At 39.0% G+C, this 144179-nt stretch overlaps 6 protein-coding genes, 1 non-coding gene and 1 pseudogene across 15 annotated transcripts; 3 read left to right on the forward strand and 5 right to left on the reverse strand.

Annotated features, from left to right (window-relative positions):
* Window positions 1-4237: 4237 nt before the first annotated feature.
* LOC105033018 (nuclear pore complex protein NUP96) lies at window positions 4238-12299 on the reverse strand. 2 transcript variants are annotated; one of them, XM_010907644.4, is made up of 6 exons: window positions 12067-12291; window positions 8688-11278; window positions 8355-8478; window positions 6654-6799; window positions 5368-5465; window positions 4238-4568 (listed from the first exon to the last, which is right to left on the reverse strand). In XM_010907644.4, the coding sequence occupies exons 1-6, from the start codon at window positions 12098-12100 to the stop codon at window positions 4373-4375; spliced, it is 3189 nt and encodes a 1062-aa protein (XP_010905946.1). In that variant the 5' UTR covers window positions 12101-12291; the 3' UTR covers window positions 4238-4372. The 2 variants fall into 2 exon arrangements, with proteins under 2 accessions (XP_010905946.1, XP_073103530.1); XM_073247429.1 differs by lacking the exon at window positions 5368-5465 and having other exon boundaries at window positions 12067-12299.
* An 8779-nt stretch (window positions 12300-21078) lies between these two features.
* On the forward strand, window positions 21079-34170 carry LOC105033019 (transcription factor TGA4). Of its 3 annotated transcripts, XM_010907646.4 has the most exons (10): window positions 21079-21225; window positions 23384-23458; window positions 27969-28137; window positions 28246-28320; window positions 29677-29736; window positions 29812-29889; window positions 29974-30037; window positions 31078-31349; window positions 32023-32259; window positions 33709-34170. In XM_010907646.4, the coding sequence occupies exons 2-10, from the start codon at window positions 23403-23405 to the stop codon at window positions 33859-33861; spliced, it is 1164 nt and encodes a 387-aa protein (XP_010905948.1). In that variant the 5' UTR covers window positions 21079-21225; window positions 23384-23402; the 3' UTR covers window positions 33862-34170. The 3 variants fall into 3 exon arrangements, with proteins under 3 accessions (XP_010905948.1, XP_029117024.1, XP_010905949.1); XM_029261191.2 differs by lacking the exon at window positions 21079-21225 and having other exon boundaries at window positions 23360-23458; XM_010907647.4 differs by lacking the exons at window positions 21079-21225; window positions 23384-23458 and adding an exon at window positions 25934-26205.
* Window positions 34171-43701: 9531 nt separating this feature from the next.
* On the forward strand, window positions 43702-60665 carry LOC105033020 (protein RAE1). Of its 5 annotated transcripts, none has more exons than XM_010907650.2 (13): window positions 43706-43837; window positions 44013-44091; window positions 44176-44274; window positions 44428-44514; window positions 44643-44708; window positions 44821-45014; window positions 45902-46043; window positions 49718-49798; window positions 51168-51296; window positions 55540-55617; window positions 57834-57905; window positions 59754-59834; window positions 60110-60665. In XM_010907650.2, the coding sequence occupies exons 3-13, from the start codon at window positions 44212-44214 to the stop codon at window positions 60158-60160; spliced, it is 1044 nt and encodes a 347-aa protein (XP_010905952.1). In that variant the 5' UTR covers window positions 43706-43837; window positions 44013-44091; window positions 44176-44211; the 3' UTR covers window positions 60161-60665. The 5 variants fall into 5 exon arrangements, with proteins under 5 accessions (XP_010905953.1, XP_010905950.1, XP_010905952.1 ...); XM_010907649.2 differs by having other exon boundaries at window positions 44184-44274; XM_010907651.3 differs by lacking the exon at window positions 44013-44091 and having other exon boundaries at window positions 43702-43837.
* Window positions 60666-66709: 6044 nt separating this feature from the next.
* Window positions 66710-76629, reverse strand: LOC105033021 (glutathione hydrolase 1). Of its 2 annotated transcripts, none has more exons than XM_010907653.4 (6): window positions 76152-76622; window positions 72983-73501; window positions 70990-71225; window positions 69967-70231; window positions 68836-68973; window positions 66710-67182 (listed from the first exon to the last, which is right to left on the reverse strand). In XM_010907653.4, exons 1-6 carry the CDS (start codon window positions 76602-76604, stop codon window positions 66937-66939), a joined length of 1857 nt encoding a protein of 618 aa, XP_010905955.2. In that variant the 5' UTR covers window positions 76605-76622; the 3' UTR covers window positions 66710-66936. The 2 variants fall into 2 exon arrangements, 1 of the variants encoding a protein (XP_010905955.2); XR_012136454.1 differs by lacking the exon at window positions 66710-67182 and adding an exon at window positions 69241-69439 and having other exon boundaries at window positions 68838-68973; window positions 76152-76629.
* Window positions 76630-96808: 20179 nt separating this feature from the next.
* Window positions 96809-103062, reverse strand: LOC105033035 (pentatricopeptide repeat-containing protein PPR5 homolog, chloroplastic-like; annotated as a pseudogene).
* Window positions 103063-103380: 318 nt separating this feature from the next.
* Window positions 103381-103452, reverse strand: TRNAW-CCA (transfer RNA tryptophan (anticodon CCA)). The gene has a single exon. It is a non-coding gene; the product is annotated as a tRNA-Trp (tRNA).
* A 5389-nt stretch (window positions 103453-108841) lies between these two features.
* LOC140853075 (uncharacterized) lies at window positions 108842-109615 on the forward strand. Its single transcript, XM_073247178.1, has 2 exons — window positions 108842-109374; window positions 109471-109615. The coding sequence occupies exons 1-2, from the start codon at window positions 108842-108844 to the stop codon at window positions 109613-109615; spliced, it is 678 nt and encodes a 225-aa protein (XP_073103279.1).
* A 20179-nt stretch (window positions 109616-129794) lies between these two features.
* On the reverse strand, window positions 129795-130889 carry LOC105033023 (ATP synthase subunit delta, chloroplastic). Its single transcript, XM_029261193.2, has one exon. The coding sequence runs from the start codon at window positions 130830-130832 to the stop codon at window positions 130080-130082; it is 753 nt and encodes a 250-aa protein (XP_029117026.1). The 5' UTR covers window positions 130833-130889; the 3' UTR covers window positions 129795-130079.
* Window positions 130890-144179: the final 13290 nt, after the last annotated feature.

Consider the following 144179-nt stretch of genomic DNA (forward strand, 5'->3'; position numbering starts at 1 on the left):
ATGCCTCTACCTCCGCATACGTAGGGTATTATCCACTTTGACTCATGACCATCTTTAGGCTTCAATGGACCTTTAGGTTTCAATGGACCTTGATCATTTAAAGTCTCACGATTTTGTCCTTTAAAAGATACCTCACGTTGGAAGAGAAAGTTTCAATCCATATAAGCCATATTTCCTCTTGACTCAAACTGATGTGGGACTAAAGAAGCCCTCTCTACACCACAATACAACCAAAAACCATCTTTATGAGATATAAGTTAAAAATAATAGAAGATTAATATTGGAACTGGAGCAAAGTTGAAATATGAGGCTTTCTCTTATAATAATACATATATCGTAGATCTTATTTTTCAACTAAAGACCACCTTTATGAGATAGTAGTTGGAAAATTATAAAACTAGAGTTAAAATTAGGGTGGAGAGAACACTTCTTATTATAATAGGAGTACACATGTACTCACAGACGCATACATACATACATTTACAAATATATAGTTGATAACTATGGCTCTTGCATGATTTAAAATCTCAATAAGATACGAGGTGTCCTACCATCCCATATTATTCCTATAGGAAATGGAAGCAGGGATAGAATAGGATTTTGAAATCCATCCATGTGGAAAAGAAAGAAAAAAGAAAAAAAGAAAAGAAAAGAAGAAAATAGAAAGAAAGAAAGGAAAATAGAAGAAACGGAAGAAAGGAAGGTGAGAAGGAAAAAGAGAAAGGAGAAGAAAAGAAAAAAAAAGTAAAGGAAGAAAGAAGAAAAAGAAAAAGATGACAGAAAAAAAAAAAAAAAGGAAGAAGATAAAAAGGAGAGAAGGAAAAAAGAAAGGAAAAGATAAATACAAAAAGAAATAAATGAAAGAAAAAGGAGTGAGAGATAAATACTATCTATTGGACACTTGATCATGATAGTCATTGGAACCTTATTCTTTGGAGAAAATGGGACACCCTTGTCCCATAAAATTTAAAGCCTTACAACAATCAACATTTTATACCAAATAAATCTAATCAAGACTAGATTCAAGGAATTCAATATTAAACATAGTTTTTCCATACACACATATATATGGTTGATAACTGTCGCTCTTGCAATAACTATTATTCTATATCAAATATATCCAAAAGCTAGATTCCAGAAATTAAATATTAAACCATGATTTTTTGATATAATGGTAAATGATAATTTCAATACTATCGCAGGTTATTGATTGTGATAATTTTTTTTCCATCCAGGCTTTAGAACTTTTTTTTTAAAAAAAAAGTTATTTAAACACTCTTCAACTTAGTGCCAATTTCACTTTGTATCCCATTTACCATCTCCTTTTAAAAAACATTCTTCTCCTCTCTAAAATCCATCGGCATCCTCATCCCTTCTTTCTCTCTAACTTGATCATGAGTCCTACCCAATCACATCATCTCCTCCTCTTCCAATACATCCTCATCTCTAAATCTTGATGCCATCCTCATCCCTTCTCCGTATTTAACTTTGATCCTAAGCCTATCCAAGCCCCATCTACCCCCACTAACTCCTCTTCCAACAGCTTCTCCTCTTCTCTAAAGCCGATCACCATCCTCATCCTTCCCATCTATCTAACATGGTCTCAAGCCTTACTCAATCTCACCACCTCCTCCTTTTCCAACATCTTCTTCTCTGGTCTAAACCCTACAACTATCCTCATCTCTCTTCTTCATCTAACATAATCGTGAGCCCCACCCACTCTCACCACCTTCCCCTCTTCCACCACCACCTCCTCATCTTTAAACTCATCCATTGTCATCATCCCCCTTTCTATCCCTCCTCTCTATTTAAACCACTCCTCTCAAGGATATTTCAATCCCAAAAATATCATATAAGCATTACATAATAAAATCCTATAAATCCAGATAAATAAATATGGATAGCAGAATTACATTGGATCACCTAATTAATTCGAAGGATCGCTTTAAAAATTTTAAACATTAGAGATAATAAATGAAACTAGCTCTAAATCGAAAGATATTTAATATTTTTTCTAAGAAAAAAGATAAATCCTCTAACCATCATTTTACATGCATATTTCTAGCCCCACCTATAATATCTCATAATTGTATTTGACTTGCATATAAATCTGTTTTTGCTACTTCAAACTTTCATCATTTTGGAAACTTGCTTGAACTGAATAAGTCATAATTGATAAGAGAGATGGTTCATCAATTTATCTATTTAATCTAACAATATAGATTTATAAATAGTGTGTAATTTAATTAAATGAAAAAACTCTTAACATCATATAACAAGGTTATGTTTGTACATGCAGAGTCGTCAAGGATCTAGGTAAGGCTCTCTCTTTTTAGAACTGCCCAAATTAGAAATTTAAAATCGCTAATAGAGAATTCACAACAACACATGACTCTAAATTTCAATGTAAATAAAGATCAAGAATGCATTTAGACAAGGTATGGAAGGCCAATGATAATGATATAAAATAAAGATAGAGAAAAATGATGATTAAAGTAAAAATAGAAGAAGCTAGACTCTCCTAAAATGAAACGGATGGACCCTAATGAAGATCTTTTAAAAAAAATAATATTCACAAAAAATTATATATTTTTAAGTATTTGAAATATGGTTTATTATACCATTCTATATCGTCCATTATGGAACATATCAAACAGTGCCACTCTCGTATCAATATTCATACTATATCAATACTTGGTATCCTATCTGGTATCATATCAAACTATATATCAATACCGTAATAGAATGATATCAATACGAAATCCGATATGGAGATTATAAATATTGTTTTGAAAGTATAGATGCCTAAAAATCCCACAATATGCTTCGTAGAAAAAATGATGCCAACGTAAATACGCAGTACAACTGAAGACTACTAAAGAGCATTCAGTTTGACCTCAAATAATTGAGTGAACCCAAGACAAATTATAAATTACTTTCAAGGGGTGTTTGGTTCGTAATCAAAATCGAAATGGCTAAATCCTTTGAAGTGTTTAAAGGGGTTTGGTAGCCTGTAATTCTGACAGGATTATATGTAATTATACAACAGGTAATTGGATTACACTATTTATTTCGCCACTTTCACAAGTAATGCTGCATTACAGGTAATGCTGTATTACATGTAATGTAATATTACCTCAAAAAGAGGTAATCTGATTATCTAAGGAAAGGTGGCTATGTGATTACATATAATTTTGCAACCCCACAATCTTGCAACAAGTTAACTTGAGGACCAAAATACTCCTATTAAAATAAATTTAAATATATATTAAATAAATTATGAGTAGTTCCAATTGGTGAAAATAAAAAAGAAAACATAATAGGTGATTCCGACTGGTGATGTCACCAAAAATGATTGGATCCCGAAATTAAGTTGTTCCTATAGAAAATAGACAATAATCAATAAGTAAGGATGGGGGTACTTTGAAAAAATTAGCTTATATTCTTTACAATCTAAATTGTATACCAAACACTGCAACGTAAGATTCTCTGTTATTTTACCACAATATTGCTGCACATACCAAATACTGCAATATAAGATTTTCTGTTATTTTACCAGCTAATCACAATCCCTCTGCAATTACATTACTATAGCAGCATCACTATGTAATGCACCAAACGTCCCCTTAGTTCATGATTGAAATCGAAATAAAAATTTAGAGAGCACTTGATTGGAGAAAAAAAAAATCTAGAATGAAAATCGAAATGAATGACTCTCATTCCAGACATTGATCGAAGAAAATTTCATTCCGATTTCGGAATGAAATAGAAATGACTTGATCTATCTAAAACTCAACCCTACTCTCTTCTATGGATTCAAATTTTTATTCCGATTCCAATTTCAATTCCAATCATAAACCAAATGCTTCAAGGTATTTGGTTATTCTGATTTATATTTCAATCCATTTCGATTCTAACTCCAATCATGAACCAAGTAACCTCAATCCATTTCCATCCGTTCTAAAATCAGAATGAAACACCTCCCAACTAAACAGTTGGGATGATAGTCACTCATTCTCATTCTGATTTCAGACTCCAACTCCTTCCAACCAAATACCTCCTAACATTGAATCAAAAAAAAAAAAAAAAGAAAGAAAAGAAAAGGTAAACATAGGTTTTTACGACATTATGTGTTGCAGGTTAACCAACCACAAGTGATGCATCTGAATACTTGGACTTCGATAGATCATTCACTTTTAATAAGCCCGTGGAGAACCATGATACAAACACACACAAGGGTCAGGACAATGAGATATCATTGAACTAAAAAAAGGATGAAAAAATACAGCAATGGGGCGCATCCCCAGATCTACATTTCTGATATTACAAAAACAACAATATGAAATACTTCAGAAAACATTTGGAAAATTTTTCACGTCTCAGACTCTGAGAGCAAGTAGGTAAAAACTGAAAGAGCATTCTGCAGATGACTAGACCGTAGATCTTCTGGAATAGGAGCACTGAGCATTGTCTTGAAGCAGCTCATATGAACCGATGGAGTAGAACTCTCACCGGGAGTGGACACAAGCAGATTGCATAGCTCTTCTGACATTTTTGAATAGGTGGCCCTGTGGCACCAAAGATATAGTTTGTAAAAGGAGTTAAAGGGAGGGGAATAACATAAGATCACAATGCTTTTGCCAGTCATCTAAAGTGTATTTCCCATAACCTATTACAACTTCCTTTTATTTTTTTGTCAGTACACCATTCTAAACAATGTTGTCAGCTGATCATATTAATTAGGAATCACGGGCTGCATATGAATATCATGCAGAGACTAGTCCAACAACCGTTTAGTAGTTAATTAGATGGTTGTATTTTGTATCCCCAGTGATTTTCTCAAGTCAATTATCCATGTTGAATTCCCGCTTTACTGTAAAAGGGAAAAGGAAAGCATATTGTCATATAAGAATACCATGTGCCGAAAAACCAAGAAGAAGAAGTACTCATTCCTTTTCCTTTTGCAGAAAATCAGAGCAAATTTAAAGAATTTTTAGAACATGGATGACTTGTTTTTGGCGCAGACAGAGAATTTGAAATTCTTTACGAGTTATTGGGAACCATTCGTTTGAAATAATGACATATCACTGTACTTGATAAATGACAAATCAAGAAACATAATAGATCTGTAATCTGCACCTAATTTCATCCAAACTATCACCAGAACAGATATCAAAATTCCAGCTGTCAAAAATCATATCATGCCTACATTGCAGTCAGCATGAGAATATGCCACCCTACCTGTACATGGCCATGTGTGACAAACTAAAAGCACAAACATCAAATTCAAGCTAGACTTTAGGTAGTCATTATGGTAATCCAACTTCAAATTCTAAAAATAGATCATGCCAGGGAATGTTTATATACCTCGCGTCAACAGGTAATCTACTCCTCCAAACTAAGAGTGAGTCATTCAAGCGACTGAAGAAATTTTGGCATGCTTCTCTATTCTTCTCAAGAGGATCCTAATGAAAAATAGAAATGAAACAATAAGGTAAGCTCACAGAGAATTGAAAGACAAATCATGTCATGTGGAAGAATGAGTGTGACTTCCTAGTCCTTCTGAGTCCAGAGGTATTCAGTGCAGCAGAGTAGACAGGTTACTACCAGCAAACAAGCATGCAGACAAAATCAGATACCAAAAAATGAAGAAACTGGAAATGGACGTTCTCAATTATACCCCTAAGTAAAAAAAAAATTTTAAAAAAAATCTAATTACAGGAAAAGAGTGTTGTTGGATACTGAATATACATTGAGCAGAGCCTATTTAAGCACAAGGTATATCAAAATTAGACAGTCTTGATTGCAGATTCCAGTAAGGCATTGACTTAACATTGATAAGACATGGACTCAATAAAGTATCTTTGAATAGGCCAAAGTACCTTGTAATCCTTTGGATGTAGCCATTGGCAACTTATGTTACATGTTACAGCAATATTTCTTTGCATCACTTTCTAAGGCCACAAGATATAGACCTGACTGTGATGAAAATAACGAAGGATTCCTAAAGCAGAAATGAACAGTGGATAGACAAGGTTTATTGGTAATGATTATAGTTATTGCCCGAGGGAGAAAACTTATGAAAGCCTAATCCAGCTAGAGGCCATTGCAGTGAAACTAAGACATGCTTCCATGTAGTTGTAAAGAATGAAACTGGGTGCTGCTAGAAAGAAAGTGTATTCTCATCGTGTTGTAATTCAATTGGCTTTCTGGTGACTTGTTTTTGTTTGAAGTGAGATAATCCAATGCAGTTGACACTGTCTAGCAACAATGTCTTGTTCAATCAACAAGCTTTATCCCAACTGTTATATTATGAATAACCAATCCTGTCTGGTCTTTATTTTTTTTTTTTTAAAGCAAACTATTCCCTTTCTAATGAAGGATTATTAAATAGTAGACTGTACTCGAATGGCTTCGCTCCCATTAGTAACAGGTAGAACAAGTTAACAAAGTATAAACAGGTGTTTGGTCTGATATCCAGCAAAGTGATGGGATACGTTTTATCAGATAACAATCACACTGTGCTACTTTCAGTATTTTGGTATTTCTTTGTAACTTTGATTTATCAATTTCCATGATAATGTGAGATCGCAGATGAAACAAGTATCAGATCTGTGGCATTGACACATTCCATATACTATTAAATATCTTACCGATTCACTCATGACGTTCTCTTCTTGCAAAGAACTTCTTATAACATAGAAATCAATATAAATTCCAGCACCCAAGTCCCAGTCAGCAATTTCTGACTTGTGCTCTTCCATCGAGCTTGTGATCCTCCAAATCTCTGAATGTTTAGCTGAAATGAAATTACATAAGCAATGTATGAAACTATCATTCAAAATATCATGGAGCTAAACCAGAATAGCGATGGATAAACTAAGATACTTGTCACACATACTATAACGAGAGTGAGGCTACAATTTTCTACATAAGCATGGCGAACAGAAAGGATCATAGGTCCACCAAATTCAAAATCTCATAACCTAAACCTATTAGGAATGTCATATGTTAACAATTTTAACTTAGATAACTAACTAACATGCTAATTCTTTGCCGCTCTCATAAGTATGCCTCTTACTTTGTTAGAACAAATTCTGTGCAAGACCTGGAAACTTGACTCTGAAACATGTCAGAAGGAATTATGAAGCCAATGATGGTTCATTTTCCAAAACAAAGACACATCAAGTATGGTCTGAAGGAGGAGGCCTAAGAGCTTGGGTTCCCAAAAGATTCCTGGTTAGAAATATGAGCATCTTTGATCTTAGTCCAAGTCTTCTTATTTTTATTTTTTATATCTGAGTTACTTTCTTTCAACTAACAAAAAGGCACACCACATGCTGGAGATTAAAAAAAAAAAAAAAAAAAAAAAAAAAAAAAAAAAAAAAAAAAAAAAGATCAGCAAAATAATTGCTTTGCAAAGCTAGTATATGTTTCTTTAGTCATGCATCACATGACATAAGGTCTTCTCTTCATCCATGAACAAGGGTATGATCCTATCTTATGTCCTCTTTTCTGACAGGGTGAATAAAAGGTTATCAACATTATTTTCTCTTCTATTTGGTTACTTAGGATGGATTTATTGCCACTAATAGCAAATGCTAAAACAGTCAGGTCAACCATCATTTTATAATAAAACCATCTCTGTCATCATGAAATATATAGAATTTCAGCTACTGAGGATCATTCTTAGTATAATAAAGCCCTAACTTTTACCATGAGTACTCAACCAAGAACTGGTTGGACTCCCTCCATATAATGACATTGTACAGTCTTAAAGCCGCTTTTCACTGTACTTTCTGAGGAAAGAACAGTTTTTAGGTGAATCAGTGGTAGCATTCAGCTATCCCATATGAATTTTGTAATCAAATCGATTTGAGAAAGTATACAATGCCAAGAGATGCAGACTAAGTCTTACTCATGTCAATCAAGTATAAGTTCTTCGATAGAGAAGACAAGAGGATATGAGAATCAAGAAATTATGCTCGTCCTAAGAATTTATACTCCTGTTTATACCATCTTGGTCCAGCTTCCTCCACACTAAGTGCAAGAATAGTTTCTTCCTACAATCCTGTCATATATAAGTGGAAATTTAAATTTTATGTAAACCACATTCTTCTCCTCTGCAGGTTCTGGGTGATAATATGCTTGATATATCTTTATGCTTCTATCATTCCGGAGCTATAATTCAGATTTTAAATTGTTTTTCCTTTTGGGTTTAAATAGTCCAATTGATGCAAAAGTTCATTACTCAGAACAATATTAGGAAAGATAATAGTGATAATGCTAAATTGAGGCATGACTAACAAATATGAGTATGGAAATAGCAAAAATATAGTCAATCACACACTTACATGATAAAAACAAATAATGAGCAACTGATGTCATAAAAATTGAATGAGCTTTCTGCCAGTTAGATGACTCAAGAAAATGTTCAAGGGCCTTTGGAAGATCTCCAATGTATTGAAAATATATTGCCTGCACCAACATGATACATTCATCTATTATCATTGAGAAATGATGTTTATTTTCTGAAATAAATAAATCGTTAAAATCAAATAATAGCTTCCTTTGTATTAGGCTGCCAGTTAACAGAAGTTCAGAATAACATGCATTTATATTAGAATCTGGAGTCATGATATGATAAGTTCTGCAAAGAAAGCAAAAAAATCAACAATATTACCTACCAAGGCCTCATGCATCCATTCTGATGGTATGCCAAGATCTTCAATGAACTGGCGCTGAATTTCCTGTGTACTCCAAGTTTCGCAATATTGTAACAAAATTTCCTTAATAAGATTGGCCTGAATATGGGAGAAATTATCATCATAAGGCATGTGGACAACAACATAGATGGCCCAATGGCACTGCCCAAGACATAGCAGCTGGGAAACAAGGCTCATATCAAGAATGTGAAGATCATTAGAACTGAATGCACCAATAGCTTCCAATATGGCACATTGATGCCAAATCATGTGGTAGTCAAGTGGATCATGTGTAGAAGAAAGGGCACTGAACATGGTTTTCAGTGGACTGAAGGTTTTGTCTTCATTAGAATGAAGCAGCATGAGATAATATGCTATATCATAACGATCACCTACACTCCAGTCCACTGCTTCTTCCAGAGGTCCTTCATCAATATAAGCTGGGACTGGATGTGGAGCCCTTCCTTTGTCAAGAAGCTCCTGATAAGTGTGAATTATTACAGGTAATGAAGTATCTGGTGGTAGTTGATACCACATCACCAATCCCAGGTATCTTTTCCAATCAACTGATGAATCCTGAAGAGCACCTTGGATATTACCTGCAAGCAATTCATACAACCTTAACCTGTCATTCTCAATATACTCAAAGTCCAACCCATTCATCCTCCAGAGATCCAGTTGTTGAGCCATGTCAGACCGATTCACTACCGACCCACCAGCCTGACTCAACAATATAGCCAGCCGTACATCTCCTCTAGAAGCAGCAAGTTCCACTGCTGCATCCAGCTGCCGTCCTGTCAAAAGTAACAGTATGTGTTCCAAATAACTTGAATCATTTAGACAGCTCACTTCTTCTTGTACCCGGTGGCAAACACTATCTTGCAGCCAATAACTGAACTCTGCTCTGCGAACAAAAGGTCTTGCTTCAATGTCTATGTCAACAGAACTATCCTTAATATCAACCAACATTTCCTCACCATCATCATCAATTAGAGGTTTCGAGTTCCCACTTGTTTCCCTCTCTGAGAACAGAACTTTTATCAGTTCCCAAATTGTGACTTGATGCATTAAAAGCACACGAGAAGATGTAGATAAACCAGTAACCTCTAGCTGTTTCTCAACTATTCCAGTATAAGCCTGGCATATCTCTGAGAGTGTTACACGATTGCAAACAACCTTCTGAAGCTTTATTTTGCAAGAACCAAGGTCCACATCAGTGGCTTCATGGTCTAGAGACTTGTGTAGATCCAGCAGCGCAGAAAAACACAAATCAACAAGCTCTTCCTTGACTTTATTGTTTTCATCTCTCACAGCTCTGTCTACTGCAACTTTCTGTACACTAATTACAGAAGACAATCCACTTCTGGAACTGCCCACTGGTGTACCACTATGAACAAGGATGCCATTTGGTCCCCATCCAACACGAAATGATCTTCCCATGAAAAGTGCAGCATCAACGATGTTTTTAGAGTATCCTCCAGATAATGGAGTCGAATGTTTTTCCTCCAATTTAAAGCCTTCAATTTTTGTCAGCCTCAGTTGCATACCCTTGTTTCGCCCAGTCATAAGAATGTTTCTAGATGGGCTTAATTCAGAACTATTTATATTGTATTCAATTAAAGCTTGTGGTGCTTTTCGCACAGTACGAGGACTAACTTTACTATCTGTCTTCCGTGAAGAACCTTGTAAAGGAGTTCTGTTATTAAAACTTTTGGCACTGGAGCTTGGTGAACCTGCCTTCATGTACTCCTTGCTAATATATCTCTTGTCATGTGGAAAGGAACCGTCAAGTTCTTCATCTTCCTCTTCTACAGGAAACATCAACTTCCTCATTTCTTGCATCTTCACAGGATCAAGCCCAAGATGAGCTGGAAGTGAATGAGATAAAACCAGTCCATCAGAATGCACTTGAGGTTCTTTTATCTCAGCAGCCGGTTGAACATTAACATCATCTACAACCATATCATCTTCCTCATCTTCATCCAATCCAAATCTACTGAAATGAGGGACTAGAAATTTCCACTCACTGTTAACCAAGTTAAATGAAAGAAAGCAGGCTCCCTGTCTGTCAGCACTTTTCTGCAATTTGGTAATAAGTCTCTGAGATTCCAACCTTTTTGAACATGGAGATCTCAACTCAAGGATCAGGGTCACCTCAGCAACTTTGTTAAGACCCTGGCCCACTGCAGGCTTGTCAATCTCATTTTCATACACCACCACGGAATGCCTATCAAACTTGATGATATGATCTAGATTCAATCCTCTAACATCGGTGTAACCAAAAAATTTAACTTGTCCATAACCGACTCTTCCAACCACAAGGTTTGGAACCCTGCTGCAGTAACCAGAATCAACAAATTCACTGGCTGCCAGCTCATCAATTGAGGGTTTTATAAAATATTCAGAAGAATGCAAAGTGGGTAAAGATGCTGCCACCTCCACACTGTCAGACATTCTTCTTTTCTTACACTGAACTGACTTTATGGAATCACAATTGCCCACATCTAACACACTTTCACTATGAGAACCAAATGGATCATTGCCTATGCTGTCGTAAGGTTTGCACAAAACCCCTAACATCAAAGGAAAAAAAAAAAGCACATAAATTCAACTATATGGATATAAAAATGATATACAGCATAAAAAGAAGTAAAAGCAAAATAAATTCTTTAGAACACCAGCATAATAAAAAATATGAGCTAAATAATGGTGGTTACAGCGGGAATTCATGCCTCTATGATTAAGTAATGTCAAAGCAAGGTCGTTAACTAAGCTATTGTATCATGCATAAAAGTCTTGGATATATAATGCAGTAATGTTATGTCCATTTTAATCAGCAGCACTAAGATCTTCTTAAACCAGTGGATTAGGTGTTAAGGCAACACTAAATTGGGATGTATTCTTCAACAATGCAATAATGACCTATAAGAACCCCTAAGTACATACATATCAACCAAACAATGTCTAGAAAAACAGAAAAAGCAAATTTTTTGAGTTCCCACTTGCAACACTTGTATGCGAAATTTACGTAAAGTATGCAGAAGGACAAAAATGAAGAGTCCATGGCTTTAGAAAACTTAGAAGCCGGTTGAAATATAATACACTAAGAACTTAAACTGATTCTCACAGAAAATAGACCCAAATAGATCGAAATCCAAATCTAATGAAACGGGAAAATACTCCTAAACCACAGAGAATATCAGAGAGCTGAATGGCCACCGATAACGAAAAGGAGTTCAAAAATTACGCGAAAAGCGACGCGACAAAGCCAAATAGATCAAATTTCACGAAGGAAACAACATAAATCTCAAAGAAAAAATAGGAGGAAGTGAAGTTCGGATCGAAACAGAAGGAAAATTACCCTTGGGCAGGAGTGAGGAGGTGGACGACACCATGATCTAATGAGGCATCAGATGGAGAAGAGAGATAGCGCTACGGTTCAGAAAATTTTGGAGCTAGGGTTTCGTTCGGTACAGTACTGCCTCAGAAGAGGAGCACCGATGGTGAGAGAGAGCGGGGCTTTCAAAGGGGGCCGGGGGTCGAAGCAACCCCGGTTCGAACCGGGAACTAGGGGTCGGCAATGGGATCCGGCCAGTTCATCCCGGGCCCATCTTACCAGCCCAATAAAAGGTTATCGCTTTGAGAGCTGTGAAGGCGGATGAAACGATTTGGAGCGCTTTGAGGGCCGTGCAGTGGGTGATCCACGGAAGAGAGAGGCCATCACGCACATGGGATGGGAGGAAGAGGAGGAGGGGAGGCAGTGACACCCGTGGCCGCACGCTTGAAGCCGCAAGGAGGGCACTTGGCAAAGTCAAGGAAGTCGGAGGAGGGAAGCGTCCGGACTCTTGGAACAAAAAATCGTGGTACTCGTACCACGCCATCTCTCCTCGAGTGGGCACGGATTGATTTCGGTTGGATTGAAAAAAAAAAAAAAAAAAAAATATCCAATTAAATTTAATTAAATTAAAAAAAATTCAATCAATGAATCATTTGTAGCGGATTCAAATCGGTTGTATCGATTTGCACTTCAATATTGATTCAATATTAATTTTAAATTTAATATTAATCTATTTAAATTTATTTTTTTTTTAATTTAATATGAAAAAAATTTAAATATTATAAATTATAAATTATAAATTTATTTTTAAATATGTATAAAATAAAATAGAGAAAGAGAAGATTTACTCATTTAAAAGCAACTACATTTGAAAACTTTCATTTTAGAATTATCTCAAATTATTGTGTTTTCATCAACAATTCAACATTAATATTCTCATAAATCCAAATGGATAACGCGGTATTGTTTAGAATGAAATATTGTAGACTAAACATCGCTATTCCAAAATGAAGTGAGTTTTTCATATGGTTAAAAAATATAAGAATCGAATCTGACCGTAAATAATCAATTTTTTATAAATTTCAATCTGATTCCATCCAATTTATGTCTTTCAACTAACCAAAACCGATACTTATTGGGTTAGATTGGATGGATTTCTTCGAGTTTCGATTATTTGCTCAGCCTTAATCTCTCTGTTCCGATGATGGCTTAGCCTGGCGAAGAGCGGTGGGCGAGAAAGAGAATGGAAAGGGTCTTGTTCCGCTACCTCACGAAATAAAATCGTGTGTTTGGTTGCACCATTTCTGCGAGTTAAAATCACTCTATTGCAGTAATCTTATATTAAAATATATTAACCAAAATATCTTCGTAATCGAAAGACTTTCTAAAAGAGAAAATCTTTTTTTTTTTGCTGCGATATTTTTTCGTACGTGCACAATATTATTTACACGCGTTGGGTTGGTAGTTGGGCATCATCTTCATGGAAGAAAACAAAATTCTTTCTTTTCTTTGCCGTGGTGATAAGAAAGAGAAAAAATCTATTAGATATTTTTTTTAAATTTTCTCTGCCTCAATCCCAACTTTCAAAGTTTTATTGGGAGGGTGATTTGAAACGGTGATTTCATTTTCTCACAGTAATCTAAGATTTTTCTTTTTTTCCATCTCTCCTCTATCATATTTTTCCTATCTGAGATATATCAATATTTTTAATATTATATGATCGATGATTTTGGATTTTCGTAACATACTAAACAAGTTATTTGTATATATTTGAGGATCTTTAATCACTACATTATGACTAACCAAACATATCAATCTTAGATCACATCAAATCATCCCAAAATTTAGATCACCAGTGATCTTATATTGCTGTAGTAATCCCAATTGGGTCACCAAATGCCCCAATAGAAAATCCAAAGCCTCCCTACCCCACTTTGTGATAGTGGTGCATCTCATTTGTAATACACGGTGCTGGTAGAGGGTTTCTGGTTCCCATCTATAGTTTATAACAAAAAAAAATATACACACTGAGAACGGAACTCCATAAATTCAAAATTCTGTAACCAAAGAAGAATCCTTTCAATAGAAAATCTCCAAAACCTATAAAATATCATGCTTTTATCAAGATTAAGCTCTTGAAACCTCTAAGGACTCGTTTGGTTCACAGAGAAGTTACCTCTTAAGAAGTTATTTCCTAAGAATAGGATTTTGATATATTTAGTTGATCATGAAAAAATATCTTATTGAAGAATGACTTATGTTTGGTTAAGTATCCCTTTCCTGAGAATGATGTATAGGATACCTATTATATCCTTAATAGATACAAGACCATAAATTTTGCTCTTCAACTTTGCATAGTAATAATATTATATTTATATTAATATAAAAATAATATTAATATGTTATAATATAACATTAGATCATAATAATTTATTATATTAATATAATATTAATATATATTATATTATATTAATACAATATTAATATTTAATATAATAAATTTATTAATATCTTAGTAAATATAATATTGTACTAATATAAATATTAATATATTAATATAAATACTATATTAATATTAATCAAAATATTATATTAATATAAATACTAAAATATAGTAAATATTATAATATTAATATTATATTATATTATCATTATTAAATATTCATCCTAACTATCTATGATTTTTTGTAAAATCTTAACCATAGTCTTAAAAGGATATTTTGGACAAGAAAAAAGCATCACCACTTCCTATCCTATGAAAAGTGTCAAAACCCACCTCCTCCATAGATTTTCACTTCCCATGAAACGTGGAAAGTGACTTCCCATAGAAAAAGATTTTTTTATTCTCTCTCCTTTTAAAACTCTAACCAAACAAGAGGCTCTCTCTCTACTTCCTAGAAATTGTCTCTTTTTTCCTCCATTTCTCATGAACCAAACGAGTCTTAAGGAATCAACTCATACCGCAATAGCTCGCACAAAATCCCATATGAGGAAACCTCAATTGGAACCTAAGAAACCCCTCCGATCTCCCTCAAGTGCTCTCCTTGTCTCCTTCCCACAAATCACTAGAAAAGAGGAAAAAAAATGAAGCGAAAAGGAAAGAAATGATCAAACTATGTGGGAAAAGGTTTTACCTTTTAAATTTTTTTCGTCTTTCCTTTGTTTTTGTCGATCTTTCTTACATTTTTCCCTAGCATGTTCCTTATTTTTTTTTTCCATTCAAAGGAGTCACTTTTTTTTTTAGTACAAGTGAGCGATTACACTAATTTAGTGCGAGTGCAATCCAAGTGGTCAGAGTACAAAATATCACATAGAGTCCTAGGACGTTATCACCTTGGTGCTAGATTCAGTCTCTAGTGTGAAGCAACCCAATCCACGACACTATTCATCTTTCAAAAAAAATGTCAAACAGCCATCACGATGGAAAGACTGAGGGATCTCTAGAGTCATGGAGCAATAGATGAACATCGAGATGTTTCATCTCATAAAGAATCTAGCCAATGATCGTAGCTGAGTCACCCTCAACAAAGATTCTCTCCACTCATAGCTCCTGATGCACGCAGATAATGTCTGTTCAGATGGCATGGAGCTCCACACTGGGGATCGATAAGTCCAGTCTAACCCTATAGGGCTATTTTCCTCAACTTCTTGTGCTTGACCCAAGCCTTGTTGACAGTCCAGCCCATATGTATCCGCATATCATAGGTCAGCTTTGGTAGGCCATATCAAATCCAAGCTAAGCCGTCATGGCCAACTCTTTGAACGCCATGAGGTTCACCCATAGGTCCAAACTTCAGGTGTAGGTAAAGATCCGAGTGTTTGACCCACAATTTAGGTGTAATTTTGGCATGACTCAAGTCCAAGTGGGGTGAGCTCTGAGTTAGTCTAGGTTTATCTGACATCCAGAGGCAGGAGATAAGATAGTATTGTTAACCAAATCAAAGTCTAAAATCAATTTCAATTAGGGGTGTGTAGAAAACCAGCCAAACCATGAACCCAATTCAGATTGATGTTTTTGGTTCGAGTTTTTTTGAATTTGGATTTGATTTTGATTTGAGAAAGTCTTAAACCAAAAATTCTATCGATTTGAGTTTTCAGGAAATCAATTTAATCATCCAACCCCGTCTCTATGTAGTGAATCCAATCTGACCCAACTCGACTCACACACGGGCGCGCGCGCGCGCACACACACATATATATATACAAATATATGCACCCACACACACATATACATACATATATATATATATATATATATATATATATATATATATATATATATATATATATATATATATATATATATATATATATATATATATATATATATATATATATATATATGTATGTATGTATGTATGTATGTATATACATATAGATATATATATGTATGTATATACATATAGATATATATATGTATGTATATACATATAGATATATATATGTATGTATATACATATACATATATATATATATATATATATACATATATATATATATATATATATATATATATATGTGTGTGTGTGTGTGTGTGTGTGTGTGTGTGTGTGTGGGTGTGGGTGGGTAAATAATAATAATAATAATAATAATTTTAATTTATATTTTTTATATAAAATAGAATATCAACCTAATAAACTGAATCAAACCAAATTTTTCAGATTGGTTTCAAGTGCTTTTTATGGATGGTTGGTTCAGCTTCAGTTTCGTTTTTCGGAAACTAATTTAAACCAATTCGGTTTTGGATTTAGCGCCAAACCGATCTAACTTGATCCGTGCACATCCCTAGTTTCAACAGCCCTTGTTGCAGTGAGCTAAGGTTAGTTTCAACAAAGATGCAATTGGACATTGCAGAGCCAAATAAGTCTCATCCATTGCGGGGGAGGGCCATCCTATCATGTTCCCACTTCATACAGAAGCTTTGCCATTTTTAGCTCACAAAGTGACACTATTTCTACGGATTTGCATCAGCAAGATGGTGCTCATCAAATATCAGTGCCGCAAAGGCCCCATTCTAGTGTTTCATTCGAAAGGTGAAGGTAAGTAAAGATTCTATGCAGTTCTTTTCAGAAAAAAGGAATTCTATGCTTTGAGGGAAGAATTCTATGCAGTTTGAACTGCAAGAAAGGGCATTTTGCTTCGAGTTGTAGTCCTGTGAGTGCTGAAAGAAGGTTTCATATCCCAAGTGCATCCCATCCCTTTGTTTCAGGTGTTAATATGGGATTGGAATTGCAAGACCACTCCATTGCATCTGAATTGCATGGAGTTGGATGTTTGGTTCCAAATGCTTCACATCAAACTTTCAGTTTTGGTCCACATTCATGAGAATTATGAATGGCTTGCCAACTTGTAGTGCACTTTACAGGGCATTTCGACAGCCTAAAGATAAAGGAAAGCCATTAAGAGTGGCTTGCATGGCTTTGGAGACAAAGACAGGCCATAACTAAAGATAGTGGAGTATTGTTTCGGTCAGAAAAGTCTCTATGAGCTGAGCCATTGTACGTCTTTGTTGGTTGGGGACACACACTTTCCAGGGACCATCAAATTGTTTAAGAAGTCCACTTGAATGACTAATGGATTATTAATTATACCCTAAAAGGGCAGATTATAATGGATGAGATGATATGGGGAGCTTACCAGACAAAAGCTTAACAGAATCCTCCAGCCACAATGCCCCAATCATTGTGGTCCATTCTCTCTCTCTCTCTCTCTCATGGACACATATCTGATGCACTTCTGGGCCATTTAGTTGAGCAAAATTCCAATTTTTCTTTAACAAAGCAAGATTATATCATCTTATCTTCTCTTGACTCGTGGAGATGATGCATCATCAAACACCACCCTAGTGATCAAAGGGCTCTATATAATATTTCCCATCCATATTCTTAATTGCTGGATAAAGTCATCCTTTTGGATGATGATTACAACTTGAAAGATGGTTGCATTTCATACGGAAGGACGCCGCTTGCGTGAGCTTCTATGATGATGAAAACATAAAAGAAAATATTGATAATTAACAGAAGGAAGGGACTCATTCACTTGTTAACCATGCATGGATCTTTCTGTAGTAAAATTAATGAAAAAGGCCAAACAAATTATCAGTCTTCATTGTTTTCTTGATGCTGCTTGTTTAACAGAAGAATAAAATACTACTAGGAAATTGTTTCTTTGTAGAATAACAGCATCATGAGTACAACCCAGCATTTCTTAGATATAATGGAAACTTTATCCATGCCAAAACATTCCCCAGGGTTTAAACACACAAACTCCTAGTAAACTTTATCCGTGCCAAAACATTCCCCAGAGTTTGAACACCCAAACTCCTAGTGGAAGAGGGTTGTAACCACTGGACTATGCCTCTGTTTATGTTATGCTATGAAACTAGCTGGTAACAAATCCCTGTATTTATCAGAATTTTGCACAATTTGACATGGTTTTTCCTATGTCTTCTTAGACTATTTAGTATATCAACAGTCTTTCTTTCATGATTTTATTAATAACTAATGAATTGTTTTCTTTAGCTACACTTATATGGGAAAGATATATCGGTACGTTTCGTAATAAAATCTACTGATTCTTCTTCAGCAAACTATGTTTCGGTTTCGTTTCATGAGTATTTTTAAGCTGTTTCTATGATCTAGTTACAATCTGTTGAGTTTTTCTGATCAAAATAGTTTCAGTCCAATATCTCCAACTCAGATTTGATTCCCTGGTGATCTCTATCCAACATCATTCCAACTTCAAATCCAAACCAGCGCCAACCATTTTCTGTATCTAATTCCTCAACATAAAAGCAAAGGTCAAGCATCACTCTGGAGAATCTTTGTCACTTTGAGAGCATTTCATACCTGACTGGAAACTTAAAGTGGCTTTACACTTTGCTTGGGGTCATGGGTTGCCTACCCTCCTCACTAAGTAAATTAGGCTCTGATCCAATATCAAATAGAAGATATGTGGTAAACAGTGTAAAAGATGTATGCTTAGCCAACCAAAACACTCTTTCTAGGAATCAACCAACCAAAGAGAGCACCATAATTTTTGGATTCACAAAGCAGAAGGTAGATGTGGCTAGAAGCTGCTTTACTTAGACTATAGTTAACACAAGACCCCACATTAATGCACTAACAATTATATATGGATAGAAAGAGAACTGTGGTTTAAACTTATCCTCTTTGGGCCAGCATGTGTAGCCTTTTAGAGGCCATTATCTTTTGGTTCTTTATATAAAGAAGGGCCAACACATTAGCACTTCTATCTTACGCAACTGATCAAAAGTTGGGGAAGGTGGTACCATTACCATGCCCCCCAAAAAAGACAAAAAGATGATGAAGACAAAAGGCCTTATAATAACATAGAAGGCAAAAGAGGTGACCAATTTGGAAAGTTTCCTATGAGGACTATTTGGACATGACTCTAATGCTCTTTGCGTCACGGAATCCAAATGAAAACCATATGGGTTTCTTTCTGGAAAAATATATATATATATATATATTATAATCTCCAAAATATTTTGCAGTTCATTTAGTTTCTACCCTTGTAAGATAACATTTTTCTAGCTTAAGCTACTAGAAAATATGTAGTTAATTTTGAATCATAATGTTGATGGACTAGTGCATAGATGAGGATTACTGAAGATAGATGTGCTGCACGTTGGTAAAGGCAGCTAGCCAGGTACCATGAACACTTAGGTTTTGTGAGCATCCAATCTTAGCTCTTATTTTTTTGAAATAAACATGTATCAGTTGATAAAAGAGAAAAAAAAGGTAATATTGCTGAAAATACATGTAAATGTAGATAAGAAGCATCTATACTTGTGTGCCACACAAGATGGTGGAAATCCACGATCCTTTCTAGGGATAATAATTTGAGCCGATCCATTAGATATTCAATCCGATCCAAGCCAAATGGGGCAGATTTTATCCAATCTGATTGGAATCCGAGGCGGGTTTAGGTTTAATAAAAGTACTCGAGGTGGGTTTAGATCAGCTATAGATAATGATATATCCCATCTTAAAACCAACTCGATATAATCTTAATCTAAATTACTCTTTCAAAATTATAATTATTTTATAATATTTATATAATGAGTTCCTTATCTGATCCAACCATTCTTGTCTATCCGATCTAATTAGACCCAAGGTGGATATAGAGCGAGTACAGGTATGAGATTTTTAATTGTGAGGTAGACATGGGTATTGGCTGATTCAACCCATATTCGATTTGTTGCCATCCTCATTCCCTACCACTCTCTTAGCTGATTGGGAGGATTTGTAGATTATTTCACAAAAAAAATAGGCACCGTGAATTCATTTCAACTATAAATTAAGTAATCAGAATCTGGTACCACTATATCAGATGATATCACTCAATTTCTTAAGTAATTGATGGAGATGCAAGGAATCAAACTCTGTAGATCTCGTATGCACGCGAAGGATTTGATGTAACTCAATTCCTTAAAAAAATGACATGGAACTAAATGTGCATGAGCAAGAATATTATAATACACTAACATAGTAGGTTAGAGGATAATCATCAACTAATGCAAGTCCTAGTAATAGCAATTGAATTTAAAAATGAAAACTCATGTCACCATATTGATACATAATTACTTTACAGGCATTGCCAAAGCCGTGACAACGATATTTTGTAACTTATAGGCTAATAATTGATATGGATGCCAATAGATCTAGCTTAGCCAAAAAGGGCAAAACCCCAAATTATGTGAGGAAGGCTGGATGCAATGCATAGCAACAAATAATTTCAGACCTAACATGTATCAATCATGCAGCAGGTGTAATCCAAATCTAAGTTTGACAACTAAAGAGATCATATCCTAGTCTAAATTTCAAAACCCCAACTAATTCATCTGGGCTTTTTATCGGGCTCGTGTCATCAAAATGGACCCGAAAATGAACCGGCATATTTGAACCCCCATTGCAATCATAAACCTTGATCGGTCAGGGCCTTTTTAGTTAAGCCATTTTAAAGCCACTTTAGATACTTTATTATAAAGTTAATAGCTGGCATCCTCTCCTTAGACATTATAAAGTTATCAATTTACTAGGTTTAGCATACCTTGAGTGCTAACAAGTGGCATGTGGAAGCCTGTATCTTCTCCTTCCCAGCTCTAAGTGGAGCTCTCTTCCTCCCCTCTCATGTCTAATCGGACTTCCAAATTAACGGGTACTAGTCCTCGATCCCTCCATATTTTTGTGCCGGTGATCTTTGTAGAACTTTTGTCCTACAAAGATTTTTTTTTTTTTTTTGTAAGAATATCCTACATGGCTTCATCTCAGAGAAGTTTTTCTGATGTTTGTTGAGACCCATGGTAGTTTATGTTCATTATCATTGTCAACTTTTGAGTTTAATATGTTCTTTGTAACTCTAATGAAGATATTATAGCTGTTATGTCAGTTGGGATTAAGTATACAAATAATAATAACAATATGCTACGTTCAGACTGACTATTAGTGCATATATAATATCTACTTATCTATGAAAAAAAAAAAAACCTTGTTTATATTATAGCTTTTGAATAACATCTTTGGCCTTCTTATAAAAAAAAAAAAAAAAAAACATCTTTGACCTTAAGGACGTTGAAGTAACATTTTTATAGATCTACAGTAAGCTCTATTTTACACAATATTAAAATAGGTTTTATAGCAGGTTTTTGAAATTGGCATGCAACTCATGGATTTTGTAGAGGGCTTTACAGGAGCTGATGACACCAGGAATTTGGGGATGGGAAATAATGAACTTGAGGTGCTTATTATAAATGAAGTCTTAAACAGCAAGTGAATAACCCTACTTAAATCACAACTTATTCATTTACAGAAAAAGTCATGGTTACTTCATGTTTAAGTATATTCACCACTTTTTTTCTTTTTTTCTTTTTTTTTTTTTGAGAAAGCACATTAATCATGACATCCACAAGGAAATAGGTGATAGAAGAGTCTATACATTGAACAAAAAGAGCATAGAGTTCTTGAAATGAATGACAAGAGTAGGAATATCCTAGAGTTTTCAACATTAAAGGATGGGTCAGTACTCTGCATCCCCTGTTGAAGGAATTTTCTATACTTTGGATATGTGTATGGATCTTAATAGTGGAACCTTTTTGTGATGTAACTTAATAGTGGAACTTGAGCATCATAAAGGTGCATGTTTTTTTGACTCAGCTATAGATGCATCTTTTTTATTTTTAAGCAGAGGTGGGCAGTCTAAGACTGAGAAAAGGGGAAGTTATGCTTAGCAACATTTTTTCATCTAATAAACTTTTTTTCATGCATTATAAACCTGCTATGTATACAAGCAACTGGTACTTGTTTCGCAAGGTTACACTGCTATGATTGAAAAAAAAAAAAAAAAAAGAGAGTAAAGAAGTCAGATTCCTAATTATGCAATGTAAATTGCTAAAGGCAATAGATTATCTGCTGCAAACTAGTCCATGAGTCTACACAGTTTCTACCATGCACTTTTATATATATATATGCTTGGTGTTGCTCCCTGGGTGGTTTATGCAGGCATTGGTAACAAGTTTTATGGACAAAATTTTGGATATTGATTGTTATCGTTAATAAACATTACACACTTAATATCTACAGCTTGGATATTGCAATTTTTAGCATATTATATAAAAAAACCCGAGCATTATGTAAAGTTCTTGTTAACTAGCCTGTGAATAAAAACTTCTAAAATAAAAATGAAAGATTCAATTAAATGGATGAAATCACTTTATACATGCCCATTTTCTCCTAAAATTGAGACATAAAACAACCCACTCTCCCTTTATCACCAATCTTAATCTTCAATTAACAACAACTTTTCATTGTTCCTCGTATAATGATCTGATTTCTTTTCCACCAACGACCTCATCTATGTTGTTATTGTGGAAAGATACATTTCATCTTTGAAATATCGACAATCAATCTTTAAACATAACATTTTGTTGCTTTATACTTATAATAAAAATGCTACCAGATTTCTCCTCGATCATACATAGAGTAGCAAAAGCATGATGAATAAATTGTTTTTACTACTGCATAATTAACCTCTTTCTCCTTCACCTCATCCAAAATAATTCTATTGTTCCAAATAACACATGCCCATATGATGTGCTTATATATTCTTCTTCTTTAATAGGCCTCCATTTCTCTAGCATGTTTAACAATTTTCTTTTCTTGAATGCATGCCAGTTCTCAAATCCATCTTCAATAATCATGAAAATCTACTCATTTCCTTCATTTCAATATTTTACAAGTGATTATAAATTAAGAAAACAACTCATGAATTTAATCTCAATATCATGTTCAGTACATAACAGAACATGTGATGGTTATAGGAGTAGACTTTGATATGGTATGATGGAGCTTTATCTTGGTTATCTTGAAGACAACTTCTATCACCTCAAGCTAAGGTGAGCATCTTTTTTACCCTTATAAAGCCCAGATCTTTTTTAAAGTGTGATAATTAAAAATATTATTAATTCATCTTGATTATGTTTAACAAATAACACAAACAAGAATTATGAGGCACCATTTGTGATTATAGAGATATATCTTCAGAATCTTTTTACTCAAACAAATAAGCTTCATAGATTATCAACTTAAAGAATCTCTTATAGGAGAAACTAAGAAGAGCTTTGGGAAAATTCTATTAAAATTTATTGATGAATTAACACCTCAAGATAGAAAAAAGGTCAAAAATCTTTATGGACAAGATAGTACGAATCAGATGTTGCTACATGCACATTTACATGAACATATTTTGCACAATTAAGAAATAATTTGGGTTTGAAAATATCTAATAGAAGATTAAAAGTTTTATATTATTTGGAGCAAATAGTTAAATGACATACATTATTTTGTCCATTCATAAGGGTCCTATTTTCTAATTGAATACTTATAACACTCCTCAGCAATGTTGACATTGTTTATATCTATAGAACCTTATTAGAAATTTTGTTGATTTTTTCTATGATATCCATTGTCTTTCTTCTTTGTTGATAGTCACCAATGTTTAACATAATATCCACATCATAAGCTATTTCCTGGAGGAGAATCTTATTTAACCATATTCTATTTATAATCATTATCATTATTATTGTTCCTCTTATTCATTTCTAAATCAGCTTGCACAGTAAATAGTAGTCTTAATCTTCAATCATCAGGATTAGATATGATACTTATCAGATTGATGAGGTTGATATTCCCATATTTCTTCTTGAAATATATTTATTCCATCCATGTTGCTCCTAGAAGCAAACATAATAATTCTTTTAGAGAATCTTTTTATTGTTCTAGAACAACTGCCAAAAGATTTTTTAACATGAATATGTATATGAGGTTGCCTATTCGAAATCATTCGCAACTCAATCATATGCAACATGGAATCATAAAAAAATTAATCTTTTAAATTTTTTAATTGTAATGCTAGATGTTCCAATAGCATCACTGTATTCATGCAAAGCTTAACCTAGCAAACAAGTTAAAATCTTATTTGCATAAGAAAAGCCACGAAAGTGGTGCACTTAACAAAAAGCAGTATCTTTATGATGGTATATATTATCACAAAAGTTGTTCCAAGATACGCATGTATCTTACCTAAACCATTCATCAGCAAAAGAGATACGCTCAATATATAAACTTTTGCCTACATAACATGAACCGTGAATTTTTCTTTTTCTTCTTTCTTTTGTGCCTTTGAAATGGACCTACATCAAATAAATAATATAAGGGAGCCACAAATCACACAACCAAGCCAAAAACCACTCACACGTGTGAAAGTTGCACTAATGGTCGATGATGCCTTGATGTTACGAGTACTACCATTGAGCTTGCATAGGATACAAAAAGACTACTTCACATCAAATCATCCCCCTCATCACAAAAAAGGTCGCACCCAGTTGCGAGACACACAATGAAACCACTCCCATCATTGCTCTAATCGTCTCGGCCCACCATGTGGGGCCCATCTCTATGGGGCCCAGCACCCAATCAAGAGACACGATTCACCGCGTGACCGGTCGGTGTGCGTACCCCACACAAGCGACCTGGACTTTTTTTTTTTCTTTTATTCATCGGCTCTGACGTCCCTGCTGACGTGTAAATTGACATCACCACCAACCTCCCCCAGAAGATAACATATTTTAATTTTTATTATGAGCCATTATTTTTAATTACGGCTGTCCACGTCAATCACCCAAAATAAAAAAAATAAAAAAACTACAGACGTATGCTTTCACCATCGGTGAGGAAAAATTTCAATGATATAAATAATTTTATCCAAATTAAATAATCAATTAGAGCTAATATATTGTTGCTGAGACTAGAATGATTTAAAATTATTTTAAAGTTGAATCATATTTGGATTAATCATGATCATGAAAATATTAATTTGATCAAATCAATGTCAAAACTAATGTAATTGAGATGATAGGGATTTTAGATATGACTGCAATAGCAAAGCTATTTTATTTTAAATTAGACATTTGAACAATATCACAATCATTTCCAAATAGAGCTCAGAACAAATAGCTCATTGCCTTCTTTCTTTTCCATTGAGCCAAGAAATTTTAGATTATATCAATCCAAATCTCTGTGTAGCATATCTCTGAGTCTGATACAGTGGGCTATAATTTTGAACGGAAAGTGTGATGCCGCATCCACCGCATGACATGCATGATGAGGTAACGACACGTTCCGGTGACCGGACTCCACCGCACCTTGAGTGACGAACGATGACGTCACGCAGGACGGTGGTCGCTAACGTACGCCCACGTATTCTGTTGCTCTTTCCCGCGTTCGATAGCGGAGGACTGACGGCGTTTAACCGTTGACTGTACTGGCCAAGATATTATTTAAAAATATAAAATAAAGGAAATAAAATAAGAAATAGAGGAAGAGGAGAGAGGACGGAGGGCTGGGGGAGTTGGTTTCCGGAATTTCTACTTTCGCTTTGTATTTTTTCCGTGGCCTCGTCCTCTTATTTTTCTCTCCGAAGCGATCATCAGGAGAAGGGAGGCGATGCGGCCGTTAGGGCTTCGGAGGGGCGGGGGTTTTGGAGCTGGGGAGCGAGGGTTTATGGTTGATTCGTTTAGTTTGCGCCTCTCGATGGTATCTCAATGTTACAGGGCCCGGCGGGTGCTTTCCATGTGATCTCGAGGTTCCAATTCTTCCTTTTCCTTTACGGATTTTTTTTTGTCCTAATTATTGGCTTGATTGATGTGCTTCTCTTTGTGCTTTCACCCAACCGGGAATCTAAAAATCACTCCTTTATCACAAAAAGGGTTTTTTTTTTCTTTTTTGGAAATTTTTGGTTTTTGACTTTGTTTTTTTTTTTTTTTTTCAATTGTTTGTACCATCTGGGAATCTAAAAATCCCTTTCCCCCCTTTCTTTATTCATGAATTCCTTGGCCGATTTAGTGAAACCGATGATATTCTATTCTGGTTGGGAATTAATTTTGGTTGTAGAGGAGTTGATCAGATTCTCTTTTCTTGAGGTTTGGGGTTATGGGAAGCTAGACGGAGATTTTTATTGGTGATGGATTGCTTATATTTGCTACCTCGTTTCCTCTTTCAATTGCGGAAGCAGATAAAGCTGACATCTTTGGGTTTGGCAGCTTCTCCCCACTTCAGAAAACAATAGATTCTTTGTTGTTAAGCTGTTGATTACGAGGAAATCTAGACGGAGAAAACGGGTGGAAGTTCTTGATCTCCTTCTCATGTATTGGTCGAAGAGGACGATCAGAGAAAGTTGTACGCCAGATACTATGGTTAAGTTTTCAGTGAATTTATTGTGCTTTACTGTGCTATGAGGAGAGGGGAGTCTTTTGATAAGAAATACTGATATTCTTTTGCAACCTTTCTTCTTCCTATGTTTTACGAAGTATGAGGAAATACACCCAAATAAGTCATTTCACTTGTTGCAGAATGGATAGATGAAAGCCAGTTGCATTTGTTTTTTTCCAACCCTGAGGTGGATATGGCCCTGCCGCGGGATATTTGGGTTGAGGTAAAAGAATGGAGAATTCATGGGTTGTTGGTGTTAGTGGCTCGTTAGCCAGAGTGGAGATGGAAGCTGGGGCATGCGATAGTCAAAATTTCTTTGGCATATTTTTGTTAGTGGTTGGGGTTGGATTCGAAATGATAGGCCACCAGCTTTTGCTTCTTAAGGTTTGTTGGTAATTTTTAATGCACAACTGATATAGCTAAATGGTGAGTTTTATAAAATGAAAAAGGTAACTGAGCCAATCCTAAGGACAATTTCGGATAGAATGAGTGAGCAGAAAATCTTCTGTCAGATCTAAATTTTGATAAGAAAAAGTGGTTTCATCATTTTTGATGTAAAGTTTGAACTGTGAAAAAAAGTTTTCAAATAATAACTGAATTATGTAATCAAGATGAAAGCTCTTTGGCTTATAGAATAATCCACTGTTGGGACTTGGGAGAGAAGAAGACTTGCAAGTTATCAGGGAAGTAAAGTGCTGTTAAGACTCAACAATGAAGCATAGAGAAATGGAGTTAATTTATCTGTAAACTGCTTTCAATGGTAGTTTCTTCTAAAGTTGCATAAAGTTTTCATATGCATCTTGTTATAAATTGGATTGCCTTTTCTGAAGAGAATTTTGTTACAATTTACCGGGAAAACATCTTTTTCAACTTAACAGTGTGCTTCCAAGTTCACCGAAATACCATCTTCTCTGTATTTGTAATTCCAAAATTTCCAGTAGTAGTAGAGCTCGTAGTTGTTGCATGAGGTTTATGATGCTACCATGACTGAAATTCTTGTACTGATGATCTCTCCTCAGACTTCAGTATGCTATTATTTCCTCTTGTTATACTTTCTACTTCTTTAATTCCATTGCATGGTTGTAGCTATTCTATGTTGCAAGTGAAGTAATAATTTTTGATATTTTCTTCTTTCAGTCCAAATAGTATGAGTTCTGCATCAGCTCAGTTTGCAACTTCTAGAAGGATGGGTATATATGAACCAAACCACCAAATTAGCATGTGGGGCGACTCCTTTAAAGCTGACAGCAGTCAAAATACAGGTGCATCTACGATTGTGGAAGCAGATGCCAAACATGACAATAGGGTGGGGATATAGTGACAGCATTTTTGTTTTGTTACGGTGTTAGAGATGATTGCTCCATTCTTCTTCTGTTTGTCTCATGTTCATTTTTATTTCACAATGCTTTTATAGTTAGGAGATATTCCTCGTGAGAGCTCAGGACCATCAAAAAAATATGACCAGGAGGCACACAAACCTGCAGATAAGGTAAACAACATAAACTTAATAACTTTTGATATTTTTCCTCTCTCAAGGTTCTGGTTATGGCTTGTCTATGCACTTTTTCTAAAAGTCTCTATGCATTTGTTGTTGATCTAAAAATCTGATGCTTTGGGAGAATCCCTTTACCTATCATTATGTTCTGACCAAATCAAAGCAACATAGTCTGGTACATGTCACTAATTGAAGTTATTTGAGTAAACATTTTGGATTTTGATAGGCCTAATTAGCACCTGAAAGTTAATGTGCAATTTAGGGACACTTAATGGGCATTGCATGGCTGTGTCAAATCATATCATGTTGTCATCCTTTGGCCATGATTAAGAATTGTTAATTGTATAATGCTTTTGTTGTTTTTTGTGAGTCTGTTGTATCCTAGATATCTATTAATTTCACATACATTTTATTTGGAGCTGGGAATGGAGAATTTGGACAAAACCAATATAAGATGTAAAAATGCCAAGATAAGAAATGGGATGACAAACTCTATTTACAAAAGCACCAAATGGATATAGATCAACTGTAATTATATATTGGATTTAATTGCCAATATACAGGAAATCAGACTTTTTTGTGGCAAACTGTGATGCTACAGTGACAGCGGTGAAGCAAAGGTTGTAATTAATAAAGAGAGAACCTCAAGAATTAATTTAGTGGCAGACCATCGGGACTAGTATTGTGCTTGACAAGTTATTGGAAAAATGAGAAATAAATGATTCACCCTCCTTGGAAGCCTGTCATGGTGTTCCAAAACAAGGTCATAATTAATTTGGAATGCAATGGGTTAAAAAAGGCAATAGGAGTGGAAGTTTTACATCAAAGACCCCTAGGAATCCTCTCAAAAGTCTGACAAAAAAATATCGAGGTAGTAAATCTTTAGCTGCAACTTGTCTGCACTGAAGTTTCAGTTAAATCCCTTTACATCTTTTCATTTTACATATGCAAGCTGATTTTTGACATAAAATTTGGCATTCCCTTGGTTTTTTTGGATAATTTATAATTGATATATGCTGTTTGATGTGATTGTAATGTGGTTGGATGATAAGAAGATTAGAGTTTAGAATAATTAAAGTGATGCAAGGTTTCTGGAATTCAATTCTAGCTAATATTATATCTTGGTCTCAATATTTATAAACTTTGTTTATTCAACTTAATGAATTCATGTTCTTCTTGATGAAAATAATTTATACTTCCATATTAAAAATGATAATAATATTTTGTGCTCTTGAGCCTCAATGATGTAGCACCAGAGGCAGTGAATTATGTATCTGTATGGTATTTCGCATGCTGAATACTTTTGATGAAACCGCAGTTTTAAAAGGTTTACTAAAGTACTATATGTAGGTATTAAGACGTCTTGCACAGAATCGAGAGGCTGCTAGGAAGAGTCGTCTAAGGAAGAAGGTATCTTTATAGTACAGGGAAAGCTTCAAATTACTGGACTAGATTGTTATATTGATCTGTTTGTTTCTTTCATAGGCTTATGTTCAACAGCTAGAATCAAGTCGTCTAAAACTGTCTCAGCTAGAGCAGGAGCTTGAGCGGGCTAGACAGCAGGTACAGGAAGTACCAATTCTTGGACAAGCAAGTTACATCTTGTTTTCATTTATCAGCTAATTGAGTGTTACTGCTGAGCTGCAGGGTGTTTACGTAGGTGGGCATTTAGGAGATTCGACTCTTGGCTTATCAGGAACTGTTAATTCAGGTAAAACAGTGATCTCCACTTTATTTTGCCCATTGTATTGTTTATGTTAGCTCGATTAACTTTGGATGAAGCAGTACTGTATATAAAAATATTGTGATCGTAACCAATGCATTTTAAAGAACAACAGATCCATTCTTCATGTCTATTTCAAGCACTGGTTGTTTCCAGCTTTGCAAATATGTGATTTAAACTACTCAAAATTTGGTATATCTGATTGTTGTTGATGTCTTGAGATCCCAAATGTGACAATTTTGTGAATCTACAAGGTTTAATACATAAAGTTACTGAACTCAATCAGAAATTGTTACTTATTCAAGTTGGGGAACCAAGCATGCTTATTTACACATGTTGCAGAATCAGACATGGATATTTATGCAAGTTGGGGAATCAGACATGGTTATTTATGCAAGTTGGGGAGCATAAAGTATTTTCTTCTGTTCCATGCATGTCTAAGGATATTGCAGGCTTAGAAACATCTGTTTCAGTAAGTGTGATTTCACTTGCTATTTACTAAACTAACGGGCATGTAAGTTTATCCTCAAACTGGAAACATCTGCTACCATGAATCCAAGGACCAAGTCACCTTTAACTAATTATACTATGTAATACATACAGGTCCGGTCACAGTTCTTGACCCATGGATTTGCAACAGATATTGGCTTTGTTGTTATATAATACTTTGGATGTAAAATACTTAATCTTATGTTATTTACCTTAGGCACATCACATCTTAGTAAGGCTACTTTGATTCCCCCCCTCCCCCCCCCCCAATGTTTTTATTTCTTCTTATTTTTTAATTTTTAATGAGAAAGAGTTAGGAAGATCCTAACCTGCTTTCATTCAGAAAATGAAAGATACAAAAATTTTTCCCATTCTATGTAGCTTGACCGGTACTAACTTAAGGACAAGTTTTGAATCTTAATGCTTTTACTGTTAGCCATTCCTATTCCAGTCCTCTTATCTGCTGATTCTATCAAAAATGAATGATCTAATATTAGCTACTTATGCTACCAATGCTACAACTTCTCTGGTTTTTGCAGGGGTTGCTGCTTTTGAGATGGAATATGGGCACTGGGTTGAAGAGCAAAACAGGCAAACTTGTGAACTCAGAACTGCTTTACAAGCACATGTATCTGACATAGAGCTCCGCATGCTTGTAGAGAGTGGAATGAGCCATTATGATAATCTTTTCCGAATAAAAGCAATTGCTGCAAAGTCAGATGTCTTCTATCTGATGTCTGGCATGTGGAAAACATCTGCAGAACGGTTTTTTCTATGGATTGGGGGATTTCGGCCATCAGAGCTTTTAAAGGTGACTTAATGAGTGAGGACAATTCCAAGATATTATTCTAGCATCAGAATAATAGTTTATTGGTATATTTAGAAGTGGTCTATTCATCCAATGCACCTTTTTAGCATCTGATATAGCTACAAGTGGAAATTCTTCATTTCACTACTAGGATTTTTTTGCTTTTTATGAAAAAATTGCTGCAGTCTCTGTTTACATTAGAAGACATTTTTAGACATCTTTGTCCAGAATCCATGCCTTTTTTGCATTAGATGTTTTATTCTGCCCTGCATGCTTTTCATATGATATTCCCCATCCTTCCACCCCTCACTAAATTTAACCCACTGCTCATGTGTCTGCACCACTTACCAATACCTACTTGGTCATTTTAGGCTACTCGAAAACAGAGAAGAAACTGTTTCAGAGAACATGCCCATCTTATTTGTATATTTTATGGTGCCCTGAGTGCAGCTCCATGCATTTTGCATTATCCTTGATTTTGTTCTCCTTATTGTAGTTTATAGGTTCTCACTCCACAATTAGACCCTCTGATTTCTCCCCATCTTCCGCTCAAAAAAGAGAATGAACTGTTTCATATAGAACATGTCAAATTTTGTTGATATATTTTATGGAGTCTGGGTACAACTCCATCTCCATGCATTATCCTTACTTTTATTTTCCTTCTTGTTGTTTACAGGTCCTCAGTCCACAATTAGATCCTCTGACGGAGCAACAAGTTGTGGCTGTCTGTAACCTGCAACAATCTTCTCAGCAAGCTGAGGATGCTCTTTCCCAGGGAATGGATAAACTTCAACAAACTCTTGCAGAGACGCTAACATCCGATCCATTAGGTGCCTCTGGTGTTGCAAATTACATGGGACAAATGGCAAATGCAATGGGAAAGTTGGAGGCTCTTGTAAGCTTTGTGAACCAGGTTAATACTTTTTTCCTCCTATAGGCAATTTCATGTTTTCTCTGCTTAATTAATTTTCTTTTTTTTCAAACCTCTACTATCTCCTTTATATTTATAAATTTCCATAAATTAACATTTAGGAGTTTTCTAGCAGCCCGTCTTTTACATTCTTGATGGTTTATTGGCTAACAAGAAGACCTATGTATATAGATGTGGAAATCCATGGCAAAGTTCTGCAAGCATGCTAGTGATGTCTTATATACCTTCCGGAACTGGATTACCCTGTAGTTCATTAACCAACGTGAAACTATTGAAAAGATAATCCTATTTACATAAATAATATCATGTTAATCAATTTTATGTGGAAAGGTCCCCTGCTTTCTTCGAGATTTTCAATCATAATAGTGCAGTAGCTTCTGCTTTGTTGCGCTGAGGGATACCAATAGGGCTATATATGGCTACTATCAGTTGGAATGATCTAGGATTCTAACTGGCAGTCTTTTAGGTGTCTGAGTCCCTTCAACAACGATGGGATGACAAGAAATCAAGTTACATTCTGGTAATTTGTTAAAGTGATCACCATTACTAATTGGTTAGTGCTATTGTCTAATTCTTGAGAATTTGAGCACTTTCTGATGGTGTTTTAGTCATGGAAGATAAATTAAGTTCATGTTTGAAGCTAATGGCCATAAATAGAAAATATGCATGACCAAGCATAACAATTTTCTCTTGTTTTCAGTATCGGGATATAAATATCTCTGTAATCATTGTATGACATCTGTGAGTGTTTTTGAGGCTCAGGTCCAATCTATGATCCTTGAAAGCTGAAACTACATATCCAAGTCTTTCCCAAGGAGGGTGCCTTGTGGCTATTAATAATCACACCAAATCCTGTTGCCTCTATTAGTTATCTCTTGCTTTAATTCTCCACTAATGTAGTCTGCAAGCTCCTATAATACTTTATAGAGTATGCAATATCTGTTACATTAAGGCAAAATCTTTCATTTGACTTTGCATAACCGGATCTTAGTAAGGCCCTCATGTTACAGTAGTATTTTAGCATGTTCGACATTACTCTCAAAATGTTTGGTTGACTACAAGTTAAGGTTGGCATGACACCCAACTTGACTATATCCTGTTTGGGTTATTTATTTATTTATTTTTCAGCTTGGGTCAGGTTTAGGTCAAATTTGTTACCCAAATTGGCATATATTATTTCTCTAAATGGACCCATCCAGAACCTGGTTTCACACTGGTTTGACTTGACGAACTGGCTTCCCTTTATGGTTTCCTAGAGTTCTAGCTGATAATATCTGTTTCTTAAAACTGGGCACGCACACTCGCTGCTATTAAGAGACTAGCTTGATCATACACTTATATTGTTGGAAGGTTCCCCTTGCTGATGTATAGAGGGTTGAGCAAGAGGTTATTTTTAATGTTACCGACCTTGACATCTGTTCATTAATACAGGCAGACCACCTTCGGCAGCAAACCCTGCAGCAAATGTACAAGATTCTCACCACCCGCCAGGCAGCACGAGGCCTCCTCGCGTTAGGTGATTACTTCCAGCGACTTCGTGCCCTGAGTTCTCTATGGGCTGCTCGCCCTCGTGAACCAGCATAGTAATTTTTGGAACAATTACCTTGTAACTTAATGTTCTGATGTGAATCTGTGACCAACCATCTAGCTAAGGAAATGCGGTCGCAACAAAATGGCTTCTAGGGTTGTCTGCACTATATACAATTTGTTGGCCGCTTAAACTGGAAACAGGGGCCTTAAAAGGGTAGATATATGTATGTATTCTTCGGAGCTCCATGAGAACAGCATGCCTGAGGTGCCGCTTGAAATCTATTTATGGTGATGTATGTTGTACATTATATTACAACTCTTTGTTTTGATGTAAGGAATCCGGCAGGGTTAATATTGCTACAATGATCTGATGAATCCTATATTGAGAAATCTGAATGCGGTATTTTGCAAAGAATTTCAAGTTAAAGAGCTGCATGCATATTGACAATGCATACTAATTGATAGCCTGCTGGTTGCTATTCGTTCATGTTGATTTTGTCGGTCGGTCTATATTGATTATACTGGTATTGTATCATTCTATGACAAATACATATGGTGTTTTATCTAGGCCCATGGTTGCAAGCTTTTATGAATTCTAGTTATGTGCATCAAAACACAGATGGAATCCATGAATTTTCTACATTCAGGAACCTGAAGGTTGAGGTCTACCAGAGAGGCCTTTATTCGTTCACTAGTCCCTAAAACCAATTGTTGGAGGGAAAATTCTGTAGTATTTGTGGGTTGGGTTAGGCAAAATATTCAGGAATATCTTTGGAATGGATCGCTCTGAATCTCATACAGAGCACAAAAAGATCTGAACAGATCTTTTTTTTTCTGCCTATAAGATTTGGATCAGTCCATTTTAAAGTTATTTTTAGATATTTTATAAATATAACTCTCATCCAATCTATAGCATGTGATCTTACTAGTTGTACCGAGCTAATCTATAAATTCTATAAAATTTTTAACTTAATTTTTCTCTTTTTTCCCCCTCTTTTCTCATGCTGATTCAAAATTTGCCATTTTTTGCTCCATTTTACGGCATCTTGAAACAATATTTCCAAACTCACCCTCTTAATTTGGAGAAATTCTTGTGTAGATTTAGTCTACAATAAATATCATAGGCTAAGCTAATAAAAATAAGATCATAACCATATTTTGATTGATTACAGTATTTATTGTAGACTAAGTTTGCACAAGAATTTCTCTAGGACGAGCAGCCATCCTCCTATTATATAATAGGGAGAACAATTGCTTCCCGAATTAAAGTAGGACTCAAGTTAAAGAAAAAGGCTTTTATGCCTAGGAATTATAAAATCAACAACCCGTTGGTTGTCTAAAACAAGCTAAGCTCGAACAAAAGTTGATCTTGGCTTGGTGTTGAGATCGACCATCCAAATTTGGTGGAATGGCGTGGCAAGAGAAGCCATGTTCTCAACATTCACTACCTGGGTTCTATCGCCAAGCCAACTAAAAATTCAGTGGAAAACTCAATTAACCACACTCCCTCCCCTAGGGGTAATCGCTAGTTCCATTTTTTTACTTTTATGGAAATGGGAGGTGGGTTCCATCCAAATTCCAATGTTTATCATCACATAGAACATAAGTACATGGTTGCCAATTGGACTATCACCGTTGTAATCCGTGCTTGCAGGGAATCAAAGGCAGCTGGCCCACGAAAAAATGAGCCATTGCATTGTTACGGACCCGACAAAGATTCACTGGCCTCTGGGACCAATTTCCGCCGATGGCTGATTCGCCTCTTAGTTTTCCTGGAACTCATGCACCGCTGGTATCTACTCACCCGTCACCTACAACTCTCTCTGTTGGGTGGATGTCTGGTCAGGACATCATCTTCCAAGATCCTTTCAGTACCACGCGATGCAGCAAGAAGAAAGAAGAAATAAAACAAAAGAAAAACAATCAAAATACGTGGATCAGCCACAAAAGGACTCACCTCCACGGGGCATGCAAACTTCACTATGAAAAGAAAATTTTACAAGAGGAGACCTCACCCTCAACCCTTGTACACCCAATTTTCTCTCACCTGAAGTTCTCCTCACAAAAGCTCTCTCTCTCTTGGAGACCCCCTGAATCCCTGAAGAGCCTGGCGACCGCTGTCCAGGAGTCTCCTGCTCCTTCTCTCTCAGCGCCCTCGCCTCTCTCTCTTCTCTCGTTAGTACGGCCTTCGTACGGCGAGAAACCCGAGCACCTCCCCTTCTCTGTTCGTCGTAGGTTTAAACTTGATTAGAGAGGGATTAAGAGTCCTAAACAAAGCCAAAAAATCTCCTGGACCGTCGGATCAAGACTGGGAGCCACCTGAGCCGTTGGATCACGCTCCGATCCACGGAATAGTACCGTGAACCGTGAGAAACGCGTGGGAAACGCCCACGTGGTCCACAGGCCGCACCGTGGACCACCAGGTCCACGGTGGACCGGGGCAAGGGGGCCAGCAAGCTGCTGGCCTGGGCCGGCCCGTGCGCGCGGGCCTGGGCCGCGTGCCCGCCTGGGCCACAGGCACCCCCCGCGCGGGCCTGGGTCGCGCGTCCCACGCGCCGCCGTTTGCGGCCGCGCCGCTGCCGTCCGCCACCTCGATTCTCGTACCGATTTCAAAAGTTCGTATCTCCTCCATCCGAGCTCCGATTCAGGTGATCTTGGTCTCGTTGGACTCCGTTTTTCGCCGCGAACCTCGCTGTGGGCTCAATGTAGGCTGAATCTCGAGGCATCAAATTCTAACACTCTCTCAGGAAACTTGCATCTATCAGCATGGTAAAGGTGGTCCCATATGGCTGCTTGTCTCCCACTTCTCTATGTTGAGCATCCTATCTCAAATTGATACACACCATCTGAACACCAGCTATAATTGTTCATCCAAAAATTGGTATATGTAGTGCACTTCTCACCCTTCATCAATAGTATGATGCCACGTGTGAACTCTCGAACTCCATCTTATGTTGAACATCCATAGCTTCTCGATTCTAGTTCATCAAGAGGAATAAGATTTCTGCATATTTTTGGGATATACCATTCCTCATTTAGATTATGCACTGCTTCATCAAATATTTAGTTTTTCACCATCCTCGCACCGGTATTCTTATATCTTGAACCTTTGGCCGATTGAATAGTACCCTTCTTTACCTCAAAGGAATGGAACCAATCGCTCGAGGAGCAAACAATGTAAGGATTATCAAAATCCAAAATCAAAGGACCATCAAGAGTGACAATACCTTCGAGATGGTACGAACTTCTTTAACATCATTATCATTAGTAGGCATAGACTCTACCGCGCTACTTACGTAGATTGTTTAACCTCCAACATCGCTATTATTATAAGCACATAGTCTACAGCTGCTTCCGTGGAACTACCTTCTTTCTTATGCTTTTGTACATACCATGAACTATAATCATTCTAGGATGACCATGCTCCTTATTGCTCGCCTTGGATCTTGGGAGTGCTCTGTTCTTAGGTCCCTTCTCCGGTCCTCTTCCTCTTGCTATCAATATGCTACTTAAAGAATCCATCCAACTACTTTTCAATTGAGCTTTGGCGATCAATATCGACACAATTGAATCCATGCTGAAGCCTCATACAATAGAAGTTCATGATCAGACCATCCCATGAATCAGGTCAGGCATCAAGCTAAGCAATATGATTGCTTTCTCATCATCCTTGATCACAACCTCAGCTGCTATTAACTAGCTAATTAGTGTGTTAAACTAATTCACATGCTCTTGCAATGAAGCTCTCTCCTATAACCTCAAGATGTACAATGACCTCTAAAGAAATATCCTTTTTTAACATAGATTTTTCCACATACATTGTCTTCAACTTTTCTCATAATCATTTACAAGCGATCGCTGATGAAACATTAAACAGGACCAGCTCATTTATAGCCGCATAAAAAAATCAACCATTGCCATCTGGTCCCTCTTAGCAAGCTTTTCATTTCATAGTAGCGTTTCTTTTTCTTTTCTTTTCTTTCCCCCCCCCCTTTTTTTTTTTTTACCTTCAAGCGTCACATTGGACCCATCCTTCACCAATACCACTTGCATCTTTAATTCTAAAGTGTAAAGATGGTGCCGTTAGATCTTAGAATCTCGAATTTGGTCGAACTGCCTAATGTATATAGCAAACAATCTACTATTTTTCTCTGCCTAGCGACCAGTTCCGATGCCAATTGCTGCAATCCAATAATAGCCGACCAAAAGAAAGACAAAAGGAGATGGAAAAAAAAAAGAAGAAGAAAGGAAGAGACTGAGGAGAGAAAAAGAAAGTTATTTTTCTTGGAGTTTTATCCCAATCTCAACATGCCTTTGATATCTCAACAAAATCTCTTCTTATACTTATCTTTTTTATATTTTCTCTAGATGATTATCTCAGTGAAATCTTATAAAACGCCTTGCACCCCATTGATAATAGCAGATTTAGATGTAACCTAGATTTTAGGTGAATCATATTAAACCTTGGTATATTATGACAATTTTATCTTTTTTATTTTTTATTATTTTATTTAGCTATGTTTGGGATTGTATTGATAGGTTAAGTACTAATCTATTTATCTTCCACTAATTATTTATATAAGACTAAATTTAATATGGGATCCTCAACTCTTTCATTTATGTGTGAGCTAATTTTTAACTCCCTTTTGAGTCCGATCATAATTTTTTGTGCAAACTTCATATTTAATTACTCTTTCAAATATAGTATTTATCATCTTTTTGATCTAAGAGTTCACTCATTCAGAGCCGTCGTGCTATCGTTCTAGCCTAAAAGCTCATTATCCAAAAGTCATAATTACTTTTCTGAACACCATAGCATGGGTTCTAAGTCAATCATGATGTTTATAAATAGTTTGCATGAATTTGAATTCTTATCCAGATAAGAATGACATGGCTTGAACTAAAAGAGCGTGAGGACCCTTGTGGCTAGCTTTTTTGACTGAAATTCTGGATTATAACACATACTACACTTAACTCCATGATTATCGACTATCAATTACGATATCACTTGTTGGAGATAGCAGGAGTTCAAGTTCAACCAGGAGAAAGTCTTTATATATGAGTCAGAACTTAATTCTATTGGATAGCTTAAGCCATTAAGATGGCGTTTGGTGCATTACATAGGTAATATTGTTATGGTCATGTGATTGCAGAGAGAATGTGATTACCTGATAAAATTATATGGAATCTTATATTATGGTATTTGGTATATGCAGTAATGTTGTTGTAAAATTATAGAAAATTCTGTATTACAGTGTTTGGTATACAATTTAGATTATATGGAATATAAGCTAATTTTTTCAAAATACCTCCATCCTTGCTTATTGATTATTGTCTATTTTCTAGAAGGACAACTTAATTTTGAGATCAATCATTTTTTATGATATCACCCATTATATTTTCTTTTCTAATTTCACCAACTGAGACTGCCCATAATTTATTTTAATTTACTTTGATTTATTTTGATGGAGGTATTTTGGTCCTGAAGTTATTTTATTGCAAGCTTGCAGGATTGCAAGATTATATATAATCACATAGTCACCTCTTCTTAGGCAATCAGATTATCTCTTTTCGAGATAATGCTGCATTACATGTAATACTGTATTACCTGTAAAAATAACGAAACAAATAATGCAATCTGATTACCTGTTGCAAAATTACATGTAATCCTGTTAGGAATACATGCTACTAAATACCCTCTAAGTTTTAAACCCTGCTGGGTAAGGTATATTTTCTCTATGGCAGTTTGTAGTGGTATTTGTTTATGTGGAGTGTAGTTAGATATTCCACTTTGTATCGTTTGTTTCAAAAATATTAACTACAACTCCTGTAGTTTATCCGAAAAAAAACCCAATCCACGTACTGCATCAATCCATTTATCTCTCACTAACCATTCCATGTGGGAGTTGACATGTGATCATCAAAAGTGTTCACCAAGGGAAATCAATCTAGAGAAAATACAAGAATCTCAGTAGGAAATCGAACACGAAAGAAGCATGTTTATGGGAGACTATTAAAATGTCAACACCGGGATAAAACTTTAAGAAAATAATTTTCTTCTCTTTTATCTCTACTCCTCTCTCTCTCTCTATCTCTCTCTCTCATCTACACAAACACTGCCGAGCACTTTTTTTGCGCTGCTCTACAGCACTGTTGCTAGATACCTCTTTGCAACTTTTTGGTCCCTCTATTGCTTTGACTCAACCAACAACCATACCCTCATTACAACATGGAGAACGCTTACTTCTTCAATCACAATGGAGCCTAAGTTAAAGATTATCTTTTATTATTAGGAATTAGAAAACAAGCGACTTAATCTGAAACAAGTTAGGTCGAATAGGAGTTGATCTTTGCTTGGTGTTGAAATTATCTGAATTTGGTGTAATGACGTCGTAGATCTACTAGTTATGTATTGTCACACTCCCGACCCGAGATTGTGAATCGAGGGTCATGGCAACCGCCGCATACTCATAGAAAACTCTTCCCATAAGCATGCAAGGCATCTTATCATGTTATCCTAAAACAATAGCGGAATAATTAGACAATAATTTAAATCCAAAATATAACGTTCTAAATTTCTTCTTTGATATCTCAATAAATTCAACAACGATTTATAGGCTTTACATCAAATTCAATAAGCCTTTCAACCTAAAATAAAAGTATGAAGATTCTGCTTCTAATCTCTCTTCTATTCATATCTTGTATCATCTTAATTCCTCAACATCTGTAAAAACAGTAAAATAGAAGGTAATGAGCTAGACAGCCCAGCAAGCAATGATTACTTCTCAACAGATTTCATCAGGCATTTAAGTAAATAATCATTTATAGAAAATAAGCATATAGAGTTCATCAATTTGAAATCAATTTCAATTATACAACATAATTCATGCCAAATTTATTTCTTTTTTTTTAAAAAAATTCAAGTTTCTTTCCAGATTTCAATTTCTTTCGTTCTTAAATTTTTTTTCGTCAACCATGAGCTATGACCACATTTTTTCTGTGGCAGGGTCATAACACCGCGTATCTTCTTGCGGTGAGCTACGAATCATCTGGCAGCAAAGTCCTTCGGAACCGCTGGTCTCTCTGGCGGTTTGTCGCTGGTCTCTCTGGCGACATGAACCCTCAGGACAAATCAATTGCCAACGTATATGCCCCCATTGGCGGGGTCCTTTACATAGTCAGATTATCAATTCATATTGTTCTTATATCAGAATTCTTCATAAATCATGTTTCATATTCTAATTTCAATAATAAAATATATAATCATGTAGTATTGAAATCAATCAATATAATGCATCATGAAATCAATATGTTCAATCATGCTTCATCATAACATTTCAAATAAGATATTTTCATAACAAAATACCATTCATCCAATTCATGCATCGTTTTACAAATCATGTCAGAAAAATACATTATAATTTGTCAATAAATCTAGAAAAAGTGAAACATTACTTACCTCGAACGCATTCCAATAAATCCACATAATTCTATATATTTTCTTCCAAAAATTCTGTTCGTAGATCATATTGCGATATCCCATGATCAAACATCCACAATTCTATACAAAATCAATTTGAATAATTAGAAAGAATACGAATACCATATTTCAACGATTTAGATTGGGTCCGATCATCTAATTTCATCTAATCAAAATCTAATTAGAATCTAAACGATCCAAAGTTTGACTATCAGATCAAATCGGATTCGAAGTGATAGGACCGAGGTTTCTTCATTGATTTCATAAAATCAAGTAGAGAAAGAAAATCAGAGGAGAGAGAATTCATGGGGTACAATTCGAATTGATCAGGTGACACAATCCAATATTACGATTGGTCCAATATCTCGATTAATGAAATTAACATGATCAAATCAAGTCATAGCTAGATCGAAATTATGGATGATTAAATCTAAAGATTCATGGTCTGATCAAGATGGATGCCAGTACGCTGTCTGACAATCATGGATCAGAATTCTTTATTAGATCAGAAATATTAAAAAAACTCTCATTGATAAATCAATCAAGAGAGAAAAATCGATAGAGAAAGAAATGGCTTTAGAGAGAGAAAATTTTAGAGAGAGAAAATTCATCTTGGACTCCTCAGACGATATGATTCAACAAATTCGATCGATCAGATCAAATCAAGCTAAGATTATTATGTGGATAATTCAATAAAATCATGAAAAATAGAATCTTAAAAATACCTAATATGATCAAAGTAGGTATCGGTGTACCGTCCGACGATCGCAGATAAAAAAAAAACCATCACTAAGATCATTTAAATTCATCATCATTCTTCTCAAGATTCTAAAAAATCTTAGGAGAGAGAAATAACTTAGAGAGAGAAAGTAGAGAGAGAAAGTTCATTTCTAAAGAGAGAAAATACTAGATCAAGCTGAAGAAAGAGAGAGAAACTCTCTTTCTCATATTTTATTATTTATATCATTATTTATTAATTAATTTATTTTATTTTTATTTTTTCTTTTCTTTCTTTTTTTTTTCTTTTTCTTCACGAAAGAGAGAGGAGAGAAAATCCTATTTATTTATTATTATATTATTATTATTTTATTATTTTTCTTTTTTTTTTTCTATTTTTTTTCTTTTCTTTCTTCTTCTTTTCTTTTTCTTTTCTTTTTCTTTTTCTTTTCTTTTCCTCCTTCTTCTTTTTTTCTTCTTCCCGGGCTTGTTTTGATCGAAACAGGGGATCTTAAATCCCCTCATTGGAGTTCTGACCGACGGCGCAGCCGGCGTGGGACGGTCGTCGGCAGGAGGAGGGCGGCCCAACGACAAAAAGAGGGTCAAACTGGTGGTCGGCGGTGACCACCGACGTCGGAAATCAAAGAAAAATGCGCAAAAATAGAGGTTCTTCCGCAACAAAATTCGGTGACTCCGGTCGCCGGCGAGCGTGCACACCGGCACGGGAAGGAAAGGGGAGAAGAGAGGAAGGGGAGGAGGCTTACCTCCGATGCCGACGAGGCTTTTTCGGTGAGCAATTGGACGGGCATAGGGACGGATCTCCGCGGTGATTTTTCGGCGATTGCCGCAGACTGGATCTCGGGTCTTTGGTGGAAGGGAGAGAGGAGGAATCTCCTCCTTAAATAGAGCCAGAGGGGGCTCTTTTCCGACTCCAATTGGGAGCCGGTGAATGGAAAAAGAAGACTCCCTTCGGGAGTCTTCTCTTCTATTTTTTTTTTTTTGTTTGGACTTTGATGGGCTGGAATTCTTTACTCGGGCCGGGCCATCACATGTATAATAGTTGGAGCAGCATCCAAAACTTCACATTTCTTTAGATGCATGTATATTTTTTGAGAAATAGAATATTTGAAGCATACTTATAAGGGTTTGAATGTATCTTGAATGTATAGAACGTGGTTGCATCCCCCGTGCTGAAAAGGGATTCACCTTCCTTCATGCCCATCTCCAATTGGATCATCTACCGTTCATATAAAGTGCTCCAAACTCCATCATTCATCGGTCCATACAAATCTCAAAACAAGTTCGGATTGGCATTAATTAAAGGTGAATCTTTCTTCCAAGCGAAGGATACAGCTACAATCCTTTATGCATATGTTTGCTCGGGACACTTGAAGCCATACCATGCCACGTCATACGCAAAATGTTTCCCTCTACCTTACTTGATGTTGCCCTATTGGCTAGCTCCAACATCTCGCGTTTCGCCTTATCCAGCTGATCCGTGCGAAATCACCTCCCACATGGCCCGACGACGTGGCGTCTCACAGCCTACTTGGATCTCAGCGTGGATACGACGCCACGCGATGGTACCCGCTGACGCATTCTCTACCGTTGATCTCCGCGTCAGCGATCGCGCCTTCTCAGCCCTCCGATCAACGTACCTCCGTCCTCTTCTCTCGACGATTCATTCCCCCGGCCCCCCCCCCCCTTCATATACGCCCTTCCCTCCCTCACCCCTCCTCAAATTACTCTAAAACTCTCTAGCGAACCCGCTCGCCTCTTCTCTTCTGTACGAGAGCTCTCGTCTGTGCACGCGATCGCAGCAGAAGAAACGCGGTAGATCTCTCTTTCTTTGTGACGGTTTTCTCTGTTATTTCGTTATTTCTTAGGGTTTTGCACCGAATCGTTAGTGTTTATGTATGAACTTGTTCTGACTAAATTGGTTCATCTTTGACATTTTTGCTTTTTTCGTGATTTGGTTTGATTCTGCAAAAAATGTGGTTCTATTAAGTGAAAGAAATAGAATTTCTTACTCTGATTTGCTGAATCGCGGTGGAGATTTGAGCAAAGAAATTGCTGAATATTGTTAGGTATAGTGAGTATTTTAGAGTTTTTCTTGTAGTTCTTATAGATATACTTTTTTTGTTTGGTAATATGATTTATTGTTTACTTAGTTGTTTAGGTTTGTAGAATTTAGTTAGGAAAGAGAGATGGCGAATCTTTCTGGGCTAAATGCGGCCGCCGTGAATCCAAACCCTAACAAATCATTTGAGGTATAAGGCTCTGTATTATATTTGCTTATCTTATTTGACCAAATTTTTTAGTGCTGTATCATATTGTTCCCATTTGTTTTAATATAAATTGAACATGCAACTGCATAGAGTCAACTCTTTTTCCTTTAATTATTTTTATAACTTCTACTACAGGTGCTTCCGGCTCCCAGTGACTCCATTTCCAGCCTTAGCTTCAGTTCCAAGGGTAATTACCTGGTGGCCACTTCTTGGGATAATCAGGTACCTTGTCTATCACTATCTGAACATAATCTTCAGTAGCTCTGTGATGATTCTATCGAAAGGGTTTCAGTTATGTCATGGACACTATTACTAAAGTTCATGCTTTCTTCTAATTTGGTGAACCATAGGTTAGGTGTTGGGAAATTTTGGCAGGGAGCAGTCAGCCGAAGGCATCGATATCACATGACCATCCGGTATGGTGGATATTTCCATGTCAAGTGGAAATTAGATCTCGTGGCAGAATCTAAGTCATTGTTCTGTGCTGAGTGGTTGATCTTGTACTAATTAGTCTGTTTTCTATATTAGGTTCTGTGCTCGACATGGAAGGATGATGGGACAACTGTCTTTTCAGGAGGCTGTGATAAGCTGGTTAAAATGTGGCCTTTGCTGTCTGGTGGCCAACCCACCCAAGTTGCCGCGCATGATGCACCCATTAAAGAAATAGCATGGATTCAACAGATGAATCTCCTTGTCACAGGAAGCTGGGACAAGACACTGAGGCATGTGAAACTTGATTTACCTTTTCAGTTTTTGGTAACTTTATTATTCTATAGTATTTCTTGTAGTTAAAAATATCTTTGGATATGCATAATTGTTTAATAACTGGGTTTTATTAAGTAGCAAAACCAATTTAGAGCATTTAATTCTACTTTCTGATGCATAATTTGCTTTGTTACTATTTCAAAATCTTGAAGATATATTAGCAGTGGACAGTCTTCTGACTTTATTTCCAATCTGTGAGCTTCCTTGATTTATGAGTACTGCTGGCTTGGTCTTACAACATGTTTTCTTGGTATTATGACTTTCTCAGTCAGTTTAAGTAGAGAATTTCATATTATAAACACTCTGTTGGATATGAAAGTTTTCCAAGTAGTTGTTTTTTAGAGCCCTGGCATTTAAGTTATCAAGTAGTTTAAAGTCTGTCAGCAATCTAGTCCATAGTTTATATATATATATATATATATATATATATATATATATATATATATATATTGCTTGCATTGATGGTCTCTCCCTTCTTTTCATTTTGTGCCCAATGTTCTTAGTTAATGCTCTAAATCACTTATGTTCTTTCTTGGAGCAAGAATTTGGATGGGGACCTTCTTTCTATATTGAAACATCAGAGTAGGAAGGCATAAAACTACAGAATTGACATTTTATGTATCAATTAACATGAGCCTTTAAGCTTTTTCATAGAGAAATACCAATCTTGGATCCTAGATCATCATGTTTTCATTTTTGTCTTCTTTGGTAGGTACAAAACCCTAAGTTTGCTGACCATCATCTTATATTTGTTTTCTTCCTTATGATTCAACACTCCTTTTCATATATTTTCAAGATATCTGTTTAATTTTTGTTTTATCTCATGCTTATGCAATCTTTTCAGGTATTGGGATACGAGACAAGCACAACCAGTTCATACTCAGCAACTTCCAGAGCGTTGCTATGCACTAACAGTGCGGTATCCTCTGATGGTTGTTGGCACTGCAGATCGACATCTAATTATATATAACTTGCAAAATCCACAGGTAATTCAGATTACCCTAAATTAAAGATGAGACGAGTTGACTTGTACAATGGATTTTATGGTAGTTAGGTTTTTTTCACTGTACTTGAAGTAGTAAAATCTAAGACTCAAATCATTCATTATACTTTATGATCATAATTGATTGATGTATATCCATGGACATGTTTATATTGCATGACACTGAGAAAATATTTAGGCGTCTAAACTTTAATGGTACTTATCATTGCAAAAATTGGTTGCTCATGCTTATAAATCTTGATCAGTCTATGTTATACTTGTGAATGAGACACTACCCTGTTTTCTTTTTGATGGTCCATGTTACCATCCTGAACCATGTCAACCTTTTACTGCTCCATTCTCTTAAGCTTATTTTTCTACTTCCAAGCATAATCTTTCTCTCTCTCAGCATTCTGAATTCTTGTTATAGTATGGCGAGATGAGGAGAATTAAGAAAAACAAAACATTTTATGCTTTGATCGTCTGGTCTTCAAAGCTGAGACAACTTAAAGATATGCCATTTAGGCTGAGGTGGAGCAGGAATAGGGTCCATGTGAAGGATTCAATATGTATATTAGTTGTCACTAAACAGCTTATACTCATCATCTTAAGATGTTACTGATCAATTTTTTCTAATCCCAGGTTAGGAGGTATATCAATTTTTCATATAAATTAAAAAGTAATGAGAAATAAGATGCTACATGTTCCCCTTTTTTTTCTGAGTAAATATATATGGAGGTAAGTCACATCTTAGTCACAGATGTGTTAGAATTGATTATGAACTTTATGAGATTATGTCTATTACTTGTTTATGTGATGAATTGATGATACATCAGTTTATATCTATTATTATGTGTATCTCAATTGTTTGTATTATCTGGCTTCATAAAAGCCCTTGATCCAATCAGCTACTCGAGGAAATGTTTTTAAGTCGAAATCCATTTCAAAACATTTTATAGATAGTAATTTTTATAAATGCATACATATCTATAAATTATATGCATGAGATTCTTGTGAGATGCCTAGTCTGTGGATATGGTCAAATCCTAGCCATGATTTGGCTTTTCTTAAAGTGCTATAATCTTCATTTGACATTGTAATTGCACTTGGAAAGCACTCTAGGAACCTTATTGTGCGCTAACTATGAGCCAAAACAATTTTGTGAGGTAGGACCGGAAGAAGCACACCATGGATTTTGACATTCCTAAATCAAAATTCTACTTAATATGCACATTCATATACAAAAATCAAAAACCCTCATAATTGTTTAACTAGATGCATTTTGAAGGATGATGGTTGAGTGTCAAAAACATGCATATATCCATGCGAAGTCTCGTTTTGATGGCTTAAGCAGTACCTTTCTTGCTTTCTGATGCTTGTACTATGGCCCCGTTTGGGATTGCTTTCGGACAAGCCAAAAGCACCTTCTAGAGCCCAAAAAACACTTCTAGACAATATATGGATGTTTGTTAAAAAAACCTGAAACAATTTTTTGGTCCTCCTAGAAGCTAAAAATCCTTTACTTGGCAAAAGCTCTAATTTGGAGCATCTTCTGTAAAGCACTTTCTGAAGCCTGTCGGGAAGCTATTTTGATGACCAAAGTACCCCTAAACTTTGTGCTATATTATATTAATATGATAGCAATATTATACTAATATACTATTATAATAGTGTACTAAAATAATAATATCACATTCATATATTATAATAATATTATAGTATGCAATAATATATTAATATAACAACAACAACAACAATAATAATAATTGCAATACTTTATATCAAATATATCATATTATAATTATTAACTAATAAACATTGCATTACATTATACTATATTATTGTTATTATAATATCATATTGTATTATATTATTACATAGTAATATATTATATTATGTTATATTATACTAATAGTATGACAATACTATGTTACTATCATTATTATATCATAATAATCATATTTTAGTGGTATGCCATTATTATATTTCTATAATATTATACTATTCTATTAACATATTATACTATTCTAATATTATACTATTCAAAATAAATAACTTATAAACTAATAATACTTTATAATAGTTCTTGATAGTACAAAGCAAGGAATGCCATACCGGGCCGAACCGTCCGGTATAGGGCGTGCCGAACCGTCCGGTACGGGGCGTGCCGAACCATCCCGGCGGGGAACCGAGACGGTTCCGGCATGCAAAATGGCACATGCCGGTGCCGGGGAAGAAAGGAGAGAAAAGAGGAAAAGAGAGGAAGAGAAAGAGAGAGAAAGAAAAAGAGGGAGGGAGGTCCACCGGAGGGACCATCGGAGGGCCTCTGGTGGGCCGTTGCGGCCGTCGGGTGGCGTAAACGCCTCCCGCGGCTCCGCGCATGGAACAGGGGCGATCTACCCTTGTTTTTCTTTTTTTTTTTTTTTTAAACATTTTTCAAAATGAAGCCGGTAGGGGCGGATCACCCCTGTTCCACGCGCGGAGCCGCGGGAGGCATTTATGCCGTCCGACGGCCACGGCGGCCCACCGGAGGCCCTCTAGCGGACCCCTCTCCCTCTTTTTTTTTCTTCCTCTCTCACTCTCTATTTCTCTCTCTTTCTCTCTTTTTCTTCTTCGGTTCGGCTTTGTTTTCCTTCATCGGTTCGCTTCGGTTCTGAACGGAACGGAGATGTGTTGAACCGTACCGCCGGCCGGCCGACCGATCCGGCCACCAGTACCGGTTCCGCAGACCTTGGTACAAAGAGTTAAAAAAATTGAAAGTAGTATGCAACGTTCTTTGTTGTCATTTGTTTCATACTAAAAGCACCTTTTCAGTTTGGTTACTAAACAGATGTTGACATTCCAGAGCACTTTAGAAATATAGTTACCAAATAGCTAACAATTTTTTGTTAAAAGCTTGACTAGCAAAAGCTTTTCGGGCAAAAGCTCTACTACCAACAGGAATTCCAAACAGGGCTTATAGTCTGCATTACATGTTGATGACTGTTATACCCATTACTATGGAAGTATTGCACATAGAATAACTTACCATAAATGTCCTATCTGTTACTATAATGACAACTTTTCAAGCAAAGACTTGTCTATCTATTCAGAATATGAGTACATAAGGAAGAAATGAAGATATTTAGAATAATAGGTTATACCTGAAGAGATGCAGAAGCTTAGTAGCTGGAATCCTCTATGTAGGTTGCCATGCTTGAATAAGCTAGCATTTTCTTTTTTTAGCTCTATCTCCCCAGTCCCACATCTGAAATGGCTCTCATCTTAGGTAATGAAGTTCAAATGATAATGGAAGAGAATGTGTTGAACTGGTTTACTAGCATTACTAGTGATACCATGAAATAAGTAATTTATGTTATAAATGATTTAGAACATACTATGGGACCTATTTATTATGCATTCATTGTTGGTTGGAGATGAGGATTTGGGGGGTTGTAAGTCTAGTTTTTCAGTGTAAGTTCTTAAAAGGCAAATTCGGCACTTATATTTAAATAACAGAAAGCTGACAGGTGAGGGAACACTTCAGCCTGTCAGTTAATGGAAAAGGAAGAAAGAAAGGATGTGCTTGTTGTTTATCTACCTAGTAAAAGTATTATTATTTTTTCCTCATATTTTTCTTTTCTTCTCTTGTTTATGTAGATTATAATTAGTCTAATATTTGCCACTTATCACTAACAGACAGAGTTCAAGAGAATCATGTCACCGTTGAAGTACCAGACAAGATGCCTTGCTGCATTTCCTGATCAACAAGGTTTTTTGGTAATGCTTTGCCCTTTAGATTCATTTATGCTTGCATTTCACTTCCTGTCCATTCTGCTTATTATTATATGGTAGCTGTGCTGATTGTCTTTTGGTATATATTAATATATCCTCATGCCTGCACACATTTATATCTGCAATTCTTTTTTCAGACATTTTTTACATTTTGGTTCTACTGTCATTCAAGCACAGCACTCTGATGTCAATTGAAGTCGAAAAGCATGAATTAGTAGCTCTTGCTCAAAGAGCTGTACTGAGTATCCTATACAGCCCTCATATTTTCCTTCCACCTCAGTCATCTGGGATTTGATTCCAATGTTGCTTGATTATATGTAGAAGCTGAGGATTATGTATCCATTCTCTCTTGTAGTTTCTAGGAGTATAGTGTGATCTGTAGACAAATTGGTTAAATCTTTGTGACCATGTAAACAATGTAATGGTATCCATCATGCATGTAAGCCAATGAAAATCCTCTTTGTTGCTGTTGTTTCCTTCCCATGTTTCTTTCTCCTGTCGTCTCTTATGTGCAGTACTGATTCAGGATTTCTCACATTTCCTTGTTTTACGGAAATCTCTGCAAGTGGTTAGAATTCTCGAGTGCAACAGTTGGAGCCTGTTCTAGAAAATATGATATATATGGATTCATGAAAAAGGAAAGTTACTGTTGACAAGAGAAGCTAAATCTTTTATCAAATATGCCATTCTCTAGCCTAAAATGCTAGGTCCACATGTCCCAATCAGCTGCTTCAACAAAAATTCACGTCTAAAAAAAAACCTACTCAATGCAGATGGAACAAACATAAGTTTACAAGCTTTTACTCATGATGACATGGTAGAACAGTACCTGAGTTTCCTCAAACCAATGAAAAAACTACCTATGAGCCTGGTCTGTGATGGGTAAGGTCGGAAGCCTAGTAGCTTGAGGTCTGTTGAGTCCCTACGTCTTTTCTTTGTAGGTTACAGGCTTCTTCTTCCTTCTATTTGTTTTCTAATTTTTTCTAACAAATTAGTTAATGTATTCTTAAGTATTTTCTTGTAACATGAACTGTGAATATCTTATGCTAGAGTTTTTGCTTATAAAACATATCTTCTCCTATGCTAATTGACTAATTTGAGTTTAACATTTTACTTTCGTGCATATGAAACATATCTGATACTTATCTTGATTCATTTGGTTCTCCCTTGCTGATCATAGACAAATTACCTTCTTCCAGCCACCTGCTGGCACTCTTTCTGTTAATTGCCGAATTCATTCCTGAATTCTGATGTTATTAATTAATATGAAACAGAACTTTTAAATGGTTTTTCTTCTGAATACAGCATTTATGCTTCTTAAGGATATTAATGAACCTTGTTTCTTTCCTTCAAGGTGGGATCGATAGAGGGAAGGGTTGGTGTACACCATCTAGATGATGCACAGCAGAACAAAAACTTCACATTCAAATGCCACAGAGAAGGCAATGACATTTATTCTGTGAATTCTTTGAACTTTCATCCTGTAAGTTTCTACATTTGCTTTTGATCACAGTTGTTTTTCTTTCCAATTTAGCTTTTACTTCATTTTAATTCTTGCAAATGCACTAAATGGGTTGGCTTTAGCTCAACCATGTAATGATTTGATGTTATTAGTAATGTTACTATTGTTAAGAGAAGTACCACACTTTTTCAAGACCATTGGTTACAAATATTGTTCGATTTACCTTCTCCTTAGAGTGAAACATACACCAACTTCATACCTCTATTTTTTTCTTGTAATTAAATCATGTTGATTATTTGTTTGTTATGTGCTAAGAGATATTGTATTGATTATTTGATATATCTTGGAAGTGTGCTAAACCTACAGATGCATGGTATGCAGTGCCGACGTGTGCTGTGTATCATGAAGTTCCCTGAAATCTAGATCATTCTCACCCCATGTACGAGGTTGTGGTATCAATGTAGTTAGGGGGAGTTTGTGATAGACGGTGCTTGTCTTTGCTGGAAACCTTCTCACATGTAGGTCTGACATAGTTCTTCCTCTTATTATCAATTAAATCATGTCTCAAATTCAAGTAACATATAGGATTCTCTGTCCCCCCTCCTTATAAACCTGACTACTATAACCTTTTGCTTCCAATTAGCACTTTAAGTGGTTTTGAAGGTTGTGATACCAGATAATTTTTGGTGACAATGTCGATGTTTTAGGTATATTAAAATTCTGGATATTATAATTTTGATCATATAGGTGGCTATGAGACTGATTTTTTACATATTAAAATTCCATGGCCATGTTACTGATCACCCAATTCAACAAATAGTGGTCATATGTAGTACTCGTATCAGCCGACCTTGTTGTTTGGAGAGGACAGAGAGGTGATATTTTGGATACGTTACTGTAGCCTAGTGTGGTTTCCCTGAAGATATCCATAATTCCTACTACATGTTTCTTATAAAACGAGGGCCTTTTTTGTTTTCGGTTACATTGTTAGAAAGTAGATTATGATTTGGTTGTGGTCCTGCACAAAGATAACATTTGGTATTACGAACAAGTTTATCACCTATTTACTTGGACTCACAATGGATCTCAATGCTTTTGCAAAAAATAAGAACTTTCATTAGTCATCCTTGCCCAAGAGGCCAGGATGAAACGGAAAAGAGGGGCAAATGTTTGCTCTAGTTGAAGGGATTGAAAGGAAAAGATGGATCAGGAAATTCCCGACAGAGCAGTTTTTACTTAGATTTCTAAACTACTACATAATCAGCATAACATATATCTTAAAGTTTTTCTGAAGTTTAAGCATGACAAGTTGTGATGCACTCTTTTTCTTTGAATTTTCAGCAGAATGACTGAATTAGTGTTCAGGGACGCTTTATTATACTTTCTTGTTTTAATAGGGCATGACATTTTTTTCAAGATTTTTCATTGTTTTTTATTTTATTTCGTCTTGGATTCACCTCTTTATTTTCTTCAAATATTTTTGAAGTTTTTTCCTAAGTCACATATTTTTTCTCTTGCCAAATTGAGTTTGTGACTATGGGATTGGATTAGCAAAAAAGATAAAGAAAGGTGAGGATTGGATGGCCATGAGCAAGGAAAGGTAAGGTGTTCATGGGTTCATGAGAGAAGAAGATGAGGAAGGAGAAGGTGGCTAGGAGTGAAGCTGGTGTTCTAGCTTTGCCAAGAATTTGTGTACATCAAGGGAAATGAATTGGTGGGAACTGGGAAGTGCATGCAGAATTGAAGGCAGAAAAGCAATTATAGTTTGCTTGTCATGAACAATTGTGATAGGAATGCAGTTGAATTGGGTTAGGGTTGGTTAGGCTCTAAAACATGTAGCCAAACTGCCATGGGAAGAGAATTTGCTTCTTGCTACCCCTTCTGAGGGGTGTCGTATTTCTGCCTCTCATTTATGATCGCTGATTTGGAAGGTAGAATGGCGGCTTGTGGCTGCTTCATTTGCTGTAATTAACTCTTCCAGATTGGGAAGGGAGATAAATTAGCACATTTGGTTTTACTTTTAGTTTTAACAAGGACCAAAAGAATTTCAGTTTCAATGGTTTACGTATTTGTGGCTCTAATTTTGGAATTTTAAAATTACAAAAAATATTTAAAAATACTAAAATTATCTTAAAATAATATAGTAGTTGAAGAAATATCAATTAAATTTTTTAAAAGTATATGGTTTTGCACAAACAATAAAACTTTTTTAAAAATATAAACCATTAAAAATCACTTTTAGCATAATATGTAATTCCACTTGTTTGATTCCACTACCATAATCTTCATGCACGTTAAATGCAGTTTGTAGGATAACTGAATTTATGACAAAATTTGCCCTCAAATCTTTTTGGAACCAAGTGTTGCAGTGCTTCCAATCCTATCAAACCTAGTAAAATCTAAGCTTAATATGGAGAAAATGCTTCCAACACTTAAAAAAACATAGATTAAACCGGTTCTATGTACACTTAGGTGGTGTTTGGTATGGGGTGATGACCCCAATATCAGTGGTGATGTTGGTGAAAGTGATTAGATCACAATGTTTGGTTGAACCCCAGTGATCCTACATGGCAGTGGTCCCAAAATTACCCCATTCTTAAAATCACCATCCAATTCCAGTGATGCTAAACCCATCCTTGAGGAATGGTTTCCAAGATCACCCAAGGGCAGTGATGTTGAGCTGAAATTTGAGGACAAAAATGCCCTCAGACCAGCTGAAAAAGAATATTTCTACAAGTGCCGATCTCTAGAAAAACTTTTTCTACTTCGAAAGAGTTTGATAATCCCGTAAAAATTTTTTGATCTACTTGGGAAGGTTTGATAATCCCTTGGAGTCACTTTGACAGGTTTTGATTAATTTTTGATCTTGTTGAATTGGTTCGAAATGAAAGGTTTTGATATTTATGTTCATCTTCATTTTCTTATGATTTATTTGAGAATGCCTTTTAGTAGTTGCAAAATAAATGGAATATATCAGGGCAGTTTTGGTATTACATGGTTAGTGATCTTGGATTCCCATGGCATACCAAACAGGTTAATCGTGGATACTCGAGGATCTTTAATCACTGGAACATAACTTTTCAAATGCGGTTATTTTAGGTCGTCAGTGATCATATTACTCCAAGATGAGAACCATTAGTGATCTAAGATCACCGTAGTGATCCTGTTTGGGTCACCAAATGCCACCTTAATTTAACCCTGTAATTTTCAGCCCAAAAAGTCGTTGCTGGCCCTAGTTTAGATCAATTTCTTCTGAAATTTAATCATTCCATTTAATTTTCAGAATTTTTGGCAAATTGCAGAGCTGAAGAAACAGAGGAATATGCATTGTCATTATGTGAGGGAAATAAGCGGACAATTGACAGAAGCTTCCGTAGATAAACAGATCAAATGGTCCCATGCATCTGAGGATAATATCTATTTCCAATATTTCATCTTTTTGTGAAGCTACTTCTTTATATCAAGAGATCTGGGGCATTTTCTTGATAGAAATATCAAAGGGGGGATTGCGTTAAAATGATGTAAACCTAGCAGTTTACTCCCACGTTATGTGCCCTACTAAGTTCATAAAGTGTATTTCTGAAAATTGCCACGGAACATCCTCCCTGGAGAATGTGCGGTTATATGAGTACAGGATCATGGGCTAATATTATATAGTTAGCAAGCCTACTGTATATGTGTATTTTGTGGTGATTTTAGTACTTGTAGGTCACTTTTTTTTAAGGTGTGCAATCCAAATTGAAGTTTACGCCATTTACTGTGGTATACAATTTTTAAAGCCAATATGGGTCAATGCAGAACTGTTTAGATAATCTCAAAATATGTGTTACGTCAATTTAATAGCATGCCTCAGATATTGCTGTTTTTCTGAGTGCTTGATGGGAAGGTTTGAAACATTGAGATTCATCTCTTAGGAGGTATTTTATAAGTTGTAGATTATTATGATGAATGGCATAATCTTCCATTTGGATGTTATAATGTGTGATATGCACCCAAAATTCATATATTTATGCTTCTTGATATTACTTACCTGCCCCACTAATCAGTGTTATACTTAAATACATGTATTTGTAACCATAACCATAACCATCCACCTTTTCTCAACTATTTGGGGTTGGCTTTATGGATTCTTATTTGCCAAGTATTTCTATTTAGGGCCAGATCTGATGCAATCCCAAATTGCTTCATATCCTTCCTCTCAACAGCCATTAATATTGATGTTTATGTTTATACTTGGATCTCAGCTAGTTATTCTTTGTTACAGGTACATCATACATTTGCCACTGCAGGATCTGATGGTGCTTTCAACTTTTGGGACAAGGACAGCAAACAAAGACTAAAGGTCTGCTCAGGGCACCAGACAATAATATTTACATGCTCTTTATTTTTGATGGTTTCTCTATCATTTTTTTGAATATCCACCTTTCCACATATTTTTAGATTCTGGAACGAATTATGTGCCTATTGTGATTTCTCTTCAAGTTTTCCTTTTCGTGCTTTAGTAAGTTTGTTGTCTCTTTATCATCACCATTCGGTGAAATCACAGAAAAGATGGCATCGCCAATTGCATCACATCCTCAATGCAAAACCTCGATCGTATGTTCATAACAATGCGGGTAAACTTAGCTATTTGTAGGACAAATGAATCCGCTTCCGTCATTTCCTTTTGACAAAGACTTTCCCTTCTGTCATTCTGTAATGACACCCATAACCACACAGATCAGTGATAAGTTCTGAAACTAATGATTCACTCTGAGAATGGTGAGAGATAAGCAAATGGTCATAAGTATTAGGAGGGTCACTGAATGCTCTTTTTAACTTCTTGGAGTTCGAATTACGTTTAAACTTGCACTACCCTATGGAGGTTATCACTTGTCCCAAACATACTGGGTCCATGAATTTTAATGCTTGTATTTTGATTTTCATCATTTTTAACTGAACATTTGTGAAGGAAATTGAAAACCTTTTCCCATTTAATAGAAGATGGATTGTATTCCACATCCAGAACCTACAGAATGTATCTGATGCTTGCATCAATCATCAAGCAATTTGTTGCACATATGTTATTCATATCAATGCTTTTTCTCACAATGCAGTTGCTGCCATTCAATATGCACCCATTTTGCAATGCTGTTATGAACTTACGATGTTCTCTTTGAGAATTGAAAGGCAGAATATATCCATTAGATATTTAGATCAGTCAGCAAGCATCTTGGCAATCGTTCATTCATCTATTATCTTGCGATGCATCACGAAAATATGACATAAAAACATTTTTGTAGGTAGCACATTTTTTTTTTTCTATTTTTGATACCTAGATCTAAGTAGATCAAACTTCTTGGCTAGTTTCCAGATATAATAGTATCTCTATCTGTACTGGGAAGACCTGTTTGGTCATTATAAGTGTATCTGTTATTGTTGAGCAAAGCATGACTACTTTTGGAGGCTTATCTGAATTATAGTTTAGTATAAAATTCACTAGTTCTAATGTTAAATATATGCTAATGTACTTCAACTCCATTATTACTTGTTATAATTCCTCTTAGATTTTGGTTTATACAATATGCTCTGAAAAATGGGCATTGATATTTTTTAATGTTTTCTGTATCATGCCGAATTGGCCGGTACACCCCATACCGTATTGGACCGATGTGGAACCGGCACGGTTTGGCTGGTTCAAACGGTATACCAGCGGTATCAGGAGGAAAAGAGAGGAAAAGTGAGAAAGATAGAGAGAGAGGACGAGAGGGAGGGAGGCGGGAGCTGCCGGAGGCCCTCGGCGGCCGCTGGAGGGCTTCTGAGTCCCGTTATTGCCCGATAGGGCACTTGAAAGAGCGAGAAAGAGAGAGAGAACTTGGCGCCAGGGGGGGGCGTGATGTACCGGACGGATGGCGCCTCCGTCGCGAGGCCCCGGATGGTTGGCGAGTTGACGCCGATGGCCCGAGGGCGGTTGAGTGGGCGGAGCCGCGGTCTTTTTTTTTGAAACAGGCGACAGTCTGTTTTCGTTTTTTTTTTTTTTTTTGGTTTTAAACTCATGAAGTCAGCAATCCAGTTGTCGACTTTAGAATTTTTTTAAAAAAAAAAAAAATCGGCCGGCTTCACTTAAAATCCGATTTTTAAAAAAAATTTCGTGAAACAAGAGCATCGTTCCTGTTTCATGCCTGTGGCGCCACGCGCATGGACTGCACCTTCCGGCGGCCAACCGGAGGCCGTCCGGAGGCCTCGCCGGCTCCTTCCCCTCCTTTTTCTTTTTTCCTTCTGTCTCTCTATTTCTCTTTTTCTCTCTTTTTCTTCTCCCGGTTCGGCTCCGGATTCCTTCATCAGTTCGCCTCGATTCAATACGGTATGGAACCGTACCGTACCGCCAGCCGGCCGAAACGGCCGCCGGTATTGGTATGGGAAACCTTGATATTTTCCTCTTGCAAGTAATATTTATGCTATACTTGATCAATCTATGATTACTAGTTACAATAATAAACTGTGAATCCCTTTATCCTCTTTCTATTATAGATATCTGGCTGCATCATTTCAGTTACTCCAACCTTTTCAACTTGACAGGCAATGGCTAGGTGCCCTCATCCTATCCCATGCAGCACTTTCAACCATGATGGATCAATTTTTGCATATGCGGTGAGTTGTATTTCTTCATGTTATAATCATTGCTATAGAGAAAATTTTGGTTTTCAAATGATCACATGCTCCTGGTTTTCAAATGGTTGCACTTGGATTCTTGCCCTTGCACTTGTCTCCTATTTTGCTTTTATCTGTGACCATATGCTGTTTTGCTGTATCGTAGCTCATAACAGTCCTCTGACACAAGTTTTAAAACACTGGTGGGATGGTGGGGCATCCCACCATCATCGTGGCATTACTCTGGCTTTATCTATACCCTGATAGACTCTAAACATCATAGAAAGTGGAAGTAAGAGCTTTATGTATTTTCTTGAAGATGGTATGAATAGTGTAGTTGTGAAGACTATACCCCACCATCATCGTGGCATTGCTCAGGCTTTATCTATAGCGTGATAGACTCTAAACATCATAGAAAGTGGAAGTAAGAGCTTTATGTATTTTCTTGAAGATGGTATGAATAGTGTAGTTGTGAAGACTATGCAGTAGCTGGAGACTGCTAATATTTCTACAACGCTATGGACAGGGATGAAACCATACATATGAAATAAGTGGTCACTGGCATGAGTACATTATGTTTATAGAATATTTTGGGTGCTATTTTAATCATATAATGGCAAAATATTATGGAGGTACATTTGTACAGTTTGGATTAGTATTGCTGCAATAGGAATCCACATATTAGTATTCACTATTGTACAAATCTGGTGCCAATATCAGTAATATTTCAGTAGTCTGAATTAGTAGAAAACAAATATTCTTTGAGTGTAATCATATGGTAGGAAGTACTATTACGTTTAGCAAGACTTGCTTTACTTCATATTCAAGGAAAATAAATTCTCTATGGTACTTATATTTTCAGATTTACAGTGTCAAGCATACGATTTTGAATTTCTTTAGTTCATGAAATTTATTTTTTTAATCTTATATTAAATGATCATCATAAGCTATACTTTTTATTAGTTCTGCCCAAATTTAATTTTTTAGCAAATATTTTTCTTATAATTACCAACTTTTGCTTAAGAAAAATGTTTCATGAACTCATTTGATTTGGTTTTGCCCCAGAAGTGGGTCATGCATCAAAATATTATAAAAATCAAGTGAGTCTGACCTCATCTTAGTGCTTGGGGGTAGGGCATTCGATTACTCATTCGCTGTGTTATGAAATTAATAGAGAGATGTGAGATGCACAACCTTTGATCCAATCCAGCTTCAAGGATGTTCACCTTGAGACTTATTTGCTAACTGTAGCCAACATGATAAATGGGCTACTCTGGGTAATTAAATTTTGTGCACGAGAACTAAATACTTCTAAAAGCACTTTGTTACCAAGAATTACGTACTTGCTTTCAACCCCTCTTCTAAGCACATCCTATTCTAAACTTTTTTTGAGAGATCCACTTCCTCACGACCCACCTGAATCTGCTTCTGCACCTGCTTCTGCTTCAAGTAATCAGGACAGAAAAGCTGAAGGTAGAATTGGAAGAATGAGGTATAACTGTGGAATCATAAATTCATCTCAGTTAAATATAGTTAAAAAATTATATTTATAGAATATTCTAATAAAGATATGACCAAGTCAGCAGAGAAGTTCATCTATTACTGGTTGTTTTGCTGAAAAAGAAACAGAAATGGATATGACTTAACAGTACAACTGTGAACTGATGTAATCCAGACACAAGGACATCATTATTAAAACTTCTTATTTTTTTTATTATGCCTAACAATTGGTATATGTTAATGACTGCATTATTTTTGTTATTATTTTTTTTTGGTGGGTACAAGCATAATATTTGTGATTTATTAGTTTGTTTCATTCACAGATTTACAAAATTTATGATGAAACAGGTTTGCTATGACTGGAGCAAAGGTGCTGAAAATCATAATCCAGCTACAGCAAAGACGTATATCTATCTTCATAGCCCACAGGTCAGTTTAGGTTTAAGATTTCTTCTTCCTATTTCTAGTTGAATCAGGTCAAGGAATCTAGTAGCTTCTGCTACTTCAATTTTACCTTTGTGTTCATTGTTCCATTCACCTCTTCCGCTCATATCAACAACCTTGTTTAGAAATTGTCAACCCACTTTGATGAAATGCCACACTTTGATTGTCTTGTGGCAGTTGCTATTCTTGTGGCTCCTTTATCTTGGTCTTCACTATTCTTAGATGCTAATATGGTTCTTTTTCCTTTTCCCTTGGAATAGGAAAGTGAGGTTAAATCAAAGCCACGCTTGGGAACTGGTGGTCGAAAGTAAATGTTTGAGCGATCTAAATGGAAGGGACAAAGAATGATTGATGGCGTGCTTCAGTGCGGTTTCCCCCTTTTCAGTTTTGGCCATCATGCATGCCTGTAGTTCTGGTCTCTTTTGGTTTAAATGCTGAACATTATTTTGTGAATTTGATCAGTGTTACATATATAAGGTAGGTGGGCTTTTCAAGCACACTTGGTTGGACCCATGCAATTCCTTTTCTCCTGGCTCCTCTTTTTAAATTTTCAGGGTGCTCATTTGAGGTTTTAGTTAGCAAAAATGTAAACAATTTTTCTTGCAGATCTTGATATTATTTCTTGTCGCTCCACATTGATTCTGTATCAATTTCTTCTCATCAAGGAGTACTTGCAGCATCAAGGATTTTTTCCTCCGCGAGCATCAGAGCACCATAGAATTCTTGTAATTTGTTAAATTTCAGTTCAAAATTTTCGGTTGTGGGATATACGTTATTGCTGCTGGGATCAACTGGCTACTTTGCCATCTCATTATCCATTGTGCATGCAACTTGCTCCCAACGTAGCTCAATAGCTCTATAATAAAGAGAATGGGTACTGCCATAATGGAGTGCCTACCAATCCTGCAGATGAACTTAATTGAAAAATGACCACTTCGGACCGAGACCGATACATCAGTGGTTCACTGTATGATCTCCTTCTTAGTAGTGCTGGGACCTGACATGCAGGCACCCGTGCCTATGAAGTTGTCGGTTGCTGGCAAATTACTTTCTTCCCCTTAGGTGGAGCTTCTTTTGGATGTCTGGATATGATGCGTCCATCATGGCTTATATCCATGCTAACCAAATTTCTGTGCACCAACAGTTGTCACTGTTCAGAGAACACGGTTAACAAAATTGTAAACTAGAAATTCATAGAACAGAGGCGCAAGTTTCTTTCTTTCTTTTTATTTTCCCTTGAAGAGTTGGGTCAATTAAAATAGCATCCCCAACTTAATTACCCTTGAGCAAATAGGTAACTCATCCTCACCTTTGTTAAACATCATTAGCACAGAATGAAAGTACGCAATGATAAGGTGTTCCGCCGTAGTCAAACATCAAAGTAGTGAAAACATACTAAAGTACATTTCTTTTGAACATTGTCAACTAACCAACACAAGTTCAAGCGCAGCTATCATACCATGCAACTGAATCTCCATGACTTCTTTTAGAACTACAAAATCATTGAGTTATTTGTAATATTTCCATTGGATGAATGATTCTCTGAATTGTTGTGAGCCAATCAAACCAATGAATAATTACTCAATTATTTATAAGTTTTATGATTTATTCTAAAAAAAAAAAAACTAGTCGACTTCTTTAAGAAGGTATACTGAGCTTCACTACGATGGATTCTCCCATGCTTTTTTTTTACAAATAAATGTACAAACATATCAATAGTTCTGAGCTATTTATACTTCTTATAATTTGCCCTTTTTATTATCTAAACTCTATCCAAACTTTTGGAATTTTCTGCATTTTCTTTTCCAAATTCCAATTTTTTGCACCGAGCAAAATTATTCACTAATGCCAAGCTTGTGACCATGCCCCATTGGAGCTCTCGCTCCCTACACTCCAGGCTGCTTCATGTACTCAGAGTGCATCTGTACAGGGTGATCAATAAGTTGTTTCTCCAAGTCACTATCCTTCTTGTGCCTGCCCATGGTGGTCCTCCCACTTTTTGTGACAATGATAACTTCCTCCTTGTATGTTGCCAACTCATTAGCTACAATAACATACATCCCATAATTACTCATAGCCATATCAGCTTTCTGAAGTAAGATATCTGGATCTGTTTCCAACTTTAGCTGATAAAATAGCTCATATGAAAGGGGCATCAAAAGCAGCATGCAAGCTGACTCAGGACCTTGTGAACTCAGATAGATGCTCGACCTAGTCTTTTATAGCTTAAAAGCCAAAAAGATGTCGCTTTGCCTGACTCACAGGTTCATATCGAGGGAACAGCACTAATATTCGGTTTCTTAACAAAGAGCCATCTCCATATAGTTTCTGTCGTATGATAAAGAAATTAATGTTTTCCAATGTAATCATAAAGCATAAGAGTAGAAAATATTAACCATGGTCATGCCGAGGATCACAACAAATGAAAAAGAAAAAGAAGAAAAAAAGCAAGATAGCAGCCCCACACAACAATCGAACACGGAGAACTCTCAGGTGATCAGATTTTCCAATCAACTTCCAAGATCCAGGGTTACCATCCAAACTATAAAGAACGTCTTGCACTTTAAAGTTCAAAAACATGAAATTAAAATATGATACTAGAGATTGCACTTCAACAGAAAACTTGCAAATGCAACACGATTTTGCACTAATGACATTGAATATTCAAGTATTTCTATAAACCATACAAGGCGCCTTTGTTTCTTTTCTTTCCTTTTTTTTGTTTGGATGGAAATCTAATAGCTTCTCAGTAGAGCAATTTCCTTTTGGTTTATATTGTAGTAAAAAGGAACAAACCTTGAACGATATGCAGAATGCTAAGGGTGCCCATCCTTTTTTTAGCATTCAGAGCATTTTAGGCACGTGGGTGAGTTGCATGTCCAAAGGACCAGCTGCTGACTGGATCTTATGTTCTGCCTGTGTAATCAGTTGAGCATAAAAGGAAGCAATATTCAAAAAGCTAATGCTAATCGATGGGATGATAAGCTTGTCATATGCTTCTCACTCTTATGGTAGTGCTGGCCAACAGTATCAAGGAATCAAGTTCTGACAAGATTTTATGATAAAGAATCTCTGCCATGAGTGACTCAGCTGAAATCTTTTCAGCCAACACAATTAGCATATAAATTACATCATGCAAGCAAGAGATCTTTTTCTTTAGTTGTGTTTCCATTTACCATTTAAGGAAATAAAAGACAATCAATCTGAAAGTTCAGTACGCTTTCATGTTGAAGGGTAGGCATGTTCTTCTATATTTCTTGTCCCTAGTTGCTAATAAGTATGTGATTCCAAGAGTTTACCAGAAATGCGGAATCAACATAAAACTCAATAATGTAATGGCATTATCTAAACTCACCGGGTTCACTTATTAGGTAACTTGTTGGTTCTATGGGACTGCAGTCAAAGGCATGCCGAACCGACCCGAACTAGCATGGTATATCAGGACTTCGGTAGAGAGTTATACAGGCCCTTTGTCCCCTCCAAACATATACACCACAATAGCTTAAATTGTTACAGAATGGATCAGCAATATATATATCAAACTTAAGAAGGTAAGCTATATAACCTAGCACTAGAATCATTTGGAATCTTGTGAAACAAAAAGGCTTAAAATGCAGTGTATCAGAAAAATTAATGTAGAAGAATTTGTTGCTGAGATGGCAAGAAATCTCACGTACTTTTTTTTTTTTTGGTACATGTGGGCGGTCACACTATTTTAATGCAAGTACAATCAAAGAAATTAGAATATAAATATCTTGCAGAGCCCATGGGCAAGTATTGCCATGATGTCAGGTTTAATCCCTGATATACTCGACAACAAAGAATACAATCCAATCTGCCACGTTGTTTGCCTCTTGGAAGACGTGCCAGACAGACACTGCAATGGAATGATGAAGGGACTTTAGATGTCGTGGAGGAGCAGATGAGCTTACAGATACTTCATCTCGTCCCAAATCTAGCCGATGACTATGGTGAAATCATCCTCAATAAAAATCTTCTTCGTCCGCAACTTCTGCCTCGCACAGATAATACCCGCCCAAGCGGCACGAAGCTCCACTCTCGGGATGGAAGGCTCAAAAAGATGTGAGGCCCTAGCAGCCAATAGCTTAGTATTTTGATCCCGAATGACATAGCCCGCAATACCCCTTCCATCCCTAACATTGCCATCGAAGTTGACCTTGAAAAATCCCAAAGGAGGGTCTCCCAAAAAAATGAAAAAAATCCTCCGAATCACTGTACGCACAGCATGGGAGTCCTAAGAAAATAGGATGTCAAAGAACAAGCCAGCAGTATCGAAATGACAGTACTTTGTAGCTAAGCAACAAACTTTCTCCAACATCCGATGCACAAGCACAATCTTGGCTTTGAAGACCAGGCTGTTCTTGGAAAGCCAAATTTGATAGGCGACATATGACATCGTACAACCCTATGTCGAGCCCTTGGCCATACTTCGATGAATCGCATCCAGAAAGGGGTACAGCTAAGGACCATTGCTTGACCCTAAAGGCTGACTACCCGCCATCCTCCAAATTAACCTTACCCTCGGGCAAAGAAGGGCATGCTTCATCGACTCATCCTCTAGTTTGCAAATCAGACAGACAGTCAGAAGCTCCATACCTCTGTCTTTGAGAAACGTCAGCATCGGAAGCCGATCCTAAGTAACCTTTCAGAGAAAAGGTCTGATCCTGAGATGGACAGCTACTCTCCAGATCTAAGCAGCCTCGATCCTCTTATCCGGCACTGGTCTGCTCATCTTGATGAGGTCCCTTGTAGGAACTTTAGGGCAGCATGACCAGCCTCACACCCCTAAGTTTTGGTTCTGATGGACAGGAATCAAGATAGCAAAAATCTTATTTACAAGTTGACTACCAAAGAGATAGGTGACATCCTGTGCCCTTTAACCCATGCCGCCAGCAGTGATCAAATCACAGATCCATAAGTGGTCGTCCACCTCTATGCTAACGTAGGTCGGCCAACGTGAGAGGGACAAAATAAAAATCCAAGCATCCTGGCTCACATCAACCAAAGTCCCGTCTCTAGTCAATCATCTGACTTGGGCCACCACTACTGGGGTGTGGATACAAATCTCCTTTCAGATGGAGTAGCCACGATCAATTGGAATCTACGACCTCTGGCTCCATGCCCCGTACCGAGCCCTCATCACTCTGCTCCACAAGCAATCAAGTTGGATGAGGAATCTAGCTGTATGTTTAACAATCATAGCTAACTAGCAGGGATTGGATTCCCAGGCCCCCGTCCCGCATAAGTTGATAGACCACCTCCCAAGGTAGTAGGTGAAGCCTATGATCATTCTGTTTAGAGCCCCACAGGAACTTTTGAAACTACTGCTCTAGCCCCTTGAGATAAGAGCTCGGCATAACAATATTTGCCATGAGGTAGATCGGAATAAAACTTAGGACCGATCTCATGAGGATAGGCCTGCCCATCATGGGGAGGGCGTTGACTTGCCAACCCTAGAGGCGATGCCAGACCCGCCGCTCCATGGACCTACAATCGGCCCTCCGAAGTCTTTTGCCCTATGATAGGAAACCCCAGATAGGTCAGGGCCCCGATCTGCTCTGGAATCCCTAGCCTATCTTGAATTGCTTGCTTTATTTGGACCTTCACCTGTTATGTCCCAGAACTACTCTCATCTGCTATACTATTTTTGAAGCACACCTTGGGCCAGGCTAAGGCTGGGTTATAAATTTCCGACAAAGAACTAGGTTGGACTTGGGTCAGTAGTTTATGAGCCCAATCAGATGGTAAATATACTTATTTCTAATATTTTCATAATTAGTGGTCATTTTAGGGAAATGTTTTTCCAATAACATGCTGCAAGCAAACCATTAAAGCACTTATGAAATAATACAATTGTGATTGAAGAAGGGGGGGGGGGGGGGGGGGTGACCATACTTATTTTATTGGGCTGAGCTTGGGCCAATTTTATTGGGTTGAGCATGGATTAGGCCGAGCTTGGTTTTTGCGTGTTGTTATAGTAACATGCAGAAGCCCAATCCCTGATCCGGCTCAGCTCACTCAACTTCTATCCTTCTATTTCCTTCTCTCTCACTCTCCCTTTTTTCTCTAAGGAACTTGTTCCTTCTCTGTAAAAGTTCGGGTAGAGCATTGACATTATATGTCAATAGGAACCAACCAGATGAACAGTTAATAAACAACAAAATGTAGCTGCTGCTTAGCCTCCCCAAACCACAGCCTTTTCCAGATATCCTACATATAGAAATTTCTACAATGAACTGCTGATTGAGGTTTTGAGAACTCTTTGGTAATAGGCCTCTCTATGTTAGATGTTTGCCTCATTTGAAATACTTCCGTATTACTACAGGATCATGATATTTATGATTATAAAGTCTTTTCAGAATTCAAACTAAAGCTATTAATTTTACCTTATTAAGGAGGGAAATATTTCAGGGTGCCTGATAGTTCATCTAAAATGTTCCATGGGCTTAGATGATGCTGGCTTGGCAAGTCTGCAATTCAACCACACCCTTGTATGACAAATTCTTGCAAGTTACACAATCCCCTTGTGCCACTGACATAACTTTTCCTTTGTACAGCAAGAGAGCCTCCTAGCATTGCACCATTGACTGATTTGATCAGTTGTGCAATAAAACTTCTTAAAATCTCCGAAGTTGGAACTGGAAATTATTATTTTGAGTAGAATCTTTGGAATTCCTATTTCTTTTTTCTCCTTGCAATCTCAAGATTCTCTCCAATGCTGAACCTTCTCTTTGAAGCTGCCAAATACCTCTTACAAAATCTCAACTACCAAACTTGAAAAAACTTATATGTAAGGATAAATATAGAACCATGATCTTGAAATTGATGACCTTCAAATGTAGCCAAGTATTGAATTCCTCAAATAATTCATCAAATTTACTTCTGTCTGCAGAAGCTTCAATTTATGGTTCATTTTATTTGTGCATGCTAATGGAGAGAAACATTTGCCGAAGCTCTTTGTATTGAAGCAATTTGCTATCAGATTAAGTGCTCAGCATCATAAGAAATAATATCAAAGAATGGAGCTTTTTCTTGGTTCATTTTATTGGGGAATCACACCAGCAGTTCAGTAACCGGCTGGAAGACCGCCTTTTCTTGGGTCACTTACAGCAGTTAGCTCGCCAAACTTAACCCCATCATGCATCTTCGAGTTCTCCAGGCTATGGACAATAAACTGGCATATGGTACCGCCGGCTAGGCCCTGTAGGACATGGCCCTTCTTCTGTAAGTCTGCTCTTGTTGTAGCAGGAAGTTCAAAATGGTCTCCTGTTACTGTTGTCCAATTCTCATACTGAACCACATTTGGGATGAGCTGCACAAAAGAATTAAATTAAATTTGAAAGCTTATGGAACTTGAGCACGAAGAACATTAAATCAAAGAAAAAGAAGAATATACTAATCTTCATCTTTGGAAGGTCAATTAAGGATCTTCTAAGAAAAATCCTAGACCAATCCAGATATATTATTTGGACAAAGTGCATACTGTACTAAAGAAGCTCTTTGTGAAAGATGAGAAAGAAAGCACGTACAAACAATATTATGACATGTACGAACACATCTAACTTTACCAAGAATCCTTTTGGTGTATATTATTTGAGAATAGAGAGGTGAATTGTAAATTGGATACTTGGGAGAAAACTCTGGGGATCTAGGGCTTAAAGTTAGATACAGACAGACAGACAAGAACTTAGTGCAAATTTATCAGTAGCACACAAAGAATATGAAACAGTGGACTGACAAATGAGGATGTCTTGCAAAGAATAATGATGCATCTCCAGACTGCCTATTGATTGTTGAATGGCATTGAGAGTTAAAAGAAAAATTTCATGGGACCATTATGAGGCTGGTCTACGCTAGTGATTAAAATGTTTGACAGTGATGAAAGCACTAGCACAGGTCACTTTAACCAACACGAGGATGCTGCAGCAAATATGTGGTAAAATAAGTATAGATACAGGTAAACTAAAAAAGTATAGAGATGGATACATACCTATAAAGCATGGGAGTAGCATTTTCTAAAATGAATTTTGGGTAACTGTTTGAAATGGTCTGTCCAGGCATAACACAGACCAGAAACAAACCTAATGGGTCTTATATGAAAGTAGTGAATCAGATTTCAACAATCTCTATGTCAAAGAATCTTGACATTGTGTAGGAGCTAACAGTATCTATTGCAGTCAAGGATTCATGGCTCAGTACGTGAGGTATTGTCCACTTTAGCCCATAGGCCTCACGGTTTTGCTCTACAAAAGGTGCTTCACGTGGAATGACTGATCTCTTCCTATATAAGCCAGAGTCCTTCTTGACTTACAACCAATGTGGAACTAATGATCCTCTTCCTTCTACACTATAACATAGTCCTCCAGTCAAGGAAAAGTCTGTATATGGACAGGAGGTGTTCTCCTTCTTATTTTTACTATAGATTGGTATACGGGCGGAAGGAGCCCCACAGTTGCTGGGGCGGTCTCCTTCTTGACGCGCTACTGTTGCAGCCAAAAGCTTATGGCTCAGCACGTGAGGTATTGTCTGCTCTGGCCCATGGGCCTCACGGTTTTGCTCTTCAAAAGGTGCCTCATATGGGAAGGATAATCCTTTCCTATATAATCCAAAATCTCCCGTGACTTACGACCAATGCGGAACTAATGATGCCCTTCCTTCTACACCATAACAGTATCCATTGTTAATACTTCTAAGAAATTAGATGTGCTTACTTGCACATGTCAATATGGGATGCTAGTGTGCTACTTGATCCGATTGCTGCAAGGTCAATGAAGCATATTGGAGAAAGAAATAGACTAAAATGTACTTTAGTTTTTACTTATATTGATGCAGAACATAACTATTAAATGTAACCAGAAATCTTTTTGATCTAAATGGGATGGGATATTTAGATGAAAATCCTTTCCGAAAATGGCGAAAAAGGTATCTGTGTGCATGCTTTGGGGTGGAGGGATTGTAATGAAACCTGATGATAGGTTCGGGGAGCCATGACAGAAGATAATGGATCCATTCTCTTTGCAAAATGATTCAAAAATACTTCAGTAGTCCCAGCTATGATCATAGCTCCTCCACTTGCACCTACCACAGCCCTCAATTGTCCATCCTGCAAAGGTAGAAAACAAGGATAGCAAAGTAGTAATAATTAGTTCACAGTTGCTGAACTCTAGTATGTTTAATTATGCAAATATTCTCCAAAATCTAGAATTATTTACCTCTTCAAGGTTATGCATAAGGAGTCCTTTTTTTTTTCCAACTAATTTACTTTTGATTTAAGAATCTGCTAATAAGTCTCAATTACAGCAGAAATCACTTGCAGCCAGTGCTTTTATCAGAAAAGGAAATCTCACTATCAAAAGATAACATGATTCACCTGGAGGGGATCAAGGACCATCTCTTGGATTTCACTCTATGTAGATTCTTAAGCATCTTTTTTTTGCTAATCTTGCCTTTGTCCCTTCACCAATCTTGCATTTTGTTCTCAGCTTCTCCGATTTATGGTTTTTGACTGTTTATCCAGTCAGCTTTCATTCACCATTTCCTAAGTGCCTCTACCATCCTAGGGATTTATGCTGCTCAAAAGAAATGAGCATGAGTAGGAGTTTGATAATTGTAGTTGCATGCAGCAATCAGGATGACACTAGTAAAAATAAGCATTTAACCCAGAGCTCTTATATAGGAAGATTATTGTGATTCCGGGATAATTTCTTCATTTGTTCAACAACTACATCCATTAAGGTTACTAGTTCGGTATTAATCTCATATAACTCACTTTCTTCTTGTGAAACTCTTTGAACTGGAAATTCCAATCATAATGTGAAGAAGCAGACTTTTACTGCCCTTTCTTTAAAATAAAAATACTATTTAAATTGCATGTCTGTTTGCATAATCCCCATTGATTTTTGATTCTACTTTCCTCCATAGGTTATGTCATGATATGTACTAACTGACTTGCTATGCTAGATCATCATGAAATGGGACAAGAATGCTCCAAGCATTCAAGAACAAGCAATCTAAAAATTAGCATGCTGTCTTCGAACATCAGGTTTAATATAAACTATGCATCAAAGATAATTGCTAGAATGAAGGGGAAAAGTACCTTAAGAACAATTGTAGGTGCCATAGAGGATAATGGCCTTTTCAATGGGCTGATGAAGTTTGCAGGAGCTGGTGGTGGAACATTAGCTGAAGCATTCTGAGGGATAGAAAAGTCATCCATCTCATTGTTAAGCACTATTCCAGTACTTGGTGAGAGAAACTGTGCTCCAAAGTATGCGTTGACAGTGCTGGTCATTGAAACAGCATTTCGTTCACTATCAACAATGCACAAGTGACTGGTTCCATGGTCATGGACAATATTCCACCTGAGCAAGTCAGTTCTTACTATTACCAGATGTCTATAAATTTAAATGCCTTTCTTGAAATTCATATATGAGGTACTGCTATACCAAATGATAAATATTACACATCATCCTTTTTAGTTTTTATGTTACAAAACTGTAAGCATTCATAGGCAAACATTAATTCTTCTTCTTATTTTTCCGAATTACAATGTTAACTACATTGAGTGTTAATATAAAATGTTTATCTCAACAAGCCACAGATTTTCATGAATAGAAAACTATTTGACCAGGATACTTAAGATCTTGTGTCATGCATGAAAGAAATGTCTCTCTTCAGTGAATTCTTTTCTTGTAATTGAAATGGATGATTTCATCTTACCACAATTTTAAAATGTTGTTGTGAGATTTAATGTTCTGCAACCTCAAGATGTTAGTTTTTGGAATTATATAGATAATATGGCCACCAAGGAAGAGAATTAGATTGAAGTTTCAAAGTTTAAGCATGATCCATATTTTCCTGGAATGGATCATTAATAAAATTAATGTCTCAAGGGAATAATCACTTCAAAATGAATCTCCCTAGATACCTACATCAAGTGGTTGTCACTGTTAAAAAAAAAAGATAAAAATTGAATTAGATAGAATATGTAAAGCCCATAGTTTGTAAAACTCTACCTTTAGTTTTCTATATTAAATCAACTATAACTGCATGCAGGAAGCTACGATCTGTAAGTTCTAATGTAATTGAGGCCATATTAGAAGATTAAATTTTTGTTTACCTCCCACCATAATGACTAGGATCAAAAGTCCTATTGTCAAAAATGGTTTTCTTTAAATTTTCTGCAAACTTGGTGGAAAGCATATCAGAGAGAACTTCTGTGACATTTACAAAGTCAGGATCACCAAGATTCATTCTTACAGCAAACATGTGTTTCAATGATTCAACAAGCCGATGAAGCCCAAGAGAGCCAGAAACACCTGAAGGAATTCCATATTGAGCAAGAATATTTAATATCTGTGCCATCAAAAAAAGAGGAGAGAAAAGGGAAAAAAGTGTTATAAAGTCAGTGTAAGATGAATATTTGTGATGAACACATGCTAAGACATGCAAAAGAATTGATATCGAGGAGTTTATTTTTAGGATTTTGACATGTTATATCCCTTTTATGACTCAAACCAGAAGCAGTTCTCTTTTCTTAAATAAAGACATTCAGGACCTGAATTCCTTATGAGCAGGACAAAATAGTCACTGCCATTCAACTTATAACTAACTTTAATAATCTTGTAATGTTAAATGATGATGATAGCCTTAATCCATCCTATTGTTATAATCGTAGAATATGAGCTGAGACATAGATCATACCAAGAGTTTGTGTTCTAATAATAGAAAAAAATATGGTTATAATTATCAATTGCATTAAAGAGATTAAATAGTTATTCATTACTCATTTGTTTTGGACAGAAGTGACAGTTTTGTCCCATTCATTACAAATTAAACAAAAAAAAAGGTCCTAGACACCCTTTTATAAGAAAAGAAGATGTTCTTGGATTGGGTTGGAAAAGGGGCACCGATATGCCAAAATAACTCTCTTTTCCCCCATTTTATTTTTAATATGTTAGACGAAGAATCCAAAGACTACATATATAAAAATCCAAAAACTATTTCTACTTTCAGACAATTTACCCAAGTGAAACTATTGAGACTTCCCCCTACTTGTTTAGTTAATATCTCAAGCTATTCAGAATTTTTATTTTTTTCGTTATATTTTTTTATTTGAAGAATAATCTGAGTTTGACATGCAACCTTATGCCAGAAAACTACTAGAAACATGTTAATGTTGATTTTATCGTACCACACAAAAAATATTAGCAATTATTCCTCCTCACAGCACAACAAAAAATAGCATGTATATCAACAAGTTGTACTTGATTTCTGCATGCATATGCACAACCCAGGAAGGAAAATTAAGGTCTTCAATGGTAACATATAACATGCACTCATTTTACAAGAATATCAGAGATTAAGAAAAAACAGTACAACAACAGCAAGCAGCAAAATATATAAGATGCTTGGCCAGTAGGCTGTGACTCTTTAACAATGATAGTTGGGATCGGTCAGTTATCCAAGCAGATTATGCAATCAAAATGCTGTGCTCAAGCTTTGTGAAAATACTCTATTATCCTGCATCGGTGCTCCATTTATGGAACAGAAGGGGCAAAAGAAATTAGGCCATCTAATTCTGGAAATCAAATGCACTATAATAAACAATATTAGTGTTTTTGGGTAGCCCAAAGAATCCATTTACAAAAACAGAACTATGGAGAGAGCTACGTAGTTATTGCATGATCAATTATTTTTTAGAGGGCTTGTTTACCAAATAAACAATCGTAGTTCTTTCAGAAGTCCAAAACAGCAATTTATGATCACTGACCAAGAACTAATGCACGGGAGACATTGTCATCATGTGATGGGTCACTTGTTTAAAGGGCATACTTACTGAATAATTCATCAAATCTGAATTATTGTACATGAGGCTGGATGCCTAAGCCTCCTTTATCTCCTATACAGATTTGCCAGTTTGAATTGTAGAAAAATATGCCCCTATGAAATCAGAACAAGGATTATAAAACTAGGGGATCTAAAATGGCATGAAATGGAGAGAACTGCAACTTATGTTCATCGCATGGATCAAAAATAATGATCTGTTGCTTGGAACTCCGTATAAAGCAGTAAAGCAATAGATAATAAGAATGATTTAAGAAAACACTTACAAGTATCATTCCTGGACCACCAGATGATGGGGGTGGCATGCCCAAAATCTTTAGCCCCATGAAATCTGCAGAGATAGGTTCCTTCACCTTTAATTGATATTTCTGCAAGTCTTTCATTGTTAATATGCCTCCAGACTTCCGAACATCTCTAACTAAGTTAATTCCAATGGAACCATTATAAAATGCCTGTGGTCCAAGGTTTGCAATAACTTCTAATGTATGTGCAAGCCTTTTATTATGACAAGTATCATGTGGCCGCAAGAGGCTTCCATTTGATGTAAACAAGTCATGCAGCCCTTTATCTGCAAAAATGCCAGAATTTGTTCTTTGCATCTGTATATACAGATAAGGAGATATTCTGAAGCCTCTACCAGCAATTTGTGCAGCCGGTTTTACAACCCTCTTCCATGGAAGCTTGCCATGTTGCTTCCAGGCTTCATGGAGACCTGCAAGTTCTCCTGGAATAGCTATAGAAAGAGCGCCCCTTGCTTTTAATGCAGCATTGCCAGCATACATGTTCTGCAGACATCATCAAGCTATCAGAATTGTTAATAAAGGGCATTGGCTCTCAGGTCCAGATACCAATAAATTGTTGAGGCTCATTACATGTCCTAGTTCTACTAGGATTTTTATTTTAGTTCAACTGGTTATCATGTCAAAAGATTAATCTTAATTATCTCAGAATTAATTGAGTTTTAGCTTCTTAATGCTGGTCTATAATTACTTTAGTGTGCTATCCTATACTGCTGAAGAGTAGCACTCAAATACGCCAACTAGAGTATGGGCTCTGATTTTTATATAGAAATTTCACTTTATGTAGACGACTTAAGAGGCGGATTTGTTGGTGAGTCTAAGTAGGAGTAGAATTCTTTGTAAGGGAACTACATATATAGCATTTTTGGTTGCTTATGCTATCGGTGAGCTGTCCTTCGGTAAGCTTTAATGCTCCATGTTGTGGGGCTTCATTATTGTTAGGGTTCCCACTTACTGATACTGAAGTTTGGTCCCATGCAACAAAGTCCGTCTGTGAGGTCTAGTAGCTTATTATACAATATATTGGAGAAAGTAATAGTATTTCGACAAGTGAACTTTGCAACTCTCTTATTTATTTAATTAAAATTTTTTATTCTCTCCAATTTTATTCTTTTTGCAAATATATTTTTACTATAGGGCTTGTTTATGGTATCTAGGCTGGACGATCTTATTCAGCAAGCAACAATGCCATTCTACATACTATCAAGTAGTGTTCAGGTTTTCTACATAAATAACATATGCTATAATATCTACTATTGTTATTCTGAATTTTTATTATTATAATTATAATTATTGTTTTATTACTGTCATCCTAATCATCATTACTACTACTAATATTATGAAATTAAGGTCCATGGGTTGCTTCAGACAAGCAAAATTAGGACTATGGCAGCACTAAGGCAAGGAACGGCAAGGAACAGCAAGAAAGGAAGACAGAAGAAAGCACAAAAAGCAGGAGAGTCAAAATCCTTGGCTACAAGTATTCAAGCTGAAAGAAACTTTAAGAAAAAAAGTTATTTTTCAAGAACAAGAAAGAAATGAGGCATGGGAAGCCCAGATCAACACTGGCCACATACATCCCTTTCAAGAAGTCCACTAACCAAAAGGTTTGCCATTCATCTAAGTATTGTGGTCCTAAAAAATTCAAAATAGCAATCTGATACTCCACATGTTCTGCAACTTGCTCATTGGTGAGGGCTGGACAGCACCCACTGAACGTCTACAACCTCTATTTTGTACACCTACTAGTAGCGCACGATCTTGGCTTAATAAGAGTTGGAAGTTGAAACTATTGTTAAATTTTGGAAAAACAATTGAAGAACCACCGATCTGCTTTCTTCAAAAATCTCCTTAGAGAGTGCTTGGAACCATCATTAAACTGTGGATAAACAATTGGAGAACCACCAATCTGAGATATTCGAAATTCTCTTTACAACTTCTCAGCTACTCATTCAAGGTTGCCTGTCACTGGCCTTTAACCCTCAGTCTCAGCATACACTCAAGCACAATAAAACTTTCAGAAAATATGACAATCTGACTAATACACTCTCCTACCTCAAATGACAGTCTTTGCATGCTATTAGAAATTCTCCCTTAAATGACTTTGTGGAGATAGATTCTTTCTTTTAAAAGAAAACTTTGAATTTGAGTACTTGTGTGTGGTCGAGGGGGTTGGAGGAGGGATGGTTCTTTAATAATGTTTCCCTATTCAAACTCAAATGATTAGAGGGGTTCCCTCTCGAAGGTCCATTTTATGAATCCACATGTAATTCATGATGGTGTAGACCTCTTTCCTTAATCAATGCAGCTCAAAAGTTTGTTTCTTAAGATTGGCAAACCAAGTCCCAACTCCCAAGCAAAGAAAATTTTTAAAAAATAAATGTTAGACTAAGTAAATTTGGTGTTATCATTTAGATCACGGTTCCTCGTTGGTTCTGCAAACTCTAGATTACATCAATATAAGAACAAGCATTCATCTCTAAGCAACAAAAGGAATATGCCAAAGACCAAAACTGAAACATCTACTTTATATCTTTGTTTTCTACAACTACCTGCAAGGCCTTAACTAAGAAAAAATAAAAGCACTAAGAGCTCCGATGAAATCTTACTCATGCATCTAATCCATTATACAAATCATAAATAGCTGTAATTTCCACAACAAGTCAAAAAAAAAAAAGTCTTCATAAAGAAAAATTTCTTTTTTTTCCACTTTCCCATCACGTACGGTACATCATATGAAGGGGAAAAAAAATATTGGAAATGTTTCACAAATACAAATTTTAATATTCGTTGATTCTGTTGCCACCAAGATACTAACTTTCCAAAATTAAAACTTTGGAATCTGCAAGTTCCACAAATTTAACCTTCAAAAGAGCTAATTTTTTCACATCCACAAACCTGTAAACTTATCACCACCAATCTACTTCCCCCAACAACCCCCCCCCCCCCGCAACAACAAAAAAAAAAAGGAAAATTCATTAACTGCAATTTCAATTTTACAAACTTTTCATAACCGATCTTCAAAATAATAATAACAATAAAAACAACATTCACATAACGACAAACATTATGACAACAATAAACCACGGAAACACCCCTAAAAACAGGAAGAAACGAACAGGTTGGTGGCCTTTACCTGCGAAGCCGACAAGGGAGCAGTCTCCCTGGAATCAAAGGCCTGGGCTTTCCCATTCGCCAACCTCAGTAGCATGAAGGCGCCGCCCCCCAGGCCACTGGAAGCAGGGCTGACAACACCCAAGCAGAGTGCGGCAGCGACAGCAGCATCCACCGCGTTGCCGCCCTCCCGGAGGATGTCCCTCCCGACCCTAGAGCACCGGCCATCGTCAGTGGCCACTGCACCGTGCCTCGATATGATCACCTCCGGCCGGTGGCCGCTCCAGCTCGAAGCTGGCCACGGCGCGACGAGGAGAAGGGCAATGATTAGCCAGAGGAGTGAGACGTTGGGAGAGGAGGGGTCGCCGGCCATGGCGGCAGAGAGGAGGAGACTGGAGAGCAGGGAGGAGTAGAGGGAGGCGAGGTGGACATGTCTCGACCTCTCCGCCCAACTTTGTACCGTTGGACGGGGCATAAATTCCAAATTTTGCGTGGCATGCTGAGGCGCCGCACGGATATTTGGGTAAAAAAATAATCATCCCGTGATAGTTGGTAAAAGAGTCAGATTTGTTGAATCGATGGTCGATGTTGCAGATATGGGGATATTCAATGAGAATTTGAAGTCTAGATTCAAAAAAGCTGGATATCTGGAAGTTTCTTGAAAATCCGAGGCCGTCATATGCAGTTAATTCGCCATTTCATTCTTTTTATTACTCCTCATTCAAAAGTTAGTATTTAACAATTAAAATAACAATTATTATGCTACAAATTTTAATTCAAAATTATATGATTCCTCCCCGCTCTCCAAAAGAAAAATTCCATTACAACGTTACCCACTGCAGAGTGCAAATAATGAGATCACCATGTAGGGCTGGAAATAATTTGATCGATCTAATTTTAAATAATTTTTTAAAATTAAACCGATATTTTAGTTCAAAAATTTTTTAAAATCAAATATTTAGCTAAATATACTTAATTTTTTCGGTTCGATTTTGTATCGATTCAGTTTGTTCTTGTAACTTTTCTAAATATTTAAACGATTTAAATGATATTTTAGTTAAAACAGATTGATCAATTTAATTTTTATTTTTTATTTCTTTATTATGATACATATTCAAGTCAAATTTGATCTAAATTAGATCACAATAGAATCAAATCAATATTTTAGATTCTTAATTCATATAAAGTACATAGCCTAATTTTAAATATACATATAACATAAGTATATATATAAATATGTGAAGCATGTAATATAGGTATATATATAAATATATAAAATAATGATATTTTAATTTTGATTTGTCATAAATCAATAAACTAATAATCAAACTGAAATATCGATTTTTCTATTTTATTCAACCGAACCGAATAAGTTAAACCGCCATATTTGATTCGGTTTGGATCGGATTGGACGGCTTAAGTAGTTTAATTAGAATTTTTTACACCCCTATTATCATGTTTGGTTGTATCATGATGGTCTTATATAACAGTGATTCTAAATCATCTCTACTCCTCAAATCATCGTCTAATTTAGTGATAAGATATCTATTCTTGAGGTCGAGAATCCAATATCATCCTAAATTATTGATCTTGGGCTAAAATTTGATGGCAAAAATTTTTCTTAGTTCAATGAAAAAATGATATATTAATATACTATTAATATATTATCTCAATATTATATATATATAATTATATTATATTGATATTATATATTATATTTATGATATATATTATAGTATAATATATTCTTAATCATATTATTATTTGATGATGTTTTTAAATTATAGTATAAATATATTATTGCACTTTATATCTATATAATTTTATTATTTAATATATTACTTCTATTTGCTTTATTTTTCTAATCCAAATAAACATTAATATTAAAAATTTATCTTATAAATGTAAATAAAAATATTAGTTTTGTAATAACAATTAATATATCCTTATAAAATTAATAATTTATAGGACTAATAAATATATTTTCATAGAATATATTAGTAATTAGTATATTATATATTTCTAGGATTAATAAATATGTTTTCATGGAATATATAAGTGGTCATCTTGGTATTATATGGTTAGTGATCTTGGATTCTCATTGAATATCAAATAAATTACTCATGGAATCTCGAGGATCTTTAATCACTAAATCATAGTCTACTAAATACAGTAATTTTAAATCAATGAGATTAAATCATTCTAAGATTCAAATCATCGATGATCTTGAATTATTATAGCAATTCCATTTAAGTCACCAAAAGCCATCTTATAGTAATATAATAAGCTTATATTTCTCTCATGTTTTATACAGTATAAAAGATGATGTTATCCAGGGAATAATGAACAGGTATATTTCATTTCTAATTACTATCAGTTATTTTTAGTAATTAATTTAATACTTTTTTAAAATGATAAATAATTTAGTACTAACTATTTTTTTGGAGCAAAATACTGACTTATGGCCATTGGGAGAATCGAGGATGGTTTTGGTGGGTGTTCGATACCTTAGAACAATGTCGTTATTAAAATCTCTATGAAAAAAAATGATGATAATGAATAAATCTAATATATATATATATATATATATATATATAGAAATTGAAAGAAGTTTAGCTAGCCATTTAGGTTGTCCATGTAAGCAATATATTATCACCTATTAATACTATTTAAATCAAAATCAACCTGCAATATACCACATGTCTAGAGTCTCCTGCCTAATAATTCTTAATTCTTCAAGTATTAAATTAAAATATAATATTATTAAAGTTTACTTATGTAATTTAAATGATATTCTTAAAATCAGATATTATTATCCTCTTGAAATAAAAATCTATATATATATATATATATATATATATATATATATATATATATATATATATATATATATATATATATATATATATAGTTGAGAATATAAATAAATATTATTTTATTATTTATATATAATTTTTTTAAAAAAATAATTTATTATGGGATTTAGGACTCATGCGCAATGCACAGACTTAAAACTAGTTTCTACTATTTTTGTGACTTACCTTTAGTGTTTGGCAGGGACGGTCTACTGCCATATAGTCTCAAAACACCTATATGATGAATAAATTTCTATTGTGCATTTGGCAGGGATGGTCTACTGCCATATAGTCTCAAAACACCTGTATGATGAATAAATTTCTATTGTGCATTTGGTAGGGACGGTCTACTGCCATATAATCTCAAAACACATAAGTGATGAATAAATTTTTACTGTACATTTGGCAGGGACAGCCTACTACTATATAATCTCAAAACACGTTTGGTAAGGGTGGTCTACTAGATCGTCATATAATCATAAAATACATATAAAGTACTATCTGCTCTGTTCTATGAATCTTACGATTTTATCTTTCAAACGATACTTCATGTGAGAAGGATGGCTCCTTCTTATATAAATCAGATAGAGTATACTGTCTGCTTTATCTTATAGGCTTCATGATTTTATCCTTCAAAAGATGCTTCATATAAAAAGGATGATTTTTTTTTATATAAATCAGAGTTTTTTTTTGATTCACAACCAATATGAGACTAATGATGTCATTCCTATACACCACAACATAGTCCTCTATTTAAGAGAAAGTTTGTGTACGAATCTTATTTTTACCAAGTTGATTTATGAGCGGGAGGAGCCCCACAGTTGCATCGGTGGTCTCTTACTTAGAGTGCCATTTTTGCTGCTAGGGCTCATGGCTCGACAGATGAGATTTTGTCCGTTTTGACCTAAGGCCTCATGATTTTATCCTTTAAAAAGTATCTTGTGTAGGAAGGATGATTCCTTTCTATATAAATCAGAGTTCTCTTAGTTTACAATTAATGTAAGATTAACGATATCCTTTCTTTTACATCACAATAACTATTATCAAATTGGATGAAGTATTCCAAGAACTTTGCTGATTGCATTTAAGGATCTCAATATACATCAATTTCCATGATATCACGTTCAAATCTACGTTGCATGTATTCTTTGCCAATTTTTGTACCTTGAAGGCAAACCTGAGTAAAGCCCTAATTTGGTATCTGAGACCATTATTTGCCGTTAATTTTCCATTTTATTCCTTTTACTCGGTTTGTCCCGCAATAGAAGTATTGAACGGTAGCTGTTACGGTGTCTATAATTCAAGGTTAAAAATAGTAGCAATTAAAATATTAAAACTTTTAGAGCCCCTTTGGGTTATGTATAATGATAGGGAGAAGATAATGGATGTAGCAAGGCATTATTTAATATTATCATGGTCCATGGACATACTGGCTGTTATTTTTATTTTTTTAAATGAAACATTACTTTTTGCAAATCTTGAACGTTCACATCAAATGTCCCTTGGAAAACAATACGTTTTTCTAATTCAATGAACAGTAATTGGGAATCTAACACTGTTATTTTCTTGTCATTGCTCGTTATTTTCAGTGATAATTTTAATCCTAAAAATTCGAAATATTGTTCTCTGAGGCAAAATAATGATCATTATAGCTGTCGATAATGATTATGCTGCGGTCCATTAGGATGGAATAATGCCACTATTGAAACATTGCTATTATGCGACATTATAATGATAAATAATCAAATAGCATTCAGTTGCACCGGTGGGTTTTTTTTTTTTTTTTTGGTGGAAAAAAAAACAAGATCCAAAACAAAAAACAGGATCCAAGGAGTTTTGGAGCAATAAATAATCAAATGGCATTCAGTTGCACCGGTGGTCCTTTTTTTTTTTTTTTGGTGGAAAAAAAAAAAGCAGGATCCAAGGAGGTTTGGAGCAATGCTGTTTGTCCAATTGCCTTTGAATGTGATTGGTTGTTCCCTTCAAATTTATAGACTGAGCCGTTAACTTTCCCCCTTTTTGTTGGGTAACTAGCCGTCAGCTCTTCCTTTACTGACTTATTTTATCAAATCTCATCGCATTTCATGCCTCAAAACACTCGCACACAACGTATTCTGGTGAAGAAGTGATGCGATTCCATTGGAGAAATGTTATAATAACTTAGCTGTTTATATTTAAGTATTTCTGCAACTATATAATACAAATCAATACACACATTATTATGTTCAAATCCATGTTATACGTATGCTCTTAAATGGAGTATGGTTAAATAATGTTTCATGTTGTTGCGGCCAATCGCCTCGTCGCCCGATCGCCGGGAAGCGTGCACCTGCAAAAGGAAGTCCGCACTGACCGGAGGCGGCTCCGGCGGGGACCCTCCGACGGTCAAGTCAGAGAGGTGACTGGGCAACAGTGAAATGCAAACAGAGAGCTCTGAGAGGGAGAGAGAGAGAGAGGAGCGAGCCTGCGTATGTGGGAGAGACGGGCGGATCGACCCTTTGCACTGTTGCCTTCCCCGGTATATATAGTGGAGCACGGTATGGCGCCGTCATTAATGGCGCGGACAAGTGAGGAACTGTCAACTCACTGTAGACCGTCAGAGCCGCCGTGGAAATGTCATGTCGCCGTGTGGCCGTCTAATCACCAGGGTTGACCTCGCTCTCGGCGGGACAATGCCCCTGGGGAACTGTGCCGCATGTCCGTGTCAGAGCTGACAAGGTCTGGCGGCTGTACGGCGATGGGAGGAGACGGCCGACCCTTGGTCGGCGGCCAGCAGAGTGGCGTCGGGTTCCTCCGTCAGTCGGCGAGTTTCATGTGAGTCGGCCTCTGGGTTTGGTCGGTCGGGAGGGATACTCCCGACATACCTCCAGTCGGCGATTGGGCCATTGAAAAGCCGTCAGTAGCGTCCGTTAGTCGGTCACTCCCGGCTTTCAGTCGGAGACGGTCGGTCGGGCCGCCAGCCGGTCGGGCCCTCCGATAGTCGGTCGGTCGGTCGGTTGGTTTCCCCCAACAGTTGCCCCCCTCCACTCCTAAGTCGGGCGATGAGCTGGCGACTAGGAGTGGATTTGTCGTACGCGAGGATCCGACCGTACCGCCGATTGATACGGTGTCCGGCGCCCTGTAAATGTCGAGAGGTTTACTGGCGCCCGACATCCAGTCGGCGCCAGGCGTCTCGTCCCATCGAGAAGTGGAACCGTCGTGTCCCATCGGGAAGTGGAACCGTCGTGTCTCATCGGGAAGTGGAACCGTCATTCCCGCCGTTCCCTCGGGAACTCCAAACGTTGCGTCCCGTCGGGAAGACAAAACGTCGCGTCCCGCCGCGACACGTGGCGTGTGGCCATCGGTTCGCGTTCGGTGGAGCGGATGGAGGCGACGTGGCGCAATCTGAAGGGGGGTGCGTCGAACCGTCGGACCGTTGGACGGCCCTGATGATGCCACGCGGCGAAATCTGGGGAGTCTTTGCTGTGCGTGCCTTCATCTCGACCGTTGGGGAGCACTATATATACAAAGTTACCCCCACATGGTTTTTTACCCCTCTCATTTTTACAGTCGAGACTCTGCCCGCTTGAGCCTCCGCTCCAGGTACTTCTCCGCTCTGTCTCCCATTTGCGACTCTTTCCTTCCAAGGGCTAGAGTAGCCTTCCTCTTTCTTTTTCCTTTCTTCCTTGCCATTTCTTTGAGCTCATGGCTAGGACGTCCCCACGAGGTAGTCGGTCGGGAGAGCCGACCGAAGACACTCGGTCGTCCCCGGAGGTGGAGGCTTCTTCACTTTCGGGGCCGAACGTCGATCGGCTCCGGGAGCAGTACTGCGTCCCGGAGCAGATTCGGCTGTTCGCCCCTGGCGCCGATGGTCGGGTTAATAGCCCGCCCGAGGGTCAGGTGGCCTTCTATCTGGAGGATCTCCGGGCCGGCCTTCGATTCTCGATTCCGGAGTTCGTCCGGAACGTTCTGGACTATTACGGGTTATGCCCGGCACAACTTGCGCCGAACTCGGTTCGGCTGATAGTCAGCTTCGCCCTCCTGTGTCGGCTTTTGCCGACCGAACCTCGGATCTCTCTTTTCCGAGTCTTCTTTGTCCTCCGCCCTCACCCTAAAGCCCGAGGGTGGTGGTATTTCATTCCTCGGAAAGGGCTCTCTTTCATTACTGGTCTTCCAACATCCATTCACGGATGGAAGAACCAGTTCTTCTTCACGTCGTCCTCTGCCCCTTGGGGGTTTCCAGTCCGTTGGGGGAACCCCCGAACCGATCCAAATGAGAACAGTCGGGTGGAGGCCGATGATCGGGAGGACTTCCATCGGCTAAAGGATATCTCAGTGCCGAAGCAGAGCGAGCTCGTCACCGAGCAGGCCTTGTACGATGCCGGCCTTAGCCCGGTCCCCCGTTTAGGTCGGTTTGCATTCTCCCGACATCTTCATTTTCTTTTCTGTCTTCTTCTTTAGCTCTAACCTTTCGTCGTCTTTTTCAGATATGCCGCCGAGGACGCGACTGTCGGCAGCCGACATACGTCAGCACGCCGTGAGGAAGAGGCCGGCGGCAGGTGCCGGACCGTCGCAGCCTCCCAAGAGGCCCCGCGTGGTTTCGCAGAGCGAACCAGCCGGGTCGGAGGCGGAGCCGGTGATCGCACTGTCGGTACCGACAGTGCTTGTTGATGTCCCGTCCGAGGGACCGTCAGTCGGGGGAGCTGCTTCGCCCGACCGTCGAGCGGCTGACTCTGCCGGGGGCACGCCGACCGTCCAGCAGATTCCGGAGGTTCGGGAGGGAGTCCGCGAACCTGAGCTGCCGACGCACGCCACCGCCGCGCCGTCTGCCGAGACTCGGTCGGGCTCGAGCTTGCCGTCTATCTCCGACGTCAGGGCCTGGACGGCAAGCCGAGGTAAGGCCCCAATGGCGTCGGGTGACGAAGGTCGGTCGGCGGGCGGGTCGGCCGACTTTCCGCTTCCCGAGGGTGCGTCGGGCCTGGCCAACCACGACTTGGCCAGGAGACTATGCCAAGCACTCCTCCTTCCCGCCGACATCGAAGCGATGAAGAACCAGCGTGTCTCCGACATGCTGTCGTCCTTCTATCCGATGATGATCCGGGTAAGCTTTCCTTCCCTCTGTTTTTAATCGCGGCATCGCAAGTTCGGCTTACTAACAGTCGGCTCTTTTTTGTGTAGCTGGTCTTCAACATATCCGAGCTGGAGGCCGGATATCGGAAGTTTGGGGACATGCGTGCGGCCTGGAGAGATAAGGTCGCGGGCCTCGAAGCCGAGAAGGCCATCCTTCTCGACCAATTTCAACAGTCGGTCGACCGGGAGAACCGACTCGAGGGGGAGGTCTCCCGATTTTCGGAGGAGATCTCCGGGCTCAAGGAGGCCAAGGCGTCGCTGGAGTCGGAGCTCAAGTCGGTGAAGGATGACGCGGCCAAGAAGTCCCGGACCATCCGTCGGCTCCGACACGAGCGAGACAGCGTCGGCAAAGAGTTGGAGGGCGAGCGCGAGCAACTTCGGGCGAGTCTTGAGAACCTCGCCAAGGCTGAAGAGGGCCATGCCGCCGCTCAGGCCGACGCAGACGTTGCCAAAGCCGAATCTGAGTCGGCGAAGGTGGCTTTGGGTCGGGCGGTCGAGGTCTTCCGGGACTCAGAGGAGTACCGCGAAGAGCTCCTCGAGAGCGGCTATCTCTCGTACCAAGTCGGGTACGAGGATGCCCGGGAAGCCGTTCGGAGCTTGTACCCCGAACTTGACCTTAGCAACGTGGTTCTGCCAGGGTCGGAGGCCCCAGCTGCGGAGGAGACGGTCGGACCAGCGTCGGATGATCTCTCCACCAGGGCGGAAGCCGAAGACGTCGCAGAGCCGGTTGCCGAAGACCAGTCGGCTCCGATGGCTGAAGTCGGAGCAGATCTTCCGACCAACTCGCATCGTCGTCCAGTGGAGGACGTCGACTCCGATAATTAGTCGGTTTTATTTTGTCTTCTATTTTGCTTTGGATTGTAATCGGGCTCCGGCCTTTACCTTGTAGACTTTCCTTTGTTTATGGGAAAAAATTTCTTTAAGTCTTGAATGAATTCTTCTTTTGCCTTCTCCTCCAGTTTGCAATGCCAAACATGTCTGCAATGTCGAACGTTAGTCGCTGACTTAGTCAAGTCACCAACTCGCATAAGTCGGTAGGGCTTCAGCAACTTGTTCAGCCCCGAGAGTAAAATGTGTCCCGACTTTAGGTCGGGTTCCGACAGTCGAAGTCGGCGTCCGGCGCATTGTCGGGGAAACGATAGTAAGTCGGGTCCCCATACCACTGCGTCGGGTTCGATGTTTTCCGACGTCCGGTGGTAAGCCGAATGTCGTTCAGCCGGCCGTTGGTCGGTTGGCAAGTCGTAGATGCGATAAAGGTCGCGTCGTGTGATAGACGGTGGTAAGCCGAACATCCTTCGACCGGCCGTAGCTCGGTCGGAAGTCGCGACAATAGTCGCGTGGGCTTTTTGCCTTTCTTCGGTCGGGGCCCGATCGGCCTATCGGCCGACGGATTCTGCCCGAAAATTCGACCGTAGAGGGAGCATGAACTCCCGTTCATAAGAGTCCGTCGGCCCTTTGTGGAGGTCCGACAAGTCGTCGAAGGAGTATTGACTCCCGTCGTTGTAGATGCATCGGTCCGTGTAAGGGGCCGATGTGTCGTCGGTGCCAGATCCGCGTCGGCGCGTCGGGGCTGAGCGCCGACCGGTAGTGGAAGAGTTAGAACTCCAATTTTTCAAACTGAAGATGTATTCCGACAATTGAATTACAGAATTCACTGGCAATACAGCTTCAAGTTGTCGGCGTTCCAAGTCCGGGGAATGGTTTTTCCCTCAAGGGTTTCCAGCCGATAGGCTCTCGGCCCGAAGGTGTCAGCAACCCTGTAGGGTCCTTCCCAGTTGGGAGCCAACTTCCCTTGGTCCAAGGGCTTCGACACCTCCGCCTTCCTCAAGACTAGGTCGCCAGGCCTGAAGAGCTTTGGTCTGACCTTGGCGTTGTAGTACCGGGCGACCCTCTGTCGGTATGAGGCCATTCGGATTTGAGCCTCATTTCGCAGTTCGGGGAGAAGGTCTAGGTCGGCCCTCCGACTTTCGGAGTTGTCCGGCTCGTGGTACTGCTCGACCCTTGAAGACGGCAGGCCAATCTCGAGCGGGATCACAGCTTCTGTCCCGTAGGCCAAACTGAACGGCGACTCTCCGGTCGGGACACGGGGGGTCGTTCGGTAAGCCCATAGGACGGAGCCCAGCTCGTCGACCCAGAGACCTTTGGCTTCGTTCAGTCGGGTCTTGAGTCCATGGAGCAAGGTTCGGTTCGTCACCTCAACCTCACCGTTGGACTGTGGGTGCCCGACTGAAGTCAGTCGATGACGGATGTGGAACCTGGCACAGAAGTCCTTGAAGTCTTGGTTGTCGAATTGCCGTCCGTTGTCGGTGATGATGGTATGCGGCAATCCGAACCTGAAGATGATGGACTTTTGGACGAAGTCCTCCATCTTCCGCTCGGTGATCTGCGCCAAGGGCTCGGCCTCGACCCACTTCGTGAAGTAGTCGATGGCGACAACGATGAACTTCCTTTGGCCCGACGCCGGTGGGAAGGGGCCGAGAATATCGACTCCCCACTGAGCGAAGGGCCATGGAGCGACAATGGGAGTGATTTGGCTGGCCGGTTGGTGCTGAATATTGGCATACTTCTGACATGGCTCGCACCTTCGGACCAACTCTGCCGCATCCTTCCTCATGGTCGGCCAGTAGTAGCCCTGTCGTAAGACCTTGAAGGCTAAGGACTTGCCCCCCAAGTGATTCCCATAAATTCCTTCGTGAACCTCTCGGAGGGCGTAGTCAGCGTCGGTCGGTCCCAAGCACCTGAGCAGAGGGAGGGAGAACGACCTCTTGTAGAGTCGGCCGTCCACGATCACATATTGTGACGCCGACCATCGGAGTCGCTTGGCCTCCGCGGGATCTTCGGGACTGGTCCCCTCGGACAGGTACTGGATGATCGGGTCCATCCAACTTGGTTCAGACGTTAGCTGCTGTACCTCTTCGACCCGATCGATGCTCGGCTGTTGGAGGTTTTCGACAAACGTCCGACCCAAAGAATCATAGGCCGACGTTGCCAATCTGGAGAGAGCGTCGGCACGGGCGTTCTCCGTTCTGGGGATGTGGGAGATCTCGAAATGCCCGAAGCGGGCCACGAGATCCTTTACCTTCTGAAGATACTTGATCATGGTCGGATCTCGCGCCTCGAAGTCGCCCTTGACCTGCCCCACGATCAGCTGAGAGTCGGAGAATGCCCGGAGGCCGTCGACACCCAGTTCCCTCGCCATCCTCAAGCCTGCGAGGAGTGCCTCGTATTCGGCTTGATTGTTGGAGGCCTTGAAGTCGAACCGGAGGGCGTACTCGGCGACTACCCCATCCGAATTCGTGAGCAGGAGCCCGGCCCCGCTTCCCTGAGCGTTGGAGGCTCCGTCGATGTGAAGTACCCAGGTGGAGATCGGGTCTGGCTCAGAGGCCGAACCTCGTCCCGGGCCTTCAGCTCCCGACCTTCGGTCGGTCGTCGGGCATTCAGCGATGAAGTCGGCCAAGACCTGAGCCTTCAAGGCAGGCCTCGGTCGGTACTGAATGTCGAACTCGCTAAGCTTCATTGCCCACTTAGCGAGTCGTCCGGATGTGTCGGGTCGATGCAGTACGGTCCTCAGGGGCTGGTTGGAGAGTACCACAATGGCGTGGGCCTGGAAGTATGGTCGGAGCCGTTGCGCGGAGACGGTCAGGGCGAAAACCATCTTTTCCGTCTCCGAGTATCTTGCTTCGGCGCCGTGGAGGACCTTGCTGGTGTAGTAGATAGGCTGATGGGTTCGGCACTCGTTTTCCCGAACGAGCACCGAGCTGATCGCCTCAGAAGATGTGGCCAAGTAGAGATACAAGGTCTCCCCGATCTGCGGCTTTACGAGCAGCGGCGGAGAAGCCAAGTACCTTTTCAGGTCTTCAAAGGCCTGTTCACACTCATCCGACCAAGAGAAACCGTTCGCCTGGCGCAGGGTCTTAAAGAACGGGAGGCACCTTTCAGCTGATCGGGAAATGAATCGGCTAAGAGCGACGATTCTTCCATTCAGTTGTTGGACCTCCTTCTTGGTGTTCGGATGACGCATGTCGAGGATCGCCTTTATCTTCTCAGGGTTGGCCTCGATCCCTCTCTGAGAAACGAGGAATCCGAGGAACTTCCCCGAGGTCACCCCGAAGGCGCATTTGGTCGGGTTGAGCTTCATTCGGTGTCGTCGAAGGGTGCGGAAGGTCTCCTCGAGATCCTGAACATGGTCCGGGATCTGCGTGCTCTTTACCAGCATGTCGTCCACGTATACCTCCATGTTACGCCCGATCTGGTCTTTGAAGACCTTATTGACGAGTCGCTGGTAGGTGGCACCGGCATTCTTCAATCCAAAGGGCATCACCCGATAACAGTAGAGGCCCTTGGGGGTCACGAACGCGGTGTGCTCCTCGTCTTCAGGCGCCATCCGGATCTGATTGTACCCGACGAAGGTGTCCATGAAGCTGAGCAGCCGAAATCCGGACGTCGCATCCACCAGCTGGTCGATCTTCGGGAGTGGAAAGCTATCCTTCGGGCATGCTCGGTTGAGGTCGGTATAGTCGATGCAGATCCTCCATTTCCCGTTGGCTTTCTTGACCATGACGACATTGGCGAGCCAATCGGGATACGTGGATTCCCGAATGAAGCCTGCTTCGAGCAGCTTGTCCACTTCTTCGTCAATGGCCTTCTGCCTCTCTGGGGCGAAGGACCTTTTCTTCTGCCTCACCGGCTTCATTGTCGGGTCGATGTTGAGTCGGTGAGTAATTGTTTCTGGAGGGATGCCCGACATATCTGCTGCCGACCATGCGAATATGTCGGCGTTGGCCGTCAGCAACTCTGCCAGTCGGTGGCGTTCGGTGTCGGGCAATTGAGACCCGACCCAAACTTTTCTGTCGGGATTTTCTCCTATGGGGATCGCCTCGAGCTGCTCGGCCGGCGAACCCCGCTCTTCCTCCTCCCGTTGATCCAGTTTGTCAATTGTCAGGGGATCCTTTGTCTCGTCGCTTTGGGCGGAGATTTGGAAGCATCGTCGGGCGAGCTGTTGATCTCCGCGCATCTCCCCGACTCCGTTTTTGGTCGGGAATCGAACAAGGAGATGGTACGTCGAGACGATCGCCCTGAGGGCGTTCAATCCGGGTCGCCCGAGTATGGCGTTGTAGGCCGAAGGAACTTGGACGACCGCGAAAATGAGGGAGGCCGTTCTTTGCCGTGGTTCGGTACCGGCCGTCACGGGCAGGGTGATTTCTCCTTCTATCGTGATGGTGTCTGCGGCAAAGCCGATCAAGGGCGTGGAGACCCTACTAAGTCGATCAGTCGGTAGTCGCATTCGGGAGAAGGTCAAGTAAAACAAAACATTTGTCGAACTTCCATTATCAACAAAAATTCGTTTTACATCATAATTGGCTATTGTCGCCGACACAACAACAGCGTCGTCGTGGGGAGTCTGGATGCCCCGAACGTCGTCTTCCGAGAAGGTAATCACGTCGTCCGGGCGCGGCTTTTTCGTCGGCTCTCCTCCTGCAGACGTCCCCGGGCCCAGCCGCTTGGAGATCATGTTGATGACTCCAGCCGTCGGCTGGTTAGTCGGTGCCTCTTCAGTCGGCTGGGGGCGTCGATCGGCAGTCGGTTGGGTCGGCGGACCCTTTCGAAACTTGCCGAGATACCCTCGGCGGATGAGATTTTCGATCTCATCCTTCAACTGGATGCATCGCTCGGTGTCGTGGCCGTGGCTCCGATGGAACCGGCAGTACTTCCGATGGTCGAGGCCCTTTGCCTTCAGAGGCGGAGGCCGTCGCAGGTATTCTTTCCCTTCGATCTCCATCAAGATCTGCGCACGGGGAGCGGAGAGAGGAGTGTAGGAGTCATACCTGGGACGCACCGACCTCGGAGTCTGTCGGCGGGGTGATTTTTGGATCTGTCGGGGTGGAGAAAGCCGACTACCGGCCGGGGGCCTGCTTGGTTCGGCGGGCTCCCGACCTTTTCTTCGCTTCTCCTTCGGACCCCTGGGCTCGACCAGGCATCGGTCGGACGCTCCTTCGTCCGCGCGCATATACTTGTATGCGCGCTCCAGTAGCTCGACGTATGTTCGGGGGAGGGTCTTGTCCAGAGAATAAGTAAATCGGGAAGACCTCAGGCCCCGCTTCATGGCTGAAACCGCCATGTCTTCGTTGAGGTCCCGGACCTCGAGCGTGGCCGCGTTGAATCGCGCCACGAAGCGTCGGAGCGTCTCGTTTTCCCCCTGCTTGAGGGAGAAAAGGCTATCCGACGTTCGCGGCGGCTTTCGGCTGGTGCTGAAATGGGCCACGAACGAGTGCTCGAGCTGCGCGAAGGAATGGATACTGCCCGATCGAAGACCGGAGTACCAAGCCCTGGCAGCCTTGCGAAGTGTGGCGGGGAAGCCGATGCAAAAAAGAGCGTCGGTTGCCCCTTGGATCGTCATGAGAGCTTTGTAGCTCTCGAGGTGGTCGACTGGGTCGGTGGAGCCGTCGTATGGCTCCACGTTCGGCATTTTGAACCGACTGGGAATCGGCTCATCGAGGACCAGTCGAGAGAGAGGCTGGGCGGTCTGGAAGTCGACGTCGTTCGAAGACTTCTGGCCGTCCATTTGCAGTTGGGCGAGCCGGCGGTCGATCTCCTCGAACCGTCGCTCGTAGTCGTCCGCTCGTCGATGCTGGGAGACCCCGGGAGTGGAGCCTCCGGAGGATTCTGAAAGAGAGGCCGACGGTGTGCGCGGCCGCTTTTCCTTCCTCGCCCGTTCCAACGGGGAAGGAGAGGGCCGCTGAGACCGTCGGTCGTCGCGCCGTGGTCGCCCCTCCTCCTCTCCGTGGGAGCGCTGTTGAGAGCGCTCGCTTGGAGGCGACAGGGGTCGGCGCGGCCGTCGGCGGCTGCTCCTGGAAGGCAGAGGTCGGGCCGTCGGTTGTTGCTGGAGGCTTTTGACTGCGTCGGTCAGTACGGTCATCTGCCGTACGATGGCCGCAATCTGGGCCTCCGTGGTCACTGCAGGGTGCGGAGAGCTAGGCTCCGCCGTCGGTGGTGGTGGAGAGGCCTCTTCCCGGCGGGAAGAGCGCCTTGCCGACCCAGTGACTCTCGATCGTTGAGCTCTTGTCTTTGTCATGCTGTCCCCTACCTGGCGCGCCAATCTGTTGCGGCCAATCGCCTCGTCGCCCGATCGCCGGGAAGCGTGCACCTGCAAAAGGAAGTCCGCACTGACCGGAGGCGGCTCCGGTGGGGACCCTCCGACGGTCAAGTCAGAGAGGTGACTGGGCAACAGTGAAATGCAAACAGAGAGCTCTGAGAGGGAGAGAGAGAGAGAGGAGCGAGCCTGCGTATGTGGGAGAGACGGGCGGATCGACCCTTTGCACTGTTGCCTTCCCCGGTATATATAGTGGAGCACGGTATGGCGCCGTCATTAATGGCGCGGACAAGTGAGAAACTGTCAACTCACTGTAGACCGTCAGAGCCGCCGTGGAAATGTCATGTCACCGTGTGGCCGTCTAATCACCAGGGTTGACCTCGCTCTCGGCGGGACAATGCCTCTGGGGAACTGTGCCGCATGTCCGTGTCAGAGCTGACAAGGTCTGGCGGCTGTACGGCGATGGGAGGAGACGGCCGACCCTTGGTCGGCGGCCAGCAGAGTGGCGTCGGGTTCCTCCGTCAGTCGGCGAGTTTCATGTGAGTCGGCCTCTGGGTTTGGTCGGTCGGGAGGGATACTCCCGACATACCTCCAGTCGGCGATTGGGCCATTGAAAAGCCGTCAGTAGTGTCCGTTAGTCGGTCACTCCCGGCTTTCAGTCGGAGACGGTCGGTCGGGCCGCCAGCCGGTCGGGTCCTCCGATAGTCGGTCGGTCGGTCGGTTGGTTTCCCCCAACACATGTGATGTTGCATGCAGGAGTGGGACGGCAAAACGGCGTGCAATCATGACCCAATTTGTGTTGTTTACGGCAGTCTTAGGTAGGGGGCACCTTAGTTATATGGTTAAGTTTTCTAATATGAGCCATGGTAGGGCTGATATGGATCAAAGTTTTGATCTTAAGTACTAAAAGAAGAGTTTTATTTGAATCAGATTGAGGTGTGTTTGATTTGGTTAGATGGTGGCCTACAAATAAAAAAATCTAAAGTTTGATTTATCTAATTTTAATGGTAGTTGTTTGATTGACTACAAATTGAGCTACTAAGAGTTGTAAGCTTCGATCAAGGAGATTAGGTCAGGCCAATCAAGAGGTTATCGGGTTACAACACGTTTAAATCAGGTCAGACTTACCTATGGGTGAACATAGTTGAAAAGTTCTGATCCCACATTGAGTTATACAAATATTAATCAAGCTTTTGCATATCTTTGTTCCAACTATTTGCATATCATTTTTCTAACCAAACATAACCCGTTAATCAATAGGTGCTCGTCTGGTGGCCGCACCTCTTTGCTTGGCAACTGAAAAGCTCTGGTTTAAGTTTTGGATTGCCTCAAAATATTTAAATTTCAGTTATTATTTGAACCCTCCCTTCTCGTTCCATGTTACATAATGTAATAATTGACTGCTATTTGACATTTTCTTTAGTCATTTGTTATAATAAATCATTTTGTTCTCAAGTACAATCCCCTATGTCAGCATAGAGATGCCAGATCCGAGTAAAATAAATGACACATGTAGTCCTTTGCGTTTAGATTGTATTACTCTGTACTTTTTGGATTCTGAAAATTATTAAGTACTATCACTTTTGTTACGCACTGTTATAGGTTAAAAAAATATATTAGCTCTTGTTCGTCCTTCGAAAGCCCCTACTCTCGAGGTGTATCAAGATAAATTTTGATGATAGCATTAGGAGACACAAAAATAGAGCTGATTTCATTATCCACAGTTTTGATGCTCGACTGCTAGCGGTTAGAAGATTCCATTTCTATGAGTCCTAAATCTCAAAAACGGAGATTCACGTTGTTTGGACAAGCATCATCTTTATTGTGCAGAAATTTTGTGCGGAGAGAATTTTCATCGAGGACGATTCTGCTACTGTCATAGAACAACAGAAGACTTATCCGTTGATCCATGATATTTGAACTTTCTTTCGTCATTCTGTTACATCGTCTATCTGATACGTTTATCGAGAGATGAATAGTGTGGTAAGCTGAATTGCTATTTTTGTGACAGAATATTTGGAAGATTGGATTTGGAAGTCGGGAGATGTTTGTCTGCTTGTTCTACAGGATATTTTGTATTTTGATCATTTGAATTATTTTTATATTAAAATAATATAATTATTTGTTTATATAAAAAAATTAAATAAATTCAGTTCTTCGAAAAATGACTGTATTTTTAACGTTATATTTATATATATATATATATATTGTAACTTAATGCTCGTAACTTGCTGTCATCTAAAGCTATTATTTTAAGCATAATGATGTGTGTTGAACAAAAGCTCTGTAGTCTTCTAAAAAACAAGACTCAGAACTTGAGAAGTTTCGGAGCATTCTGCTGTACAATGTACTTTTTGAATATGATGGGTTGACTGCCCTCAAATTTAGACTGAGCAGTTAGCTTGTTTATTCCTTGCCCATAGGCACATGTTTCAGATCTGAAACTAACAAATAATACAAGGATTTAACAAAATAATGGCATGACATTTAAATATCCAGCAATTGCAGCAGCCTGAGAGGATCACATGAATGTAACGTCCTTCCCAAAAATAATATATTTCATATTTCATTATATGAGCTCCAGATCTCAATAAAGCAATTTTATTAACATTGCCATCAGCGGAGAACTTGTTTAACATTATTTTTATTTTTTATTTTTATTTTTAAAAATAAAATTATAAAATAAAAATAAAAATATTTGATACTTTTGTTTTTATTTTTACTTTAAAAATATTTTTATTGTTACTAAAAAATAAAAATAATATTTTTTTATTTTCATTATTTTTATAAAATAAAAAATCATATTTTTTTTCCGCTATTATTTTCGACTATCTTTATCACCATCTCCATCATCTTTACTATAGTATTATCTCTATTGCTTCTCTATTGATATTGTCTTTGTTATCATCTTAATCACATTGTTGGTATTCCCGCTATTATTACCGCCATCATCTTTGATACAACACCCCTATTTCCACCATCATCTTAATATTTATATTTTAAAAATAATTGATTATATCAAATATGCTAACATTCAAAAATAAATAAATATTTTTATCTTTGAAAAAAAAAAGAGAAAAAAAAAACATACCATGCAGCATCTTAACTGATCACTGCTCACATTAAAAATTATTCTTAATTAATATCTTTATCTAATTTAGGTCATTTTTTTTCTAAAAGACAGATAGGGAGGCCCAATGGTCCCAATTCTTTTAAAATTCGAATTCTTAGGATGCACCACCCATATTTGAACTAGAACCGGAAGGCGTCCTAATTATAAAATATTCATTACCGTCTTATATTTTTCTAAAAACTAAAAAATAATACTGTTACTTTAGTGTTATTGCCTCTTATTCTAGTAAAATGGCTATCACCAAGTTTTTTATAGCACTAGAATGATATGTGCAAAAGATTAAAGAGCTAAATTTTGTCTTCTCACTTGGACCAAACTCTCATACATCCATAACAACATTAATTAAAGTTTAAAAATGAAGTCAGATGGACAACTCCGACATAGACCCAAGAAAAGCTCCGAAACGTTGGAGTCGAAGTCATTTTCTATAGTTTTTTCCTTCCTCTTTTTTTTTTTTTTTTTGACAAACCTGGAAGGTCGTGCAAACCATTGCCAGTGGCGTGAATTTTCCGGTACCGAAAAGGGCCGCAGGTTGGGCGGTGGAACACGCCAAATTCCACATGAGGATTAGAGGTGGAAAGAGACAACCACCATTAGAAATTTAGCATGTTCTCACCACTCTAACCTTCCAATTGATGACAGACAACAAAATGCAACCACACATGGATGGACTGACATGACAGCGAAGACAGCGAGGTGGATGAGGCTCAGAAATTAAATATCATAGCATCTTTGGACTAAAGGGCTTTTATGGCCTTTGGGCTAGAGATGGTAGCAAGTAAAAAGGAAACATCCACTGCGCTACAAAACTTGCTCTCAAGCTTTTCTTTTATCAAACGTTTTTGTTTATAAAAGAAAATCTTAGAAAGACCCGGTAGTTTGACTTTACCAGCACAACCTTTCAATGATGATGGATTTACCCAAACATGCCATGATAAATTGATGGCTGGAAATGATAAAATGTTCGTGGTGATGCTGATGAAATCTTGTATTAATAGTTGTTAAGTGTGTTCAGACTAGACCTGCTTATCGGATGGGCTGGACCGGATTCTAGCCAAGTTCAGCTCAGAAGATTGGAACTATTTTCAGGCCCGAGCCCAGCCCGTTCGGCTTTTGGGCTTCCTTTCCAAACCCAAGCCTACTCCATGCCGGGTTTTGGGCTTCCGAGCTGGGCCTCGGGATAATCTACATGAAGAGAAAATGAGGAGGCAGTGAGCTAGTTAAGAGGAGGTGGCGAGAAGGGGAGGTGGGAAGATAATGTGAGGAAACGAGAGGAGGTGGCGAGAAGGGGAGGTGGAGAGGCGGTGAGCTAGTTAAGAGGAGGAGGTGGGAAGACGAAGAGGTGGCAAGCCGACAAAAAGATGATTGGGCTCGGGTGGTGGGGATGAGGTGACTCACGAGAAGAAAGTGGGAGAACAGGTTGAGGCGAAGAGGTGACAAAGAGAAACATGTGGGGGGATGGCTGAGACTTCGGTTCGCAAGGAAGCCGAAGATGGGACGATGCAACCAGGTGGCGATGGCGAGGAGGAGGAAGCCGGAGGATGGGAATGCTGGGAAGAAGGGGAGCACAGTGAAAACGTGATTTGAAGCTGGGAGGAGTTGGGAAGATGCAAAGTGAAAGGGGGATTTAGGAATTCGAAGAACAAGAATAGGGGATAGGGGTTCGAGCTGGGTTCAGACCGGGTCAAGATAAACCCAAGCTTGACCCGTTTAAAATTCTGGGCTTAGTTTTTGGGCCAGGCCCAATCCATCGGGCTCAAAATAAGGGTCCAAGCCCGATTAATTTGGGCCACACTCAAGTGGGCCGAGCGGGCGCTCGCTATATGACCATGTCTAGTTCAGACTGAAAGGCCCAAGGTTTTTTGCCTTCAGATACTTGAAAAGTGAAAGAGTCACACATCTGCATCCCTTAAATTCATGGTTCCCAATTTTCTTCCCAAGCGTTTATCAATGAATGAACATCTTAGCAGACGCTGAATAATGTGGTATTTTCTCAGGTTTTATACAGAAAATTATTGAATAAACAAATATACATTAATGGCATTCCACATTCAAGATCGAAGTTGATAGAGACTGCAATGTTGTAAAATAATACATATCAAATATCATTTGTATATAATAAAAAAAATTATTAATCATACTTATAAAGAATATATGTATTGTTATTTTCATGTGTAAAACCGTTTCTATTAAGCCCCTTCAAAAATCGACAGATTTACAACAGAAAGTAGGGAGACTATTACAAACTACAAATGATACCGTTATCAATCAACTTCACTTCCAGTTGCCTTTTTTAGGCTAAGCCAGTTCCAGTTGCTTTAGATGGACCAGTATTGGAAGAGAGAGAAATCTCAAGGACTTGGCTTGATGGATATTGAAACTGGAACTAGGCATAAAGATGGATAAGATGCAGTTTGGTGAAGCAAAAAAATGAAACAGAAAACAAAATGCAGTAGGACAGTATGATGAAGGTACAGTGTATCCATCATATGTACTTTTAAAAAAGAAAAATTTAACACCTTGTGTCATCTCCAAACCGGTCATATGCAACAAAATCACCATTTGAGACAAGAAATGTGGATCTACATAAAAACAGTTCCTTGACCATTTCTTCATAAAAATAAGACCAGAAATTACGTCATCTATGGGCCATCCACAAGGACTATAGTTTCTTCGAATTTCATGATAATATTTTTTCTTTTAAGTTGCTGGTTTCAATCTCTTCATGACAACCAAACAGTAATAATGTTGAAGCTGATTGTCTTTTTCAACCTCTTGAGAGTATTTGCTCATAGATGAGAAAATGATATCAAAATGCCAGTTAAGAGAAATCTAACGAGGCATTCCAAGTGATCCGGGATGGTAGTAATGAGGAAAAGACCATTAAGTGAAGCTACTGAAGTAACTTATTCATGCTTTATCATGGGCTAAAGGTGAGCTGAAGCTTTAGAATTGCTATTAGTATGGATCAATAGTTGGGTTCATTATCTGACAAAAACTGCTTCCTGGCTTGATAAACGCTACTAGTGAGATCAGACATTCTTATCTGGAGCAGCAGCATTGCTGTGTCAAGTCATAGTTGCTGAATGCCGATTTCAAAGTTTGCTTCTTCCTATCCGACAGGAAAAGATAATATCGAATGCACAGTAAGCTTGAAACGTGAAACCTATGACATGGTAGGCAGGTGGACAGAAAGAAAGGTGAAACCATCAAAAATAGTAAGCATGACTACTTTAGAGAAAATAATAAGCATGATTAATGAAAATTTTAACCGATAAGTGATCTGGAAATGATGTTTATTATGTAGTCTTATCCAAATTTCCTCCTCTGTTTATAAAGCCTCAATCAGTAAGGAGGCATGACAAGAACTTTGAATTCGAAAAAGGAAAAAAAAAACTCTTTTAAAAATTTTGGAATATATGGAAACAGATTTAAAAAGGGGCATGCTCTATTGCATGGGGCACCCTCCACTGCAGGATATGGGGAGGGTCAAAAAGAAATTACTAGAATATGAAGACATTTCCTTCAAACAATCTACAATACTACAACAATAATTTTGAGCCTTGCTATGCTATAAAGAAATTACTATTAATCAGAGTGTTTTAGCAAGGCATCAAGCAGTTAAAAAAATGGCAGTTCTCTTGTAGCGACTACTGGTTTTATCTAATCTAGCTCATCTGAAACTTGGTTCATCATGTGTACATTTTGATCACAGGTGTTGATTTTGTTGGGTTAACTTATTTACCATGCATATGAATACCAAGTTATAGCTATAGAGCCTGAAAATACACAACCATTTATGCCTCCATGAACTGAAATTTTAAATTAATAATTTTGGTAGATTGGTCCCAGCTGAAAATTGAGGTTGAACCTTGTAATAATCTCTCTTCTTTCTTTTCCTCGTCCATCTTCTGTACGACCATATTTCTTCCTGATGCATAAAAGATGACTTCAGCAATTCAAAAAAGAACAGGACATACTACGGGCATTACCTGAATTGACATTGTAAAAGTAAATACAAATGCCAGCTTAGCTTCCATTATAATATCTAATTTAAACTAATTTAAAACATAATTGATAATGATGATAAAAAGTTAAGCTATACATGCCAATAAATTGGCAAAAAAGAATGAGCCATAGATTTGGTACTACTGTGGAGAACATGCAAGGTCAACTTGCACAGTAAGAAATGCGAGATTACATAATTCTAATGCACCAAAAATAACTTTAAGCAAGATCTGAATGTGGACAATAAGAACTAGATTGCCATATTGACATGACCTCATTAGGCAGCTAGTGATGGGAATGATGTGGCAAGCAACTTCTCGATGGGTGAGGGCTAGTTCTTGGCATTAATTGGTGGCATATTTGAAGCATCTATCCTATTACTGGATTCGGGTTTTGTTTCCAAAGCACCAACAGCTCCTAACACCTCCAAAAAGAACTTCTTGTTTCGAACAATCCCCTGTTTATTCATACGCTTCAGCAAATTGTCAAGGAGCTCTTTCATGTTAGCTTTAGTGTAGGCCTTGTAGAGTAATTTACATATCAAAGCATTTGGCGTTAAACCTTTTTCAATTGCATAATCCAATAGTTGATCAGCTTCACTGGGCAAACCACTGATGCGATAGGCATCAAGCAAGGCATCCAAACTAGAAATTTGTACCGCCTTTTGGGTATTTATCATCTCATCAAATATCTCTCTGGCTTTTGAAACACAGTCACGGTATCCATAAATTGTGATAAGACACTGTAACTGGGTTGGAAGCCTAAACTAATCATCTTTTTGTAAACAAACTCTACCTTCTCTCTAAACCTAGCTTTCCCATAATTTGTTATCATTGAATGGAATGTAGGAAGAGTGGGCTTCTCCTTTGAGTGCAACAAGCTCTTAAACACTTGCTCCATTTTATCGAATGCTTGTCGCCTCCCATATGCATCAATAAGTAGATTGAATGTGATCATGTCTGGCTTGCACGGATTGCTTTTCATTCACAAAAGTACAGATTCCATTTCTTTGAGCATGCCATACTTCCCATATGCATCCATGACACCATTATAAGTATAAATATCAGGAGATATGATGCTTTCATCAAGATCTTTGAATAATGCATTCACTTGTTTTACATTCCCAGCCTGAGCAAATTCTCTCAAAAGAATATTATAGGTCACAACATTGGGTTGGCATCTTTCAATGCCTTTCATCTTCTCAAAGTTCCCCAGAGCTTTTCCCCAAGCCTTAGCTTTATCTCATGAATGAAGATGTGTGGTAATCAGTGCATTATATACAGAAGTATCTGGTCTACAACCACTATTCCGCATCTGAGAAAATAGCCACATGGCCATCCTTGTCTGGCCTTTCTTTCCCATAACAGATATCAACTTTGAGTAAATATAATTATCAGCAACATACCAGCGCAGTCTCTACATCCATCTGAATACCTAACAATAAGTAGCATAAAATAAAGTTAATGAAAAAGGCAGTTTACTTAGGGTTTTAGAGAAGTATACTTTATATCTACAATTCTGCATAGTTACCATGTTTATAACCATGAATTCAAAGTGGGGGAATAGAAAAACTATTATATGATTGCTGATTCCTGAGAAGGTCCAAAGTTCCATCTGCGAGAAGATTTGCTATGCTAGTGGCGACAGCAAGTATCCACAAATATTTAGGCTAGATCACAAATAAAAGGAAGTACCTCATTCTTGTCTAGATATTTAAAAGAATTAATTGAAATATGGAATTGTCCTTGTTAGTGCTATGAGCTTCAAATCAAAGCCATGATTTTAGCTTAATCTCAATATATGACTACAGAAGGCACAAGCCAGGACCATAGAAACCCTGCCAATATATGTGTGTGCATATCTACCAGTGTGCTTACATGCGCATGTACATGCATGTATGTGTTTGTGCATATGTGTGTGCATGTGAACATGTGCGTGTACATATAGATATGTGCGCATATATAGTGAATACCTATACATATAGATACATGTGTTGTGAATATGTCTATGTACAGTATGGGTGCATTTGCATGTGTCATTATTTACATATAGAAATATGTTTTTGTGTGTGTTGTATGTGCATGCATGCATAAATATATAGATATGGATACATGTTTTTTGTGTGTGTATTGCGGGTGTGTGAATATGTAAATATATAGATATAGATATATATTTGTGTGTGTATCGTGCTGTGCAGGTATGTTTTTGTGTGAATATTGAATCATTTAATTAAAGAACTACATTTGATTATCTCTTTGATTATCGATCTCAGTGCATATGCATTAAAGGAAGAACATAAAAACATAACTATGGACTAATAGCCACATAATACATGAGCATTCTGTTGATGAAAATGCTGGTGTGGTTGAAATGCAGAAAGCTGCTAAGCAGGGCCACAAAATTTTCCAGGTTTTTATGAAGGTGGATTCTATACCACTCATGAACCCTATGAGAGGATAACAAGAGGCACCATGCTAAATAAGTTTTTTTAGTGGAAGGCATCAGGCAAATCTATGTCAAACATGCAAATTGTGTATTCACCCATAACTTCAGCGAGGCTCATAAAGCTGCTAACAGGGGAGGAAAGCAACAAAGACAATTTGATGAGTTGTATGTAGGTCCATATTTGATTAATTTGTTTTTCGATTGATTGAAGCTTCCTGATTGGAGCTGATATGATGCATGTTATCTATCAAAGACAATTAAACAAAATTCTTTAAAAAAAAAAAATGATATAAGTGGCTTAACCTTCTCTATATTATAGAACTGAGAACTGACTTACAAGGAGCAGAGATGAATAGATTTGTGTCCTACTTCACAGCTGCATTGAAACTGAGGATGAGACTGTGACAAATGTCGAGCTCACACAAGCTACTGCATATCAAAATGACGAGTCATGCTATACATCCATGAAGAGGTACCACAACATAGTGACTAAAATGATAAGAATTTTAGAAGAACAATTTGGCTACATGCAAGAAAGTTCACCTAATGAGAATATCCTCTCACTTAAGAAAGACTATGACAGTCCTCTCACTTAAGAAAGACTATGACAGATGTCGACCTTACACAAGTTACTGCAGATTGAAGCTATGGGTCCTACTACAAATCCTTGAAGAGAATATCACAACAAAGTGACTAAAATGACAAGAATTTTAGGAGATCAATTTGGCTGCTTGCAAGAAAGTTCACCTAATGAGAATATCCTCTCACTCAAGAGACTATAGGAAATTCTTTAAAGCAGAGAAATGAATAGATAACCCAGACAGTCATATTAGAATTTGGTGAAGTGAGTTGCAACTCAAAAAAAAAGAAAAAAGAAAGGCAAATATAAGGGTATATATATAGCCTTTTGGAAAATGACATTATTTATAGGTGATAAAAACTACTTATATAGAGATTCATCGTGGATATTGTAGAGATGCCCTGTGATGCGTGTCATTTGTATAGTTTTTTTTATCAACATCTACTAGAAAACACTTAGTAATGAATCATGAACTCCATCAATCCAAAGTCCCTTGAGATGCCTATCTAGAAGTATCTTTATCAGATAAGTTCAAATAAGTAGGAAGACAACCCACTACTATGAATGCAGATGATCATTACTCATACAAAGCATATGCATTAAGCATAAACAACACAAGTATGTTAGACAACATGCGACATTGATTAGTTTCTCTCTCAGCAATCACTGCTTCTATTAAACAGGCAATCAAATCCATGTATAGCAATCACCGAAGAAGTTCCAAACAACAATGAAAGCTAAAAAAGGATTTTATTGCAAGAAGATCAAAGTTCAGAAACAACATTTAGTGTTACATACAAGCAAGCAGCCATAGAAACAATACCGACAAACTTTCACATACATATTGTAATGGAAAGTTTAGAAATATAGAAGCTGGTATAAAATTTTCAACAGGAAAAATAAGTTTAATAAACACAGTAACAAAATTCAACCATTGGATATAGATAAAGCAACAAAACAGCTCCATCATAGAAGCTCTGCAAGGCAAAGGAGACGAGAGCTATCAAAAATATATGGGACCAAACTTCAGTCAGATAACTCATAGCAACAAGTCAAACAAATAAGAAGAGCATCAACATTCGATCTTTTAGTGAAAACCATTCAAATATCTTTGCCAAGAACTCAATCAATAAACCAAAATGCATCAAGATCCAACCTTTTTTTTTAAGAAAAATTCACCACATTTCGCATCCAACACCTCAAAATAAACACATAGGATAAAAGAGACGAACCTCCAAGCACTGAAGCCAGAAATCCGTCTTCCCGAGCTCCTCGAACAGCATGAAGCAATGTTCCGTCCTGACCACCCTCACGTTGTCACCGGTGGCTCCTTCTCATTTCCCACCTTCCTTAGTATCAACCGGACGAGCGCCTCCGCCTCCGGCTCCCCCTCGCCCTTCTCGGCGGCCTTCTTCTTCTTCGGCCGGGTGGACATTGAGCTCGCCACTCGAATGGGAATTTTCCCGAAAAGAACGAAAGATGGGCGTTGAGATTTCGGAGCGGGGAAGAGGAATGGAGTTGGGAATGAGAGCTGGATAGAAGGGAGGAGGAGGGGCTGGGTTTTGGGGCATTGCGATGGGCAGTGGTTCGAAGTCGAAAAATCGATTTGGCGGCGGAGAGGAAGCTGCGGTGGAGTTGGATTTGGAGGGGAGATTGAGAGGAGATTTTTTTGTCGCTCCCTCGATGTTGGCCTGTCGGTGCGTGATTCGAAGCGATTTCATTGCCATGGCCGAGAAGGAAATATTATGTGACTGTTTCAGCAAACGAACGGCTGTGATTGGAAATTAAAAGATTTTTAAAATAAAAACTTTAAAGAAATTGAAAGTAAAAGATTTTTTAAATTTAAAAATTTTAAAATATTTTTTTTAATGGAAGGAGATATCTGACAGTTTCAGCAAATGAACGGTTTGATTCGAAATTAAAATGTTTTTAAAATAAAATTTTCTATTTTCTAAATATTGGAAGATAAAAACTTTTATAATTGTGAAAAGCTTTAAAATTAATTTTAAAAGGACGTGGGCCTTTGGGAATTGAACCCGACGTGAATCGAACACGCAACCTTCTGATCTGGAGTCAGACGCGCTACCATTGCGCCACGGATCCTGTCGATTTTAGGCGTTTTTTTTTTCATCATAATCTTTAGATTCTTGGACGTGAATGGAACTAGAATCTATCGATCTACAAATTCTTATTTATAGGAATTTGTCTGTAACAATACTATTATCAACCTTATTTTTTCATGATGATGCTGAATGGGCTCTTAGCATTGTGAAGAGGCATGAAAGGACATACGAAGCAATTTATTACTAGAGTTCTGCTTAAGTGCTTGATATGCATGCCTAATTCAGATACTGGCATGGGAAGAATCCTAAAGACTTTTAGAATCAGGTTACTTGGAAAGGTTGCATTCTTTATGCTCTTCACCAATTTATTAAGACAGCCTTTCATTCCATGCAAATCATTTTACAATAGTTCATATGTTGAAGCATTTGGCAACCCTTTTTTTTTTTTAAATCTAATTGTTGTTTCCATTAATAGTGATATCTGGATTTTTTTTTTTTTTGTTTGGAGTACCTATTATCTTATTAAGTATTTTTAGCATACTAGTATTATTAGTGGAGATCTATGAGAAGAGAGAAACAATCAGCATGTGTTTCAAATTTACTTAAAAAAAATTAATTTGATGGACAAGCTCTGAAATGGTTTGCAGGGTGCTAGTCTGGATAGAGCTCTAAAAGCATTATATGTATGGAGTGGTGCTAGCACTATAAAAGATGTGATGTGCTCTCCAAATATTGTACAGGGAAGTTCTCCTCATCATCATATACAAAAAGTTGATGGTTCTCAAAACGATGGGCTGTACTTCAAATTTTGATATTAGAAGTATCATCCTTTTTTTTGAAAAAAAAGAGCTTAGCATGTCTCTTTAAGAGTAGATTAGTATATGATATACCGTTTTTATCTTTTTAGGTGTATCTCTATTGTTATCGTTGCCATTGTTACTGACTTGTTGTTACCAGTGCCACTGATGTTCCTATTCTTGGTATTATTGAACTAGAGTGGGAAGAAACCTAATTGTATTATTTTTGTTATTGTTACTACCGCTATGCTCCTATTCCTGCTATTACTAAACTAGGTTGGGAAGAAATTTGGTTGAGACCAGGATGAGGGCAAGACCGGAATACAAATCATTAGTACCAGACCTCAATGATTTTATCAATTGCACTATTGATACCTGTTGGGATATACCGACCGATCCTACTGCCGACTCACCAGCGCCGATCCATCCTCAACACCGACTCTATTACGGGTCCGACCGACTTCGTCCGACCGACGGTGGACAACATCGATAGTGACTACCGATCGTGTCCGACCGGAGTGGATCGACCTAACGGGCCAACGTCGCCTCTTATCACCTGAGAGCCGATCTCCCGTGACCGACTTCCTATCGGATGGGACACCGCCGACTAACCATCAGTTTGGATACCTGACGTCCCACCTTTATAGGTCCTTCTAGACGCCGAATGAGCGGCATGGGCTGCAGTCCTATCAAGCAAATGCCGTACGAACGTCAGGAGGGCATTGTCCTGCCAGGAAACCTGGGGTGCTGTCCTGCCAAGGACGCAAATTAATTCCTAGGACCTGTCAACTCGTCAACGACGTGACAACCTCCGACGATTTGACAACTCTCCAGTTGTCTACATCACCAACGGCGAGGCCATACCACCTCCTACTATAAATCGGGAAAGGCAACAGTGCTAAAGGAGGTCCCTTCGAAAACTCTCAAGCTCTCCCTCTTTCTCTCTCTCTCGTTGAGCTCCTTGTTTCTTTTTCGTTGTTGCCTAGTCTCCTCTCTGACTTGACCGTCGGAGGGTCCCCACCGGAGCCGCCTCCGGTCAGTGCGGACTTTTTTTTGCAGACGCTCGTTTCCGACGACCAGGCGATGAGGGGATTGGCTGCAACAGATTGGCGCACCAGGAAGGGGCACTACCGTAAACACACGATCGACAGCATCAGAGATTATAGCCCTCATGGAATTCGAGATGACAAAGACAAGAGCTCAGCGATCGAGGGTCACTGGATCGGCGAGGCGCTCTTCCCACCGGGAAGAGGCCTCTCCTCCACCCTCTATGGTGGAACCCAGCTCTCTGCATCCCGCAGTGACCACGGAGGCACAGATCGCGGCAATCGTGCGGCAGATGATCGTGCTGACAGATGCGGTCAAAAGCCTTCAACAGCAACCGATCCGGCTGCCGCCTTCACCGATCGAACAACCGACGGCACGTCCGATACCCTCCAGGAGCAGCTGCCGGCGCCCGCACCAATCTCCGTCGCCTCCTCCGGAGCACCTGCCACAGCACTCCCACCGGGAGGAGGAGGGGCGCCCGCGGCGTGACACCCGTCGGTCTCGACGACCATCTCCTTCCCAGCTGGAACGAGCGAGGAAGGAGAAGCGGCCGCGAACACCATCTGCTTCCCTCTCGAATTCGTCGGGAGACTCCACTCCCGGGGTCTCTCAGTACCGACGGATCGACGACTACGAACGCAGGTTCGAGGAAATCGACCGTCGTCTTGCCCAATTGTAGGTGGACGGGCAGAAGTCCTCGAACGACGTTGACTTCCAGACCGCCCAACCTCTCTCCTGACTCATCCTCGATGAATCGATCCCCAGTCGGTTCAAGATGCCGCATGTGGAGCCTTACGACGGCTCCACCGACCCAATCGACCACCTGGAGAGCTACAAAGCTCTCATGACGATCCAAGGGGCAACCGACGCTCTCCTTTGCATCGGCTTCCCCATCACGCTCCGCAAAGCTGCCAGGACCTGGTACTCCGATCTTCGATCGAAAAGTATCCACTCCTTCGAGTAGCTCGAGCACTCCTTCGTGGCCCACTTCAGCACCAGTCGGAAGCCACCGCGAACATCGGACAGCCTTTTCTCTCTCAAAAAATGAGAAAACGAGACGCTCTGACACTTCGTGGCGCGGTTCAATGCGGCCACACTTGAGGTTTGAGACCTCAATGAAGACATGGCCATCTCGGTCATGAAGCACGGGCTGAGGGCGTCCCGGTTCGCCTACTCCCTGGACAAAACCCTCCCCCGAACGTACGCTGAATTGCTGGAGCGCGCATACAAGTACATGCACGCGGATGAAGGAGCTTCCGACCGGCGCCTGGCTGAGCCCAAGGGCCCGAAGGAGAAGCGAAGGAAAGGTCGGGACCCTGCCTTGCCTAGCAAGCCCCCGACCGACAGTTGGGTCTCACCCCCACAACGGAACTAGAGGTCGCCCCGACGGTGGAGCCCAAGGCCGACACGCCCCAAGTACGACTCCTACACTCCTCTCTCTGCTCCTCGTGCGTAGATTTTGATGGAGATCGAAGAGGAAGAGTACCTGCGATGGCCTTCGCCTCTGAAGGCAAAGGGCCTCGACCGACGAAAGTACTGTCGATTCCACCGGGGCCACGGCCACAATACCGAGCAATGCATCCAACTTAAGGATGAGATCGAAGCTCTCATCCACCGGGGATATCTCGGTAAATTCTGGAGGAACCCGCCGACTCAATCAGTTGCCGACCGACGACCCCAGCTGACTGAAGAAGCGATGAATAACCGACCTACGGCCGGGGTCATCAATATGATTTCCAAACGACTGGGCCCGGGGACGTCTGCTGGAGGAGAGCCGACGAAGAAGCCACGTCCGGACGATGTAATTACTTTTACAGAAGAAGATGTTCGGGGCATCCAAACCCCCCATGATGACGCTGTTGTTGTCTCGGCAACAATAGCAAATTATGATGTAAAAAGAATCTTTGTAGATAATGAAAGTTCAACGAACATTCTGTTTTACTCGACCTTCTTCCGGATGCGACTATCGACCGACTGACTCAAGAGAGTCTCTACGCCCCTGATAGGCTTCGCTGGAGATGCTGTCGCGATGGAAGGAGAGGTTACCCTACCTGTGACAGCTGGAGCCGAACCACGACAAAGCACAGTCTACTTGACTTTTGCGGTCATCCAAGTGTCCTCGGCCTACAACGCCATACTTGGAAGATCCGGACTAAATGCCCTTAAGGCGATAGTTTCGACGTATCATCTTCTGGTTCGGTTTCCGACCAAAAATAGAGTCGGAGAGATGCGCGGAGATCAACGCCTCGCTCGGCGATGCTTTCAGATCTCTGCTCAAGGCGACGAATCGAAGGGTCTTCTAACGGTCGACAAGCTGGATCAACAGGAAGAAGAATAGTGGGGTGAACCGGCCGAACAGCTCGTTCCCATCTCAATAGCGAAAAACTCCGACCGAAAGGTGTGGGTCGGGTCTCAATTACCCGACCCCGAGCGACAACATTTGGCAGAGCTACTGAAGGCAAATACCGACGTATTCGCCTGATCGGCGGCGGATATGTCGGGAATTCCTCTAGAGATGATGACACACCGACTCAACATCGACCCAGCGATGAGGCCGGTAAGACAGAAGAAAAGGTCTTTTGCTCCAGAAAGACAGAAGGCCATTGACGAGGAGGTGGATAAGCTACTCGAAGCAGGCTTCATCAGAGAGACCACCTATCCTGATTGGCTCGCCAACGTCGTAATGGTGAAAAAAGCCAACAAAAAGTGGAGGATCTGCATCGACTACACCAACTTAAATCAGGCCTGTCCGAAGGACAGCTTCCCACTCTCGAAGATCGACCAGCTGGTGGATGCGATGTCCAGTTATCGACTGCTGAGCTTCATGGATGCTTTCATCGGGTACAATCAGATCCGAATGGCGCCCGAAGACGAGGAACACACCGCCTTCATGACCGCCAAGGGCCTCTACTGCTACAGAGTAATGCCTTTCGGACTGAAGAATGCTGGCGCCACCTACCAACGACTAGTCAACAAGGTCTTTAAAGACCAGATCGGGTGCAACATGGAAGTATATGTCGACGACATGCTGGTGAAGAGTGCGCAAATTTCGGATCATGTCCGGGATCTCGAAGAAACCTTCCACACTCTACGACGACACCAGATGAAGCTGAACCCGACTAAGTGCGCCTTCGGAGTAACCTCGAGGAAGTTCCTCGGATTCCTCATCTCGCAATGAAAAATCGAGGCCAACCCCGAGAAGATCAAGGCCATCATCGATATGCGACATCCAGACACCAAAAAGGAGGTGCAGCAACTCAATGGAAGGATCATCGCGCTCAGCCGATTCATTTCTCGATCGGCTGAGAGATGCCTCCTGTTCTTCAAAATCCTGCGACAAGCCAAGCATTTCTCTTGGCCGGACGAGTGCCGACAGGCCTTCGAGGAACTGAAGAAATACCTGGCTTCTCCGCCACTCTTTGTAAGATCGGAGGTCGGGGAGATCCTGTACCTTTACCTGGCTACCTCCCCGGAGGCAGTTAGTTCGGTGCTCGTCCGAGAGAGTGAGAACCGAGTTCACCAACCGATATATTATGTCAGTAAAGTGCTTCACGAAGCTGAGACTCGATACTCAAGGTAGAGAAAATGATTTTTGCTCTGGTCATTTCAGCACAGCGGCTCCGTTCGTACTTCCAGGCACATGCTATCATGGTCCTCACCGACCAACCCCTGAGAGCAATCCTGCACCGCCCTGACACATCGGGACGGCTGGCGAAATGGGCTGTGAGACTGAGCGAATTCGACATCCAATACCGATCGCGGCCTGCTCTCAAAGCCCAGGTTCTGGCCGACTTCGTCGTCGAATGCCCGACAACCGACCGACCGTCGGAAGAGCGGGGCCCCGAGGAGGTCGGGACCTTCGAGTGTGACCCCGATTCGACCTGGGTGTTGTACATCGACGGAGCCTCCAACGCTCAAGGGAGCGGGGTCGGTTTTCTGCTCACCAACTTGGAAGGAGTGGTTACCGAGCACGCCCTCCGATTTGACTTCAAGGCCTCCAACAATCAGGCCGAATATGAGGCGCTCGTCGCGGGCTTGAGATTGGCACTGGAGCTCGGGGTTGACCGACTCAAAGTCTTCTCCGACTCTCAACTGATCGTTGGGCAAATCAAAGGCGAGTTTGAAATGCGGGATCCGACCATGGTCAAATACCATCAAAAAGTAAAAGATCTCGTGGCACCCTTCAAGTACTTCGAGATCTTCCACATCCCCAGGGCAAAAAATACTCGGGCCGACGTGCTCTCCAAGCTCGCGACATCCGACTACGGCATCTTGGGCCGGACGTTCGTGGAAAGTCTTGAACGATCGAGCGTCGACAAGGTCGAAGAGGTGCTGCAATTGGCGGTGGAGCCGAGCTAGATGGACCTGATCGCTCAGTACCTGACCGATGAATCTACCCCCGAAGACCTCGTGGAAGCCAAACGACTCCGGTGGGCGGCTTCCCAATATGTGATGATCGACGATCGATTGTATAAAAGGTCATTCTTTCTTCCCTTGCTGAAGTGTCTGGGACCGACCGACGCAGACTATGCCCTCAGAGAAGTACATGAAGGAATCTGCGGCGATCACTTAGGGGGCAAGTCCTTGACTTACAAAGTCCTGCGACAGGGCTACTACTGGCCCACTATGAAGAAGGATGCGGCTGAGTTGGTTCGGAGGTGCGAACTGTACCAAAAGTATGCCAACATACAACACCGACCCGCCGGTCAGCTTGCTCCGATCGTCGCCCCGTGGCCCTTCACCCAGTGGGGAATCGACATACTCGGACCCTTTTCTCCGGCATCCGGACAACGAAAGTTCATCATCGTCGTGATCGACTACTTTACTAAGTGGGTGGAAGCCGAATCCCTAGCACAAATCACTGAGCGGAAGATGGAGGACTTCGTACAGAAGTCCATTTTTTGGTTCAGACTGCCAAACACCATCGTTACCGACAATGGGCGACAGTTCGACAACCAGGACTTCCGAGACTTCTGTGCAAGGTTTCAAATCATGCACCGACTAACCTCGGTCGGACATCCATAATCCAACGGTGGGGTCGAGGTGACCAACCGAACCATACTGCATGGGCTCAAAATCTGACTAAATGAAGCCAAGGGCCTCTGGGTCGAGGAGCTGAACTCCATCCTGTGGGCATACCGGACGACACTCCGGGTCCCGATCGGAGAATCACCTTTCAGCTTGGCCTATGGAACGGAAGCCATGATCCCGCTGGAGATCGGGCTGCCATCAACTAGGGTTGAGCAGTATCGTGAGCCGGACAACTCTGAGTGTCGGAGGGCCGACTTGGACCTCTTACCCGAGCTCTGACGTGAGGCACAACTTCGTATGGCTTCCTACCGACAAAAGGTGACCCGATATTACAACGCCAGGGTGAAGCCGAAGCTCTTTCGACCTGAAGACCTGGTCTTGAGAAAGGCGGAGGTCTCGAAACCCCTGGATCGGGGAAAGTTATCCCCGAACTGGGAGGGACCCTATAAGGTGGCCGACACCTACGGACCGAGAGCTTACCGGCTGGAGACCCTAGAAGGGATGGCCATCCCACGGACTTGGAATACCGACAATCTGAGGTTGTACTATCAGTGAACTTTGTATCTCCCCATTTGGAATACAAACTCGGTTTTAAACCTCAGAGTCTGAAATTTCGACTCTTCGACTGTTGTTCGGCGCTCACCAAGGGATGCGAGTCCCCGACGTCCCAATTCGGACTTGACGATCCACTACGAACCGACGGACCGACCGCCAACGATGCATCGGACGCTTAAAGGATCGACGCATCTGCGACGACGGGAGTTACACTCCTTCTACATCTAAAAATCTCGACCAAAACGATCGAATAGAACGATCGGCCGACTTGCCGACCCGGCTCCGATCGGGAAAGGTAAAGCGCCAACGCAACTGACGTCGCATTCGTGACTTACCGACCAGGTCACGATCGGTCGAAGGGTATTCGGCTTACCATCATTTATCACACGGCACGACGCAAGTACCCGACCTAAGTCTGGGTAGTGGGAACTCGACTTACCATCGCTTTCTCGATCAAACACGTCGATGCCGTACGACGATGTATCAGACGCCATCCGACTGATCATGCCGGACGACATTCGGGTCATCGGGGTGCACCCAAAGGTCGGTCGACCTTCATCCCCGCGAACGACCTTCGACTCCGCTAGCGCGCCCGACTCAACGGACTCGTGCCTGGAAGTCGGTCGACCCCCGACTCATGCCAGGACGACGTACGTTCCACTCTGGCCTACGATTTACGACTTAGTGACAGACGTTCGGCTCAGGCCTTAGGACGAGCGGTTAGAGGTCGGAGTTCATCTTGCCTACCCTATGGCATGCTACCGGCTATCTCGACTAACAACTTGGGATGTCGTTAAGTGTCCTAATGTGGTACATCGGGACTGCGACTCTCCGATCCTATGACTCCACGACTCTAAGTCGCAACACATCCTGACAGGCAAGAGAGAGAAGTTGAAAATGAAATTAAAAATTTTTAAGTACATTCAGGTCTACAAAATTAGGCCGAAGCCCGATTACAAGTGCGCAAAGAAAAACAAAAGAAGATAAGGCCGCGATCATCCTTCGGAGTCAATCTCTTCGACCGAGGAAAGCTCGGGGATGACCGGTGTATCCACCATGATCGACGCTGGGTCGACGGTCGGCGCTGGATCGAAGGTCGGCGCTGGATCGAAAGCCGGCGCTGAATCAGGGATTGGAGCCGAGTCAGGAGTCAGGACCGTCTCTCCTTCTGCGATCTGCTCTGGGACGGTCTCTTCCACCGCAGCGGCGTCTCCCAACGATGGGTCGGCCACCTCTTCCGTAGCTTGGTCCTCGGCTCCTGGTGGAATGATACCACTGAGGTCCAGCTCCGGGTACAAGGCCTGGACTGCGTTCCGACCATCTTCGTACCCCACCCGGTACGATGCAAAGCCGGTTTCCAGCAGTTCCTCCCGATATCTGTCGAAGCCACGGAAGTCGTCCACCGCCCGACTCAGTGACTCCTTCGCCGACCTCGCCTCCGCTTCCACCCGATCGAAGGAGTCTTTCGCCGACTCCGCCTCTGCCTTTGCTATGTCGGCATCGGCTTGGGCAATCGACAAGTCCTCCTCGGCCTTGGTGAGATTCTCCAGGCTAACCCAGAGCTGCTCGCGTTCAGCCTCAAGCTCGACGGCGACGCCATTCCGTTCGCACCGCAGTCGGTGCGCGGTCCGACCCTTGCGCTTGGTTTCCTTTCGGGCCGACTTAAGTTCGGACCCGAGACGAGAAATCTCGTCTTCCAGCCTCGCCTCCCGATCGGTCGACTGCTTTAGATGTTCGACCAACACCGCCTTGTCAGCTTCGACGGCCATCGCTCTATCCTTCCAGACCGCCCGGATGTCCCCGAACCTCCGGTACCCGACCTCAAGTTCGGACATAGTATAAATCAGCTGCAAACGTGGACTAACCGTCAGGAAGGCAAAGTAATGAAAACAGTAAGAAGGAAAGGGACGAAGCGGAACTTACCCCGACCATAGTCGGGTAGAACGAAGACAGCATCTCGGTCACCTGCCGAGCTTTCAGGACCTCCACGTCGGCTGGGAGGAGGATTTCCTGGCATAACCTCCTGGCCAAGTTGTGGTCGGCCAGAGCCGACGCTCCTTCGGGGGCCTGAGCGTCGGGTGACACGGCGCGATTTCCCGATCTTGGGTCGTCAGTGGGGGCCATCGGGGCTTTCCCCCGATCGGTCGCCCAGGCCCGTAGATCAGGTAAGGAGGGGATGCTCGAGCTGGACTGAGCACCCCCTGTTGCAGCAGCAGGCGCCGACGGATGACGTTCGGGTTCCCGAACGATATCCGATGCCCCTCCCATCGGCGAAGTCGCCGACATTCCTTCAGCCGCTTCCTCCACCGGCTGCTCCTTCGATTGCACTGTCGGAGCCGAAAGTGCAATCACCGGCTCCGACTGATCGGCCGCCGACGCGGCGACGGTCGGCGCCGCTGTTGAGGGTTTCTTCGACGGTCGTGAAGGTCCGGCCCCGGACGTCGGTCTCTTCCTCGTCGCATACTGTCTGATTTCAGCGTCGGTCGGCCTCATCCTCGATGGCGTCCCTGCGATTTCGACAAGAGGATCAGTGTATGTTCGGGGACAAATGTGAAATGAAAAGACAACCGATGGATCGGGCGGTACCTAGACGGGGGACCGGGCTCAGGCCAGCATCATAGAGGGCTTGTTCGGTAACAAGCTTTCTCTGCTTCTGGACCGACATGTCCTTGAGTCGGTGGAAGTCCTCCCGGTCGTCCGCCTCCACTCGGCTGTTCTCGTTTGCCTCGGTTCGAGGCACACCCCAATGAGAAGGGAAGCCCCAGGGAGAAGAAGAGGAAACAAAGAAAAACTGATTCTTCCACCCATGAATGGACGATGGAAGGCCAGTGATGAAGGAAAGACCCTTCCGGGGGTTGAAGAGCCACCACCCTCGGGCCTTAGGGTGGGGTCAGAGGACAAAAAATACCCGAAAGAGAGAGATCCGAGGGTTGGTCGGCAGGAGCTGACACGACAGGGCGAAGCTGATTATTAGCCGAACTGAGTTCGACGTCAGTTGCGTCGGACAAAGTCCGTAATAATCTAGCAGATTCCGAACGAACTCCGAAATCGGAAGCCGAAGACCAGCCCGGAGGTCCTCGTACAAAACCACCTGGCCCGCGAGCGGGTTATTAACCCGACCCTCGGCCCTAGGGGCGGAAAGTCGGAACTGCTCCGGGATACGATACTGATCCCGAAGCCAATCGACATTCAGCCCCGAAAGCGAGGAAACCTCAACTTTCGGAGTCGATCGAAGGTCATCGGTCGGGTTTTCTGACCGAGCCTCCTGAGGTGAGGTCCTGGCCATGACACCGGAACCAAGAAGAAGGGAAAACTGGAGAAGAAGAAGAAGGAGAATGAAGAGAAAAGGTTTCAAAGAAAGCAAGAGCAAAGCAAAAGGAGGCACGAACCCCGGATAAACCTTTGCCAGAACAGGGATGGGGGGCAGCTACCGGCGACGACGGAGAGACCGTTTGGGCAGAGTCTCCGCAGCAAAACCGTGAGAAATGAAGCTTTGAGTACGAATGGCCCCATATATATAGGGTTGACCGACGGCCGGGATGTGGCCGCACCGATCGAGACCTCTCGAATGGTCGACACGTGGCGGCATCCGGGCCCTCTTTCGGCCCGGTGGTTCGGCGCACCCATCCCAGATCGGACCACGTCGCCTTCATTAATGTGAAGGATGCCGGCCCAACGATCTCCTGACGCGTGGCAGTAGGGCCGCGCCCCAGAATTAAATCGCCTACGGCGATTCACATCCCCGATGGGATGCCTGACGGCGGCCCGTGCTCCCAAAACCAGCATCGGATGGTGGTTTGCATTCCCCAGAAGGCGTCGGATACCCGATCGTCTGACACTGGATCGTCCGACACCTGATCGTCTGACACCGGATCGTCCGGCATCCGATCGTCTGACACCTGATCACCTGACTCCGGATTGTCTGACGTCAAGTCACCGAACGACGGGACACCTGACATCGATTTGTCCGGATCATCCCCTGGTGAGATCAGCAAATTTAAGGCAGGACGCAATAAAGAATCCACTCCTTTCGCCCAACGCCCCACCCGCGTGGAGACGCGAGCCAATGTGACATCAGGCTTAGGAGTGGGGGGGGCAACTATTGGGATATACCGACCGACCCTACTGCCGACTCACCAGCGCCGATCCGTTCTCAATACCGACTCTACTACAGGTCCGACCGACTTCGCCCGACCGACGGTGGGCAACATCGACAGTGACTACCGATCGTGCCCGATAGGAGTGGATCGGCCTAACGGGCCAACGTCGCCTCTGATCACCTGAGAGCCGATCCCCCATGACCGACTTCCTATCGGGTGGGACACCGCCGACTAACCATCGGTTTGGATACCTGACGTCCTACCTCTACAGGTCCTTCTAGATGCCGAATGAGCGGCATGGGCTGCAGTCCTATCAAGCAAACGCCGTACGAACACCAGGGGGGCATTGTCCTGCCAGAAAACCTGGGGCGCTGTCCTGCCAAGGACGCAAATTATTTCCTAGAACCTGTCAACTCGTCAACGATGTGACAACCTCCAGCGATTTGACAACTCTCCAGTTGTCTACATCACCAACGGTGAGGCCATACCATCTCCTACTATAAATCGGAAAAGGCAACAGTGCTAAAGGAGGTCCCTTCAAAAACTCTCAAGCTCTTCCTCTCTCTCTCTCATTGAGCTCCTTGTTTTCTTTTCGCTGTTGCCTAGTCTCCTCTCTGACTTGACCGTCGGAGGGTCCCCGCCGGAGCTGCCTCCGGTCAGTGCGGACTTTCTTTTGCAGGCGCTCGTTTTCGACGACCAGGCGATGAGGGGATTGGCCGCAACAGTACCCTTATAACTTTATTATTTGATCTTTAAACCAGCATAAGTACTAATAAATTGAAATAGGCAGAACATATTTGGTTGTGCTTTCTGATTGTTCACTTCCTTATAACACTCTTTATTGTAGGCTGTCCAACAAGTGTATGTTAATTATAGCAAAATATTGCTATAGTAGAATAATGAAAGGCATCATTAGCAAAATAATTTTATTATTTAGTTGAAATTCATTCTCTGGGTTATTTATTCGCAAATCATCATTTTACATTGCTTGTTTTTTGTATAGGGATTATGTAGCCTCTTTCGAAATTGTGGTAAAGCATGCAAAAAGGTCAAGCGTAATGGCAAGAATTTGACCATTTGACTACTTCATAGACAACGACAAGAATCTGACTACTTCATGGGCACATATTATGAAATTAAGAGATATCAATTATTGAAAATTCAAAACATAAGTTATAGTTAAATAATAAAATTACTTCTTGTTGTTATAGTTTTAACAGCCTCCAGGCCCTCCAAAAGTAAAATATCTCCCATCTTTCCTTTTCTCAAAATATCCTATATCATAGCACTCAGGTTTATTTTGATAATAGTGTCTTTCATCATTCCTAATATCTCTATATCTATATTTTTTACCTACAAGTTTAAGTCTAGCAATAAAGCATGTTGGTCCATACTCTATATAACATCCATCACCCATCGGAGGGCTCCTTTCATTTTTTGGCATAAAAACCGTACCTCCCCAATATATTTTGTTGGCGTGACCACAAAAGAAAATTAAAAACTTACCATCATATTGAATCAATATAATAGAAAGTAAATGATACGACTAAATTGTTAGAACCATATCTCAAATTATAATATCTTTTGATGGGAATAAATTAAGTGCAATTAGGTTGGAGCAGTATGTAGCTATGGTGAATGAATTTGTGATAATTGTGCAAATTTTGCTATGGAACGTAACTCAAGTTCTTTCATCAAAATAGATATAGCAATGAAGTAACAGCTTAAATTAGAATGCAACAAACATATGTAAGATTATCATAAGTTTATGCTAATGATATCTACGTTACTAAAGGCTGCTGCGTGGTACTAAGTGGGTTGGGCTCGTGCTAATGATATCCCATTTATTTTTCACACTAAGCTTGTTCTTCAGCTGAACTAGGAGGACACTATAGTGGATTAAGTTTGTATCTTTTGTACGAAAAAATGGTTGATCTTTTGCCGTGACATCAACTATTGGATCATGCCTCATACAGTTCTTAAAGTACTCTGAATGATCTTTTTTCACTCCTCAATGTACCATTATTATTTATTTATTTTACATTTTTATTATTATATAAACTATTTTGGAGTAGTGTTTGAATGTTATTTGCTTCCAAATTATTCTTAGAGTTGGATGGAGGGGAGATTTCTCTTGAATTCGGGACAGCCCCTAAATTATGGGAGTCCCACCAAATATTAAGAAAAAGCAATCATTAGCTAATCTTGTAGTCAACCTAACCAAAGGTCCATTTTGCAAATATATGGGTGTGAAATGCAAAAAAAAAATTTGTAAGTGTTGGTTTTTCATAATCAACTGCAGAGCCTAAAATTTTTAATTTATTCACATTTTTTTTGAACTGAATTTATTTTAGACAAATTATGTTATTCAATCAACTTGTTTGACATGCTAATATTAATTTCTTTGTTTTTCAATGACATGAGGTTGTTAAAAATATAAAACATTTGAACTTGCTAACACAGGTGAACAAGATTAAAATAACAAAAAAATAAGGGAGAGATATTATATATATGTTATACATATTTATGATCATAGAATTATTGTTATGGTACTAGATGATTTTAGTACAGATATTCCATTTTTAGAAGCAGATTGTAATAAATAATTTTGAAGATGGAGATTGTTTTCACTGAATACAAGCTGATATAACTTTAATTCAAGACTAAAGGAAGCTGTTAACTTTTATATGTAATTTTATTTGTAAAATGAAATATTGTCGGAAGAAAATGCTATGCCTTCCCCTGAGGAGGCTGTAAACCCCAGGCATCCTGGGGTTGCCAAGAGAAAATTGGTTATATGGCTCTAAATTAACACCTTGGTGGTTCGTGTATCATACAAAAATGATGCTTACATCCTTTTCAAAAAGATTTTTCCTTTTTTTTTTTTTTTGGAGGAAGGATGGATATGCAATAGCACTCATACAAACTAGTTCATCAAAGTTATTCTTAATACCTTCAAATTTAATTATATTATTTGATGAAAAAGGGAACTAGACGTGATAAAGTGGCTCATGTTTGACCATGTTAAATTTAGGTTAAACATTCTTTTTGGTGTCAAAAAGAAAAAAAAATATTTTTTATAATACTATCGCCTTAAAAGAAATATGCATTATAAGCATGAAATATCTTAAATTTTGAACAATTTGAACTAGATCATATACTCACATGTTATGTGTTCATTAAAAAAACTTATATGTTGAAGATGGCAAAAATAATATGATTATAATAAAATAGATAAAGGACAAAAGGTTAGTCAACTTTTTCCATGAAAATATATGTATTTTAAGATACTTTCGAGTACTTTCCTTACCTTAAATATGAATATTCTAATAACATATTGATGTCCATAATAATCTGAAAGGCGTCTGAGAATACTACCAAGAGGTATTGTAGAGCTAACTTGTATAAATCCTGAACAAAGAAGATCAAAACAACCTCTATTTTGAGAGCCATCTGCCTGTTGTAAAATTTCAACAAGACATGTAAGAGTTTTTAAGATATACATCAAGCAAAAGATATAAAAAAATTAAATCCTTACATTCCAAAACATAAAAAATCGAGTATGAGCGTCTCCATATAGTTGGGGATGCCCCTGAAGTTTCAAATAAATCATATTAAATATTTAAATAAAATCATATTTATAATTATAAAAATTTTGTTTGCAACACAATGTAACAAAATTATATATTCAGTCTCTTAAAATATGTAAATTCTAAACATACATAGTTTTATTTGGAGAGGATCAACGACTTTCTTGTCTTCAATGAGTATAGCTAATGTAAATTAAATACATAAAGTTTAGAATGTGATTTTAATTGGTTCATATACCTTTGAAAACTTCTAAATACATTTAACTTATTAATAAAATTATTTTAATATCGTTTATGGAAAAGAATAATAGCTTTTCATGGTAAACTTCTCATAAGATAATTGAGTACGGTTACTTTAGGCTTTTATAGATAAACTAAGCTTAATAACTATAAACAAAAATATTTTATTTTAAAAATATAAGATATCATTTATGACAAAAGTTAACCACTTACTATCCATCCAACTATGATGATCTCGAAAGGTCCAATTCAATCACCATCATTTGCAACCCATATTGCAGTGGAGCTGCATTGATTGACAGAAATTGATGAAATGTTACCGACTTTAAGATTTGCCGTACTTCCATAGTACTTGCCCCTTAACATCCTCACTTGTGCAAACTGAAAATAGTTTGCTAAGTCAATCAATCATCAACAAGAATAAACAAGGGATGCAAAACTAGTTATTGTTCATTAAATTCCTTTATACTCATGTAAATGAAGATTTGAATAAGGTCACTTTTGAAAGGCAAAGTTATATTAGCTTAATAATGAAGATGATGGTTTTAACTCATACTAACATCTTAAGGAATAAATAGATCTAGTTTATGAAGGATGTTGGAGATTACAATTCTTCTCAAGATTGGGATTTTAAAATTCAACATGTAGACACATTTTAGCACCCTTGTGATTGCCTTTTTCTACTCAGTAAGGACAAGCATAAATTACTTTTTCTTAATGGACTCTTAAGGAAACATAATAGTGAAACTCTACTACCTTTCTTGATGGAGGATTGTTTGTATATAAGAAAGTTAGGCATACTTCTATTAGATATAAATATAGAAATTATTTTTTTAAACTCCAAAAATATAATTTTTGTGAATCTTAAAATTAGAATTTTATATGGACTGCGGTAGCGATGGCAATGTTAGTTGATCCATCGGATATCTGACTCGATCCGATATAAATGGGGTGGGTTTTGCTCGATCTGACTGAAATCCGGGGCGAGCATGGGTTTTAGAAATATATCTGAATCAGGTTTGGATCGAATATGGATATGGTAATGTCCTGTCTTGAACTCGACCCAATATAGTCTTAATTTAAATCTTCCTTTCAAAATTGTAGTTATTTTACAATGTTTATATGATGAGTTGCTTATCTAATTGAATCCGATCTGATCCGATCTTTCTTATCTATCTGACCCAGCTCGATTTATACCTCTACTTGACCTGACTCAACTCGATCCAAAGCAAGTACAAGTTAAATATGGATATAGAGTTTTTAATTATGGAGTGGATGTATATAGTGGCCGATCTGACCCATACCCAAATTGTTGCTATCTCTAGACTTTGGTATTTTATTTTTATGGTGATACTTATTAGGATTTGGTAGTCTATATAAGTCCATGATTATGTTATTGACAATATAATTTAAATTATTAAGATTATAGATTATTAAAAATTCCTCCTCTCGCTCACTCTACCTTCCCCTATCTTCTGCTCCTCCTCCTCCCATTCTCTCTCTCCTCCACTTTTTTTCTTCTTGCCCTCTTCTTCATCTTCTCCTCTGTCCAAAGTGATTTTCTTTAGGATGATAAAATTGAATTTTTCCAAAATCATTCTCTTATATAGAATGTAGTTTTTTTCTCATTTTTGAAACACAATGGTACTCTAGTGTTCAACCCAAAATATGGTGATATTGGTTACACTTGGTTATAACCTCTCTTCAAGATATAACTACTAATTTTTTAGAAAAAAAACTTCAATATGTTATAAAAATATTTTTTATATTATAAAAATTTTCAAATTTCATATGTTTGCTATTTTATAAGCATTTCATTCAATACATTCTATCTTGATTTATGATGCAACCATTGTATTCTTTCATAGTTGTTCCTAAATATCTTTTTTGATTTAATTCAAAACTAAATTGTCTTAAGATTGATTATGAGCAACCATTGATATTGTTTTATATAATTTTACCAAAATAGTGAGGTAACTTAGATATAGGCTTCAATGTATCAATTCTAAAATGTTTTGTTTATAAAATTTAAATTATATGAAAATAGTTGTCATAAAATTGGAAAACGATACAAACTTGAAAGCATTTATTCATAAATTATATTATATTATACCAATTTGTGAGATAGCTCTTCATAGCAAAGCATGCCTTAACTCTTTCACTCAAGCTCAATTTCAACCAGTAAAAATCTAAATAAATTTCTTAAACAACCAATGATGTACTGCAAGTTTTTAGAATAGGGTTTTGAATTATTTATTTCTTTTAACTCCCACTTACGCCTTCCTTGCTCTAGCCATCCCTGGTAACTACCTTGCTCCCCCACCTCCTCCTCATATCCTAATCCCTACCCTCCTACATCCTCTTCTCTCCCTACCCTTCTCTACTCATCGCCAATACCTACCCTCCTCCCACTCTTCTCTTCTGTGTTCTCTCTCTTCACCCCTCCATGTCTCCAATCCCCCTTCCGTTCTCCTTTTGTGAGCGCGCTTGTGTCTGCCCACTAGAGCCATCGCCACATATTGGTCTTTAGGAGGGTGTTAGATGACAAATATAATAATGCATGAACAACCCAGGAGAAAAGTATGTTATCAAAGAAAAGCTTAAACTTTTAACAGTAAAGTATAGCCTATGTTTCCTACGATCAAATATATAACCAACACACTGTTCATCAATAAAAGATTTTGAAAAAACTCACATAACGAATACCATCTACCGTGGAATTGAGTGGATTAACCATTGAACCATTTTTATCCTATATTGATCTTCTGTGGAGTTTGTTTGCTTTGTAGCCTTTGCTTTTGAAATTCTGAATTCTATGTAATTTTGTAACTCCTACATTTTATAGTTTTTGAAGCTTTCTCTTGCTGTTGTTGAGAAGGGTTTGCTTTATTACGTAAATATCTCTATGTAATTACTTTTCTTTAATAAATCTGGATGGCAATCCTTACTTCCCTTTTCCTTCAAAAAAAAAAAAAAAAAAAACCAATTTTATGGGAATTGCCGGTGCCACATCCTGTTTTCTCGGGTTCTCATCATTGGAATTGTTCCTGTTGGGCACGTTTCGTTTAACAACCCTATTTCTGAAATCATAGACTTTGATGTAAGTTCGCTTGTAGTATCTTCTGGAAGGAAAGTTGGCCTCATCTGTATAAAAACAACATAAAGAACCACAAGGCAAAATGAGTAAATTTAATAGGATAAGCATTAATTGTTTTTTTGGTAAAAATTAGTATTAATTGTTTTCGTTATTATATTATATAAACTACAATGAATTGGACTGTTGATCAAAAGATAAAACATATAAAGATAATAAGATATTAAAGAATATGTGATTGTATATGATCAAATATATCGAATTTCATGAAACTAGGAAAGAAGTTCCTGACGTAGGAACCCGCGAGAAGGGAGAGGCCTTTTCATTTTCCTTAATATAACGTTGGTTAGGAGTATGAAATATTACTTTTGTTTCAATTCATAAAATTTGTATCAAATATTAAAAAAATAATAATAGATAGCACAATTTACCTGAATAGTATGATTCTTGAGCAATGGATGGTTAAAAGCAGGTTGCTTGCTAATCTCAACGCAATCAAAGACATCTCCCATAGCATTCTGAAAAGAATGATATCAATCATTTTAAAAGAAAATAACTAGCATTATATCAACCAAAGTGCTAAAACCAAGAATTTGCACCAATAAGTTTTTTTCAAAATTTGTTGCCTAAAGATGCGGACTCCTAATGACGATCGACACATACAAATTGATAAGCTTGACCATATTCTAAGTTACATTCAATGTAACACTAGTTTGTCTGGAACAAAAAAAAAAAAAAAAAGGTTTCAATTTTGATATTTCTTCTATGCATCCAAGCTATTTCTCAACATGCATTGTACATGCCTGGTTTGCTGGCCTCAGAAAAATCAAAATCACTAGATATGTGTTGCAATATGCGAATTCATTGCCACAGCCATTGCAGAGGAGTTGCTTGTGCAAATTCTAATTTTTGTTTTAGATATCAGTAATGGAATTATGTAGTGAAGAGAATAACAAGTCTAAAAAGCTTGATTCCATAGTGAAACACGATCATAAGCAAATTGTTTGTATCAAGAAAATGAAAGGCAATCCAATAGTATTGTAAGAAGAAGCACAATTATAAATCTCATTCACTTGTTTATCAACTTTGCTAACTCAACCTGCGAACCATCCAGCTCTGGGCAAATAAGTAATCAAGGATGCTACCATAACAACAATATGATGGTTCGTGAAAAGATGCGAGGCTGTAATGAGATGGAGTCCTGTTACCAGATGAAGAACAAGCTGTAGTTTGACCTCCTTCTATGATACAAGTCAAGGAGGACGACACCAATCATTCGGCCAGGCAACACCTGATACTTGAAGTGCAGATTGAATGCCAATGCTGTGTTGCAGTAATTCACCTGCTTGACTGGTTATAATAAGTTCCCATAGTCAACCAATTAAGGCTGGTGGGCTTACGAGCACCATTTTGAAGATGCAGGAAGCGTGGATATTCAAAGGGCAAAAAATTCTTTGGACACGACGGAGAAAAAATACATTGCTTCACTGGATTGGACCACATAACACAGTTAATAAAAGAATAGGTATTTGATGCAGCTCAACTTTTTTTTTTATTTTTTTTTTTCTCACCAACATATCTTTTTCCTTCTTTTATTTTATTTTGCTCAATTAGGATATCATAAATAATAACAGTTTGTTATAATAATGGTATGACATCTTATTATATTCTATATATAATTATGGAGATATCATAAAAACTAATAGGATATCATAATAATATTATGACATTCTGTTATATTTTATATATAATTATCGAGATGTCATAAAACTAACATGACGTCATAATAATATTATAACATCCTGTTACAATCCGATAATATCCTATTACATCCTATAGATAATTATCGAGACGTCATAAAAACTAATAGGATGTCATAATATTATAACATCCTATTGCAATCTTATAACATCTTATTGCATCATATAGATAATTATCAGAATGTCATAAAAACTAATAGGATATTATAATAATATTATGATATTCTGTTGCATTCTATAGATAATTATCAGGATGTCACAAAAATTTATAGAATGTTATAATAATATTATAATATTCTATTGTAATTCTACAACATCCTATTGCATCTTATAAATAATTATCAGAATATTATAAAAATTAACAAAATATCATAATAATATTATGATATTATATTACAATCCTATGACATGCTATTGTATTTTATAAATAATTATCAGAATGTGATAAAAATTAACAGGATGTCATAATAATATTTTGACATTCTGTTGTAATTCTATGACATCTTATTGTATTCCATAAATAATTATCAAAATATTATTAAAAATAGTAGGATACCATATAATAATATTATGACATCATGTTGCAATCCTATGATATCCTGTTGTATCCTTTAAATAATTATCAGAATGTATAAAAACTAATAAGATATTATAATAATATTATGACGTTCTATCTTCTGTTGTATCCTATGAAAAAACAACATGACATCATAATATTAGGAAAAGATATTTTAATTAGAAAAAAATTCAAAAAAAAAAGGTTGAGCTACATTAAATGTCCATCCTTTTATTAATTATGCTACGTGGTGTAACGTAATGAAGTGGTGTATATTTTCTCCACCGGATGTGGTGGATAAAGAATTACTCTTCAAAAAGCATTGCAACATAAATAAGCCAAAATTATAAAAGATCATATGATGATAAAATTATTATTTCTTATATTTTCTTACTTTTAATTTCTTGATATCTAACATGTTGTTGTGTATCACTTTCATTTCTTCAAAATAAAAAATAAAAAATAAAAATTTTATTTCTATTTTTTTAATTTTTAAAATATAAATATGTTTGGTATAATCTATTAATTTTTAAAAAAATAAATATATTAATGGATATGGTGATAATTGTTGCAAAGCCAATGGAGATGGTGATAGTATTGGTAGTAGGTATAATGATGGTACAATATGGCAACGACGGTTAAGATGGAGTAGTTGTGGTGGTGGTTGGTGATGATGGCACCAATAATGTTGGTGAAGGTTGTGATAGTAGCAATGTGGTGAAAGTAATGATAGTGGTGAAAATGGTTGCGAAGATAGTAATCATGAAGGTGCTAGTGACATGGTAGAGGCATTGTCAATAACATGGATGATATGGTAATAGTAATAGCAGTAGCAAGAGTGATAGCATTGACAACAACTATGGTGGTGGCTAAAATGCTAGGTAGTAGAGGTGGTGTTGATAAAAAGAAACATAAGTTTCTCATTCATAAAAATATTGAAAATATAAATTTTTAATTTTTAATTTTTTAAAAAATAATAAAAGAAATAAATAAAAAAAGTGGTAACAAGCATTTTTTTTGGTCTCGATCACTGTAATTTTCTTTTTAAAATAAAAAAAAGAAGCAATGTCAAACACATTTTAAATATATAAAAAAATTTATTTTTACTGCTATAAATACACTATAAGTAGTCCATGAAGCTTCATTTTCATGCATGTACAACATAAATATTCGAATTATATTACCAGCAAACTCTATGAGCATTGCATGAATTTATAGGTTTTGCTGTCTCTCCATTACACAGCAAACTCTATGAGCATTGCATGAATTTATAGGTTTTGCTGTCTCTCCATTACACACTCATGCATAGATGTTTGGATAACTGTCCTCTTAAGATGGTGTAATTTTCAGTTGGACGAGGTCCACTGCTAAGCTAGCCAATTACACACTCATACATAGATGTTTTGGATAACCATTCTCTTAAGAAGGTATAATTTTCAGTTGGACAAGGTCCACTGCTAAGCTAGCCTATTACACACTCATACATAGATGTTTTGGATAACCATTCTCTTGAGATGGTAAAATTTTTAGTTGGACGAGGTTCACTGCTAAGCTAGTGGACCAGTCTAAATGCGAAGCAACACACATGGAAGCACATGTTGTGCTCATTTCCATTTTGTCCACACATATGCATGTTGCTCCATGTTTAAACTGGTCCGCAACTGAGCGGTGGACCTGGTCCAACCAATAACTACGTGTAAAGCATATAGCTTGCCTTGACAACCTTTACAGAATGCTTGTGGGCAGGCTTCTCCTCCATTCTAATTAGCCCTATTTGTCCATCCTCTCTCTCCCTCTCATAGGGGGACACTGCCACATGTATGTAAACTTAAACATTAGACGATTGGATCATGGTTCCACTGAAATGAGTTGGTGTAGAGAACGTAGCTTACCCTGATGACCTGGGCAGGCCTATCTTTGACGCCATGGGTGAAGACCAGATAATAAAGCCCTAAAAGCATCAACACTGGCATCTCCTTTTGGACCATGTTGACATGACTATTAGCACCCATGCTCCTCACCTTTGCCCCTGCCAATCCTTCCAAAGACTCTCTGTCCATCTCTTGTAAGTTTACCTTCCACTCTTAAATAAAATCTTCTAATTAATTACCATGTAAATGCTAGAGTAGTGCCAATAGGCCATAGTCACAAAGAGTTTGCCAGTGCTACAGCAGCACAAGGTACATTTTGTGTGAACGACTCATAGCATTTTCATGAAAGATTTTTACATGAGAGTCCTCTGTCTTGGATCAAATGCCAAGATGGTTCCTGATTCATGATATGTACAAAACTCACCTGACCTGTTTTTAATTTTTGCATCATTGGAATCTAAGGAATATCCACCATCAATAAGATACACCAAGTGTATTTGGTTATTTCAAGAAAAGGTCACTCAACCTAATAATCTAGTCAAATGTAGTTGGATGTAGATGATAATTTGAAGAACTTGAATAGTTTTTGGAAGGCGAACGAAAAGAAAACCATTTCTAGTAGTGGCTCTCACCGACTGCCTTTCAAGCACTAATGATAAAATCATAGCTTAGTTGGGCTACCATGTTCATCAGACCTATAATCCATTCTTAGCATGCTAGCTTAATCGACCATGGCACCCCATTCATGTGGTGGAGTTAAAAGTCATATTCTTCAAAACTGAAACTATGAATCAGATGTATTGGGATTTAGGAATGGTTGCACTGGTGCTTAGCCTGACAGTCTTTTTGATAATTAAACTGGAAATTAAAGTCCAAGTCACTGTTTGGGTAACTTAGGTTAACCTATAAGGGGGTGACCATTTCACCGTTAAGCACCGTCTTCCATGACTCAAGTACTCTGAGTGTTTCCAAGTATCAAACTCGTTTTGATCAATAATCTCTAAATCCTAAGATTTCAGACAAGTGGTACCTATTGACTTTAAGAAGACGACTGCCCAAGACCTTGTCTCTTACATACAACATTTCCTTAGCAGGAGTTATGAGCTTCAGAACAAGTGGTTGAACAGAGATAAGATATGAGAGAAATAAGCTTTGAGACATGTATTTCTTTTATCAATTTTACCAAATTGTCATTGCAGATTACAAGCAAAATAGTTGTTACTATGAAGTCATCTCCACCAACATCAAAATAGCAGCAGTTTATGGCAGTCCAATTAACCTGGAATATATTCTTTGATAGAATTAGAGAAAGTTTGCAGTCTCAATGATTTTTTTTCTTTGGTACTCTTTCAAGGATTTCAGACAACTGGTACAAAAACTAAGCTGCTACAAACATTCTCTTTTACGTACAACATTGTCCAAGCAGGAGTTATACGCTTCAGAACAAGTGGTTGAACAGAGAGGAGAAGATATGAGTGAAGCAAGCTTTGGGACCTGTAGTTCTTTAGCCAATTTTTACCAAATTCTCATTGCAGATGACAAGCAAAAGTAGTTGTTACTATGAGCTCGTCTCCCCCAACATTCAAATAGCAGCAAAGTAAGGCAGTCCAATTGACCTGGAATATGTTTTCTGATAGAATTAGGGTAAGTTTGTACTCTCTTGATGAGTTTCTCTTGAGGTACTCTTTCATGGTAAGAACAGAGACAAACCTAGGAGCAACATGGTCTCAAGGTAAAAACATAATCCAAAAGAATGTCTTGGACTGGCATCTGAAGGATACCTTAGAAGGTTTTGCCAAGCAAAGGCCAATACTTTCTGATAAATTGTATATCTTTATTTAAATGACAGAAGATGGTAAGTTCACAATTAAGCCATCTAACCATCTGAAATTTTATAAGGTAATGTCTGGCATTTGGGAACATACTCTCCTATTTTTCTCCCCTTTTTGGCATTTCCTACAAAAGAAATAAGTAGGAAAGATATAACTTCTTGTAGTCCTTCTAGTCTGATAAATTGAAATGCTCCTTTTAGGGAAGCCAGAAGAGGATCTTTCAAAAATATATAGATGAAAGAATGTGCTTTTTTCATAGAGATGAGGGTGTAGGATGATGCAAATTTTACTCAGGTGACCCAAAAAGGACATTGAAGAATTTTTCACTATTTGTCAAACAGAAAAATGAACCAAGAGGCATACCATATTTATCTGTGTTCGAGTGAGAGATGTTGCTTCTATTGTTTCTACTTTGGGCCAAATCCCTGGAAATTGGAAGTATTCGTCAATATCTTCACCCAAATTTTTTCTTTGATACATAAATTTTGAATTCTGTGTTCATTATATGTTATAACTCCAATATTGTCATCTTTGTTACACAGTTAATTTTAAAAATGGCATTACAACATAAAGTAAGCTTTCAATGAGTCAAGCAAGCCCAATATTGGTTTTGGTTACAAATTAGGTCCATCTCTTATCCCAACAACTCATACAGACTTGCATGTTTAAATACAGACTTCTATAAAACACATAATAATTTAACTTCAATACACACTCCTTTTGATAATATATTTTACTGGTCACTGATTGATGAATGCAGTTGGAAATTAAGAAACTGAGACACAGTTGCAATTTGCAAGAAGGAAGTCTTAGGGCTTGAGTTTAAACTGCTTCACCAAATAATTGGAAAAAAAAATGAGATGATTACAAGCCCAGAGAACTAAGAAATCATCACATAACATTTACATTCATATTCCCACCATCTCCACAAAACAGGTGACAATATGGTAAAGTTCACATTGTGTCAGAGATGCACTATGTTATGCTTATAGACTTGTTATAAGATTAGCTAATTCAACAAGTTTCATCTTAAATTCTATAAATTAGAGGAAGCCTCAAACTGTATATTTTTTGATCCATGCTTTGCATAATATTTGCAAAAGATGAAACAATGCCGTAATAGAAAACTCACCTGGCATCCTATAAATACTGCATATATTCATAATACCTTCAATATTACACAACTGATGGGTAAATTTAACTTATCGGCTCACTTGGCCTCCTCTAAATTGCAATTTGGTTCCACATAAGAAACGTTTCTCATCCCAGCAACTTATTTCAGACCTGCATTCCCAAATACTGACTTGTATAACACAATAATTTGACTTCAGTATGCACCCCTTTTGATAACATATTCTGTTAGTATAACAATTGGTGAATGTGGTGGGAAATTAAGAAAATCGGACACAACTGCAATTTGTGAAAAAAGTAGTCCACCAGTCTGAGGGCTTGAATTTAAACTGCATTAACCAAATAATTTGGCAAAAAAAAAAAAAAATGATTAGCAGCCCAGAAAACTCAGCATTTCATCATATAACAATTAAGTTCATACTCCTCACCATCGCTATGAAACTTGTGACAATATGGTAAAATTCACATTCCATCACTCTGCATTGTGCTGTGCTTATCACCTTCTATACCAACCGATATATTCACCAAATAATTAGCCAAAAAAAAAAGAAAAAAAGACGCAACAATCATCACCAGCCCATTCTCCTGACCATTTCCACAAAGCTTCTGACAACATGGTAAAATTAACATTGAAGCATCCTCTATGGACTATTCGATGTTCATTGACTCGTGATAAACTTAGCTATTTTAGCAAGTTAGAGGTTAAATTCTATGAACTAGAAGCTAAGCTATACATGACATAATTCTTAATCAACACTTTCGATCAGATTTGCAAAAATTACAACAATTCTATGATACACAGCTTACTTTGCATTCCCCCATATGTTACATATATTCATAACGCTTTCAATGCTACACATTTGATGACTAGAGAAAAACAATCTTGATGAAGGATTCAAAGAATCTAACACTAGCCAATTGCCCAAAAAGCAATCTTTCAGAAGAATTCAAAGACAACCTCCACCAGCTTACATGTTTCCAGCATAAAGCCTTACAATTCATACCAAGATTGAAACTTTCAAGAAAGAAAAAGTAGGGGAACTCAAGAAGATGCACCTCAGAATCAGGCGAGGCTAACGGAGAAGTCGAGCTGCGCCGCAATCTCGTCGAGCTGTTTCTTGACGCTCATATCAATAAGCTTCGACCCTGAGGACCCGTAGCGGATAGTGAATCCGGCGACGAGAGAAGGATCAATGACAGTCTTAATCCTCACATTCTTGGCCCCTGTGAGCCTTTGCACCGCCTGGGCGATCTGGGCGAGGTCCTGGGACTCAAGCTGCACCACCGACGACACCACCGCCACCTCCGTGCCAGTGATCCGATTGTAGCACGCCTCGAACTCCTTGACGATATCTTTGATGATGTCGATCCGCTTCATGTCGACGAGGATGTTAAGGAAGTTGGCGGTATGGTTCTGGAGCTCGGAGGAGGAGGCAATCTCTTGAACCACCTCGTTCTTCTTCTCCAGCGAGATCGTGGGGTTGGCGAAGAAGGACTGGACGGCGGGGTCGGAGAAGATGCCGTCGACCTTCTCGACGTCGGCGATGGTGGCCTCGAGGGTACCATTGGATTGGGCGACGTCGGCGAGCGCAGAGGCGTAGCTGGAGGCGGCGGTATCGACCATGGTGGCGCCAGAGGCGCCGCGGCGGGGGTGGCGGAGGGAGGGGAAGGAGCGGGGGAAGGAGAGCTTGAGAGGGCGAGGACGGGGGTGGAAGGGGAGTCGGCGCAGGGAGGCCGAGACGGGGGCGGCGGAGGAGATGGCGGAGGAAGGGGCAGCGGGGCGGAGGGCCGCCGGAGAGGGGAGGAGGGCCGCCATTGCAGGGATTGGTTTTCGGGAGGTGGAGAGGGGAGGAACGGGAGGGGAAGGAATTTCAGTGGAAATTTGGACGGTGGAGATTTTATAGAGCTTGATAATCGGACGGTGAAAGAGAGGAGCTTTATCTTATAGTCCGGAGGGATGGCGGCCTCTAAATTATTGAGTGAATGATAGGTGGACACGTGGACAGATCAATGGATGAGGTTTTAAAGGAGAGTTACTTTAGTAGGCCGTGTTATTTGGTCCAACAACAAGCTAGCTTTAGCAAATGTCGCAGATGGCATCTAGGTGATACGTAACGGTATACGAGTCTTATACAAAAATAAAGAAAAGAACTTGGGGAGAAAGTTGGAGATAAGGTCTAGACGGATTAGCAAAAATATTCTAATTATTTAAATTTAAATTGGCAAGAAGAACTGATAGAAAAAAATAGGAAAAATATATTACATATGTAGCCGATAAGAATAAAACAACAAATCAAAATTTCTGAAGACATCATTATTAACATGATTTCTTATAATATTTTTTTCTTCAAAAGTAAGAATAATTTGGTTAGAAAATTTAATAGCTAAATAATCCAATAAGTCCTTATCTTATTTCATGAAATAACATAGATATATTAGAACCACCAATAAAATATGGTTCTACAATATATAATTATCAGATAATTTTTCTTTTGTGTGAACATAAAAACAACAACAACAAATGAGAGGATGTTGTTGTAGTAGTATACTAAATCTTTGTCTTGTGAGGATTTTGGGTCTATATAAATTCATTACTATATTGATTAGTATACAGCTTATACCGTTAAAGTTCAAAAATACAAAATATTGAGTTGTCCTCTCCTTTAAAGTCCTCCTTTTCCTGCTCTTCTTCTTCTCCTCTCTCTTTCTGTCTTGCATTGCTTCATACGTCAAAATGCTGTTGATTTTTTGATGCAGATGAATTTATATGGTTCCTATTAGCTAGCATAAAAAAGATTTTTAACCTTTTTTTGTTTTGATCGATATATTTCGTCCTTCTGCATGGTTTTTTTGTCACAGGAATCTTTGCCAAGTATTGCATGCCATGTTGAAAAGGAAAATATCATGCTGGTCCACATAGGACCGGAAGCCAACAAAATTAGCGCTCTTGACTACAAACTTTTAGCGCAGGGCAAGATAGTTTAGAAACTTTCTTCACAGCATGGTGAGGAGTAGTGAAGATTGTCATCTCAACTGGACTAGCAATCTTTTTACACACGCATGGAAAATTATTGTAGAGTGGTCCAAATAATATATTATTATAAAAGTTATTCTTATCATGTAACGGTTCACAATTAAAGTAGTTATACGCAACAGATCAAGCAGTCCAATCAGCAAAACAAAGCGAGGAAATTTCCTGTGGACGAGTATTCCTTGGTCAATGATTCACAATTTCATATGTCAAAATAATGATTCACACAGCAGAGGACTTTTTGCAAACAACCATTGCTTATAAATATCCTAGTAGTTACTCTCAACCTTCATTCATATTACTCTTTACTGTTTTTGTCCTTCATGAAGTCTTTCCCCCTAGGATTCTGGCTGGCAATAGTTCATAATCAAAATAGTTATAGGCAACAAGCCAAGCGCTCCGGTCGACAAAATAAAGCATGGAAATTTCCTGTGGATGAGTATTCTTCAGCCAATGATTCACATTTTCATGTGCCGAAGTAATGATTCACACGGTAGAGGACTGTCTTCCAAGCAACCATTGCTTGTAAATATCCTTGTAGTTACTTTCAATCTTCATTCACATTACTCTTCACCACCGATCTGTCCTTCATGAAGTCTTTATTTCTAGAGTTTCTGCTGGCAATCCTTCTCATGTTATCCTATCGGTTCTCTCCGAATAACATTGAAGCAGCAGCAAGCACTCTAAAGTCCTTTATTCTGCAATATATATATATATATATATATATATAGACACACACACACACCTACCTATCCATCTATCTAGCAACCAGGGAATGTTTATTGCCTAGCAGCTTTTACGCACGCATAAAAAATTAGTGTAGAGTGGTCTAAATAGCAAATTATCATAGAAGTTATTCTTATCATGTAATAATTCATAATCAAAGTAGTTACAGGGAACAAGCCATGCGTTCCAATCAAGAAAGCAAAGCATGGAAATTTCCTATCAAAATAATGATTCACACGGTTGGGGACTTTCTTCCAAGCAACCATTGCTTATAAATATCCTTGTAGTTACTCTCATTTACTCTTCATTGCCTCAATCCTTCATGAAGTCTTTACCTTTAAGGTTTCCGCTGGCAATAGTTCTCAAGTTACTCATCCTACTATTTTTTTCTCCGAATAACGCTGAAGCAGCAGCAAGTACTCTAAGTCCTTTATGCTGCAACCGATCGATATATATATATATATATACACACCCTACCTTATCACTGGCTCTGCCTCTAACTCTTTTTTCTTGATTTGCTTTTTCAGGAGATGTTCCTGGGAACTCCATGAATTCAACCAATTGCACCAACTGTGGAGGTATAGTGCTTCCATGGCACCTGCGCAAAATTTTAGCAAGGGCCCCATTTTATGCTCCGCCTTCGCCTAGAGGCAATCCTCCAGATTTTGTATGATGACCCAGCTCATTTGAACTGGTCCGATCTATTTGACTGGCCCAGAAGCTTGGTTTAGGCCTCGAACGAGAAAAAGGACCAATTCATGCTTTGCATGTGATCGGACTCCCTTCTGCAACTTCTCCGATGAAGTTCCATGCTGAGAAGGATTAGGAAGTTGAGTTTCAGCTCTTTTTAGACCACCCTAATCTCCTTTCAACCCCCACCAGCAAAGCTTAGTTTTTGAGTTTGGTGTTGACTGATGATTGCCGGGTTTTTGTCCAGCGTCTTCCACTACCGCCACTGCCGCCAAACACCAGGAGCAAGGTAAGATCTCAAAGATCTTTTAATGAATTTTCCTCCACCTCTTCCTTAGTCCATAGAGCTTGAATTTGGGCCAGATTTGGTCGGGAAGAGGGGTGTTCTATTCCTTTACTTAAAAATACTTTTCTTTGATTCTCTTGCAGCCTTTTTCTTCCTTTTCAGGTGGCCAAGGGGCAGTCTATTTCACAACCAGCAGAAGGATGGAGAGGAGGAAAAAAAAAAAAAGAAAAGAATTTTTAAAATTTTATTTGTTAGTTTGATTTGTTAATAAATTGAGTTTTAAATTTTAGCCACTCAAATTATCTCCACTGCAATGCATTAGATATGATATTGAAATGTCTTATATGCTTTTGAGAGAGTACTTAGTAAGTATGCAGCAGTTGTCGCTGTGGGCTCATAATTTTAAGTCGATAATATGATATATATTATATATTAATATAATAATAATTTAAATAAAAAAAATAGATGTAGGATAATTAGTGAATTTGTGTTGACATGAGAAGTTGTAGTGGGTACATGGGATTGTTTCAGCAAACCATCCGGTCTGTTGGTGCATCATGGTTTAGCATATTTGCTAGAGCCGTGGAAACCATTAAATTACGAAGGAATAAACAAAAAAGTGGAGTTATCGTACAAATAAAGGAACTGAAGGTGAATTAATGATTAATATTTTGCCTCATTCTTCTCTTGTATGCAATGAAGTAAGCTGTAAGGTAAGCTGATTTACAAATCATGGGAAGCGCCGCATGGTGGTAGTCGGTGTCCTTTTCTTCTATCATATTTTGGTGTGTTTTGTTGAAACATTTCATTTTCATGATAAATCAAGCTAATCCCTAATTATTCTGAAGTAGGAGCAGGTCACACAATGATACATGTAGAGATGATAATTTTAACCGATGCATTGGATATTTGATCCAATCCGATCTGAATGAAACATATTTTATTCGATCCAATTAGAATCCAAGATGGATATAGTTTTAGAAGAAATATCCGAATAAATTTCGGATCAGATATGGATAATGATATGTTCTTTTTCTAATTCGATCTGACATAATTTTAATTTAATTTTTTTTTAAAATTATAATTATTTTATAATATTTATATAATAAATTTTTTAGATTCGATCCGATCTTCCTTATCTATCCGATCCAATCCAATTCAATCTGTATTTTTACCTGAACCAACCCGAGTGAGTATGGATAAAGGGTTTGGATATGGCTCTTGGTCTATTCGATTCACGTGCGATCCATTGCCAATCCCTAAGCAGATGGAAAGGATAACTTTTTGCGCAAAGAAGTAATGGGGAACTAATTAAGACATGGTACTTTAAATATTGGTTGCCATTCTACACCAAGGGGAACCTGCGGATTATGCTGAAATAACATGCCAACATTTGACATCTAATGGACGAGAAGACGAGCTTCAAAAGGCATATGAGAAGCAAAGGCACCGACCAAATCGCTCCAAATTAAATACCATATAGGGACAAAGAAGACTAGGGAGGATCTAGTTTCCATTCAATTTCCCAGCAAATGTTACAATGGAAGATAGATCTCGGAAAAGGAACTTCAAGAAAAGGTGGAAGCTTCCTTCAAAATACTCTACATCGCATCAATTTCCACATTGTCAGTAACAGGTGGCGTCATCCAGTAGATGATGTATTATCATTACGTGGTAGATACCTTGCCTTGCATGCAATTGTCTACAAAATATAAAAGCAATTGTAATGCGGGACAGGGATTGCGAGGTACCAAATATTATCGGCTCCCCTGGTTTTAGGATTCCGCAAAAAGATAGGTTGGAATGCAGAAGTAATCTTTTCTTTTTGGTAAGAACAAAGTGACTGAGTTATAGATGTTCGAAAGAAAGGGACTATTTAAGGTGCCATTTCCTTAGGATGAATTGAGTAGGATCCATGGCTTCCTCTATCACACAAGAAATTAATTTTTTTAAAAAAGAATAATATCATGATATGTTTAGTCTTTTTATACTAATCCTTCGATACAAAGATAACTAGAGAGTTAATCTAAACTCGAAGCAAGTAAAATAATAACTAGCAAATAATATCTGATTTAGGATAACCTGTTAGATTTTCATTGACCTACACTACAAAAAATTTAATTTTTTACGATGAAATTTTTTCATCGCTAAAAATCATATTTTCGTCGCTAAAAGTATTTACAATGAAATATATCATCGCTAAAAATTTATAGAGAAAGCCTCGTAGCAAAAGACCTTAGCGATGAAACGATTTTATTTCGTCGCAAAAAATAGTAAACCTAGACGACGAAGTATGCGCTGTATTAGCGATGAAAATATTTTGTCGCAAGAGCTTAAATTTTCGTCGCTAAAATTACAACGAAAAATAATTTCGTCGCTAAATATAGTGATTAAAAAAAAATCTTTTTATTTTTTGCAACGAAACTTTCCTTTCATCGTAATTTTTTGCGACGAAAATGAAATTCGTTGTAAAACTTCACGACGAAATTCGTCGCAAATAAAATTTATCGCAAAAATTTCGTCGCGATAATTGTGATGAAATAAAATGTTCGTTGCTATAATTGTGATGAAATAAAAATTTCGTCGCGATAATGACGACGAAATAAAAATTTCGTCGCAAAAAAATTAAAATTTTTAGCAAGAAAACTATTTTTTCGTTGCAAAATTAGCAACGAAATAAAAAATTTCATCGCGATATATAATAAAAATTTTATTTTTTGGGTTCACTAATTCTTTTTGCGACGAAATTAATATTTCGTCGCTAAATTAAATTTTGGATAAAAAATTTAACTTTTTTTTATCAAAAAAATTCTGCTCAAATACAAATTTTCTGATTAAATATATTTTATATAAATAATATATTAACACAATAAAAATATTCTAATTCAAAATACCAATTTCAAGTAACAAAAAGTTTCATAACCATCTTTGTCATATACAAAAATATAAGTCCATACACCATTTTAAATTTAAAAAAACTACAAACTAGGTATGATCTGACTCGTTGGCCTCGTTTCCTTCTCCAGGCATCGATCCCTGACCCGATATGTGTCGCGATGGTGGTGCAGAGGCGGCATCATGTGATTGTAGAGGTGCTAACTCAGAAGCATCAATACCGAGCTGTCCCGCCACCACAGCTACTATCCTCTCGAGCGTCTAACTACGATTCATCCAGTAACTAATCTGATCTTGCATCATGCTCATCGATGTCCTAACTGTCTCTGGTATCGATGCATCATCAGATCGGCCGGATGACGAACTGCGTGATTTTTTGGACCGCATGTTATGACCAGATCCTAGCTGCCGTCCGAGGATGGTATCCAAAATCGTATCATCTGTCATCAAACAAATCTGCTGCGATCTAGTATCACCGTCAAATCCAACCTCCCTCGTCGCCTGCTCTCTCAATTCTAACATTTTTTCCTTCACAATAAATCAAATAAAATCAAAAATTTTTTTCAAACTCTTTAAAAGTATTCAAAATGTAGAGTAATGATACTTGCATGACGCTGCCTCGCCTCCTCGGTCATAAACTCGCCACTCTTGTTTTGATAGAATTTAGCATAGACGTCGACTCCGGATAGTCCCTGTTAAAAAAAAAAAGATATCAAAATAATATAAATATTTAATAAGAAGTTATAAAGTATGATTGCAAATGTAATTACGTACCATCCTCTTCATTCCCTGTGCAAAAGAGGCACTTCCTTGCGTGTGAATAGAATCAATCTTACTCCTATTCACCTTATTCGCCTTCGATCGTCGCTACAAAGTACATACAATTATAACCAATAAAGGACATAAAAAAATTAAAATAACTTGAAACACTAGACATATCTGAAATGCCTCACTTCCAAAATGCTCACATAACCACCGCCAATCGTCACTAGACCCAGCCCAATTTCTGTATGGCTGGGTCACAGGATCAATCCCCTTCGCCTGCAGCTCATTGCAGTATTTATGAAGCCTACATCGTCGATCTCTGTATCTATTTGCAGCCATTTTGAGAATACATGCTGTCACTTCTTCATCGGTGCAATCCTCGAAGTCAATATTATCCTACACAGTCATCATACCAAAAAACAAATACATGAAATTATTCATATAATAAAAAAATTATTTATATAATCAAAAATAATATGGATCATGTAATGATATGCAAAACATCCAAATTTAATTCTTACCTTGATGTGAGAGACTAGAGCATCACGGTATCGAGGAGCTACATGCTTGAAACTTTCAGCAGCCCATGGAAAATGATTCCACATATACAAACTGATCTCATTTGCGACGATACTAGCCTCTGTGCCAACCGAATGATCTCGAAATATCTGTACCTTTGGTTTTTCATTGTGTGTATGCACATATTTTTTCAAAATAAGACCCCTACTAAGACCACGCACTGCACGTCGATGCTGTGTTCCTACATGTAAAAATTGGTGAAATGAACATATATCATGTATCACTAAATATATATAACAAAAAAATATATATGGTTTATAAATTGATAGAGATGTACCTATAAGAGGATGATGCTGCGGTGCCATGACCTTCAGCAGGACAAGCTCTGGCTGAGCACTAGTCTGCTCTGTGGACTCGGACAAGTGAGTCTCATCTAAATCCTCTGACTCATCATGCAAAATGCTAAAGTGAGGATGTGTATCATCAAGCGGAGCCTGCTGCCTACCCTATGAACGTCTACGTCCAGGACCAGTCATGATGCTGCAATGATTAAAATAATTTAAATCAGCATGTAATAAAAAAAACTCAAGTATTATATGATATAACAAAAAAAATAAATTAAATTACTTATTCATATTAATTATTGTTCTCAGATTCTGAACTCGTGTCCATATAGTCATCTTCGACGGGAGTCATAGAAGACTTCGATCCTGAAGTGCTATCATCATCGTCGTTAATGAAGTCATTATTAGATCGTGCTCGTGCCCGTGTCTTTATCGACGATCCAACAATAGAAACATCCTCAAGTTCATAGTCGTCTCTTTGTAATTGTCCTATGTCAATCATATCATCTGGCACTAATATGTTATCTGGTGCTTGCATTTGATATGCTTCGTTTTCAATAATTACACGGACTTCATTCTCTAGATCTTCATCGTTCGGGCATGTGAAAAGTGCGAGATCAAACAAATCAATTTATTTGTACTCGGGACAGAACTTATCACGCAATGATATCCAACCACGATCCATACCTACATATTTATGATGCAAACTATACAATCAATTTTATGTAATAATAGTTGACTAACGCCTTATATCTCCTATCTATAGGGTGATGGTCCTATCCCATTCAAGAACGTAAGAATTTAATATTACAATACATGTCTTCTATATCAAAAAAATTTCGATAGCATTTCGACGCAGTTCTCCAGATACACAAGCATTAAAGTTGTGCTATGTATCTAGAGAACATGATCGAAAATACTGACAAAACTCTGCGATGTAGAAGCACATGTGTTGCAATATTAAATTCATTCACGTGCCCAAACTATTCACGAGGACAATTCGAGAATAGTATGTAAAGCAACAATATTTTTTTCATAAAAAAAAAATATTAGTTTATGCACGCTATCCTCGAACAAAAATTCTAAGGCTTATAAATTTGTTATGCTACAATTAATATATTAGTATTATAATTATTTTTATTTTTAAAATATTTTTAAATCATGATTAAAATTAATTATATCAAATAAATAATTATATCTAACATTATATCTAATTACTAAAATAACAAATAATTACTTCTAATGGCTAAAATTAATTGAGAAAAAAAATTAAAAAATATATAAATTAAAAAAATTATTCTCACCTTCAACTCTTCCGTGAACAGTGATGGTGACAGTGACGGCAACCGGCGATGGCGGCGGCGGCCCTACGAAACCAGACAAGCCAGGTAAGGGAGAGTGACAGAGAAAGTAAGGGAGGGAGACTGAGAAAGAAAATGAGGGAGGGAGACAGGGGAGGGAGGGGTCGACCAGTGGCAGCAACAGCCTTGCAGACCAGGTAGAACGTGCGGCAGCGGGGGATGGGAGGCCGAAGCGGCGGGCGACGCCGCGGAAGGGGGCAGCGTGGGCGAGAAGGAAGAGGGGCAGAAGAGGAGGAAGAAGATGAAGGAGAGGGCTCTAGGGTTAGGGTTTCGAGGGATTGGAGGGAACTGGAGGGAAGGAGGCGGAGAAGAGGGAGGATTCGAGGGACAGGGTTTGGGAGGGGAGGAGGAGGAGGTCGGAGTCGGAGAGAAAGCGGAGGGAGAGGGAGATGGTGTAGGCGAGGAGGGAGAGGACAGGCGTGAGGTCCTCTGCGGTGAAGGGGGGACTGGGAGAGAGCCTACTCTTCTTCCCGGAGGTGGAGGCGGCGGAGGAGTGACGCTTTCCATTGCCCATAGGGGAGGGAGGACTCGATCGGCGGTGACACAGTGGAGACCGAGAGGGAGAGAAAGAAATAGGATGGTGCGCGGAGGAGAGGGTGGCGAGCGGAAGGGAGACGGCGCGCTGGGGGGTGGGCTCGATCAGCGACGAGGGGCAGGCTCGAGCGACGACGATGGCGGGGAGGGAGGGCTCGACGGCGATAGGGAGGGAGAGAGAGAGAGGATGGTGGCCGGGAGGGAGAGAGAGAGGATGGTGGCGGGGAGGGAGAGCACTTACCGGGAAGGATGACCGGCGACCGGGGAGGGAGGACTGTCGCCGGAGATCGGGGAGGGAGAAAGATTTTGACGACTGCGGCGGCATGGGCAAAGGAGATCAAGAGGTCGGTTTATTTTGAATTAGGGCTAATTTTTGCCCTATTTCAAAGTATTTTTTTAATTAAAAAATATTTAGCGACGAAATCAATTCGTTGCAAAAAGTAAATATTTTGTTGCAAAAAAATATATTTTTTGCAATAAAAATTTTTTCGTCGCAAATGATTAATTTTTTCGTCGCAAATGATTAATTTTTTGTAACGAAAATTTAAGTTCGTCGTAAATATAAAAAATGGTCGTAAAAATCAAATTTTTTGTAACGAAACAAATATTTCGACGCATAAAATCAAATTTTTTGCGACGTAATTATTTTCATCGCAAAAAAAAAAAATTAGCAACGAAAAATTTTTTCGTCTCCAAAAAAAATAATTTTTTGCGATGAAAAAAAATTTCGTCGCTAAAGATCAATTTCTAGCAATGAAATTTAAAATTTCATCGCAAAATATTCAAATTTTTTCAATAAAATAAAATTTAGCGATGAAATAGTTTCGTCACTAAATATAAATAAAATTGATCGAAAAAGCCCTTATTTTTTGCAACGAGATATCAATTTCATCATAAAAAATATAATTTTTTTGCGATAAATTTTTTTTTTATCGCAGAAAAATATTTTTTTGCTACGAAAAAAAATATTTCATAGCAAAAAAAATTATTTTTTACAATAAAAAAAATTTTTGCCTCTAAAGATCAACTTCTAGCAACAAAAATAAAATTTTCGTTGCAAAAGATATAACTTTTTGTAACGCAATTTTTTTCTTCGCAAATACTTTATTTTTTGGGACGAAATTTAAATTTCGTTGCAAAAGCTTAATTATTTGTGACGAAATAAATTTCATCACTAAAATTTCATCGTTAAAAATCAAATTTCTTGTAGTGCTAATTCCTTCGTTTAACAAGAATTATATTAGTGATCACTTGGGCTTCCTGCATCTCTACTTCGTATAAATTCTTCAGTGGTTGCACCTGAGAACAAAGGATCTTCAAAGTGCACTAAGATTGCCATGAAGTTGCACCATAGCAAGATGGTCACAACCAAGATTGCTTACAAGAGTTTTAGAACTTTAATTCAAGGTTGTATAAAGAATGTTTTCTAAGGTTTAAGCTTTTCCAAGTACCATAAGATACAACCAATCGAGAGAACATAGAAATGTAAGAGTTGTAATTTCTCTGGCAAGTAAATATTTAATAAGTATCCAAAAGAAAGTATCAACAAAGCTTTACTGAAATACAAGACAAATCTTCCTTATTTTCAATTATCGTGTGTTAGCCTTATTTTTTATCAAAACGGGATGAGAGAGCATGTTTCTGTCTGGGTCATGCAATTGCTCGGGCATATGCCATTGGTGACAGTTGGTCCCTATCGCTTTATACATGCAACCTCTATTAATCGGCCCAAGTTTCTACAACCGATCGGCCCATCTTCTTAATTTAGCCTGTACTGGGCCAAATCCATAGGCCTTCCCTTGCTAGTTCAATTGGCCTCATTCCTTTTGTCTCTACATATTGGCTGATCATCAATCTTTACCGGATCTCAGTTGTTTCAAGAACGTCCACCTTAGTTTGCTTTCAATTACAGAAATTTATCATTATTCTTCAATTCATGCTTTCTAAACAATGTTGATCATCTAGTGGGCTGGATTGTGGTGCAACCACCATGACATGGCATTTTCGTAAATAACTGTCACTTTGGTCGCAATGCTATATAACTTTAATAAACTAATAACTTTCAATTGATGCCGGTCAAGTTGCATTGGAAAAATTGCGGGATGACAAATATGAGGAGGTGGTTTCATCTCGATCGTTCTATATCTTCAATATTTTATGAATTCTTGAAATTATTACTTCCTAAGATGTATCCTAAAATTTTAAATATTTGATCTCTTTGTGTACTTGTGAGTCAAGTATCAATGCATGGTCCTGCTTGACCATCAATTGAGACTCCCTGGAGATTGCCCGTAGTGCTTTAGCTTGCTTGTTTGTTTTTAGTGCTTCAGTCTCTTGAGGTGTTGGTCTTTAAACTTGTTCCAACATATTTTTGGGTACACTCAGATGTAATATATTCGTGAGTCTGCGTGGTTTTGATCCCATTATATTGGTGGTTTAGGTCTCCAGTCATAGACTTTGACATATGAGAGACCTGGATCATGTGATTAACATCATGAAATCATGGACAAGAACAGAAGTGAAACTGCCCTTAGATCAAGAAGATGCTAAACTTCTTTGATTTTTTTATTTGTTGGTACATCTATCTTGTTGTTTTGTACATCGTTAGGAAGACTGAAAGTGTTCTTCTAGTTTCCTTTTTTATGATACTCAGTATTAAACTCTAGATTTGCCCATAAAAAGAGCAAAGAAAAATGGGCCAGCCGAGGTAGGAAAACTGAAAAGCAACGCGTTATCCTCGCAACGTAGAAGTGGCTACAAACTTAAGGCGTCGCCCAAGGCAGGACAAAGAAGCTTTTCTTGACCACCTCGAGTTTTTGGTTCTTCCCTTTCTTCACTCCCATAGGTGACCATCACCATGACAAAAGAAGATTTCTTGACAGTGAACTAGAGAGTTCAGTTCCTCCGATATTTGGAATTAAAGGAGAAGTGCCAGTTAGCAGGACTTGGAGTTATTGAGCTTTTATTCCACGCGTGGATCATTGGAGTTCTTAAGCTTTTCTTGACGACCTCCCATAGGTGACCATCACCATGACAAAAGCAAGCTTTCTTGACAGTGAACTGCAGAGTCCAGTTCTTTCGATATTTGGAATCAAAGTAGTGCCAGCTAGCGGGAGTTGGGAGTTCTTGAACTTTTATTCCACGCGTGGACGGTCATTAGAGGTAGTCCAGTTTGTACGTTTCCAAATATTCATACGCTGTTTAGACTTCCAATCTCACTGTGCTCCTTTGAAGAAAGGATAACCAAGGGTGTGTTTGGTTAGCTATTTTTTTTTTTTTTGATTTTTAAAAAATAAAAATCAAAAAGTAATATTTAGTACCATCGTGAAAAGTAAAAATAAAAAATTAAAATAATTATTTAATATGCAAAGCAAAAATTATTTACTTTCCAAAATTTATTTTTCTACTTTTTTTGCTTTTTCATATTTAAAACGTTAAAACAAAAAGTAAAGAGTCCGAATCTTTTTTCTCGTCGAGCTCTTCACCTTCCCATCCCCTTCTCTCTCCCTTTCCGAACTCTTCTCTCTCATCAAGTTCTTAATCTGCCATTCCCAAATGTTGCTTTTTGTTTTATAGCAACGTAGTTACCAAACATACTTTTTGCTTTTTTACTTTTACTTTATAGTAAAAATAAAAAAAATAAAAAATATTTTTTAAAAATAAAAAATTAAAAAGTGTAACCAAATGCATCCTAAAAGGTTCAGGGCCTGTTTATGGGTTGGGCCAGTACAATCACAAAAAAAATCAATTATAGGATGCATAATGCCTATGTTTAAAACTAATACTGTCTACAACTATCTTTTATGTGGATTGGTCCAAATCCTATGGAGAGAAAAAAATGACCTATAATTCAATGCTTCTGATGGTCGGGTTATAAATTTCATGAGATTTTAGGCCTAGTCAATTGAACAATCAAAAGGATTCTAATTAAGCATTCTAATTAACAAGTCGAAGTAGCTGTAGGCAACAAGTCAAGCATTCCGGTCAACAAAAGAAAACATGGAAGTTTCCT

The sequence above is a fragment of the Elaeis guineensis genome, chromosome 13, assembly GCF_000442705.2.
Source record: "Elaeis guineensis isolate ETL-2024a chromosome 13, EG11, whole genome shotgun sequence".
Taxonomy (NCBI): Eukaryota; Viridiplantae; Streptophyta; class Magnoliopsida; order Arecales; family Arecaceae; genus Elaeis; species Elaeis guineensis.

Coding starts and splice junctions, on each gene's coding strand:
- LOC105033018 (XM_010907644.4), bottom strand. CDS start 12,100: ATGGTGTCGTCCACCTCCTCACTCCTGCCCAAGG. Junction 6,800..8,354: donor TCATTATTTGTTTTTATCAT/GTAAGTGTGTGA, acceptor ATTTCATTTCAG/CTAAACATTCAGAGATTTGG. Junction 5,466..6,653: donor AGAACGTCATGAGTGAATCG/GTAAGATATTTA, acceptor ATTTTTCATTAG/GATCCTCTTGAGAAGAATAG.
- LOC105033019 (XM_010907646.4), top strand. CDS start 23,403: ATGATGGAGCTTTATCTTGGTTATCTTGAAGACAACTTCTATCACCTC. Junction 29,737..29,811: donor AGAGTCGTCTAAGGAAGAAG/GTATCTTTATAG, acceptor TTTCTTTCATAG/GCTTATGTTCAACAGCTAGA. Junction 29,890..29,973: donor TTGAGCGGGCTAGACAGCAG/GTACAGGAAGTA, acceptor GCTGAGCTGCAG/GGTGTTTACGTAGGTGGGCA.
- LOC105033020 (XM_010907651.3), top strand. CDS start 44,212: ATGGCGAATCTTTCTGGGCTAAATGCGGCCGCCGTGAATCCAAACCCT. Junction 44,515..44,642: donor CCACTTCTTGGGATAATCAG/GTACCTTGTCTA, acceptor GGTGAACCATAG/GTTAGGTGTTGGGAAATTTT. Junction 55,618..57,833: donor ACAGCAAACAAAGACTAAAG/GTCTGCTCAGGG, acceptor TCAACTTGACAG/GCAATGGCTAGGTGCCCTCA.
- LOC105033021 (XM_010907653.4), bottom strand. CDS start 76,604: ATGCCCCGTCCAACGGTACAAAGTTGGGCGGAGAGGTCGAGACATGTC. Junction 73,502..76,151: donor CTCCCTTGTCGGCTTCGCAG/GTAAAGGCCACC, acceptor TGATGTCTGCAG/AACATGTATGCTGGCAATGC. Junction 70,232..70,989: donor CCTAGTCATTATGGTGGGAG/GTAAACAAAAAT, acceptor TGACTTGCTCAG/GTGGAATATTGTCCATGACC.
- LOC140853075 (XM_073247178.1), top strand. CDS start 108,842: ATGATTTTTGCTCTGGTCATTTCAGCACAGCGGCTCCGTTCGTACTTC. Junction 109,375..109,470: donor GTTGGGCAAATCAAAGGCGA/GTTTGAAATGCG, acceptor CCACATCCCCAG/GGCAAAAAATACTCGGGCCG.
- LOC105033023 (XM_029261193.2), bottom strand. CDS start 130,832: ATGGCGGCCCTCCTCCCCTCTCCGGCGGCCCTCCGCCCCGCTGCCCCT.